Source organism: Cnephaeus nilssonii, assembly GCF_951640355.1.
Source record: "Cnephaeus nilssonii genome assembly, chromosome: 6".
In the NCBI taxonomy this organism is placed as follows: Eukaryota; Metazoa; Chordata; class Mammalia; order Chiroptera; family Vespertilionidae; genus Cnephaeus; species Cnephaeus nilssonii.
The window spans coordinates 105,750,103-105,854,280 of NC_137077.1; the positions used below are offsets into that span (position 1 = coordinate 105,750,103).

The 104,178-nt window shown below is 44.4% G+C and overlaps 3 protein-coding genes and 1 pseudogene across 4 annotated transcripts; 3 read left to right on the forward strand and 1 right to left on the reverse strand.

Moving 5' to 3' along the window:
- Positions 1 to 19,361: 19,361 nt before the first annotated feature.
- Positions 19,362 to 36,060, forward strand: SLC25A18 (solute carrier family 25 member 18; the record flags this gene model as incomplete). The annotated part of the gene is made up of 9 exons (XM_079775971.1): positions 19,362 to 19,381; positions 20,773 to 20,895; positions 21,122 to 21,177; positions 22,185 to 22,275; positions 24,878 to 24,996; positions 27,070 to 27,232; positions 28,367 to 28,521; positions 34,893 to 34,968; positions 35,396 to 36,060. 9 exons carry the CDS (start codon positions 19,362 to 19,364, stop codon positions 35,535 to 35,537), a joined length of 945 nt encoding a protein of 314 aa, XP_079632097.1. The 3' UTR covers positions 35,538 to 36,060.
- Positions 36,061 to 38,750: 2,690 nt separating this feature from the next.
- Positions 38,751 to 89,784, reverse strand: ATP6V1E1 (ATPase H+ transporting V1 subunit E1). The gene is made up of 9 exons (XM_079774011.1): positions 89,626 to 89,784; positions 63,522 to 63,587; positions 62,135 to 62,244; positions 57,074 to 57,140; positions 46,118 to 46,207; positions 44,933 to 45,001; positions 41,530 to 41,624; positions 40,060 to 40,147; positions 38,751 to 39,359 (listed from the first exon to the last, which is right to left on the reverse strand). The coding sequence occupies exons 1-9, from the start codon at positions 89,656 to 89,658 to the stop codon at positions 39,297 to 39,299; spliced, it is 681 nt and encodes a 226-aa protein (XP_079630137.1). The 5' UTR covers positions 89,659 to 89,784; the 3' UTR covers positions 38,751 to 39,296.
- LOC307102006 (uncharacterized protein) lies at positions 71,859 to 86,159 on the forward strand (the record flags this gene model as incomplete). The annotated part of the gene is made up of 4 exons (XM_079775476.1): positions 71,859 to 72,031; positions 78,242 to 78,326; positions 85,219 to 85,488; positions 85,604 to 86,159. The coding sequence occupies 4 exons, from the start codon at positions 71,859 to 71,861 to the stop codon at positions 85,703 to 85,705; spliced, it is 630 nt and encodes a 209-aa protein (XP_079631602.1). The 3' UTR covers positions 85,706 to 86,159.
- Positions 89,785 to 98,036: 8,252 nt separating the features above from the next.
- On the forward strand, positions 98,037 to 98,578 carry LOC307102296 (small ribosomal subunit protein uS11-like; annotated as a pseudogene). The gene has a single exon. The product of its transcript is annotated as a small ribosomal subunit protein uS11-like (transcript).
- The last annotated feature ends 5,600 nt before the right edge of the window (positions 98,579 to 104,178 follow it).

Here is a 104,178-nt window from a genome sequence, read left to right on the forward strand (position 1 = left end):
TTCTTGATGAGTCTGCCCACTATCACCACTCTTGTTCAACATAGTACTGGGAGTCCTAGCCATAGTGATCAGACAGGTAGAAAAAATAAAAGACATCCAAATTGGAAAGGAGGAAGTAAAACTCTCATTATTCACAGATGACATAATATTGTACATAGAAAACCTTAAAGACTCCATCAAAAAACTGCTTGATTTAAGAAATGAAATTCAGCAATGTTGCAGGATACAAAATTAACACCCAGAAATCTATGACATTTTTATACACCAATAATAAACTCTCAGAGAAAACAAAAAACAATCCTTTTTACTATTGCAACAACAACAAAAAAGATACTTAGGAATTAACTTAACCAAGGAAGTAAATCAATCTTGTTTATCTTTTCAAAGAACCAAAGAACCAGCTCTTCGTTTTATTGATATATACAATTTACTTCTGCTCTGACCTTTATTATTTCCTTCCTTCTACTTACTCTGGGCTTTTCTTGTTGCTCCCTTTCTAGTTCTTTAAGTTGTAGGATTAGATAACTTATTAATAGTTTTTGGGGTGTTTTTAGGTAAACCTGTAATGCAGTGAATTTCCCTCTCAGGACTGTTTTTCCTGTGTCCCATAGATTTTGGGTTGTTCAGTGTTCATTTTCATTTGCTTCCAGGGTGTTTTTTATTTCTTCTTTGATCTCATTGGTAACCCATTCATTGTTTAATAACATGCTATTTAGCTTCCATGTGTTTGAATGTTTTTATTATAGTTGATTTCTAATTTCATGCCATTGTGATCTGAGAAGATGCTTGATATGATTTCAGTCTTCTTGAACTTGTAGAGACTTAGTTTGTGTCCTATCATGTGATCTATCTTTGAAAATGTCCCATGTGGACTTGAGAAGAATGTATATTCTGTAGCTTTGAGGTGAAATGTTCTGAAGATGTCAATTAATTCCATCTGATCTAGTGTGTCATTAGGATGACTGTTTCCTTGTTGAATTTATGTCTAGAAGATCTATCCAGTGATGCCAGTGGGGTGTTAAACTCCCCTACTATGATTGTATTTCTGTTGATCTCTTCATTAAAATCCTCCAGAAGTTTTTTTTTTAAATATATTTAGATGCTCCTGTATTGGGTGCATATATGTTTACCAGAGTTATATCCTCTTGTTGTATCAATTCCTTTAATATTATGACATGGCCTTCATTATCTCTTGTTATGGACTTCTCTTGGAAATCTATTTAGTCAGATATGAGTATTGCTACACTAGCTCTTTTTTTTATTTCCATTTGCCTGGAAAATTTTTTCCATCTCTTAATTTTCATTCTGTGTGAGTCCTTTGTGCTAAGGTGATTCCCTTGTAGGCAGCATATATATGGGTCATGCTTTAAATCCATTCATTTACCCTGTGTCTTTTCATTGGAGCATTTAAGCCATTTACTTTTTTTAAGACTTTTAAAATATATTTTTGTTGATTGCAGAGAGGAGGAGAGAGGGAGAGAGAGATAAAAACATCAATGATGAGAGAGAACCATTGATCAGCTGCCTCTTGCATGCCCCCTAATGGGGATTGAGCCCCAACCTGGGCATGTGCCATTAATATTTACATTTACATTTATGGTTATTATGGATAGGTACTTATTTATTGCCATTTTTATTCTTTTTTAAAAATATATTTTATTGATTTTTTTTTTACAGAGAGGAAGGGAGAGGGATAGAGAGCTAGAAACATCGATGAGAGAGAAACTTCGACCAGCTGCCTCCTGCACACCCCTCACTAGGGATATGCCCGAAACCATTGTACATGCCCTTGACCGGAATCGAACCTGGGACCCTTCAGTCTGCAGGCCGACGCTCTATCCACTGAGCCAAACCCAAACCGGTTTCAGCCCATTTTTATTCTTTTTTTAAAAATATATTTTATTGATTTTTTTACAGAGAAGAAGAGAGAGGGATAGAGAGTTAGAAACATCGATGAGAGAGAAACATCGACCAGCTGCCTCCTGCACACCCCCTACTGGGGATGTGCCCGCAACCAATGTACATGCCCTTGACCGCAATCAAACCTGGGACCTTCCAGTCCACAGACCGACGCTCTATCCACTGAGCCAAACCGGTTTCGGCCCATTTTTATTCTTGATGCCTGTGTTCTCTTTCTATTTCTTCTTCTCATTACAGCAGTCCCTTTAGCATTTCTTGCAGTGCTTGTTTGTAATAATAAATTCTTTTAGCCTTTTTGTGTCTGCAAAACTCCTAATTTCATCTTTGATTTTGAATGATAGCCTTGCTGGATAGAGTAGTCTTGGGTTCAGTCCCTTGGTTTTCATTACCTTGTATACTTCATGCCATTCCTTTCTGGCCTGAAGTATTTCTATTGAGAAGTCAGGTGACAGTCTAATGGCAGCTACCTTGAAGGTAACTTTCTGACTCTCTCTTGCAGCCAGTAAGATTCTTTCTTTGCCTTTAATGTTTGCCATTTTAATTATCATGTGCCTGGGTTTGGGTCTTTTGGGGTCTATATTTATTGGAACTCTCTGTGTTTCCTGAACTTGAGTGACTTTTTCCTTCAGGTTAGGGAAATTTTCTTCCATTATTTCTTCAAACAGATTCTCTATTCCTTTCTCAGATTCTGCTCCTTCTAGTACTCCTATAATGTGAATGTTGTTATGTTTCACATTGTCCCAAAGCTCCCTTAGACTCTCCTCCTGCTTTTTAATTTTTTTTTTTTCATTTGCTGCTTTGAATGTGTGTGTTTTTTTCTATCTTGTCTTCTAATTCACTGATTCAATCCTCAGCTTCTTCTAGTCTACCTTTGAATCCTTCAGAGGTGTTCTTTATTTCAGCTGTCAGTCCTCATTTCCAATGGATTCTTATTTATTGTTTCAAACTATTTTTTTTTATTTTCCTAAGTGGTTACATTTGCTTCTTTTTCTTTTCTTTCTTTATTGATTAAGGTATTACATATGTGTCTTTATTCCACCATTTCCCCCCACCCCCTCTCACTCATGCCCTTACCCCCTGGTGTCTGTGTCCATTGGTTATGCTTATATGCATGCATACAAGTCCTTTGGTTGATCTCTCTCCTTACCCCAACCCTTCCCTACCTTCCCTCTGAGGTTTGAGCATCTGATCGATGCTTCTCTGTCTCTGGATCTGTTTTTGTTCATCAGTTTATGTTGTTCATTATATTCTACAAATGAGTGAGATCATGTGATATTTATCTTTCTCTGGCTTATTTTGCTTAGCATAATGCTCTCCAGGTCCATCCATGCTGTTGCAAATGGTAGGAGTTCCTTACTTTTTACAGCAGCATAGTATTCATTGTGTAGATATACCACAGTTTTTTAATCCACTCATCTGCTGATGGGCACTTAGGCTGATTCCAAATCTTAGCTATTGTATATTGTGCTACTATGAACACAGAGGTACATATATCCTTTCTGATTGGTGTAACCTAGTGTCTTGGGATATATTCCTAGAAGTGTGATCACTGGGTCAAATGGGAGTTCCATTTTTATTTTTTTGAGGGAATTCCAAACTGTTCTCTGCAGTGGCTGCACCAGTCTGCATTCCCACCAGCAGTGCACGAAGGTTCCCTTTTCTCCGCATTCTCGCCAGCACTTGAAATTTGTTGATGATAGCCATTCTGACAGGTGTGAGATGGTACCTCATTGTCGTTTTGATTTGCATCTCTTGGATGATTAGTGACTTTGAGCATGTTTTCATATGTCTCTTGGCCTTCCTTATGTCTTCTTTTGAAAATTATCTATTTAGGTCCATTGCCCATTTTTTTATTGGGTTGTTTATCTTCCTTTGGTTAAATTGTATGTCAAGCTGTCTTTTCATGTTGGTGTAGCTCTCATTAAAACCTGCATAATTCTTATAGTTTGTAGTTCTCACTGAATTGTTTGAGCACCCTTACTCTGAATTCATTATTCTGAATTCTTTATCTTACAAATTGTTTACCTCCATTTCACTTAGTTCATTTTTGGTGATTCTTCCTTTTCTTTCACTTGGATTTTTTTTCTCATCTCCCTATTTTTGCTGTCCCTTTGTTTTTGTTTCTTTATATTAGACTAGAGGCCCAGTGCATGAATTTCATGCACAGGAGGGTTCCCTCAGCCCAGCCTGCACCCTCTCCAATCAGGGACCCCTTGGGGGATGTCCGACTGCCGGTTTAGGCCCGATCCCACAGGATCGGACCGACAGTTGGACATCCCTCTCGCAATCTGGGACCACTGGCTCCTAACCGCTCACCTGCCTGCCTGCCTGCCTGCCTGATCTCCCCTAACCCTTCTGCCTGCCTTCCTGATCACCCCTAACCTCTCTGCCTGCCTGCCTGATCACTCCTAAGTGCCTCTGCCTGCCTGCCTGATTGCCCCTAACCACCACTGCCTGCCTGCCTGATCACCCCTAACTGCTCCCCTGCTGGCCTGATTGCCCTCAACTGCTCTCCCTGCGGGCCTGATCGCCCCTAACTGCCTCTGCCTCGGCCCTCACCACCATGGCTTTGTTCGGAAGGAAGTCGGATGTCCAGAACATGGCTGGTCAACCCAGTCTAATTAGCATATTACCCTTTTATTAGTATAGACTAGCATTCCTGTTGCAGGAAAAATCCTGCAATAGGGTTTCCTGCTGCACTCTACCCCGCCCTGCCTGCTCTCCTCCCTTGTCCCCCGGCCCGCCTTCTCCGCCAGCCCGCCTGCTTTTCCCTTCTCCCCCGGTCCCACCTCCACTCCTCCCTTCTCCTCCCCCCGGCTTCCTTGCTTCTCCGCAGCTTTGCTCCCTTCTGCAGCTCTTGGCTTCTTTCTACGCTGTCTTGATATGCAAATTAGCCGCCATATTTGTTGGGGTAATTTGCATACTCGTCCTGATTGGTTGGTGGGCATGGCTTGGCTGGTGGGTGTGGCTTGGGCATAGCGAAGGTGCGGTCAATTTGCATATTTGTCTATTATTAGGTAGGATAAAACTTCTATGCCTCCCAGATTTTGTGGGGTGGTTTTATGTAGTAGGTGTTTTGTGGGACCCAGTGGTGCAGTCTCTTACATTTCCTGAGCTTGGTGTTCTAGAAAAGCCCCTTAATCGAGTTATTTGTGTTCTGTTGTAGTTGGGTCTTTTATTTTTTTACATTTTTATTGATTTCAGAGAGGAAGGAAGAGGGGGAGAGAGAGATAGAAACATCCATGATGAGAGAGAATCATGGATTGGCTGTCTCCTGCAAGTTCCCCACTGGGGATTGAGCCCACAACCCAGGCATGTGCCCTTGACCAGAATCGAACCTGGGACCTTTTGGTTCGCAGGCCAACGCTCTATCCACTGAGCCAAACTGGCTAGGGCTGTAGTTGGATCTTGAATGTTATTGTCCCGTTCATGGATGAAGTCTCCTCTCAGGCTGACTGAGTATGTGCTCACCCACAACCACATCATGCGAGCTGTTGTGAAAGTGCTGACTGAACAGGACAAAATACAACACAACAAACCAGATGAAACAAAACAAACCTACACAAGGCCACTACAGCACCAACAAAAGCAACCACCAGAGAAGAGAGAATCAGGAAAGAGGAAAGAGAGTAAGAATAGCAGAAAAAGAGAAAGAAAAAATATGAAGAGAAAACAAAGCAAACAAGAAACAAAAAAAGGCAGGGTGGGGGGCAGAATATATAGATGCAGAGCTAAAACAAAGAAAATAAGCCCTAGCCAGTTTGGCTCAGTGGATAGAGCATTGGCCTGCAGACTCAAGGGTCCCAGGTTCGATTCCAGTCAAGGGCATGTACCTTGGTTGCGGGCACATCCCCAGTAGGGGGCGTGCAGAAGGCAGCTGATTGATGTTTCTCTCTCTTCGATGTTTCTAACTCTCTATCCCTCTCCCTTCCTCTCTGTAAAAAATCAATAAAATATATTTTAAAAAATAAATAAGTATAGCTGAACGGTGTGGCTCAGTAGGTAAGCATCAACCTGTGAACCAGGAGGTCAACTGTTTGATTTCCAGTGAAGGCACATGCTTAGCTTGCGGGCTTGATCCCCATTGGGGGCTTGCAGGAGGCAGCTGATCAAAGATTCTCTCTCATTGATATTCCTATCTCTCTCCCCCTCTCCCTTCCTCTCTGAAATCAAAATATATATAGCATTTAGATCTTTGCGGTTTTTTTTAAAATATATTTTATTGATTTTTTACAGAGAGGAAGAGAGAGGGATAGAGAGTCAGAAACATCGATGAGAGAGAAACATCGATCAGCTGCCTCTTGCACACCCCCGACTGGGGACGCGCCCGCAACCAAGGTACATGCCCTTGACCAGAATCGAACCTGGGACCCTTGAGTCCGCAGGCCGACACTCTATCCACTGAGCCAAACCGGTTTCGTCTAGCATTTAGATCTTAAAAAAAGAAAATAAGATAAAGAATTAAAGGAATAGGGGAAGGAAAATGGTTTAAAATGAAGGAGGGAAAAAAGAAATGAAAAGACAAGAAAAAAAAAAACTTGGAAGGGAAAATAGAGGAGAAATAGACCTAAAGTAAGAAAAAGAAAAAAATGAGAAAGCAGGAGAAAAAGAAAAGAGAAAGAGTGGAAAAAATGAGTAGTGAAAAAAATGAGTAGGAAAAGGGAAGAGGAAAATTAGGTATATGAACGAAACAACAGAGACTAGAATAATAACAAATCAATAAAGCAGATAGATAAAGATGGTAAATTTTAAAAGGGAAAAAAGAAAGGAAAGAGAAAAACTTTTAAAAAAGAGAAAATTGGGGGGAAAAAGTTAAAAAAAACACCTGAAGTGACATTTGTTTTTCAACCAAGTTTATTGCCCCTGGGAGCTCGCTTTGGATCCCACTCTTCTGTTCTGTCTGCCAATTCTGGGCTTCCTCTTAGGTACTTAGGAGCTAACCACTATCAGGCACTGTCTTTTGACTTTCAGCAACCTGCTTGAAGCTCTAAGCGATCCACCAGTCCATGGCTTGTGTCTGTCTCCACAGGCCTTGGCTGCAAACAGGAGTGGCCAATCTGACCCCTAAAGTAGGTTTGTTAGCAGCTAAGGACCAGGGCTGGGTCATAAAACTTCCCCTGACTCCCCGGGCTCTGCCTTTATCTATCCTAGCCAGGTGTCAATCTTAATCACTCAAAGGTCTGTTTCTGAAAGGTCTTCTTTAGGCAGGGGAGGCGCTGTTTGGCTTTCAGGGAATATGGTGGGTGTGTTTCCCTGTCCCAGACCTACTTCACAAGTGGCCCAAGATATTACTCTGCCCTTGGCTGGACAGAGATTCTTGTATGGAGACCAATGGGGTTGGCTGGCAACCTGGAGATTTTATCAGTTCGCCCATGAGGGGAAATTACTGATCTGGTTTCCAGGATAGTGGGGCGGACAGCCCCTCCCCCAACCCAGTCACTGAAGCTCCTGAGACTGTTCAAACCCGTAGGCTTGGCCTCTGTTTTTTTTTCTTCTGAAAAGCTCAAAATGCAGGGTGTGGCATGCATGGCACCTGAGAGTGTAGTGGGCTGTATCACCTAAGGCCAGGTTTTTCCCTTTCCCTGCCCGGGGCTGCAGTAGAGGCTAGCTCCTCTCTGGGAAAATGGCCCTTTCTGTTTGGGGTGGCGACCAAATGCTCCTGGCTGCTGTTTTTCCAAGTCTCCCCTCTCAATGCTTCCCACCCAGCCTCTCCTGAGGCCCTCCTCCGCGTCTCGCTCCCTGCACCAAAACCTCGGGTGAGTAGCTGCAACTGAAAACTCCTGTGCTCTGGGTAAAACAAACGAACAAAACACACTGCGCCTTTCTCTCCTATGGGCTCCAGCTCTGGTCTACCAGCTCCAGACTCCGCTGTAGCCAGCAGCCCTGCCACCTTTCACCACTGGATGTCATTGGCCTTGGGTCTTGGCTCTGGTGCTCTGGGCTGAAAGATGAGACAGAGGGCCGGAGACCAGGAGACCAGGACACAGGCTTTATTGAACGAGAAGGAACCCTGCCAGGCTACCTTCCAAGGAGAAAGAGCACATGTGCAGGGGTGAAGGCGCCTTTTGAGGGGAGGAAAGGGAAGGGACGGGGCTTAGGGTACTCAGCACACGCTGATTGGTGGCTTCATATAAGGCACATGATTAGGCACATAATTAGGGACTTAGGAATCGGGGGCTTAGGGTATTTGGCAGGTGCTCATTGGTGGTTCAACGCACAGTCCATATAAGGTGCCTGGTTAGGTGCTCAGGAATGTTCGGGCTGCAGGTAGAGTTTACGTCCTTCTCCGTCCATCAGTTGGGGGAAGGGAGGATCTATCCTGGGCTGTGGAGCCCAGCCTGGGTTCCAGGCCTCCATCTTCTGAGGGAACAGACCCTCCCTCCTCAGCCTTGGCCTGCCGCCGTGGGAGCTGGGTCAGCTCCTCTCACAGCCTCTTTCTTCCTACCGATCTCTGAGTGTTTCCTGTGCTTCCTTGATATGAGTCTTCTCCTCAGCTGGACTTCAGTTGGTAATTCCAGGTGAATGTTCTCCAGTTTAGTTGTATTTCAGTATCATTCTGGAACAAAGTGCACAACAGGTCTGCCTATTGGGCCGCCATTTTTCCCCCCCATTGCATTTAGTGTTTTCTTACTGCCTTCAGGATCAAATTTGCCAAAAATTACCTATTGCTGGGGGGTGGGGGTTCCACACCCTATATGTGGGAATCCCTGGACTAACCTACCTATGCTGCTCTGCTGAGCCAACAAGGTGGTGTACGGTGCCCTCAGCCCTTTCTATTTATTTTTTATTTTTTTAAATTTAATAAATCTTTATTGTTCAGATTATTACAATTGTTCCTCTTTTTCCCCCCCCATAGCTCCCCTCCACCCGGTTCCCACCCCACCCTCTTCCCTTACCCCCCCCTCCACTGTCCTCATCCATAGGTGTATGATTTTTGTTCAGTCTCTTCCCGCACCCCCCACACTCCTTTCCCCCTGAGAATTGTCAGTCCACTCCCTTTCTATGCCCCTGATTCTATTATATTCACCAGTTTATGCTGTTCCTCAGATTTTTAATTCACTTGATTTTTAGATTCACTTGTTGATAGATATGTATTTGTTGTTCATAATTTTTATCTTTACTTTTTTCTTCTTCCTCTTCTTAAAGAATACCTTTCAGCATTTCATATAATACTGGGGTTTGGTGTTGATGAACTCCTTTAGCTTTTTCTTATCTGTGAAGCTCTTTAGCTGGCCTTCAATTCTGAATGTCAGCTTGGCTGGGTAGAGTAATCTTGGTTGTAGGTTCTTGCTATTCATCACTTTGAATATTTCTTGCCACTCCCTTCTGGCCTGCATAGTTTCTGTTGAGAAATCAATTGACAATCATATGGGTGCTCCCTTGTAGGTAATTAACTGTTTTTCTCTTGCTGTTTTTAATATTCTCTCTTTGTCTTTTGCCCTTGGCATTTTAATTATGATGTGTCTTGGTGTGGTCCTCTTTGGATTCCTTTTGTTTGGGGTTCTGTGCACTTCCTGGACTTGTAAGTCTATTTCTTTCACCAGGTGGGGGAAGTTTTCTGTCATTATTTCTTCAAATAGGTTTTCAGTATCTTGCTCACTCTCTTCTTCTGGCACCCCCATAATTCTGATGTTGGTACGCTTGAAGTTGTCCCAGAGGCTTCTTACACTGTCTTCAAATTTTTGGATTCTTTTTTCTTTTTGCTTTTTCAGTTGAGTGTTTTTTGCTTCTTTGTATTTCAAATCTTTGACTTGATTCTTGCGTTTCTCTAGTCTGCTGTTGGGTCTCTGTATAATATTTTTTATTTCAGTCAGTGTATGTTTAATTTCTAGTTGGTCCTTTTTCATATCCTCGAGGGTCTCGCTAAATTTATCGGCCTTTTCTAGGAAATTCTTGAAAAACCTTATAACCGTGGTTTTGAACTCTATATCTAGTTGTTTGTTTTCCTCCATTTCTTTCATTTGTGATCTGTTTCTTTGTCTCCGCATTTTCGCTGCTTCCCTGAGTTGGTAGGGTAGCTTTGTGTGCTAGGTGTCCTACATGGCCCAGTGGCTCGGCCTCCCCAGTTACCTGAGGTGGACACTCTTGGTGCTCCCCTTTGTGGACTGTGTGTACAGCCTTGTTGTAGTTAAGTCTTGATTGTTGTTGGTATCACTGGAAGGAATTGACCTCCAGGCCAATTGGCTGTGAGGATCAGCTGTGTCTACGCCGGGAGAACTTCTGTGATGGAGACAGCCTTATGAGACAAGACTTGCAAAATTGCAAAAGCCTCTGTGCTCAGCTTGGATGGGGTGGAGTCTCAGGGCTGAGCAGACAGTCTTGGCTTCCCATCAGCCTTACCCTATGATAAGACCCTGGGTCTCAGTATCCCTCAGTAATCGCTGCAAGCACCTCTAAGAGTAAGCCGCCCTTGAGTTTTGCCCGCTGCCAGACAGTCCAGTTTCTCCCCCAATGAATCTGGATTCCCAGATTCTCACCCGGAACCGGAGTTCAGCATAGTGGGGGTGTTTCTGTTTAACACCCGCTAGAGAGAGCCAGCCACATTCAGCAGTCAGTCCTCTCTTCGCACACTCGCACGCGCGCGCCTCCAGACCTCTGCCTTTCGCAGCTCCCCTGAGTTTCCACTTGACCGTCCAGATTCCCCCCGTATAAGCCTGGGTCCCCAGGGTCTCGTCCGGATCTGGGGTTCAGTGCAGTCAGAACTGGGGTTCAGCGCAGTTGGGAGCTTTTGTCTCCTTCCCGCTAGAGAAAGCCAGCCAGGCACTCAGCCGCCTGCGCGGATGTCTCCATACCTCAGCCCTTTGCAGCTCCTCTGATTCTCCGTGTGCTTTCCTCTTTCCTTCTAGTTGTAGAATTTCCACTCAGCCAGCTTTCCTGTGGTTCTGGATAATTCTAGTTTTGTCTTTTGGTTGTAGTTTTGAGATTGTTGTGCGAGGCAGCAGTTTAGGTGTTTACCTATGCCGCCATCTTGGTTTCTCTCGCCACTAATAATAAGTCCCTCAACCCTTTCTTAACACAGGACTAACATTGCTCTTCTACTTGTAAATTTTCCTTTATTCTTTAAGGCCCCTGTAGCTCCTCCAAGCCAACCCATAATGACCTCACATCTGTGAAACCTTACGGCACTCATTGTCTAAGCAGCTCAATTACTATTAACTGGAAGATGAGGGTCTTTTAAAATTTTTTGTTTATTACTTAAGGACTCTGGTTACCATGTTACAAAAACTAACTTGCTTAAGACAATATGTCAATTTATTTGAAAGAGAGCGGAATATTGATACCTAAGATCAGGAATGAAGCGGGTAATTTCATCAGGGTTTCAAATACCATCAGTACACTTTCTTATCTCTCGTTATCTCTGTGGTACTGCTTTATTTACCTATCTTTTTCCCAAACCATATGACATTAAACACAACTGCTTACTGGGTACTAAGTTTTTCTACAGAAAAAAAAGGCTCCTTGAAAGAGACTATACAATCTCTCTATTAAAATTCCTATGGAAAAATAAAAAATAAAAAATCCCTATGGAAGAGACTGAATAACCTAGCTTAAGTTAGGCGCTCATCCTCAGACAGTCAACATTACTCAGGGGATAGCATCAGGTTTTAGGAATATGGCAGTTCCCACTGCACCCAGGTGGAATGCTGAGAGGGATAAAGGGAATTCCTGGGAATGGGGTAATGAAGAGATATGTTATCCTCTACATGCTTCCCTTTCATGCCTTGGGATATGCAAACATACTATTTCCCATACATCCAAACTTGTTCCTCCTAATACGGTTCAATTATCACCTGTAAAATTGTAAGTACACTTGTCTTTCCAATGTGAGATACCTCAGTGTCATGACCAGAGACTGCATCCAGAAGCAATGACATGGAGCCTCTGGTATCCCGTCCTTGTCTCCCTTGGTCCCAAAGAGTTTCAGATGTAGCTCCTCATAATTCTGCATTTAGAGCTTAAGTGATTAGTTTTACTACCCAAGTACTCCCAAAACTGTTTTTCCTAAATTCCATTAGGAAAGAAAGTAGGGTAAATCTACACATATAAAGAGGTAATATGCTAATTTGTCCATAATGGTGTCCCTGTAACAACCTATTTGCATATTGATGCGTGAGCAGCAGGGGGCGGGCAGCCCAAGCCAAGTTCTGGGGGTCTGAGGAGAGCGCCTGACAGGAGCCCGGACTGCAAAGAAGGAAGAGGAAGCGGCCACGGGGATCTCTTCCAATCCCCCCACCCCCCATCACGGACACCCTACCCCCACCCCCGCACCCCCGGGGGACAGGGAGGCTGACCGGATGGGAGAAGACCCAGCCTCAGGGGTAGCTGCAGCCCACACCTCCGACTCCCGATCTCCTTCCCCGCCACCCCCGCCAGCGGCGCCCACAACAGCACGCTGGCGACCACCCGTCAGCGCCCCTGGGGCCCCCTTTGCTGGGGCCGGGCACACCCCTCCTCCCTACAACTCCAGACCGGGTGGAGGCCGGCCTGAGGGCCCCCCAGGGTCAGACCTCCCCCCCACAGCAGCAGCACCGTCTTTGCAGTGGAATCACGCTGAACCTCGCTGGGGCCCGGCTAAACCCGCCCTCCTAGCCCGCCTGGCTCCGCCCTGGCCCGGGCCCCACCGGCTCCAGGAGATTGGAGCCCCGCCCTGAGCAGGTACAGCTGCAATGGCGCCAAGCAAGAAGGTTTGACAGTTACTTTTCCTTCGGCCTCACCGCCCCCTAATGCCCTGCCCTTCCCCCCCCGCCGCCAGCATCTCCAGGGACGACCACCGCTACAGGGCTGCTGGCCAGAGCCCGCCCCTCCGAGGCCTGCGGAACCCTCTGCAAAGCCTCCATAGCTACAGTCCCGGGAAACAATCATGCCCTCCTCCCCCATCAGCACCTGCTACCGGCGAGGGTACCTGTGGGCTTAAAAATAACAATCCCTTCCGGTTTAGACATCACTTATTTGATGAAACATTTCTAGGTGTATTAGCTCAGAACCTCCTAGGGACAACCCAGAAGAGATTACAGTTCCCATGGTACATGCGTGTGTATTCAGAAATGAAGCTCAGAGAGGAAAAGTGTCAAGCCCACTGGTTCCCAAGGTGTAGCACACGCCCCACAGGGGTGGGGGGCAATTTGATTTTAAGTGGGGGTAATTTAAGAATGAGTTAACAGTGAATTTTTTGCATTTCTTATGGTGCTAGGGGGCCTCATCTACAGTGTATCCTACATAATAAAAGGCTAATATGCAAATGGCCCAATGGTGGAATGACCGGTCACTATGATGCGCGCTGACCACCAGGGGGCAGACACTCAACGTAGGAGCTGCCCCTTGGTGGTCAGTGAGCTCTCACAGTCGGAGCGCCACTCAGCCAGAAGCTGGGCTCACGGCTGGCGAGCACAGGAGCAATGGTGGAAGCCTCTCCCGCCTCCGTGGCAATGCTAAGGTTGTCCGACTGACAGCTTAGGCCCACTAAGCCGTCAGTCGGACATCCCCCCAGGGCTCCTGGACTGCAAGAGGGCACAGGCTAGGCTGAGGGACGCCCCCCCCCCAAGTGCACGAATTTCATGCACTGGGCATCTAGTATTAAATATTGGCCCTAAAACATGGAGCACACCTTTGTAAAAAAGTACCAAGACTTGCCCTGCTGGAGTGGCTCAGCAGATTGCAGGCTCAATCCCTAGTGGGGGGATGTGCAGGAGGCAGTCAATCAATGATTCTCTCTCATCATTGATGTTTCTAGCTCTCTCTTCCTCTCCCTTCCTCTCTGAAATCAATACAAATATGTATTTTTTTAAAATGCCAAGACTTGCCCTGGCTGGTGTTGTGCAGTAGTTGGAGTGTTGGCATGCACACCAAGGAGTCACAGGTTCAATTCCTGGTCAAGGGCACGTACCTGGGTTGCAGGTTTGAACCCTGGCCCCAGTTGGGATGTGTGCACAAGGCAACCATTCGATGTGTCCCTCTCACATCAGTGTTTCTCTCTCATCCCCCCACTCCCTTCCACTCTTTCTAAAAAGGAAAAAATATCCTCAGGTGAGGTTTTTTAAAAAAGTCCTGACTAGATAATTTAATGAGTGTCCATTTGTTTACTAAATTTTTGGCAATGAGCTCCTTGGTCAGGCAATATGGCTGCCTCAGGGCCTACTTGCTGGAAGAATTTTCCTTGCCCTGGATCTTTCAGAACATATATATATATATATATATATATATATATATATATATATAATTTTTAAAAGTTGATTTCAGAGAGGAAAGAAGAGAGCAAGAGATAGAAACATCAATGATGAGAATCATCAATTGGCTGCCTCCTGCACGCCCCCTACTGGGGACTGAGCCCGCAACCCGGGCATGAGCCCTTGACAGGAATCAAACTTGGGACCCTTCAGTCTGCAGGCACTCTATCCACTGAGCCAAACCGGCTAGGGCTCAGAACTTATATTGAGAGAACAGTGGAGGAGTGCCTGGTGGGAGGGTGGACTGTGTCACTTTAGAAGTCAAGTCCTATTAGTGCTGGAACCAGTAGAATTTAAACTCTGTGAAGGCAAAGACCTTGTTCTTGTTCTTGTTCTCAGCTATATCCCTGTTGCCTAGAATGGCTGGCATTCAAAAAATATTTGTAGAATGACTAACACTAGGGCCTGTAGATTGCCTCAGGGATTGATCAGTTACAGGCTCTGTTGCCAAGTTTTGGATTTTTATGGTTGATATGACTCCTTTAAAATCTTGGCTGGCGCAACCCTGGGTCTGGGAGAGGCCATGCGCCCCTGGGTCCGGGTGAGGCCACGTGCCCCTGGGTCCGGGGGAAGCTAGATCCCGGGTCCGGGCGAGGCCGTGTGCCCCTGGATCCGGGTGAGGCTGGGTCCCAGGCCCGGGAGAGGCCACGCGCCCCTGGGTCCGGGTGAGGCCATGCGCCCCTGGGTCCAGGTAAAGCTGAATCCTGGGTCTGGGCGAGGCCGTGGGCCCCTGGATCCGGGTGAGCCTGGGTCCCGGGTCTGGGTGAGGCCATGGGCTCCTAGATCCGGGTGAGCCTGGGTCCCGGATCCGGGTGAGGCTGTGGGCCCCTGGATCCGGGTGAGGCCACGCGACCCTGGGTCTGGGAGAGGCCACGCGCCCCTGGGTCCGGGTGAGGCCACGTGCCCCTTGGTCCGGGGGAAGCTAGATCCCGGGTCCGGGCGAGGCCGTGTGCCCCTGGATCTGGGTGAGGCTGGGTCCCAGGCCCGGGAGAGGCCACGCGCCCCTGGGTCCGGGTGAGGCCATGCGCCCCTGGGTCCAGGTAAAGCTGAATCCTGGGTCTGGGCGAGGCCGTGTGCCCCTGGATCCGGGTGAGGCTGGGTCCCGGGTCCAGGTGAGGCCGTGGGCCCCTGGATCCGGGTGAGCCTGGGTCCCGGGTCCAGGTGAGGCCGTGGGCCCCTGGATCCGGGTGAGGCTGGGTCCCGGGTCCGGGTGAGGCCGTGGGCCCCTGGATCCGGGTGAGGCCACGCGACCCTGGGTCTGGGAGAGGCCACGCGCCCCTGGGTCCGGGTGAGGCCATGCGCCCCTGGGTCCAGGTGAAGCTGAATCCTGGGTCTGGGCGAGGCCGTGTGCCCCTGCATCCGGGTGAAGCCGTGCCCCTGGGTCCGGCCGAGACCAAACCAGAGGGAGTCGGACCTGCATTACCACCATTTGTCCACCATCCAGAGCTGAGGGGTCAGTGCCGACATGTACTCATAAGGAACTGGTGGACATTGATATTGGGTCTCAAAAGAACTGTTGGTCCAGAAAGAAACTCACTACAGACTGATTCATTTGCCTGTCAGCATAACTATTATTGCTCGTCTCACATTCAGTTCTTATAAGTATATCTCTAGTGACACATGATTTCGCTCATCTAGGGGAAATGATGAACAACATAGACTGATGAACAAGAACAGAACCAGAAACAAGGAGGCATCGATCGGACTATCGGGCCTCAGAGGGAGGATAGGGGAGGGTGGGGGGAGGGGGGAGAGATCAACCAAAGGTCTTGTGTGCATGCATATGAGCCTAACCAATGGTTAAGTTCAACAGGGGGTTGGGGCATCCGTGGGGAGGGGTGTGGGATGGGAATGGGGGGATGAGGACAAATATGTGACACCTTAATCAATAAAGAAATTAAAAAATAAATAAATAAATAAATAAATAAAAATAAATAAATAAAATCTTGGCTGGCTGCCCTGGCCAGGTAGCTCAGTCGGTTGGAGCGTCATCCCAATACACCATGTTTTCGGGTTCAATCTCTGGTCAGGACACATACAACAAGCAACCAATGAATGCATAAATAAGTAGAATAACAAATCTATCTATCATCTATCTATCTCCCTTTCTCTCTCTAAAATCAATCAATCAATCAAAATCTTGGCTGGCTAGAAATTGACTGTATTTCCTTATTACCAGTTCAAAAAATCTTGTCAAGTCATAATCTTCGAATACTAACTCTGCTAAAGAGAACTGACAGGCCTGGGACTAAGCACAGGCTCAGGATGGCGAGGCTGGTGCCCTGAGATGCACACCCCCCACTAGCCATTGCTCACCCACCTGGTGGAGGACCTAGGGAGTGACCCGGGGATGAGGTGTCCCTAATTTCTTTGGCTTCTCTTAAATACCCCTATTCCAATAGCCAGCAAACCACAATTTAGAAAATAGTAATTTAGTTGTAGAAATAGGAATGTGGCTACAAGATTCTCAATTATTTGAATCTTTGGCTTCAGACAGAAAGGGTTTCTTACATGTTGTGTTGTTTTCTATCAAGTTTTTTAAGGCGACTACCTTGAATTACAGTGTGTCTATCATAACAATTTATTAAATGTCTCAAAGAACAGCCAACACACTTTAATTTCCTGACATTTTGCCACTAAGTCTCCTAAATCTCCAGCTTTCGTAGGCAATTGGTTGGAGCCTAAAGAGATGACAGATGATACTGTACAGACCTGCCAGCTTAATTAACACAACATGGGGGTTCTTCAAGCCTATGCCTCATTTCTCTCAGCCCATCCATCCTTTTTGGTCTGTAGTGTGGAAATTCTCCCTTCCTGTGCTATTTTTGAAGATAATTAAGACTTCTTTGAGAAACCAAATTCTAGCAAGTTAAGCAATAATGACCTAATTTATTAACAGGACTGAATCCAAGGACAGGAATGCAACTGGCATTCAGGAACAAGCTGGAAGCAGGGATTTAAACATTAGTAATATCTCTATCTTTTGTTTCTCCTGCATATGTGCTTGCTTCACTTTTTGCTTCTTTTTCCAACAGAGCCAAGCTTTACATGTTCTAGTGCCAAACACCATGTTATAAGCCCATTCTTCAAGTTCTTACTCAACACTTTGGTGGCCCCTTAACTACTCAGTTCCTCTCTCACAGCTGAACCATCAACCTTCAACATATATCCATTATTAGACCACTTCTCACCCCCCCCACACCCCCGACAGGCAAGCAATCGCCTCCTGCCTAGAATACTGCAACAATTTAATTGGTTTTTCTACTTTTGTCTTTGATCCTCTGCTGTCTATTCTCAACACAGCAGCCAAAGAGTCCTGTCTAGAGCATGTCACTTCTATACTGACAACTCTCACATTGTTTCTCTTTTTATTCAGAATAAAAGCCAAAGATCTTATGAGGCCTCGCCTTCACCCCATTATCTCTATGACTGTCTCCACATTCATCCATGTTCACTCTTCATTGGCCACTGTTGTTCCTCCAGTTCACTAGTCTCACTGCTCTCTGGGCCTTTGCTCAGCCTTGAATGCTCTTCTCCCAGACCCTCACTCCCTTCGTCCCTTTGGATTCTCAAGTCACCTCAGTGAATTCTTTCTTGGTCAATCCACCATCATCCCCACTCCGCTGACATTTTCTATCTTCCTTTCCTTCTGATTTTTTTTTCTTGAGTATTTATCACCATCTGGCATCCTTAGGATTTATTTATTTCATTTATTATCTGTCTTCGCTTTTAAAATTTAAGTCCCTGCCCTGGTCGGTGTTGCTCAGTGGTTAGAGTGTCTGCCCACACACCAAAGGGTCATGGGTTCAATTCCCTGGCAAGGGCATGCACATACCTGGATTGTAGGTTCACTCCCCACACCCTGGTTGGGCCACATTTGGGAGGCAACCAGTTGATGTTGTCTCTCACATCAATGTTTCTCTCTTTCTCTCCCTTCCACTCTCTGAAAAGCAATGAAAAAAATATCCTGTGGTGAGGATTACCAACAAAAATTTAAATCCCTAAAAACAACGATTTTCAGTCTTTTGTTCACTACTGTATACCCAGACCTGGAATACTCAGTGCCTGGCACTCAGATTTTTCTCTGACTGGATCAATATCAACAGGGGAAACTGATCTGTCTTTTCTTCCTCAAAACAAAATACGGAGAGGGCAGAGGATTTCTGATAGCCTAGGGCAGTGATGGCGAACCTATGACACGCGTGTCAGCACTGACACACGTAGCCATTTCTGATGACACGCGGCCGCTGAGGCAGCCGCATGCCGAGGATGAAACATTTGCGAAATAATGTTTTTTCCTCAAAGTGACACACTGCCCGAGTTATGCTCAGTTTTTTGGCGAAGTCTGACACACCAAGCTCAAAAGGTTGCCCATCACTGGTCTAGGGAGTAATGAGGAGCATGGCGGAGGAAGGAGTGTTTACACAGTGTGAAGGGAGCCTGGAGAGAAGAGACTGCTCGGAACACAAGCCAGCCTCCAGGACCTCTCAGGAGCTATAACAACTATCGTAACGGTGTTTGTGACTCCCTGGCACTGTCCCTGGTGCTTTCCGTGTGCATCAGGTACACATCCATAGTCTTCATGCAGCTCAGTCTCCCAGTGGGTCACAGGAAGTTCAGAAAACACATTTTAAGAGCCAAAGTGTGACTTCACAATATCTCAAGTGTTTTGGGGTTATTATTTTTATTTTTTTATCTCAAGTGTTTTATTGTAGTTGTTGAACACTATGAGAGGGATTCCGAAACCACAGCAACTCTCCTTAAAATGCCTGTTTCAGATCCCATCAGCTTCCCTCACCATTGCTCCACGCCGCCCTCCTAAATGCCCCAGAACTCCTCTCCCCAGCCGTGGTCTGGGCCCATTCTTCTCTCTCATCATCTTCTGATCTTAATCCCCAAAGTTCAAAAGGTGTAGGAAAGGATCAACTTGACAGTATTAATACATGAATAATGTTCTGTCCTACGACAGATGTGGCTCTCAAACCATGAGGTGAGTGTCAGTCTGATCCCTTTATAGAGGAGGCAGCTGAACCCAAGGAGCTTGTGCCTTGCTGGAAGGGTAGCTTCAGCACTCTCCACCAACACCCCGTTCTGCCAAGGTGAGTTAGAGTCAAGGATACGGACACCACTTCTTCCACATCAGCCAACCATCTGCCCTGAGAAGTGAACAAGCAGCCTCTGTTCCGGGACCCACCGGAGTCCTCAGCCCCCTGAAGAATGTCCAAGCAGGATTTGAGGTAAAATCTGGCTCATACAGCCCTCACCTCTGGGCTGGGATCAGGGAGAGAGCTGCTGTGGGGATAACACATCACTAAGCTTCCCTCCATATTTCTGAAGTATTAGCTGAGTCCTAGCAGCAAAAGGGACCCATTTCCTATATACAAAAAATTTACTTATTTATAGATACGTATATTTAAATATAATTTGTAATTATTTGGACTGCATCTCTTCAGCCTGCAAAATTTAAATCTATTATCTGCTCTTACCACTTCCAGGTAATCTACCTACAAATATTTTGCTCACATCTGCCTCTGGCCAGAAAGATAAGGAAATGCTACTAGGCTCCATTTTCTATTTTCAGACTTAAAAAAAAGATGAGAGGGACTTTTCTTTACTTTTTAAAAATATATTTTATTGATTTTTGACAGAGAGGAAGGGAGAGGGATAGAGAGTTAGAAACATCGATGAGAGAGAAACATCCACCAGCTGCCTCCTGCACACCCCCCACCAGGGATGTGCCCGCAACCAAGGTACATGCCCTTGACCGGAATCGAACCTGGGACCTTTCAATCCACAGATCGACGCTCTATCCACTGAGCCAAACCGGTTTCGGCAGGACTTTTCTTTACTTTTGACTAGATAATATAAATTAACCCAGGTTATCTCATGCTGACTAGAAACTCTCATATCAGAAAATTGTGTTCTCTTATCAACAATAGCTCTCATGTACCAAACGCATGAGCCAGTTGTACAGAGGGGGAAACAAAGGGTCAGTGGAGTAAGGTAATTTGCTTAACTAACAAACAGGATTCAAAATCCGTTCTGATGACCTTAAGTCTGAAATGAAAGTTCAGTGTCTGAAAATGTGTCCACAGCGGCCCCGTGGATGTGGATGAGCCAGAGAACAGGCCTTGGGCGGAAACTCTGAGGCCCAGCTAAGAACCTCCGGCACCCTCGTGGGGCCCCAGGGGCAGAGTTGGCACTCTGGCATCCTTCCCAGAAGCCCTGGCAGTGTCCTAGCTTTATGAACATCTCCCTGTGGGGTTAGGCCAAGATGCTTCAGCCCTGGTGAGGGTAGTGCCCCTAAAGGAAGTGGCCAGGCCCTCCGGGTCCTGGCCCCTAACTTGTGTCTGGAACTGGACCAGGTGAGGGAGGCATGACAAGTCGACCAGAAGGGATGCTGGAGTAGGAGGCTGTGGAGAGGGATCCACGGATGCCTGTGGGGCTGAAGTCAATGGTGCTGCCATTCCTACGCTTGCTCTGCTCTGTTACTGCTTTCCTGCCGGCCTCCCTCCATTTCCCCATCCAGTCCTGGCTGTGGGTAGCTCTCTGCAGCCAGCCTCCTTCCACGCTCCTATGCCTGTGCTTCCCTCACTCACTCTGTGCCTCCCTCCTTCCCATGGCCCAGTGTCACAGCAAAAGTCATCAATGGAGGCATGGCAGGGTTCCTGGGGGTGACCTGTGTGTTCCCCATTGACTTGGCCAAGACTCGACTTCAGAACCAGCATGGAAAAGATATCTACAAAGGAATGTAGGTATTGGTGAAGAAGGGGGAAGAAGAGGGGGCTCCCAGAGGAGGGATGTGGGGCTTCACTCTCCATAGTCTCTTTAGGGAGTAAGATTAGGGTGTGGGGGAGGGAGGTGGAGGTGGTCAACTGGGGTGAGCCCAACAGGATTAGAGCATTGGGTGAAGGCAAGGGGGTTGTGGTACAGCCTCCTGTTCACTACTAATTTCCTTTTCTGGCCTCTGCTTCTAGGATAGATTGCCTGATGAAGACGGCGAGGGTAGAGGGCTTTTTGGGCATGTACCGAGGTAGGCTCATTAGGCGTCCTGGGGGAGGCCTGGCTTGTGAGGCCAAGTGAGGACAGAGGGTATGGCACAGGGGAATCAGATTTTTGTGAATTTATAAGACATTGGAAAGCAGCATTCTTTCTGCCCAGGGAACTCCTAGGATGGGCCTGGTCTACCAGGTGCTTTTGGACCACATTGCTTTCATAAGCCCTCTTGTGCCTTGGTAGACACAGTAGTTACGGTGAGGTTTGGGGGATGCCAGTGAATACACTGAGGAGCCCAGGAGCTCTAGGTTCATCCTGGCACAACCACTGCCTCACTGTGTGATGCTGGAGGCAAGTGAACCCCCAAACACCCCTTCTCCCCCCCCCACCCCTCTCTCAGGCTGTCAAGGCATCCAACCACCAATAGCAGAAGAGGTAGAGGCTGACAAGGACAGAGAATGGAAAGGGTTTTGAGCTCTTGGAAGGGAGTTACTGAGTGGCTCTTCCTTGACACGGCCAGTGCAGTGTCCCTATCCAAGGTGGCACAACCATGATTATGCCTTGGAAAATGGATACAAAGCTGGGGTTGAGAAGGAACTGATATGATAGTACCCCTTAGGAACAAAGTAAAAAAGCCTCTATGACCCACAGAGCTGCCAGTGGGCCTGGCAAACACAGCACAGAAATTGAAACCAATCCCTGTCCCCCAGGGCCTTTTTATTGGGGATTAACTTGGGGAACTGCTTATTTAGCATCAGAGACAGGCATCATTAGCAAGGACAGATTTCCTAATAACTGCACCAATGAGTCCATAAAGGAAGTAAATACATTGAAAAAGGAAAATGTGGTGGGAGGCTAGTGGAAGTAGGGAGATGAAAGGAAATTTATTTCAATAAGATAAGCAGACGAATCCTCCTTGACCCCAGAGACCCTGTTTACTCCAGAAACAACTTCTGAGAGGAGGTTATCTACATGAGTGGCATGTTCCGGGCACTGGTACATCGGAGATGGCCTTACCTCTTCATCTTCGTTGTTTACTTCCAGGAGCTGCAGTGAACCTCACCTTGGTCACTCCAGAGAAGGCCATTAAGCTGGCAGCCAATGACTTCTTCCGACAGTTGCTCATGGAAGATGGGTACGGCCAGGTGGGGGTGGGGATGGAAATCCTTCACTGCATGTCTACTTTTTTTGGAAGATAGCAGGCAGAGGATTGCAACTCTGCCTCAGTTTACTTGTGTGCATTTTTATAAATATGTATACACAAATGGCTGAGGGTTAGTATGTTTTAGCAAATGGAAAGTAAAGGGAGAAAATGAGCTGGTGTAATTTGGAAGTTCCAGATAGATAGATAATAGATATACCATATAGAATATATATGCATCAACTAGCTGATGAATATTTTTTCAGTTTTGAGATCTAAATGGCATACAACACTGTATAAGTTTAAAGTGTACAGCATAATAACTTGACACACATATATTATGAAATGACTAGAGGCCCAGTGCACAAAATTCGTGCATGAGGGTGTGTGTCCCTCAGCCCAGCCTGCACCCTCTCCAATCTGGGACCCCTTGAGGGATGTCCGACTGCCCGTTTAGGCCTGATCCTGGTAGGATCGGGCCTAACGGGCAGTCGGACATCCCTCTCACAATCCAGGACTGCTGGCTCCCAACTGCTTGCCTGCCTGCCTTCCTGATTGCCCCCTAACCACTCCCCTGCCAGCCTGATTGATGCCTAACTGCTCCCCTGCCAACCTGATTGCCCCTAACTGCCCTCCCCTGCAGGCCTGGTCACCCCTAACTGCCCTCCCCTGCAGGCCTGATCTCCCCAACTGCCTTCCCCTGCAGGCCTGGTCACCCCCAACTGCCCTTCCCTGCAGGCTTGATTGCCCCCAACTGCCCTCCCTTGCAGGCCTGGTCTCTCCCAACTGTCCTCCCCTGCTGGCCATCTTGTGGTGGCCATCTTGTGTCCACATGGGGGCAGCCATCTTTGACCACATGGGGGCAGCCATCTTGTGTGTTGGAGTGACAGTCAATTTGCATATTACTCTTTTATTAGATAGGATTAGTGCAATGTTAACATCTAACCCCTCATAAAGTTACAAAATTTTCCCCCTTGTGATTAGAACTTTTAGGATCTACTCTCTTAGCAACCATAGAGCAGTGTTTAACTATAGTCATCATGTTGTATATTACATTCCAAGTACTTATTATAACTGAAAGTTTGTACCTTTTGATCACCTTCATCCAATTCCTTTTCCCTCACTTTCATAACCAAAACTTTGATCTCTTTTGCTATGAGTTTGTTTCCAAGTCTTGGTTCTTGTAAATAATGCTGCAATGAACATGGGGGAACAGAGGTCTTAACAGTGATTTTTGTCCTCTTTGGATATATACCTAGAAGTGGGATTGCTGGGTCATATGGTAGTTCTATTTTTAATTTTTTGAGGAAACTCCACACTGTTTCCCATAGTGGCTGCACCAGGCAATCCCACCAATACTGAGTGCACAGGGTTCCCTTTTCTCCACATCTCGCCAACATTTATCATCTCATCTTTGTTATGATATTCTAACAGGTGTGAGGTGATCTCATTATGGCTTTGATTTACATTTTTCTGATGATTAGTGATGTTGAACATCTTTTCATGTACCTGCTGGCCACTTAAATATATTCTTTGGGAAAATGTCTATCCAGGTTCTTTGCTCATTTCTAATTGGATTTTTTAAAAATAATTGAGTTGTATAAGTTCTTTAAATATTTTGAATATTAACCCATCAGATATATGATTAGAAAATATTTCCTGCCATTCCATAGATTGGTTTTTCATGTTGTTGCTATTTCCTTTGCTGTGCAGCTTTTTAGTTTGATATAGTCCCATTTATTAATTTTTGCTTTTGTTGCTTGTGCTTTAGGTTGACCTATGTCAAGGAGCTTTTTCCCTCTTTCCTTCTAGTTTTATGATTTCAGATCTTACATTTAAGTCTTTAATCCATTTCAAATTAAATTTTGTTTTGTAAGATAGGACTCTTATTTCATTCTTTTACATGTGAATATCCAGCTCTCCAAGCACCATTTATTGAAGAGACTGTCTTTTCTTCATTGAATGTTCTCGGCTCCCTTGTCAGATATTAGTAGAGTGTATATGCAGGGGCTCTGATTCTGGGCTCTCTGTTCTGTTCCATTGATTATGAGTCTTTTTTATGCTTATGAATTTTTTAAAAAAATTATTTTTAGAGAAAAGGGGAGAGGGGAAAAAAAACCATTGATTTGTTGTTCCACTTATTTATGCATTCATTGGTTGATTCTTATATGTACCCTGACTGGGGTTCAAACCCACAACCTGGTGTATGAGGAAAACACTCTAACCAACTGAACTACCTGGCCAGGGCTATGCTAATGATTTTTAAGTTCTCCTTGTGCCTCCCATCACCTTAGTGATATTGCTTAAGGGATCAGGAACAATCAGGTTCCTGCAATGGGCATTTCCACTGTACTAGTTTCAACTTCTATGCAGGTGCTACCTCCCTGGCAGCCTGTTTAAAAATTAGTGTCATATCTTTAAGGAGACTGAGCCTGATGGCCAGGTAATTATTTACTCAGCTGGGTAAGTGGCAGTCAATGGGAACAAGGCTAAATACCATGCATGGAAAGTTCCAACCACCAAGGGAGAGTAGATGGCTAGGGTGGGATAGGAGGGCTGGCCTGTGACTGAAGGATGCCAACTCCTGGTCCCATAGGATGCAGCGGAATCTGAAAATGGAGATGCTAGCTGGATGTGGAGCTGGAATGTGCCAGGTGGTGGTTACCTGCCCCATGGAAATGCTCAAGATTCAGCTGCAGGATGCTGGGCGCTTGGGTGAGCCCTATCCCAACTTCACATGGCATCAATAAAGGCTATGATCAGAATAGATTTTTACACATCTGCACTCATTTGCTAGTCTGGGTGACCCAATCAGATTTCTAGGTTAGTACAAGTCTTACTTTTATGGTTACCATTCTAGATTTTAACACTTCCAGCTCTAGAACAAAGAGCAGAAATGAGAATATTGATTTGGGAAGGACAGAAGTCTCACCCTACTACCTCTATTTTATTGCTTTAACATTTAGGCTTGATTTCCTAAATATCTTAAGAAATGTCAATGGCTTGCTCATGAACACTTCAGTAAATAGAAGCTCTATTATGATATATTATGCTATAGATGGTGCTTTAGTGGGAATGCATAAAAAGAACCATCTCTATCCTTTTGGTTTTCTCTGGAAGAGAAGTTTGGCCCTTTGCTAAATCCTGGTCCTCTCAAAAATGTAGAGTGGAATAGGTACCAAAGCATATATTAAAAGCAATGATTGGCTGTAATAGAAGGGGCTAACCCTGGTGGGGTGGGACAGAGGGTTTCTCCTCAGAGCTAACCCACAATGTCTGCATTTAATAAGCCAACATGTCATGTGCCCAACAGAGCACCTGACAAGGTCTTCAATAAATGTGTGTTCCCTTTCCCTCCTCAATCCAACTATGTACATGTGCTGTGCTTTTCAGGTGGAACAGACCAGACTAAAGCAAACAAAACTGCAGAAAGAATACAGTTCAGGCACTGGAAAGCCCTCACTGTTTTGCTTTGCAGAGTGAAAAGCTTTGTAACGTTTTGTTTTTCAACTCGGATAAGAAGTTTTAGTATTCCTAAAACATTTTAAAAGAAGAGAAAGCTAGTATATGGGTGAATTAATTATGTGCACCTAAAGGAGACATGGAGAAAATAATGTTCATTGATTAGAACTGTCCGAGGCCTGCAGCCCTAGATTATTAGCATAAGACAATATGCTGTCAGTAGCTTCTTAGTATGAAATGCTGCCCTGATGTATATCAAACAAAACTGGGACATTAAATTGCTTTCTTTCAGCAAAAACTTATAATCTATGCAAAGCTTCTCAAACACTGAGAATTAATCAATATTCACACAATTTCAGTGCATTGAATCTTGTGGTCATTAATGGGACTCAACCACATTTGAAATGCTTGTATTTAATATGCTCAAGAAAAAAAGAATTCCATTCTATTTACTAGATGTTTAACTCATTGTATTATGAGCTCTGAATTATTCAACTAAAATGGGTTGACATCTTGAGAATCAAATTCTATAAAATGATGCAGAAAATAAAGGACATGATCACCTAATCTTAGAATGGTAGAGAGAGGAGGCTCTGATGAAGTCTGAATTTTTTTTTCCTGTTGTATTTTTGAGAGAGAGAGAGGAAGAGAGAAACATCAATGGTTGCCTCCCACATTCACCCCAACTGGGGCTCGAACCCACAGCCTGGGTATGTACTCTGACCAGGAATTGAATCTGTGATGCGATCTTTCGTTGGATGGGATTACGCTCCAACCAACGGAAGGAGATAGCGTTTTTTAAATCCTCATCCAAGGAGTGAGGATACTTTTTACCATTGATTTTTAGAGAGAGAGAGAGAGAGAGAGAGAGAGAGAGAGAGAGAGAGAGAGTGTGTGTGTGTGTGTGTGTGGAGGGGGGTGTGGAAGAAGAGAAAGAGAGAGAAATACCACATTGATTGGTTGCCTCCTACATGCTCCCTCACTGGGGGCAGGTACATGCCCTTGAACAGTAATCAAATTCTTGACCCTCTGGTGCGCAGGCCGATGCTCTAACACAGAGCACATGGGCCAGAGTTGAAGGAGAATTTTCAAACAAACAAAAAAATTTGCTGCTTTGCATCAGGCAGAAGACATATGGGATTCCTACATTGCAAAGACCCAATAGGATGAAACTATGTAAATAGGTTCAGAAATGATTTAGAAATGAAAGGCAAATTAAAAACACAGGAGGATGAACTGCGGAATTGGGAGCCATACTCTTGCGAGTGTTTTGCAGTGCCTGTTGGGGCCGAGTTTGTGATGGGAAGTCTGTCCTTTCCCTTTCAGAAGTCCATCATCATGGTTCGGCCTCAGCACCTTCCTCTAGGTCCTACACCATTGGATCAGCTTCCACACACAAGCGTCCATCTGCCACCGTCATTGCCTGGCAGCTACTTCGAACCCAGGGCCTGGGTGGTCTCTATAAAGGTTTGGGTGCCACTCTCCTCAGGTAAGACTTCCTTCCCAAACTTGGGACAGAGGGCCCCACGTGAATAGGGAGAGGGAACAGAGGGTCAGAGGGATTGCTACCCCAACCTGCCTGTTTTCATATATCTCTATGCTTCATATTTTGTTCACAATTGAGCAGGGTTACAGACTAGGAATCTGGAAGACTACTTTTACGCCCCTTCTCCAGTGGCCAGGTCCACACGGATATTGGGTGTTCTGTGGCCCAAAGGCACCTAGAATGTACTGTATACACAGGACTGTGGGTCATCTATAAGTAAATGAGTGTATATAACCCCTTCATTTTACTGTGCTACTTGGCCAAAATATTTTTTTTTTTAAAGAGAGAGTTCAATTTTAAAAAAAAATTGATTGGTTGATTTTACAGAGGCAGGGAGAAACATCAGTTTGTCATTTATGCATTCATCGGTTGCTTTTTCTATGTGCCCTGCAGCCTGGCCTGGCCAGTGTGGCTCAGTGGTTGAGCATTGACTATGAACCAGGTCACGGTCTCGATTCCTAGTCAGGACACATGCCTGGGGTGCAGGCTCCATCCCCAGTATGGGGTGTGCAGGAGGCAGACAATCAATGATTCTCTCTCTCATTGATGTTTTTCTCTCCCTCTCCCTTCCTCTCTGAAATCAATAAAAGCATATTTAAAAAACCAATACCCGCAGCCTTGCATATTGGGATGATGGTCTATCCAACTGAGCTAGCCGGCCAGGGTAGGGGTTAATTTTCTAGTCTCTGGGCAATAAATGAACTTCACCTTCCTGCCCATCCCATCCCTTCAACACTTACTTATAGCTCTTCACCAGTCACTTGCTCAGCTTAGTAACTCTTCCCTTAGCCTGCCTACCCACTTTTATAGAACATACCACCAGTCTTTGAATCTGCATCTGGCTCCTCATTAAGCTGCAGGTGCTGGGAGGACAGAAGAAAGAACTGGGATGGTGGAGGAAGGCAAATCAAGCTGATCTCTGATTTTATCACCCCACATTGTCATGGGATGCCACAGCAGGAATACGGAATTGTAGGCTTGTCTCTGACCTATCTATAGCTTACGGGCTCACTGTATGACCTTGGGTAGAAGCCCCAGAGGGGCATGGAGTTCAGTGTTTTTCTTCCTCTCCTACAGAGATATTCCCTTCTCCATCATCTACTTCCCTCTGTTTGCCAACCTCAACAACCTTGGTTTCAACGAACTTACTGGGAAAGCTTCCTTTGTTCATTCCTTTATGTCAGGCTGTGTTGCAGGTTCCATAGCGGCTGTCATAGTAACACCTCTGGATGGTAAGTGCCTCTAGTGTTGACTTGCTTTACAAATTAGTTACCTGTAGAGTCATTTATAGGATAAGTAGTAATACTGCACTTTTACGATAGAGACAAAATAGCCGAAACCTAAAAACTCTTGGCCACTGTCAGGTGCACCCGGAGAACGTGGGGTCTAGTTCTTATCACTGACAAACCCCCTTACTTTTTATTTTTTTTTATTTTTCATTTTTATTAAGATATTATATGTGTACATATCTTACCATTGTCTCCCCACTCCACTCCCATACATGCCCTCACTCCCCAGAGTTTTGTGTCCATTCGTTATGCTTATATGCATGCATACAAGTCCTTCGATTGATCTCTTATCTCCCCCACCTCTCCCTAACCTTCACGCTGTAATTTGACATTCTGTTTGATGCTTCACTGTCTCTGTATCTATCCTTTTGTTCAACAGTTTATAATTTTCTTTATTATCCATAAATGAGTGAGATCATATGGTATTTTTCTTTCATTGAGTGGCTTATTTCACTTAGCATAATGTTCTCCAATTCCATCCAGGTTGCTGCAAATGGTAAGAATTCCTTCTTTTTTATGGCAGCATAGTATTCCATTGTGTAGATGTACCACAGTGTTCTGATCCAGTCATCTGCTGATGGGCACCTAGGCTGTTTCCAAATCTTAGCTATTGTAAATTGTGCTGCTATGAACATAAGGGTGCATATATCCTTTCTTATTGGTGTTTCCAGTTTCTTAGGATATATTCCTAGGAGTGGGATTACAAGGTCAAATGGGAGTTCCATTTTCAGTTTTTTGAGGAAACTCCATACTGTTCTCCACATTGGCTGCACCAGTCTACATTCCCACCAGCAGTGCACGAGGGTTCCTTTTTCTCCGCATCCTCGCCAACACTTGTCGTTTGTTGATTTGTTGATGATAGCCATTCTGACAGGTGTGAGATGGTACCGCATTGTCGTTTATGATTTGCATCTCTCGGATAATTAGTGACTTTGAGCTTGTTTTCATGTGTCTCTTGGCCTTCCTTTTGTCTTCTTCTGAAAAGATTCTATTTAGGTCCGTTGCCCATTTTTTAATTGGATCATTTATCTTCCTTTTATTAAGTTGTATAAGCTGCCTGTAGATGTTGGAGATTAAACCTTTATCAGTGATAACATTTGCAAATATGTTCTCCCATACAGTGGGAGAACTTTTTCTTGTTGTTTTCTTGATAGTTTCTTTTGCTGTAAAAAAGCTTTTTATTTTGATGTAGTCCCATTTGTTTATTTTCTCTTTAGCTTCCATTGCCCTAGGAGCAGTATCAGTGAAGAAGTTCTTTTGGCATATGTCTGAGATTTTGCTGCCTGTGGATTCCTCTAGTATTTTTATGGTTTCCTGTCTTATGTTTAAGTCCTGTACCATTTTGAGTTTATTTTTGTGTATGGTGTAAGTTGGTGATCTAGTTTCATATTTTTGCATGCTTCTGTCCAATTTTCCCAACACCATTTATTGAAGAGACTGTCTTGACTCCATTGTATGTTCATGCCTCCTTTGTGAAATATTAATTGAGCATAGTGGTTTGGGTTGATATCTGGATTCTCTATTCTATTCCATTGATCTATATGTCTGTTCTTGTGCCAGTACCATGCTGTTTTGAGAACAGTGGCTTTGTAATGCAGCTTGAAATCTGGTATTGAGATCCCTCCTACTTTATTCTTCTTTCTCAGGATTGCTGTGGCTATTCGGGGTCTTTATTTATTTATTTTTTAATTAATTTCTTTATTGATTAAGGTATCACATATTTGTCCTCATCCCCCCATTCCCATCCCACACCCCTCCCCACGCATGCCCCTACGCCCCCTGTTGTCCTTAAACACTGGTTAGGCTCATATGCATGCACACAAGTCCTTTGGTTGATCTCTCCCCTTTATCCCTACCCTCCCCTACCCTCTCTCTGAGGCCCGACAGTCTGATCCATGCCTCCTTGTTTCTGGGTCTGTTCTTGTTCATCAGTCTATGTTGTTCATTATTTCCCCTAGATGAGTGAGATGATGTGCTATTAGAAATACACTTATAAGAACCGAAAATGAGACAAGCAATAATAGTTATGCTGACAGGCAAATGAATCAGTCTCGGGGTCTTTTTTTATTCCAGATGAATTTTTGGAGAGTTCTTTCTAGGTCTGTGAAATATGCCATTGGTATTTTAATGGGGAGTGCATTGAATCTATAGATTGCTTTGGGTAGTATGGACATTTTAATGATGTTGATTCTACCAATTCATGAACATGGTATGTTCTTCCATCTGTTTACGTCTTGCTCTATCTCTTTTTTCAGTGTCCTGTAGTTTTCCAAGTACAGGTCTTTTACCTCCTTAGTTAAGTTTATTCCTAGGTATCTTAATTTTTTTGGTGTGATGGTAAATGAGATTGCTTTTTTAGTCTCTCTTTCTGTAAGTTCACTATTGGTGTATAGAAATGCCATAGATTTCTTGGTGTTAATTTTGTATCCTGCTACATTGCCGAATTCATTTATTAAGTCCATTAGTTTTTTGATGGAGTCTTTCGGGTTTTTTATGTACAATATCATGTCATCTGCAAATAAGGACAGCTTTACTTCTTCTTTTCCAATTTGGATGCCTTTTATTTCTTCTTCTTTTCTAATTGCAATGGCTAATACTTCCAGTACTATGACAAACAGGAGTAGTGAGAGTGGGCATCCCTGTCTTGTTCCTATTCTTAGGGGAAATGGTTTTAGTTTTTTTGCCCATTGAGTATGATGTTAGCTGTGGGTTTATCATATATAGCTTTTATTGTCTTGAGGTATAATCCTTCTTTTCCCACCTTGTTGAGAGTTTTTATCAAGAAAGGGTGTTGGATTTTGTCAAATGCTTTTTCTGCATCAATTGATATGACTATGTGATGTTTATCTCTCTGTTTATGTGATGTATCACGTTTATTGATTTGCGGATATTGTACCATCCTTGCATTCCTGGGATAAATCCTACTTGGTCATGGTGTATGATCTTTCTGATGTACTGCTGGAGCCAATTTGCTGGAATTTTGTTGAGGATTTGGGCATCTATGTTCATGAGGGATATTGGCCTGTAATTCTCTTTCATTGTGTTGTCTTTATCTGGTTTTGGTATTAGGGTGATGCTGGCTTCATAGAAGGAGCTTGGAAGTGTTCCTTCCTCTTGAATTTTTGGAATAGTCTGAGGAGGATAGGTTTTGGTTCTTCCTTGAATGTTTGGTAAAACTCACCTGTGAAGCTGTCTGGCCCCGGGCTTTTTTTTGCTGGAAGCTTTTTGATGACTGCTTCAATTTCTTCCACAGTTACTGGCCTATTGAGCTGTTTAGATTCTCCCTGATTGAGTTTTGGAAGGTTATATTTTTCTAGGAATATGTCCATTTCCTCCAGGTTGTCCAGTTTGTTGGAATAGAGTTTTTCGTAGTATTTTGAAACAATCCTTTGTATTTCAGTGGGGTCTGTTGTTATTTCACCTCTTTCATTTCTGATTTTGTTTATTTGGGTCCTCTCTCTTTGGGTCCTTTCTTGGTGAGCCTGGCTAGAGGTTCATCAATCTTGTTTATCCTTTCAAGGAACCAGCTCTTGGTTTTGTTGATCTTTTGTATTGTTTCTTTGGTCTCTATGTTGTTTATCTCTGCTCTGATCTTTATTATTTCCTTCCTTCTGCTTACACTGGGCTTTTCTTGTTGCTCTCTTTCTAACTCTTTGAGTTGCAGGGTTAGGTAATTTATTACCATTGTTTCTTGTTTTTTGCAGTAGGCTTGTAGAGCTATGAACTTACCTCTCAAGACTGCTTTCGCTGTGTCCCATAGATTTTGGATTGTTGTGTTTTCATTGTCATTTGTTGCCATGATGTTTTTTATTTCTTCCTTGATGTCTCTGGTAATCCAGTCATTGTTTAATAGCATGCTGTTTAGTCTCCATGTGTTTGATTTCTTTGGATTGTTTTTATTGTAGGTGATTTCCAGTTTTATGCCACTGTCATCTGAGAAGATGCTTGATATGATTTCTATCTTCTTGAATTTGGAGAGACTTTGCCTGTGACCCAATATATGGTCTATCTTTGAGAAGAATGTATATTCTGTGACTTTGGGGTGAAATGTTTGAAGATGTCAATTAATTCCATCTGGTCTAGTGAGTCATTTAGGATTGATGTTTCATTGCTGATTTTTTGTTTAGAGGATTTGTCCAATGGTGATAGTGGGGTATTAAAGTCTCCTACTATGATTGTATTGCTGTCAATCTCTCCCTTGATATCCTCCAGGAGTTTTTTTTTTTATGTATTTGGGTGCCCCTGTATTGGGTGAGTATATGTTTACCAGAGTTATTTCTTCTTGTTGGATTTCTCCCTTTAGTATTATAAAGTGGCCTTCCTTATCTCTTATGTCCTTCACTTTGAGATCTAATTTGTCAGATATAAGTATTGCTACCCCAGCTTTTTTTTCATTTCCATTCACCTGGAAAACCTTTTTCCATCCCTTCACCCTCAGTCTGTGTGCATCTTTTTTTCTGAGGTGGGTTTCTTGTAGACAGCAGATATATGGGTCTTGTTTTCTTATCCAATCTGTTACCCTATGTCTTTTAATTGGGGCATTTAATCCATTTACATTTAAAGTTATTATTGATAGGTACTTATTTGTCGCCATTTTTATTCTATACCCGTGTGTTCATTCTTCACTTCCTATTTCTTTTTTTTCTTTTTTTTTTTTTACAGCAGACCCTTTAGCATTTCTTGCATTGCTGGTTTGGTGGTGATACACTCCCTTAGTCCTTTTTTGTCTTTGAAACTCCTGATTTCACCTCCAATTTTCATTGATAGCCTTGTTGAGTACAGTATTCTTGGATTGAGACCCTTCCTTTGCATGACTTTGTATATTTCATTCCATTCCCTTCTTGCCTGATGAGTTTCTGTTGAGAAATCAGTTGCTAGTCTGATGGGGGTTCCTTTGTATGTAACTTTCTGTCTCTCTCTGGCCGCTTTTATGATTCTTACTTTGTCATTGGTGTTTGCCAATTTAATTATAATGTGCCTTGGCGTCAGTCTTTTGGGGTTCATTTTGCTTGGGACTCTGTTAGCTTCTTGGGTTTGTGTGGGGTTTTTCTTCCCTATATCAGGAAAGTTTTCTGTCATTATTTCTTCAAACAGGTTTTCTATTCCTTGCTCAGTTTCCTTTCCTTCTGGAACCCTTATTATGTGGATGTTGTTTTGTGTTGTCCCAAAGTTCCTTAGGCTCTCCTCCTGCTTTTTAAATTTTTTTTTTTTTGTAGAAGCTGCTCTACTTGGGTATTTTTTTCCATCTTGTCTTCTAGCTCACTGATGCAGTCCTCTGCTTCTTCTAGTCTACTCTTGGTGCTTTCTATTGAGTTCTTTACAGCAGCGATGTCATTTTTCATTTCTTCTTGGTTCTTCTTCATTTCCTCTTGGTTCTTACTCATATTGTCAAATTTGTCTTCCATTCTTTTCAGCCACCTTATGACCATTTCTCTGAATTCTTTCTGTGATAGGTTGCTGGCCTCTAATTCGTTTACTTCCTTTTCTGGTGATGCCTGCTTTTCTTTAATATGTAGGCTGTTTCTTTTCTCCCCATGGTCTCTCTTCTCTGGATGTCTGGTTATGTAGTTCTCTCTCTCCTTTCCGTGGTGGAGTGAAGAGCTCCTTTGAGTCCAAGCGTTCGTGCCACCTGGGACCGGTGTTCTGAGGCTCACAGCTGTTTGGTGGTTGCCCAGTTGTTGATTTTCAGGCCTCCAATAAGATCCACTTTCCCTTTCAAGATGGCAAGATTTCCCAGTCCGAGCCCTTAGCTCCGGGAGGGGACCCAGCCACCATGGGGGCTGCCCTGTCAGGGGAACCCCATCCCAGCAGTCTCCCACCTTCTCCTGGAGTTCAGTTGTCCCTTAGCTTGAGAACAAACACTCCCAGTGCGACACTCAGCTGTTCTTTCTTTCTGCTCCGGGACAAGGCTCAGAACACGTCTGTCTATTCTGCTGCCATTTTCTCCTCCTCTCCTCTTACTTTCTAGGTACTGATTTCACTAGCTTTTTGTCCCCCAATAGAGTTGTGAGCATCAGCTATAAATGTTGCTGATTCTTTAAAATTGAAGGCTAACGGCAGGAGCTACACCCTATGAGACAATGCTTTATCTTTAGACAACAGACAGATCCTCTAACACAGGTGGATCTTCCCATAGCATGAGTGAACTAAAGGGTCGTGTAGTTTCTAATTCCTTCATTTCATACATGAGGCCCAAAGAGGGGAAGCTCAATTACATATCCCACAATGATAGAGATAACCTCAGGATTCAGTTTTATGTATGCTGGCTATACCAAAAGCAAAATGTTCCCTACTAATTTTAACTTACGTTTTAGTTTTGAAAACTCGAATCCAAACTCTCAAGAAAGGTCTGGTTGAGGACAACTACAGTGGGATCACTGACTGTGCCAGGTGAGAGCCCCGTATCCCTTTACAGATGTGGCTGGGACAGTTCCCTCTGTGTGGTGTGCACCTAGACTCAAACTACAGAACAATTTTGTCACTATACTACACTGAGGTCTGTATTTCTTTGAATTCTGTTGCTTTCCCTTACCTCTCAACAAAAGCAGGTTGTACTTGGAGCTTTCTTCTTTGTATCCCTACAGTATCTTTCTCCCAGAAGTCTAGCAAATTGAGCCAATTTTCCATGGACTGGACCCAACTGCTTAGTAACCAAACTGCATACACATAATGGGGGAGGCATGGCTCCCACAGTCCTGTAGAAAGTGACACCTGCCTTCAAAGAAAAGATGTACAAACATCGGAGGAGAGGGTGTCACTGAGCACTGCTTGGTGTGCTTCTGCTCATTCAGCTCACAGGGCTCTTCTTTCTCCCCAGGAAACTCTGGATTCAGGAGGGACCATCTGCCTTCATGAAAGGAGCAGGCTGCCGGGCCCTTGTCATAGCTCCTCTCTTTGGGATTGCCCAAGGTGTCTACTTCATTGGTGTTGGAGAACAGATCTTAAAGTATTTTGAATGAATATAGCTGGAACTCAGGTCCCTTCACTGGCTTCCATCTCCCTACCCACCATGTAATTTGCCCTCTAACTTGTAGTGCCACCCTAGTCTCAGAAGAAACAACCTTTTTCTAATAAGCAAGCTGGCTACAGCTCTATTCTGCCTCAGAAGCCCTAACCATCTACCTTTCAACAAAAGTAGTACATGCTTTGGTTGTATTAACTGTAGGACCTTAACAGACAGTAAAGATAGAATGGTTGCTTCTACATTTCTATTTCAAACCTCAAGCTCAGTATACTTGAGTCATTTGGAGGATTTAGTTTTGTTATTCTGAGCTAAATAACTTACAGTTAGTCCTAGCACTCATTTTGGGCAAAAAGAATCAAAAGTTCAAGAGGACCATTTAAGCCCTCAAAGTCAGCACCTCGTTTAAAACCAACCAAATCCTTTCAAATTATGAATGGCTGAGGGATAAGGCCAACTAAAATCAAGCAGCCAGGGCAAAGTCAGGGCAGACATCCTGCCCCATTTCATCCTTCTGAAAAACAGGCTCTTAAAGACCACCTAGAGGCCTGGTGCACGAATTCGTGCACCAGTGGGGTCCCTCCGCCTGGCCTGCAAGATCAGGCCGAAACTGGCTCTCCGACATCCCCCAAGAGATCCCGGATTGTGAGAGGGTGCAAGCCAGGCCAAGGGACCCCACCGGTGCACAATCAGGGCTGGAGAGGGACGCGGGAGATTGACCAACCTAGGAAGGACCTCGAGAGGGCTCCAGGGCATGTCTGGCCTGTCCTGACCGGCCAGACCACAGCAGCAAGCTAACCTAGTGGTCTGAGCGTCTGCCCCTGGTGGTCAGTGCATGTCAGAGCGACTGGTCAACTGCCCCCAGGTGGTCAGTGCACGTCATAGTGAGTGATTGAGCGGCCTTAGCATATTATGCTTTGATTGGTTGAACGGACTGGTCGACTGGACACCTAGCGTATTAGGCTTTTATTATATACTAGAGGCCTGGTGCATGAAATTCGCGCATGGGGGATGTGTGTCCCTCAGCCCGGTCTGCATCCTTTCTAATCTGGGACCCCTCAGGGGATATCTGACTGCCGGTTTTGGCCCGATCAGACATCCCTCTCACAATTCAGGATCACTGGCTCCTAATCACTTGCCTACCAGCCTGATCACCCCCTAACTGCTCCCCTGCCAGCTTGATTGATGCCTGACTGCTCCCCTGCTGGCCTGATTGCCACCAACTGCTTTCCCCTGCTGACCTGATCACCCCCAACTGCCCTCCTCTGCCATCCTGATCGCCCACAACTGCCCTTCCCTGCTGGCCCGATGGCCCCCAACTGCCCTCCTCTGCTGGCCCGGTCGCCCCCAATTGCTCTCCCCTGCAGGCCTGGTTGCCCTCAACTTCCCTCCCCTGCTGGCCCAGTCGCCCCCAATTGCCCTCCCCTGCAGTCCTGGTTGCCCCCAACTTCCCTCCCCTGATGGCCATCTTGTGACGATGTCACGGCAACAATTTTGTGATGACATTGTGTGATGCCACCTAGGCTTTTATTATATAGGACTAGAGGCCCAGTGCACAAAATTCGTGCACAGGGGTATGTCCCTCAGCCCAGCCTGCACCCTATACAATCTGGGATTCCTCTCACAATCCAGGACTGCTGGCTCCCAACTGATCGCCTGCCTGCCTTCCTGATTGCCCCTAACTGCTTCTGCCTGCCAGCATGATCACCCCCTAACCACTCCCCTGCCAGCCTGATTGATGCCTAACTGCTCCTCTGCCAGCCTGATTGCCCCTAACTGCCCTCCCCTGCAAGCCTGGTCACCCCTAACTGCCCTCCCCTGCAGGCCTGGTCACCCCTAACTGCCCTTCCCTGCAGGCCCGGTCACTCCCAACTTCCCTCCTCTGCCAGGCTGGTCACCCCTAACTGCCCTCCCCTGCAAGCTTGATCGCCCCCAACTGCCCTCCCTTAAAGGCCTGGTCCCTTCCAGCTGTCCTCCCCTGCTGGTCTGATCGCCCATAACTGCCCTCCCTTGCAGACCTGGTCCCTCCCAACTGCTCTCCCCTGCTGGCCATCTTGTGTCCACATGTGGGAAGCCATCTTGTGTGTTGGAGTGATGGTCAATTTGCATATTACTCTTTTATTGAATAGGATAGAGGCCTGGTGCACGGGTGGGGGCCGGCTGGTTTGCCCTGAAGGGTGTCCCGGATCAGGGTGGGAGTTCCCTTGGGGCACGGGGTGACCTGGGTGAGGGGCCTGTGGTGGTTTGCAGGCCGGCCACACCCCCAGCGACCCAAGCGGAGGCCCTGGTATCTGGGATTTATTTATCTTCTATAATTGAAACTTTGTAGCTTTGATTGGAGGCCACAGCAGGCCAGGGCGGGCGGAAAGCTTGGCTTCTACCATCACTGGGGAAACCTAAGCCTCCTGCTCACTCCATGGCCACAGCCATTTTTGTTGGGATTTATTTATGTTCTGTAGTTGAAACTTTGTAGCCTTGAGTGGAGTCCAGGGCCAGCCAGGGTGTGCGCGAAGCTTGGCTTCCTCCATTGCCGGGGAAAGCCAAGCCTCCTGCTTGCTCTGTGGCCGCAGCCATTTTGATTGGGTTAATTTGCATACTCACTCCTGATTGGCTGGTGGGCATGGCTTGTGGGTGTAGCGGAGGTACAGTCAATTTGCATGTTTGTCTTTTATTAGATAGGATGATGTCCATGGAACACTGTTTGAAATAAAGTTGAACTAGTTATAATCTCATCTTATAATTAGGAAAGGAAGCAGACAGGCTGCGGTGAATAGTCTGTCTTCTACCTTTCTGTGTCCATTTCAAAACTGGCATGAAAATGAGTGGGAGGAAGAAAAGTGTTTGTTTAGGCCTAACACACAGTTAAACGCTCCCCCTCCCCCTGCAAAAAAACCCCCCCACACACCTTAGTTACTTTTCTGACATTGCCAAAGCTAGTAAAACTATTTCCTCAATAAAGCTGTCAAGCCCTCTAGAGGACAGATAATACTGAACACCTTATGTGTAAGTGTGGAAGAATGTAAGGGGCTGAAAGGAACATAAAAGGAACACTTCTGAGTGAGGATCCGGTAAAAATGAGCAGAAAGTGCCAGAGGACCCAGGGAGGGTTAATGGATTCAAGTACCGACAGCTGTCAACCAGCAAATGCTACTGAAATTTGGACAATGGTGTCTTTTTTAGATAACCACACTTTCAAACTGCACACTTAGAGTATCTTGCATAATAAATTACAATTTAATTCACTTAAATGTTTTGTTTTAATAAATAAAGCAGCATGGCTTACATTTTAAATCACATTTACAGATAAGGAGCATTTCTAAGCCCAAACAGGTAACAGTGAAGCTACTACTGCTGGAAGGAATGCATGCCCCACATGTATGTTAAGCCTAAAGAGCAGCGAGTTACCAGCAGAGCACACCATACACAGAACTTCTAGACTAGATAACTAGAAGCAGAGGAAGAACACAAGTTTGGGCAAAGTCCATGCAACCACCACCTGATTTCTTCACCTTCAAGCTGCAGAACCAACTGAAAGTTGTGTTACTTTTAGATAAGCTAGAGGTAGGCTTCCTGATCATATTAAATGAAACTTTCTCCCATTGTTAACAATTAGGCTAAGGGCATTAGTATAGAAGGATATCCACGAGTAAATATAGTATATTAGAATAGCAAAGAGAAAGCTACATAGATCATCTTGTTTCTTCAGATATCAGAAACTTCTACATCATTGCAGTGCATGAATTCCACCCCCAAAGGCTTAGTCCAAAAACTTCCTGTTGGCATTTGCACCAAACAAGGCTCCTCGCACTTCTGGCATCATCTGTAAAGAAATGAGATCTTTAATAAATAAGTGTTGTCAATTGGAGAACTTGGGAAGAACTGCACATCTTTTTCAATTTTTAATGAACTTATTGAGGTGCCATTGGTTAATAAAATTACATAGGTTTTAAGTACACAATTCTATGATTCCGGTCAAGGCATGTACCTTGGTTGCGGGGACATCCCCAGTAAGGGGTGTGCAGGAGGCAGCTGATCGATGTTTCTCTCTCATCGATGTTTCTAACTCTCTATCTCTCTCCCTTACTCTCTGTAAAAAATCAATAAAATATATTTAAAAAAAAAAGAAAAGAAATTTCCTACCTTGTTTCCAAATAACTTATTTGTGCAAACATGGGAATATTTGAAGACCCAACAGCCCCATGGTAATTTCTTTAAACAAGTATTTACTTTAGTTGCCATAATTCTTGCTAGATAAACAACTTTGGTCAGCATCTCCACTTGCAGTAAATGTATACATTATTACTCCTATATAAACAAAACCCATTTTCTGACCCCAAATCCTCCCTCAGATAAATGGTACTGACTCAGTAAATGCCACTAAATGCTTAATCCCATATCTTTTAAGAAAATGTAAAAAAATAAGAACAGAGAGCAACAAATCCCAAATACCAGTGAATGGATGTGTTCTCTGTATCACTTCAAAGTAACAGACCAACTAACAGAAGTATTCCCACACTCACCTGCTGAGCTATGAGATCCAGTCGGCTTTCTAGGGTATTGGAAACTTTTATTTTACGATCCCCATTATAGATCTCAACTCCACCAGCTCTACAAAGAACAGGGGAAATAATTTTTATAGATGTGAGGAAGATAGGAAAGTTTTGGGGTATGGAGTGTCTAAATACTACAAGGGGCCAGGCCAGTATGGCTCAGTGGTTGACCGTTATGAACCAGCATATCAGGGTTTGATTTCCAGTTGGGGCACATGCTCAGACTGTGTGCTTGATCTCCAGTGTGGGGCATGCAGGAGGCAGCCAATCATGATTCTCTCTTATCACTGATGTTTTTCTCTTTCTCTCTCTCTTTCCCTCTCTGAAATCAATAAAAATATCTATATAAAAGCCTAAGCGACCGAATGACCGGTTGACCAGTTGCTATGACAAGCACTGACCACCAGGGGACAGATGCTCAACGCACATGATCGGGCTCCCCCGTGTCTGGATCGGGCCTGCGGGGACTGGGCTCCCTCCTGTCTGGATCAGGCCTGTGGGGATTGGGCCAAAACCAACTATCCAACATCCCCTGAAGGGTCCTAGATTGCAAAAGGGCACAGGCCAGGCCGAGGGACTCCAGTGGTGCACGAATCCATGCACTGGGCCTCCAGTATTTTAAATAAATAAATAAATAAATAAATAAGTAAATAAATACTGCAAGGAGCCAATAAACATAAGCAGTAAGCTTGAAATAAATTTGAAAAGCTTCTTAGGAGTTGAGATATGGGTGTTGATAAATGTCATTTACCAAGTGACTGCTATGTGCCAATTTGATTTTCTGAAATCGCACCGAATTTTATTCTAAAAACCAGCAAATCAGAAGGGGGAGGATTTAGTCCTAGTTTACAAATTAACAGATAATGAATCCTCATATGCATGTTTCCTGGAGGTCCCATCCTTCTAATTACCAGGGGTGTTGATAAGGCGAAGCTGTGTGTCAGATAAAAGATACCATTGTTAACCTTGTACCAAACTCCCTCTTAGAAAGTCCTGCCTCTACCCATATCTCACTTTTATCATTCCATTCCTCAGTTTCTCAGCACTTAATAGGCATAAGGCAAAAAGGGTCAAGTTCTATTACACGGAGCCTCAGGGAATGAACTTCTTTTGCTATACCAAAATTTTACTTTTATAAAATATTTCTTAAATAAGCAGGCTATGACACAAAGGCTGGATAAGGTTTCTCAAAGTTTCTTTGGGAAATTTTAATGGACAGTGACCTTATTATTATTTTCTTACTTCATTTTCCCTCCCAGTCATTGTCTACCTGGCTAATAAGGAAGAACCACAACAGAGTACTAATAGGAAAAAACAGCCACACTTCTATCCTTAAGGCAAAGAGTGTGTTGGAGAAAACTTCCTTTACAACAGGCCTAGCATAAAGGCCATTCTCCCAGTGAATGAAAGCCAGATGTTAAAAGCAGAAATACTCCTTACATCTCCTCAGGTAGGTAGACCTCCTGATCAATTTGGACATCAACATCTTTATTGGTGGCGATTTTGTACATAGGGATTGCTTTTTGCACTGCAGCCTGGAAAAGCAGAAAATGACAGGTTTTAGCAAAAACTTTTTCCCCCCTCAAAACAAAAATAAAAATCCACAAACTATACAAGCAGCTATATATTTCATGTAAGAGAATAGATGAATTACTAATGGAATGTAAAATACTACAACGGCTATAGAAAACAGTGTGGCAATTCCTCAAAAAATTTAACATAGTTACTATATGATCCAACAATTCTACATCTGGGTACATCCAAATAAGTAAAAGCAGAGACTCAAACAGATATTTGTACACCAATGTGCACAGCAGCATTATTCACAACAGCCAACAGTGAGAAACAACCCGAGTGTCTACTGACAGATGACCAGATAAACAAAATGTGGTATGTACATACAATTCAGCCTTAAAAAGGAAGGGAATTCTGACTCATGCTATAATACAAGATGAACCTTGTCTAAATGAACTAAGACACAGCAGGAAAAATACTATATAATTCTGCTTATATGAGGTACCTACAATAGTTAAATTCACAGAGACAGAAAGCAGAATGGTGGTTGCTAGGGGCTGAGGATGAGGGGAATGGGGAGTTAGTGTTTAATGGGGACAGAGTTTCACTTCAGAAAGATGAAAATGTTCTAGAGATGGATGGTGGTTACTATGTGATCCAACAATTCTACATCTGGGTACATACAAATAAGTAAAACATGGTTGCACAACAACTCATATACAAAATGGTTAGTTTTTTGTTATGTACTTTTTACCAATTTTATAAAGAAAGGAGCTTACTGGGGGGAAAAACAGATTAAAGTGAATTTTTAACTCCTATACTGCAATTAGTGTGATAAAACATAATTAGTGGAAAGTCCTTTGAGCAATACTGTACACACTCTACAAATGTAAATGACATTTTCTTTGAAGGAACTTTAATATTTTTCTCTGACAATATTACCAGTTGAGAAGATTTATGCATATATTCTACTCTTCCCTGCTTCTCAAATCTAATATAGCACCACTTTGGAGAAATACTCATGACACTGGATGTTAACACTTTATTTAGTTTCAAGAAGAAACTTGCTTAACATCTAGCATTATCATTGTGTCATCCAGAAATGGCCAGTTGGCAGTTGGACTTGCTTCAATAGCAAGATGATCACCCTGGTGAATTTTGATGAGTTTTCCTCTCTGTTGTAGAAGTTCATAAACAAGGCTGTTAGCACAACATGGATCCAAGTTGCTGACACGGTTTATAAACTAGAACCATAATTTACTAATTTATCATGGAAACTAAGGGGAATGAATACTAAGTAATCTGGCTGGTTTTTTTTCTTCCCTAGGAGGAAAGTTATTTGGAGAGACAAATTACAGTAAGAATGAAAATATATCATCCTATATAATAAAGAGGTAATATGCAAATTGACCATCATTCCAACACACAAGATGGTCGCCCCCATGTGGACACAAGATGGCCAGCAGGGGAGGGCAGTTGGGAGGGACCAGGCCTGCAGGGGAGGGCAGTTGGGAGCAACAAGGCCGGCAGGGGAGGGCAGTTGGGGGGGACCAGACCTGCAGGGGCGGACAGTTGGGGGTACCCAGGCATGCAGGAGAGGGCAGTTGGGGGGGGACCAGGCCTGCAGGAGGGGCAGCTGGGAGGGGACCAGGTCTGCAGGGGAGGACAGTTGGGGGAGACCCAGGCCTGCAGGGGAGGGCAGTTGGGGGGGGGGGGAGACCAGGCCTGCAGGAAGGACAGCTGGGGGGAGGGGGGACCAGGTCTGCAGGGGAGGGCAGTTGGGAGCGACCAGGCCTGCAGGGGAAGACAGTTGGGGGGGGACCCAGACATGCAGAGGAGGGCAGTTGGGGGGGGGGGGGAACCAGGTCTGCAGGGGAGGGCAGTTGGAAGCAACAAGGCCGGCAGGGGAGGGCAGTTGGGGGGGACCAGACCTGCAGGAGAGATCAGTTAGGGGCAATCGGGCTGACAGGGGAGGGCGGTTAGGGACAACCAGGCTGGCAAGGGAGGGAACTTGGGGGTGACCGGGCCAGCAGGGGAGGACAGTTGGGGGCGAACAGGCCTGCAGGGGAGGACAGTTAGGGGTGACCAGGCCAGCAGGGGAGGGCAGTTGGGGGTGACCAGGCCTGCAGGGGAAGACAGTTGGGGGGGACCCAGACATGCAGAGGAGGGCAGTTGGGTGGGGAGGGACCAGGTCTTCAGGGGAGGGCAGTTGGAAGCAACAAGGCCGGCAGGGGAGGGCAGTTGGGGGAGACCAGACCTGCAGGAGAGATCAGTTAGGGGCAATCGGGCTGACAGGGAAGGGCGGTTAGGGACAACCAGGCTGGCAAGGGAGGGAACTTGGGGGTGACCGGGCCAGCAGGGGAGGACAGTTGGGGGCGAACAGGCCTGCAGGGGAGCAGTTAGGCATCAATCAGGCTGGCAGGGGAGTGGTTAGGGGGTGATCAGCCTGGCAGGCAGAAGCGGTTAGGAGCAATCAGGTAGGCAGGCAGGCGAGCGGTTGGGAGCCAGCAGTCCTGGATTGTGAGAGGGATCCCAGATTGTATAGGGTGCAGGCTGGGCTGAGGGACACCCTCCCCCCACCCATGCACAAATTTCATGCACCGGGCCTCTAGTGTATTATAAATGTATTTATAAGAAATGTGATTGCTAAGAGACTAAGTGAAATCAAGCTATATCAAAGAATTTTAATCTGAAGAGCAATTTGATAGCACAGAATCATAGCTAGGGGAGTCCATTCTATGACTTGTGGTTTAGCAGCCACAGGCTCCTTCAGCACAGAGGGTCAACCTACTACTACAACCTAGGTACATGTCATGGGGCCAGCAGGTCACCCTTCAGACCAGGGAACCTTCTTTATTGGAAAGGGCATGGAAGAGCACCTTAATATTTGCCCTTGGGACTACAGCTATGTTTACACTGCTGATCAACCTCTTTTCTGGTAGCCACCTTTTTTCTCTAGGTATAGGAATGAAATAGGTTAGAGCCAAGCCTCACTGGTCTGAGAGCAGTTTGCCACTTTAAGATAGTGTTAACTATGTTTGCTCAATTCTACTAGGTGCTGCCTCTATTGTTGCATTTTCAAAAGATTAAAGTATTCCGAAGTCTCCAGAAAGTGGGGAGGGTACTAATTCAAATGGCAATGTGACCTCTTTAAGAAATTAAAAGCTGAGGTCACTTAAATGAATATCTACAATGTGTTAAAATTCCTCAAATCCCCATGGTTGAGCTGTCATCTAAAGATCAGACACTCGGAAACTTAGGATGCATTTCATCCCTAAGTTTCTTATCTTTAAAAAAAAGAGAATGTTTTTTTCTCTAAGCTCTTTACCTTTACCAGAGGGAAATCCTGTTTCCGGCAACAAACAATCATCCGGGGCTCCAATAACTGGTACAAACCCTATGACACAATCACATGCAATTATTAAGGAATAAACAGAATGTTTTTATGATTCTTCCATCTAGTTTTGAAAACAATGTCCCCTTGGAAATTTCCCTAAAAGACAGTGCATAATATGAGAACAAGGAAACATGATCTTGATATCACAAACCAAAAAATATAACCACTGCTCAGGTGGTAGAAACAAAATTTATATGGGAGTCTTATCTTAACTAAGCTGAAGACAAATATTATCATAATTAGCATAAGTAAAATAAGGATTCACAGCCAAGCAGTATAGAGTTAAAATGTATACAGCCTTTGGTCTGAACCTCAATATCAAAAGCAAGTATTAGTGATAAAATCAAATTAGGAAAACTAATTTAAAGCTTTAAAAGTTAAAGCTGAAGCCCAGCGGTGTGGCTCAATGGCTGAGCATCAACCTATGAACCAGGAGGTCATAGTTCGATTCCCGGTCAGGCACATGCCCTCATTGTGGGCTAGATTCCAATGTGGAACATGCAGGAGCCAGCCAATCAATAATACTCTCTCATTATTGATGTTTCTATCCCTCTCTCCCTCTCCCTTTCTCTCTGAAATCAATAAAAATATATTTTCAAAAAAAGTTAAAGCTGAAGATTGCAAGCAAGTTTGACCCTTGAGTTATGTAAAAAATTAAAAATATAAGAGTGGTAAACCTGGAAGTCTTACTCAACCCGACAGACATTACTGTCTTCTCATGCAGTATACATTTCTCTATTAGACAAGGAAAAGAGCAAAAGGAAAAAAGCTAAGCCCTAGCCGGTTTGGCTCAGTAGATAAGAGCGTCTGCCTGCGGACTGAAAAGGTCCCAGGTTCGATTCCGGTCAAGGGCATGTACCATGGTTGCGGGCACATCCCCAGTAGAGGGTGTGCAGGAGGCAGCTGATCGATGTTTCTCTCTTATTGATGTTTCTAACTCTCTATTCCTCTCCCTTCCTCTCTGTAAAAAATCAATAAAATATATTTAAAAAAAAAAAAAGAAAGAGAAAAGCTAAGATGAGAAAAGAAGAAAAAGAGAGCTGGCCTCTAATATATTTTGTCAATTTTTAAAGAACTATGGCTATCAACTGTAATAGACCTGGCCTATAAGGGTACCTGGAGTACCAGTCCATCCAGCAGCACTTGGTATCTAGTTGTATCTTTTACCACCTTGCCGAGTCTCTGTTTTGCTTCATTTAGTAGGTCCTACAATGAGTGGAAAAGAAAAAAGTTATCTACACATCGTGAGGCTGATACTAGCTCATGTGCTTGCTTCAGTTTATTGCTGTGCTTCCATTCAACACATTCTCTGAGATATATATGATAAACCAGATGCTATCCTAAGTACATTGATACAAAGAAGCACAAAGCAACATCACGGCTCCCAGGGAGGTCACACTCTAGCTAACCTAGAATAGCCCAGATTATTCATCAGTTCAGAAACCTACACAACTGACTAACATGGAAAGAGTTACATGATACAGATTTGAAAAGCAAGCTATTATAAGCCAGTCAATGAAAGAAAAATACCATATGATCTCACTCATTTGTGGATAGTAAAGAACATTATAAACTGATGAACAAAAAGATAGATAAAGAGGCAGTAAAGCATCAAACAAACTGTCAAATTACAGCGGGAAGGTTAGGGAGAGGTGGGGGAGATAACAGATCAACCGAAGGACTTGTATGCATGCATATAAGCATAACCAATGGACGCAAGACATGGGGGGGTGAGGGCATGTATGGTAGTGGAGTGGGGGGGGGGGTTTCAATGGGAAGATATGTACACATGTAATACCTTAATTTAAAAAATGTGGGGAAAAATGTTATACAAGATGATTCTATTTTTTATTTAAAGAAAAAAACAGGTAAAATCTGGATGGAGATGTTACCAATAATGAGTTATCTGCAATAATTCCCTGCTTACCTCTAAAAGGCTAGATTATCAACAATTTTAATATTCTTTATGCTAGTTTGAAAGGTAAATTATGATCAATAATGTTACAAACCTCTAATATCCTAGTGACATTCTTTGATTCTAAATTTGAACAACTTTATTATACTCTGGTTCTCCATGCAGTTTTTCCAAGGAGATATGTGTAAATTTCTACAGTTGGTGTGTCAGCTTACACATCAGCATTTTATGAATTTGCCAGGGCAAACTGTCCACTTGAACCTAGCTGCCTTTATGAAGTCTGAAAATAACAGAATTCTGGACTTGGAAAGCAGAAAACCAAAAGTTATGATGTCAACCTCAAAATCATGTCTACTTGGGTCCTGCCTAGTTTGAAGAGTTAGCAGACATCCCTCAAAGACATTTCTATCTCATCTCTCTTTAAATCACACTAGAAATTTCTACTTCAAGATCAATGGATCAGAATTTAAATGTGTTTAATCATCTCCCTGACAACACACACACACACACACACACACACACAAATTATGAAATCTAGGGAAGTGATAAAAAGCCATCATTCGTCCAACACATATTTTGTGTTAGGCATTATTTTTGTCATTTTACTTAGGTTATCTAATTTAATTCTAAATAAGCTCCAGGTATGTTTTTTTCATTGTACAGAAAACTAGAGGCCCGGTGCACAAAATTAGTGCACTGGGGGAGAGAATGGGGCGTCCCTCAGCCCGGCCTGCGCCCTCTCACAGTCCAGGAGCTCTTGGGGGATGTCCAACTGACAGCGGGCCTAAGTCGGCAGTCAGACATCCTTAGCACGGCTGCAGAGGTGGGAGAGGCTGCTACCCCTGCCGCTGCACTCGCCATCTGTGAGCCCGGCTCAGGGCTTCTGGCTGAGTGGTGCTCCCCCTGTGGGAGCACAATGACCACCAGGGGGCAGCTCCTGCATTGAGCGTCTGCCCCCTGGTGGTCAGTGCATGTCATAGCAACTGGTTGTTCCGCCTTTCAGTCGATTTATATTAGCCTTTCATTATATAGGATGGAGTGTAACAGACATTCAAACCTCAAAGGGAGCCGAGACTGGTTTGGCTCAGTGGATAGAGCGTCGGCCTGCGGACTCAAGGGTCCCAGGTTCGATTCCGGTCAGGGGCATGTACCTTGGCTGCGGGCACATCCCCGGTGGGGGGTGTGCAGGAGGCAGCTGATCGATGATTCTCTCTCATCGATGTTTCTGGCTCTCTATCCCTCTCTCTTCCTCTCTGTAAAAAACAAACAAACAAACAAAACAAAACAAAACAAAACAAAACAAAACAAAAACCCCACAAACCTCAAAGGGATTCCAAAGCTCTTAAACCTGGAAAGCATCTGGGCAGGGAAGGATAAAGGATGAACAGCAGAGAAAAATAACTAAAAGACTGCAACAGAGACCAAACTTGGTAGCAAAACACCTTGCCTATTTCCTTTTCATTTTCACCCTGGTTCTCTATTTTTCACCTTCCTTTTATCATTTGTCAATATCTTTGTTCTAGAAAACTGCTTGACAACTTCCTTTCATAATTTCTTACTCTATGGATAAAGCTAGAAATAAAATGTTTTAACCCTTTGCACTCGCTTTTTTCTTGATTCCTTTATTCTAATGCTAACCGTGTCGAGTCACACTCGACATCCGAGTGCAAAAGGTTAAAATAGCAAAATCATGCCCTAGCCAGTTTGGTTCAATGGATAGAGCATTATACTGTGGAATGAAGGGTCCCGGGTTCAATTCCTGGTCAAGGGCACATGCCTGGGTTGTGGGCTCAATCCCCAGCAGGGGGCCTACAGGAGGCAGTCAATCAATGTTTCTCTCTCATCATTGATGTTTTTATCTCTCTCTCTCTCTCCCTTCCTCTCTGAAATCACTAAAAATATATTAAAAAAATAAAATAGCAAAATCCATTTAAAGCTTTTATGTACGTGAGACCTTATTTGTTCTATCATTACAGTGTTTCTTCATCCTTCCATGTCTTTTGTTTACTGTAGTTTGCTAAACTGTAAATAACTAGATGGCAACAAGTTAGACTGCAAAGGGTTACAAAGTGTCTTTAGAACTAAAATTATATAAATGTTTATTTTCACAAACTCCTCATTATAAATTAGAAAAATTAAAGCTCCAGCTTTATACTGAATTCCAAGTTCATGCTACGGAATACTTGGACTGTACATCTGTTCTAACGGGACCAAAACACTGAAAGTTCACACAGGTCAACCTCTTCAGTTCCTCAACTGCACACTCCTCAAGCCATTACAATCTAGCTTTCTACCCTCATCCAAATGAAACCACTCTGGTAAAAGTCAGAAATGACATCCTGAATTGCCAAATCAAAAGATCACTGTGTTTTTTCCTACTGTGATTCCTTGAAGCATAAGATACTATATTAGATTACCACTGTGTTCAAGTTTTTTTTTTTAAATCTTCACCTGAGGATGTGTTTATCCTATATAATAAAAGGGTAAAATGCAAATTGTCCCCTCCACCAGTTCGACCAGGGGGCAGGGCCGGCCCGCCAACCGTCCAGGGCCCCTCCCCCCGGCTATGCACGAATTCGTGCACTGGGCCTCTATTATATATATATACATTCTTCAGAGAGGAAGGTAAATGGAGAGGAGAGACAGAAACATCAATGATGAGAGAGAATCATTGATCAGCTGCCTCCTGCATGCCCAACACTGGGGATTGAGCCTGAAACCTGGGCATGTGCCTGAATGGGAATTGAACCATGACCTCTTGGTTCATAGGTCAACCACTGAGCAACACCAGCTTGGCTGGAGGATATGTTTTTATTGACTTTACAGAGAAAGAGAGAGAGAGAGAGAGAGAGAGAGAGAGAGAGAAACACTGATGTGAGAAACATTGGTTGCTTCCTGTATGCACCTCAACCTGGGATTGAATATGCAACCTAGGTATGTGCCCTGACCAGAAATCAAACCTGCAACATGTGTTGTGTCTGTACACACACGGCACGACACTCCTACCAACTAAGCTACCCAGCCAGGGCAGTTCAAGTTGTTTCCATGGCTTCTTCTTATTCTGCCACAATATGTTTGCTTTTCCCTGTTTCCTTCCCTCAGCAATCTCTTCTTTTCCTGCATGGCACATACGATGCTCCCCAGTCGTTTACTTGACCCTCTTCTAACTCTACATCTACGACCTTGGTGACTTCCTTCATACCGTAGCTCTACCTGGGACTTCTGTGCTATCCATGTGTCCCAACTCTCTCCTCAGCCCAATTCAGAACACTTCACTTGAATTCCTAAGGCAATTCAAACCCCAAAGCTTATCAGCATCCTTTACTTGCTCCTCCTCTTGTATTTATTTTTTTAATGATAAAAGTAAAATATTTTTTTATTTGTGGAGGAATATAACATACCCAAATTCCTTGGGATTAAAATTTATAACACCAACCCTGGCCAGTGTGGCTCAGTTGGTTGAGTGTCATCCCATGCACCAAAGAATCACTGGTTCAATTCAGGTCAGGGCACATGCCTGGGTTGCAGGGCTCGATCCCTAGTAGGGAGTGTACAGCTGATGGATGTTTCTCTCTCTCTAAAATAAATAGAAACCTATTTTTAAAAATGTTATAACACCAGCTGTTATTTTAAAATATCTTTTTATTTGAGTTTTACACACTTTAACATAAATCAACTCTTTTGAATAAAATATATCACTTAATACTTAATCTAATTTCTTTTTAAAATTTTATTCTTCAATTATACTTTACATTCAATATTATTTTGAAAGTTTCAGGTGTATAGCACAGTGGTTAGACAATCATATACTTTACCCCCTGACATTTCAGGTACCCACTTGGCATTGTACACAGTTATTACAACATTAATGACTATATTCCCTAAGCTGTACTTTACATCCCTGGGACTATTTTGTGACTACAAATTTGCAGTTCTTAATCCCTTCACTCTTTTCACCCAGGTTCCCAACTGTCCTCCCCTTTCACAATCATCAGTCTGTGCAATGTTACCTATGTCTGTTTCTATTTTCTTTGTTTATTTTGCTCTTTAGATTCCACACATAATTTCCATTTCCTGCATGTATTGTCAAATTAAGGGCTCTGTTTTTTGTTCAACTTGCTCCATCCCATCTCCTAGCTACTGACAAATCATATGGTATTTGTCCTTCTCTGACTTGTTTCACTTAGCATAATAACCTCTAGATCCATCTATGCTGTCACAAATGGTGAGATTTCATTCATTTTTACGGCCAAGCACTAGTCCATTTGTATATGTATCACTGCTTTTATATTCACTCATCTATTAATGGACACTTGGGTTGCTTCTATATCTTGGCTAGGCCTTATTCTTGGCATTTTACCTAGGTTATCTAATTTAATCCTACCTAATAAAAGAGTAATATGCAAATTAACCACCACTCCACTACACCCACAAGCCACGCCCACCAGCCAATCATAGTAAGCATGCAAATTAACCACAACCAAGATGGCTGCCACCACAGAGAGCAGGAGAGAGGCTTGGGTTTCCCCAGCAATAGAGGAAGCCAAGCTTTCCACACACCCTGGTGGGCCCAGGCCTCCACTCAAGAATACAAAGTTTCAATTATAGGAGATAAATCCCAAGAAAAATGGCGACAGCCACGGAGCTGGAGAGAGCAGGCTAGGGTTGCCCCCGGTGACTGAGGAAGCCAAGCTTTCAACCTGCCCTGAACTAGAATTGCTGATTTGTTTCAAAATTATGAAACGTAACCCTCTTCCTCTAGCCCAGTGGTCGGCAAACCGCAGTTTGCGAGCCACATGCGGCTCTTTGGCCCCTTGAGTGTGGCTCTTCCACAAAATACCATGTTTTTAACAAAGGCCAACTTAGGAGTACCCTAATCCTATCTAATAAAATAATATGCAAATTGACCATCACTCCAACACACAAGATGGCTGCCCCCATGTGGCCAAAGATGGCTGCCCCCATGTGGACACAAGATGGCCAGCAGGGGAGGGCAGTTGGAAGGGACCAGGCCTGCAAGGGAGGGCAGTTGGGAGCGATCAAGCCTGCAGGGGAGAGCAGTTAGGGGTGACCAGGACGGCAGAGGAGGGGAGTTGTGGACAACCGAGCCTGCAGGGAAGGGCAGTTGGGGGATACCAGGCCTGCAGGGAAGGGCAGTTAGGGACAAACAGGCTGGCAAGGGAGCAGTTAGGCATCAATCAGGCTGGCAGGGGAGTGGTTAGGGGGTGATCAGGTTGGCAGGCAGAAGCGGTTAGGGGCAATCAGGAAGGGAGGCAGGCGAGCAGTTGGGAGCCAGCAGTCCTGGATTATGAGAGGGATGTCCGACTGCCCGTTTAGGCCCGATCCTACCGGGCAGTCGGACATCCCTCGAGGGGTTTCAGATTGGAGAGGGTGCAGGTTGGGCTGAGGGACACACCACTCCCCTCTCCCCCCATGCACGAATTTCATGCACCGGGCCTCTAGTTAAGTTAATAACAATGTACCTACCTATATAGTTTAAGTTTAAAAAATTTGGCTCTCAAAAGAAATTTCAATCGTTGTACTGTTGATATTTGGCTCTGTTGACTAATGAATTTGCCAACCACTGCTCTAGCCCATCTCTTGAAGAAAAGGATGGTTAACAATATTTTGAAAAGCTATCTGAAGTTGAATCTTTTCCATTTATAAAAACATGTTCATTCCACAAAACTCACCTCCCTCAAAATTTGAAAGTCACCGTGTATGATGGGAGATGATACTAAAATGTACTAGTATAACAAATGTGTAAATATTCTTGAGAAAAGAAAAAGGTTGAGAAGCACTGGTATTGAAAAAGTAAAAATTTCATTAAAAAAGAAAAAGAAAAAAAACCCAGATTTTTCTTATATGTAGTTTTTATTTTTAAAAATATATATTTTATTGATTTTTCACAGAGTGGAAGGGAGAGGGATAGAGAGTTAGAAACATCAATGAGAGAGAAACATCGATCAGCTGCCTCCTGCACATCCCCTACTGGGGATATGCCTGCAACCAAGGTACATGCCCTTGACCGGAATCAAACCGGGGATCCTTCAGTCCATAGGCCGACACCTTATCCACTGAGCCAAACCAGTTAGAGCTATATGTATTTTTTAAAACACAACTTATATTCAACCTACTAGGATGTTAAATTCCACAAAAGCAAGGACTTGCTTTTATTATATCTCTAATACTTAGAGATTACCACTTATTATCAGTAAGTATTCACACATCCTATAAAATAAAAGCCTAATATGCTAAGTGTCTGGTCATCTGTTCAACCAATCAAAGTGTAATATGCTAATGATATGCTAAAGCCACTCAACCGCTTGCTATGATGTGCATTGACCACCAGGGGGCAGACACTCCGACCGGTCGGTAGTTTGCTGCTGGGGTCTGGCCAATTGGGACCTGAGTGAGACGGGCCGGACACACCCTGGAGCCCTCCCGTGGTTTCTCCCTGGCTGTCCAACCTTTCACGTCCCTCCCCAGCCCCGATCGTTCACCGGTGGGGTCCCTTACCCTGGCCTGCCCTCTCACAATCCGGGACCCATCAGGGGATGTCAGAGAGCCGGTTTCGGCCCAATCCTGCAGGCCAGGCCGAGGGACCCTACTGGTGCACAAATTTGTGCACTGGGTCTTTAGTTTGATAAATAAATAACTGATCTGAACTTTAGGTATCATGTTATATCCATGACAACTAAAATTTCCTTCTAAAGACAAACTAGTAGTTATTTATATATTTTAAAAGATTTAAAGCAGTTTTCAATAAAAACTTAAATTAGTATTTTAAAATTAGAAAAAAACAAACAATAAAATATTATTAAAATATAATTGTATTGATTTTAGAGAGAGGAAGGGAGAGGGAATTAGAAACATCGATGTGAGGGAACATCATCGATCAGCTGCCTTCTGCACACCCCCTTCTGGGGATTAAGTCCACAATCGGGCATGTCCCCTGACTGGGAATGGAACCGCAATCTCTTGGTTCCTGAATTGACACTCAACTACTGAGCCAAACTAGCCAGGTAAGCTGATTATTTTTCTTATAACTTCCCATTTTTGTTAGTGAAACGACCATTCTCCTAGTTAGTGAGGCCTAAAATTCAGTATTTGGTGTTGAACTTGGAAGATGAGGAATCAATCGTCGACATCTGGAACATCTTCCTATAAAATGTGTCAACACTGACACCGTGCCAGATTCATCTAATATAAACCACATCTTATAATCTCAGTTTGTTTCTTTAATTATTCAAGAAAATGGTATGTTTTCCATTTACTCAAGATTTATAGCTTTTTCATATAGGTATAATTCACTTAAATTTATTCCCAAAAATTAAATAATTTTTGTAGCTATTATAAAGAGATCTACTTTTTATTTACTTGCTAATTGGTTATTGTTGGCATAGAGAAAAACTTAATTCCTGTAAGTTCTCTGTGTACTAGTCATCTTTTGAAAGAATTACTAGTTCTTACTGTTTTTTGGATGTTGTATTCTCTATATAGATGATTATATGTGCAAAAATAATTGTTTCTTCCTTTCCAATATTTATATAACTTATTTCTCCCCTTTATAAGGAATCTAGGTCCTCTAAAATAACAATGAATAACAGCAGAATATCAGCAGGCATCCTTGTTTAGTTCCTGAATACAAGTCTAATACCTCTAGGCTTTCTCAACTAAATGGCATTTTTCTGGAGGTTTTCTGTCCTCTTCCTAGGACAACAATACTTCCCAAATGGTTTCTTTTTTTAAAATATATTTTATTGATTTTTTACAAAGAAGAAGTGAGAGGGATCGAGAGTTAGAAATATCGATGAAAGAAACATCGATGAGCTGCCTCCTGCACACCCCCTACCGGGGAATACCCCCACAACCATAGTACATGCCCTTGAACAGAATCGAACCTGGGACCCTTCAGTCCACAGGTGGATGCTCTATCCACTGAGCCAAACCAGTTAGGGCCCAAATAGTTTTCTTGTGTCTAACCTTTTCCCTGTTAAACTTAGCCTATACACTCATACATGGACCTTATTTATGATAGTCCCCATAAAATAAAATAAAAACTTCAATGAAACTTTCTATTGAAAGTAGGCAAACCTTTTTAACCTGTACTTATGCCTTATATTAACTCTAGCCTACATTTCTAGCCTCCATAGTGCCTATCACCCTCATATGTGTTGTCAATCCATGACATAATCCAGAAGGGTCTACGAGCTCTGTTAGATCAGAGGGTCCTTTAAGACAGGAACATAACTTATTCATTTTTATACTTATACTAGAGGCCCGGTGCACGAAATTCGTGCATGGAGGGGGGTTGTCCCTCAGCCCAGCCTGTACCCTCTCCAATCTTGGACCCCTCGAGGGATGTCCGACTGCCCGTTTAGGCCCGATCCCACTGGTATCGGGCCTAAACGGGCAGTCGGACATCCCTCTCACAATCCAGGACTGCTGGCTCCCAACTGCTCACCTGCCTGCCTTCCTGATTGCTCCTAACTGCTTCTGCCTGCCAGCCTGATCACCCCTTAACCACTCCGCTGCCAGCCTGTTTGCCCCCAACTTCCCTCCTCTGCCAGGCTGGTCACCCCTAACTGCCCTATCCTGCAGGGTTGATCACCTCCAAATGCCCTCCCTTGCAGGCCTGGTCCTTCTCAACTGCCCTCCCTTGCAGGCCGGGTGCCTCCCAACTGCCCTCTCCTGCTGGCCATCTTGTGGTGGCCATCTTGTGTCCACATGGGGGCAGGATCTTTGACCACATGGGGGCAGCTATATTGTGTGTTGCAGTGATGATCAATCTGCATATTACTCTTTTATTAGATAGGATAGAGGCCTGGTACAGGGGTGGGGGCCAGCTGGTTTGCCCTGAAGGGTGTCCCTGATCAGGGTGGGGTTCCCTTGGGGCGTGGGGCAGCCTGAGCAAGGGGCCTGTGGTGGTTTGCAGGCCGGCCACGCCCGCTGGCAACCCAAGTGGAGGCCCTGGTATCTGGAATTTATTTTCCTTCTACAATTGAAACTTTGTAGCCTGGAGCGGAGCCAAGCCTGGGGTTCCCTCCGAGGCCGGCAGCCATTTGTGTTGGGGTTATAATTGAAACTTTGTAGCCTTAAGCGGGTGGGCCCGGCCAGGGTGTGCAGAAAGCTTTGCTTCCCCTGTTGCCGGGGGCAACCCTGGCCTGCTCTCTCAAGCTCCATTCTGCCGCCATTTCTGTTTGAATTTGTTTACCTTCTATAATTGAAACTTTGTAGCCTGAGTGGAGGCTTAGGCCTGGCAAGGGCAGGCGGAAAGCTTGGCTTCCTCTGTTACCTAGGAAACCTTGCTCTCTGTGGCTGTAGCCATCTTGGTTAATTTGCATACTCGCTCTGATTGGATAGTGGGTGTGGCTTGGGGCGTGGCTTGTGGGTGTGTTGGAGTTATGGTCAATTTGCATATTTGTCTATTATTAGGTAGGATTCTCTCGTTCTCAAAAGCATCCTATATAATAAAAGCCTAATATGCAAATTTTCCCCTTAGGGGGTCGTTCACCCACTCGCTATAACGTGTGCTGACCACCAGGGGGCAGCACAAAACATGGAGGGCGTCGGCAACGTGGCGCTGGCAACAGGCAGCAGTGGAGGCGCTGCTGGCCCCAATGGGCCCTGACGAGCAGCGCCAGACCAAGGTTGGTGCGAGTGGGGGCCTGACTGCCCCGCAGATGGCAACCAGTATGGGAGGCTGGGGGAAGGTGCTGCCTGGCTCCCAGGCACTGAGGGAGCTGGGTGGAAGCCCGATCGCCCCGCCCACTGCCCCGTAGACAGCGACCAGTGGCAGTGGTGCGGGGCGGGGCCGCCACCCAGCTCCAAGGCGCTGAGGGAGAAAAGGCAAATAGCAATATTAAAATATTTCAGCACATGAGCCTAACCAGCGGTTAAGGACAACAGGGGGGTGGGGGCATGTGTGGGGAGGAGTGTGGGCTGGGAATGGGGGGATGAGGACAAATATGTGATACCTTAATCAATAAAGAAATTAAAATATATATTTCTTTTCATTATTTTTCCTTTCAATGTCCACAAATCCGTGCATGGGGCCACTAGTTCAACTCTTTAATTAGCTAATGTTAACTAGTAAGTTCTCTATAATAGATAAATAAATACAATTTCATAACTAATAGAAACTAATTACTCACTGTAATAAGATCATCTCTCGCTCTGAGGACTTTGAGTCTTGCTTGATTCATCATATTGGACATCTGACTGCAAAAGATAGAAAAAAATAGTATCAGTACAATATAAAAAACAAAAACCATAGAGAAGTCCACTAAAATTTACTTAATTATTTCTACCAACTTATTTTTTTCTTTTAAACCTTCATTGTTGAGAATATTACAGAGGTCACCCTTTTTACTCCCATTGGTCCCCTCCACCCAGTTCCTGGCCCACCCCAGGCCTTCACCACCCTACGGTCTCTGTCGATAGGTAAGACATTTGGTTAATCTCTTCCCCTCCCCCACCCACTTCCCTCTGAGATTTGTCAATTTATTCCACGTTTCCATGCCGATTCAATTTTATTCACCAGTTTATTTTGTTCATTAGGTTTATGGTTGGTTATTTTGATTTTTATACTCAATTAATAGATATGTATGTGTTGCCTTTTATTGTTCATATATTTTATCTTTCTCCTTCTTCTCCTTCCTATTCTTACAGACTACCCTTCAACATTTCATGTAATACTGGTTTGGTGGTGATGAACTACTTTAGTTTTTTTCTGGTTTGTGAAACTCTTTATCTGACCCTCAATTCTAAATTAGAGTTTTGCTGAGTAATCTTGATTGTAGATCCTTACTATTCATCACTTTCAGTATTTCTTGCCACTCCCTTCTGGCCCGCAAAGTTTCTGTTAAGAAGTCAGCTAACGCCCTAACCGGTTTGGCTCAGTGGATGGAGCGTTGGCCTGCGGACTCAAGGGTCCCGGGTTCGATTCTGGTCAGGGGCAGGTACCTTGGTTGTGGGCACATACCCAGTAGGGAGTGTGCGGGAGGCAGCTGATGGGTGTTTCTCTCTCATCGATATTTCTAAATCTCTACCCCTCTCCCTTCCTCTCTGTAAAAAAGCAATAAAAAAAAAAAAAAGTCAGCTAACAGTCCTATGGGTGCTCCCTTATAGGTAACTAACTGCTTATCTCATGCTGCTTTTACGATTCTGTCTGTCTTTAAGCCTTGGCATTTTAATTATGATGTATTTTGGTGTGGGCCTCGTTGGGTTCCTCTTTTTTGAGATTCTCTGAGCTTCCTAGGCTTGTAAGTCTGTTTCTTTCACCAGGTAGGGGAAGTGTTCTGTCATTATTTCTTCAAATAGGTTTTCAATATTTTGTTCTCTCTCATCTCCTTCTGACACCCCCATAATGCAAATGTTGGTAGGCTTGAAGTTGTTCCAGAAGCTCCTTACACTATCTTCATAGTTTTTTAACTTTTTTCTTTTTGCTCTTCTGATTGAGTGTTTTTGCTTCCTCATATTCCAAATCCTTGATTTGATTCTCAGAATCCTCTACTGTTGAAACCTTGTAAATTATTCTTTATTTCAATTAGTGTATGCTTAATTTCTGACTGGTCCTTTTTCATGTCTTTGACATTCTCACTAAGATCCTTGCAAGTCTCATGAAGATCCTTGAGTAAGCTTATAACATGGTTCTGAACTCTGTATCCATGTATCCACATGTTTCTTTGTCTCCCCATTTTGGCTGCTTCCCTGTGTTTCTTTTTATGTATTAGGTAGAGCTGCTGTGTCTCCTGGAGTTGGTAGAGTGGCCTTCTGAAGTAGGTGTCCTGTAGGACCCAATGGCTCAGCCTCCCTAGTCACCTGATATGGCACTCCAGGGACCCTGTGTGGGCTGTGTGCAGTCTTGTTGGAATTGAGTTTTGATTGCTGTTGGCGTCACTGGGAAGAGTTGACCTCTAGGACCAGCTGCGACTACAGTGGGAGAGCTGCTGTGCAGGATACACCCCTATGGAGCAGGAGTTACCTAAGGGAGGCTTTGGTGCTCACTGAGTCTGCCTCTTGAGTGTGTTACTTGTGGATGTGTAGAGTTGTAATCTGGTATGGTCTGAGGCTGTCAAATGGGTGCACTGGCTCTGGGGCTTCCCGGGAGGTGCAAAGGCAGCCACTGGAGTCACCCAGCAGGAACTACAGAGAGGTCTGCAGATGACTGCTACTTGTGAAGCAAGGCAGGCTGGTGCTAGTGCAGGGTCTTGGGCCTTTTATTGATAGGTTTGGGGGCATGCTGTCACCACCTTCAGCTTGTTTGAGATTTTTAACAAGATTTGAAGCCTGAGCCAGGACAGGCCATTCATATGGAAAAGCAACTACAAACAGCTTGGGTGGGGCTGCAAACTTGATGGGGTAGAGTCTCAGGGAATCTTCAGGGTAGAACAACCAGTTTACTCCAGGCTGAGGGAGACTCAGATATGGCTGCTCGTCAGCCCTGAGAGAGGAGAGGTCCCAGCACCGGAACAAGGTCCCTTGTGAGTACCCCGTCTGGGAGAAAGCTGCCCCCAAGTTCCTGCCCCCATGCCAGACAATCCAGTTCCTCCCCATATGTGCCTGGGTCCCCCGGCAATGGAGCTTGGAGGAAGTGGAACTGTGTAAGATTGTACCTGGGCAATTTAAAAGGAAAACCTGGGACTCCAGCAGCCTCTGTCTTATTCAGCCACAACCCCCACTGGTTTTTACAGCCTGTAGTTGCAGGGGCTTCTCTACCCAACTCTGGAAACCTGGGCTAGGGTCCTAGTGTGGGGGTGGGACCCCTTGCACCTGACAGGCGGCCTCCACTGAGACAATCTGCCTCCTGATTAAAATAACAGCACATGTGGGTGTCGGATCAGCCTGTTCCGGATCTCTGCCCCTCCTACCAGTCTCAGTGTACTTTCTTCTTTACTTCTCTAGTTATAGGACTTCCGATCAGCCAGATTTCATAAAGTTTTGAATGATGGTTGTTCTGTATTTTAATTGTAATATATATTGTTTTTATTGATTTCAGAGAGGAAGGGAGAGGGAGAGAGAGATAGAAACATCAATGATGAGAGAGAATCATTGATCGGCTGCCGCCTACACAGCCCCTACTGGGATAGAGCCTGAAACCCAGGCATGTGTCTTTGACTGGAATTGAACCTGGGAACCGTCAGTCCACAGGGCGATGCTCTTTCCACTGAGCCAAACCAGCTATGGCTTTAGTTGTAATTTTGATGTGGTTCTGGGAGGCGGCAAGTACAGGTGTTTACCTATGCTGTCATCTGGGTTCTCCTCTATCAACATATTTTCAAATATAAAGAAATATTTACCCAAAGCAATCTACAGATTCAATGCACTCCCCATCAAAATACCAACAGCATATTTCACAGACCTAGAAAGAACTCTCCAAAAATTCATCTGGAATAAAAAAAGACCCCGAATAGCCACAGCAATCCTGAGAAAGAAGAATAAAGTAGGAGGGATCTCAATACCAGACCTCAAGCTGTATTACAAAGCCACTGTTCTCAAAACAGCATGGTACTGGCACAAGAACAGACATATAGATCAATGGAACAGAATAGAGAATCCAGATATCGACCCAAACCACTATGCTCAATTAATATTTGACAAAGGAGGCATGAACATACAATGGAGTCAAGACAGTCTCTTCAATAAATGGTGTTGGGAAAATTGGACAGATACATGCAAAAAAAATGAAACTAGATCACCAACTTACACCATACACAAAAATAAACTCAAAATGGTACAGGACTTAAACATAAGACGGGAAACCATAAAAATACTAGAGCAATCCACAGGCAACAAAATCTCAGACATATGCCAAAAGAACTTCTTCACTGACACTGCCCCTAGGGCAATGGAAGCTAAAGAGAAAATTAACAAATGGGACTACATCAAAATAAAAAGCTTTTTTACAGCAAAAGAAACCATCAACAAAACAACAAGAAAGCCCACTCTATGGGAGAACATATTTGCAAATGCTATCACTGATAAAGGCTTAATCTCCAACATCTACAGGCAGCTTATGCAACTTAATAAAAGGAAGATAAATGATCCAATAAAAAAATGGGCAACGGCCTAAATAGAATCTTTTCAAAAGAAGACAGACGGAAGGCCAAGAGACACATGAAAACATGCTCAAAGTCACTAATTATCCGAGAGATGCAAATCAAAACAACAATGCGGTACCATCTCACACCTGTCAGAATGGCTATCATCAACAAATCAACAAACGACAAGTGTTGGCGAGGATGCAGAGAAAAAGGAACCCTTGTGCACTGCTGGTGGGAATGCAGACTGGTGCAGCCACTGTGGAGAACAGTATGGAGTTTCCTCAAAAAACTGAAAATGGAACTCCCATTTGACCCAGTAATCCCACTCCTAGGAATATATCCTAAGAAACTGGAAACACCAATAAGAAAGGTTATGCACCCCTATGTTCATAGCAGCACAATTTACAATAGCTAAGATTTGGAAACAGCCTAGGTGCCCGTCAGCAGATGACTGGATCAGAAAACTGTAGTACATCTACACAATGGAATACTATGCTGCCATAAAAAAGAAGGAATTATCATCATTTGCAGCAACCTGGATGGAATTGGAGAACATTATGCTAAGTGAAATAAGCCAGTCAACGAAAGAAAAATACCACATGATCTCACTCATTTATGGATAGTAAAGAACATTATAAACTGTTGAACAAAAAGATAGATACAGAGACAGTAAAGCATCAAACAGACTGTCAAATTACAGGGGGAAGGTTAGGGAGAGATGGGGGAGATAAGGGATCAATCGAAAGACTTGTATGCATGCATATAAGCATAACCAATGGACACAAAACTCTGGGGGGTGAGGGCAAGTATGGGTGTGGGGTGGGGGGGGACAATGGTAAAATATGTACACATATAATACCTTAATTAAAAAAAATAAAAATATAGAAAAATAAGGAAAAAAAATATATATATTTATTAAGTTCTTACCAAGTGGCAAGCAATTTCGTATCTGTTATTCCAGTTTAATCTTTCAATAATTCTATGAGGATTCCATTATCACAAATGAGCAAAGAAAAGTTAAGCAACTTGTCCAAGGTCAGATATGTAGTAAGTAATCCATTTAAGACAAGAACCCATACTTGCTTGACTTCAAAGCACCTGCTCTGTCCTCTTGTCCCACTGTCTTTGTAAAACTTCTTTAGTTTTATACTGTGACCAGGATTTACTTACATTTTTTTCTGCTGCTCTATCTGCTTTTCTTTCTTCTCATAGTATTCCATAATCTTCAGTCTTTGGGTTTGCACAAGACGACCTTTCTCAATGTTGAACTCTTCTTCTGCCTACAAGGGAATTAGTTCGTGAGCAAAACTAGCTAGGGCATAACATTGACAGTTTTGAGACTATCCCTTTGTTTTTATATTAATTAGGCTGGTGTTATAGGTTTTGGGGAAAATACCACATTGGTGAAGTATTCTCTTCCTATCATATAAACGGGTAACCTGATGAATTACCCACATCCCTGATGATGTTAACTGTGAGAAAGTTGGTTAAGTCATATTTTTCCACCATAAAGTTAATATTTTTGCCTTTTCCATATTCTATTCTTTGGAAGTTGGTCCCTAAGTTCAGCCCACACTCTGATGAGGATGGTAGTTGGGGAAAAGATTTAATCTCCAATTCCCTGCAGAGGGAAGTTATCTACATAAATCAGTTGGAATTCTCCTCTAAGGTATATGTGTCTTTTATCCCCCACCATTACTTTTCAAATCCCTACAGTAAAATTTAAGGATACTTACTGGCAATCAGAATGTTTTGAAAGGAATATTTATTTATTTAATCCTCACCCGAGGATATTTTTCCACTTATTTTTAGAGATAGAGAGTGGAAGGAGAAAGGGGTAGAGAGAAAACAACAACAACACATCAATGTGTCCTTCTCACATTGATGGGGTTGCCTCCTGCACAGATCCAGACCGGGGCTGAGGACTGAACCTGGAACTCAGGTACTGAAACCCAAGAACTTGTCCCTGACCGGGAATCAAACCCGCAATCCTTCTGTATGTGGGCCGACACTACTGAGACACACCGGCCAGGGCAGGAAATTTACTTTTAATGTTATGTATTTATTTATTATTATTTTTTATTATTTATTTATTTATTTATTTATTTATTTATTTATTTATTTACCAAACACAATTTCTTGACCGCAGCACAAACATTTATGACAGTTAAACAAGGAAGGGCATAGAAGAAGCAACAGGAGAGCCTAGGCTGGGCTGCTTTGCCTCACTGGGAAGTCAGAGAAAAGGGAGCTTTGGAGACAGGTTCAGGGGGTTAGCTCAGGACAAGCACTGCCCATTGCTCACCTTGTTGCAAGTCTCATTGGGTCCCTTAGAGGTTAGGTATATGTGCGGGGTGTGTGTGTGTGTGTGTGTGTGTGTGTGTGTGTGTGTGTATAATGGCATGGATGAGCTCCCTGGAGGGAGAGTGTGCCTATAAGAGATATTCTTATTAGTCCCATGCAATGCATTGTTAAACAATTCCACTACTTACTATTTAGCAAAGCAAAACAACATAAAACTTCATAACTTCTTAAACCTAGAAACATGAATTCTTACTTTTGCATCTATTTCTTCTGCTTTTTCATTGGCTTCTTGTTCAATAAAAGCCATCATATGCTTAATCTATAAGAAAAAAAGAAAGATTATTTTACTTTTTAATATAAAGAGAGAAGAAAATATATCTTTTTTGATTCATTCAACTATTTATTTATGACCTATTATGTGTCAGGCTCTGTGTATAAGAAAAATTAGATAGTTTCTGTCCTCAGGTAACTTACAATCTGGAATTTGCTCTAGCAAATGGACAAGCTGAAATATGAAATAACACAGGTAAGTAGGACATTATCATACTCTCAAAGTACTTGGGGTCCATGGAAGAAGTGTACTTCATACCCTCCTTAGCCAGCACTTCTGTCTTCACCATTTCTAATTAACTATATCAAAGCTATCTCTTTTTACTATTCCAACTTTCTTACCTCCTACGCTGTATACACTTCATTTTGATTTCCACCCCTTCCAATTCATTGAAATAACACTCATGAAATTACAACAAACTCCTTGCTCTTAAATCTTGGCCTTATCTTACTTGATATGTAAATATCTCTTGATATGCTGGCCTCCCTCCCTCACAGTTACCAGCATGAGAGGAGATCTAACCCACATGAGGGACAACAATCAAGACCCAGTTACATGGAAGAGCCCAAATAACCCACAAAATAGACACTCTACAGCATCCAGCTCAGGAGGTCAAGGAGAATGCACCACTAGGCCCAGCAGGACATTTACAACAAAAGGCCACCCACAAGACCAGGAGTCACAGCACTTACATCTATTAAACAAAAACAAGGGAACCACCCCCAAACAAAAGGAGGAATCTCCACAAAAAGAACTAAATGAGATGGAGTTAAGCAATTTATCAGAAATAGAGTTTAGAGTAATGGCTACACGGATGCTCAAGGAACTTAGGAAGAACTAAGGAACTTAGTGGGAACAGCATCAGCATGGAAAAGGACATAGAAACCATAAATAAGAACAAGTCAGAAATGAAAAATACTATTTCTGACATCAAGATTACATTGGAAAGGATTATAAGAAGATTGATGAAGCAGAGGATCGAATCAGCTACTAGGATGACAACATAGAAAAAAACCACTCAATTAGAGCAGAAAAAAGAAAAACACTAAGCCCTAGCCAGTTTGGTTCAGTGGATAGAGCATCAACCTGTGGACTGAAGGGTCCTGGGTTCAATTCTGGTCAAGGGCACATACCTCAGTTGCAGGATCCTCCCTGGCCAGGGCCCTGGTCGGGGCTTCTGCAGGAGGCAACCAATCAATATGGTCCTCTCACAATATTTCTCTCTGTCTTTCCCTCTCTCTTCTACTCTGTCTAAAATTCAACAGAAAATATGCTCAGGGAAGATTAAAAAACACACACAAAACACTTAAAAAGCATAGGACAGTTTTAAGTGCACTTTGGGAAAATATGAAATGGCTCAACATCCACATCATAGGGATACCAGAGGGAGTAGAAAATTAGTAGCAGACAGAGAACTTCTTTGAAGAAATGACAGAACTAACCTGGTAAAGGAAAAAGTCACACGAGTTCAGGAAGCATAGAGTTCCAATCAAGATGAATCCAAAAAGAACCACACCAAGATACATCATAATTAAAATGGGAAATGTTAAAGACAAAGAGAGAATCTTAAGAGCAAAAAGGGAGACAGTTACCTACAAGGGAGCTCCCATAAGGCTGTCAGCTGATTTCTCAAAAACAAACAAAACCAAAAAACAACCCTACACTACAGGTCAAAAGGAAGTGGCATTAAATATTTAAAGTAATGAAAACCAAGGAGACCCACCTCAGAATAAAAGACTCACACAGGATGAAAATAAAGGGATAGAATAAAAATTTACAAGCAAATGGAAACAAAAAAGAAGTGGGCAAATTAAAGCTACAATGACGCGGATCCATACCAGCCACAATGGCTACCATCAATAAATCAACAAACAATTGCTGGTGAGGATGTGGAAAAAAGTGAAACCTTATGCACTGTTGGTAGAAATGTAGACTGTGAAAAAAAGTATGGTTTCCTCAAAAGTTTAAAAGAGGAACTGTTTTTTGACCCAGCGATCCCATTTATGGAAATGTATCCTAAGAATCCTGAAGTGCCAATCAGAAAGATATGTTATAGTAGAATTATTTACAAAAATTAAGATGTGGAAATAGCCAATCTACCCATCAGCTGTGGTATATTTACACAATGGAATACAATGCAGCTGTAAAAAAAATGAGTAAATTTTGCCCTTTAAGACAGCATGGATGAACCTGGAGAATATTACCGTATTTTCCGGCGTATAAGACGACTGGGCATATAGAAGATTTTCCTGGGTTAAAAAGTCGTCTTATACGCCGGAAAATACGGTATGCTAAGCAAAATAAGCCAGTCAGAGAAAGACAAAGATTGCATGATCTCATTTATATGTGGAATCCAATAAACAAGATAAACTGACAAACAAAATTGGTCCAGAGACATGTAAGCATGGAACAAACTCACAGATCTCAGAGGGAAGGAGGAAGGGAAGTGGGAACAGATTAACCAAAAAACTTACAGTGCAGTGAGGGACTCGGGTCGGGTGGGAGCCAAATGAAGGGGTCACGGGGGAAAATGGGGACACCTGTAATACTTTCAACAATAAAAATAAATTTAAAAATATAATGAGCCCTAGCCGGTTTGGATCAGTGGGCAGAGTGTTAACCTGTGGACTGAGGGTCCTGGGTTCAATTCTGACCAAGGGCACATGCCCGGGTTGTGGGCTCAATCCCCAGTGAGGGGGGGGGGGCATCCATGCAGGAGGCAGCTGATCAATGATTCTCCCTCATTATTGATGTTTCTATCTCTCCCTCCTTCCCTCCCCTTTCTTCTCTGAAATCAATAAAAATACACTTCAATTAACAAAAAATGAAATGTTGCTTGGCCAACATGGCTCAGTGGTTGAGCATCGACCTATAAAACAGGAGGTCATAGGTTGATTCCAAGTCAGGGCACAAACCCAGGTTGCAGGCTCGATCCCCAGTAGGGGACATGCAGGAGGCAACTGATCAATGACGCTCATCAGTGATGTTTCTATCTCTCCTCCCTTCCTCTCTGAAATCAATAAAAATATTTTTTAAAAATAATAATTAATCTGGACTCTTTTTCTCCGCCCACTGCCCCCCCTGAAAAAAAAAACTAGCCTGGCCAGCAGGATTATCAGTTGACCAATGAACTAAGAGGTCACGGTTCAATTCCCAGTGAGGGGCATGCATGAGGCAGCCAATCAACAAATCTCTCTTATCATTGATGTTTGTATCTCTCTCTCCCTCTCCCTTCCTCCCAGAAATCAATGATAATAATAATGAAATGTTCATCATGCTGCCCACATCCCATTTTGATCTCTGTCTTGATGGTTAGCAACCAACACCCAATTTTAGTAATTCTTTAATTTGTGCATTTTTCAATCACAGCCTTGCTGTCTACTACTTTAAACCTTGCTATCATCTTCTGTCAGCTGAATCAATAAAATTTGTGTGTTTTTTTAATTTTTAAAGTAATAATAACAGAAAAGTTCCCTAACTTGGTGAAGGAAATAAACATACAAGTCCAGGAAGTGCATAGAGTCCCCAACAAGATGAACCCAAAGAATCCCATAGCAAGACTCGTAATAATTAAAATGCTAAAGGTTAAAGAGAAACAGAGAATCTTAAAACCAGCAAGAGGAAAGCAGTTAGTTACCTACAAGGGAGCTCCCAAAAGACTGTCAGCTGATTTCTCAGCAGAAACTTTGCAGGCCAGAAGAGAGTGGCAAGAAATATTCAAAGTGATGAAAAGGACTTGCAACCAAGATCATTCTACCCAGCAAAGCTATCATTTAGAACTGAAGGACAGATAAAGAGTTTCACAGACAAGAAAAAGCTAAAGAAAGTTCATCACCACCAAATCAAAGTATTATAAGAAATGTTCAGAGGTCTTTTTTAAGAAAAGTCTAGCCCTAGCCGTTTGGCTCAGTGGATAGAGCGTCGGCCTAGGGACTCAAGGGTCCCCAGGTTCGATTCCAGTCAAGGGCATGTACCTTGGTTGCGGGCACATCCCCAGTAGGAGGTGTGCAGGAGGCAGCTGATCGATATTTCTCTCTCATCGATGTTTCTAACTCTCTATCCCTCTCCCTTCCTCTCTGTAAAAAATCAATAAAATTTATTTTTTTTAAAAAGTTTAGCCCTAACTGGTTTGGCTCAGTGGATAGAGTGTCAGCCTGCGGACTGAAGGGTCCCAGGTTCGATTCCGGTCAAGGGCATGTACCTTGGTTGTGGGCACATCCCCAGTAGGGGATGTGCAGGAGACAGCTGATAGTTGTCTCTCTCTCATCGATGTTCCTAACTCTCTATCCCCTCCCTTCCTCTCTGTAAAAAATCAATAAAATATATTTTTTAAAAAAGTTTAAAATATGAACAATAAAATGGCAATAAAAACATGTCTATTAAAAATGAATTAAGAAAAAAAAGACACACAAACAGAAAAAGACTCATAGAGATAGCCCCTCCCCGAGAAGAGGCACAGCTAGGCCAAGAAAGCTGGCGGGGCCAGGACCTGGGCAGACACCAGGCCATGGAGGACCAACTGAAGTTGTGCACCCTCTGGCTGCTGACTGACTACCTGGAGTACTGCACCCAGAGGCTCGACAGCGCTGTACGTCCTCGCTTGAGGCCACCCGTGATGTGCTCCATCGCCTCCCAGGTACAGGAGTGTTACCAGCTCTCCTGGACCTGCTACCGCCAATGTCAGAGTAACCACGTGGAGATGGTGGCAAACGCGATGCAGAACATATTTCAACACCCCCGGGGCTCCAACTGGGGCCGAGTGGTGGCGTTCATGACTTTCGCGGGGTTCCTGCTGGAGACCGCTGGCAAGCCACAAATGGGCACTGAAGGAATGGAATGCCAGCGTTGACCAGGACTGCCAGAGCCTGGTGACCTTGCTGTGCATTTGTCTCACGGGGCAGTACTGCACCTGCTGGAGGCACAAGGCAGCTGGGATAGCTTTTGCCACTTCTTCAGAGCTACATGGTCACCTTGGAGGAAACTGCTGGTTTGGTTTCTTCTGTCATGCCTTACACTAACAATCGTAACCTATTTGTGTAGAAATTGAGTTGCAAAATTTTTAACCCATTTCTACCTGCCTACCTGTGACCAGCCAAGTGAATTTGAGATGTGTAAGAATAAAGCACCTTCTGAGACATTTTTACCTGCATCCTTATCAGGAGTCCTATGGTGATAATTCAGCCAGTGCTTTAACTCCTAACAAGGACTCAAAGGTGTGTTTTTCATGTGCTACTGCTGGCCAATTTATCCAGGCACTGGGTTGGGGGTGAAATGGTGAAATGATATCCAAAGTGCTCCACGTACCAGTCTAACAAAGAATGTAATAGTAAGAATACCTTTATAAGGTATTTTTCTAAAGCCTTTGAAATTGAATTCTCATGTTTCTAGAGTTAATATTAAGAATTTATATTTCTGACTTCAATAAATTGTTAAATTTTAATAAATGTGTGATCTTTAAAAAAAAAAAGACTCATAGATACAGAGAACATTATGATAGTTGCCAGATGGGATGGGTGTTGTGGGGGATGGGTTAATAAAGGTGAAGGAAGGGATTAAGAAGTACAAATTGGCACTGGCAGGTGTGGCTCAGTTGGTTGGGCATTGCCCAGTGCACCAAAAGGTTGGTGGTTCAATTCCCAGTCAGAGTACATGCCCGAGTTTCAGGCTGGATCCCCAGTAGGGTGCATGCAAGAGGCAGCCAATCGATGTTTCACTCTCACATCGACGTCTTTCTCTTTCTCTAAAAATCAATTTTAAAATGTTTGAGAGAGAGAAAATGGCAGCCGAATAGGCAGACCTGTCATGCACCTTTCCCCAGGGCCAAACTGGAAATACAACTAAACCAGAGAATTACCAACTTAGGTCCAGCTGAGGAGGAGACGTATCTCAAGGAAGGAGAGAAAATACCCGGAGATTGATAAGAGCAAGGTTGCAGGAGAAGCGGACCCAGTGCCCAGGTGTGGCAGACTGGTGGTCCGAGAGGGAGGAGCAAATTCCAGTTACGGGACAGTCTGTCCCCTCAGAAGATAGAGGCCTGGAACCCAGGCTGGGCTCCACAGCACCCCCAACACAAGAGGCCCATCCCACCGTCCACGTAACATCCAGCCTAGACAGATGGCAGGGCTGCTGGCTTGAGGTGAAGTCTGAAGCTAGGAGACAGAAGCTGGTCAGAGAGGAAGCCACAGTTTTTTGTTTTGTTTTGTTTTGGGTTTTTTTATGTTTGTTTGTTTTAATATATTTTATTGATTTTTTACAGAGAGGAAGGGAGAGGGACAGAGAGCCAGAAACATCGATGAGAGAGAAACATCGACCAGCTGCCTCCTGCACACACACCCCCCCCCGCCCCAAACAGGGATGTGCCCGTAACCAAGGCACACGCCCCCGACCAGAATCGAACCCGGGACCCTTCAGTCCACAGACCGACGCTCTATCCACTGAGCCAAACTGTTTTCGGCGTGTTTTTTGCTTGTCTTATGGAGTGATTTTTTTCTCTACACCCAGAGCAAAGGAGCTTTCATTTGCAAGGACTCACCAGAGGCTTTGGTGCAGAGGGAGGAATGGACTTGAGGTGCCTGAGAGGCTGAATGGGAAGCAGGGCAGGGAGGCATGGAATAGCAGCAGTCAGGAATCCTGCATTTGGTTGTTCATGTCTGTCCAAACCCAGTCATTTTTTCCTGAGAGGAGCTAGTCTCTCCCAGGAGCCTCAGGGCAGGTAATATAGCTTGCTGCACACTCAGAAGACCGGCATGCCACACCCTGCATTTTGAACTTATCAGAGGAAACAAAGCAGAGGCCACCAATTTACGGGTCTGAACAGTCTCAAAGAACAGTCAGTGACTGGATTGAAGGAGGAACCGTCTGCCCAACTATTCTGGGAACCATATTGATAAAAACTCAAGATTGCCAGCCAACCCCGTTAGTCTCCATACAAGAATCTCTGTCCAGCCAAGGGCAGAGTAATATCTTGGGCCACTTGTGAAGTAGGTCTGGGACAGGGAAACACACCCACCATATTCCCTGAAAGCCAAACAGCGCCTCCCCAGCCTAAAGACCTTTCAGAAACCGATCTTTGAGTGATTAAGATTGACACCTGGCTAGGATAGATAAAGGCAGAGCCCGGGGAGTCAGGGGAAGTTTTATGACCCAGCCCTGGACCTTAGCTGCTAACAAACCTACTTTAGGGGTCAGTGGATCGCTTAGAGCTTCAAGCAGGTTGCTGAAAGAGCGTGCCTGATAGTGGTTAGCTCCTAAGTATCTAACAGGAAGCACATAAATGGCAGACAGAAGAGTGGGGTCCAAAGCTAACTCCCATGCGGCATTAAGCTCAGTTGAAACGAAATTGACATCACTTTTTTTCTTTTCTCTTCTCTATTAGTTTTTCTTTTATTTCCCCCCTTTTAAATTTATCTTCTTTATCTATCTGCTTTATTGATTTGTTACTATTCTAGTCTCTGTTGTTTCATTCACATATGTAATTTTCCCACTCGCTTCTCCTACAAAATTCTTTTTCACTATTCTTTTTCTTCTTTTTTCTCCCGCTTTCTTGTCTTTTCATTTTTTCCCTCCTTTATACCAACAGATTTCCTTCCACTATTTCTCTAATTCTTATTTTCTTCATTTAAGCTCTGCATCTACATATTCTGCTCCACCTTTTCTGGTTGCTTCTGTTTGTGGTTTTTTGGTTGTTTGTTTTATTTTCTCCCCATATTTTCTTTTTTGTCCATCATTCTTACTCTCTTTTCACTTTCCTAATTCTCTCTTCTCTGGTGGTTGCTTCTTATGGTGATGTTGGGGTTTTGTGTACATTCTTGTTTTGTTTCTTTTGTACTGTGTTTTGTCTTGTATTTTGTTCTGTTAGGTCACCAACTCCAAAACTGTTTCTACAACATGGTCAGGGTTGTGCCACATAGTCAGCCACCCTGAGAGGAGACTCCTTCCACGAAATAACATTCCAGACGCAACTACAACAGGAGAACCCAAATAATTCAAGTTACAGGCTTTCCTAGAACACGCAGCTTAGGAGATCTAAGAGACTGCACCACTGAGTCACCCCAAACACCTACTACATATAACCACCCCACAAAGACTGGGAGGCATAGCAGTTTGGTCTAATGCATATAAGCAAATACAATGGGACAGCAAAGATGGAGAGAAAAAGAAACAACCCCCAAATAAAAGGAGGAATTGCCAGAAGAGGAACTAAATGAAATGGAGGAAAGTAACTTGTCAGATAAAGAATTCAAAGGGATGGTTATAAGAATGCTCAAACATCTGAGTGAGAATTACAAGCAACTCAATGAGAATTATAAGGCGCTGAATGAGAAATACAACAGCATGAATCAAGAGGATATGAGGAATGACATAGCTGTCATAAAGAACACCCTGGAAGGTTTCAACAGTAGTCTAGAAGAAGCTGAGAACCGAATCAGCAAGTTAGAACACAATTGGAAAAAGAATTAAAAAGCAGAAGTCTATGGCAGCTTTGGAACACCCAAAATAAAATGAAACACCCAAAATCCATAGGGGTGCCAGAAGAAGCCAGCAAGGAATAGAAAACCTGTTTGAAGAAATAATGGCAGAAAACTGTCACACAAGTCGAGGAATCACAGAGAGTTCCAATCAAAATGAACCCCAAAAGACCCACAGCAAGACACATCATAATTTAAAAGGCAAACATTAAGGCTGCAAGAGCAAGAAAGTTACCTACAAGGGAACTCCCATTAGACTATCAACTGATTTCTGAATAGAAACCCTTTAGGTCAGAAAGGAATGGCATGAAATATACAAGGTAATGAAAAACAAAGGGAATGAATGCAACATTATTCTAATCCAGCAAGGCTATCATTCAAAATTGAAATTAGGCGGTTTGCAAACATAAAAAGGCTAAAGGAGTTTATCACCACTAAAACAGCAAAGGAAGAAATCTAAAGGGACTGTTGTAAAAAGAAGAAATTGAATGAAAAAGAGGAACACAGGCATAAACAATACAAATGGCAAAAAACAAGTAACTATCAATAATAACCTTAAACGTAAATAGCTTAAATGTTCCAATCAAAAGACATAGGATAGCTGAATGGATAAGAAAACAAGACCTGCCGAGCTGGTGTGGCTCAGTGGATAGAGCGCCGGCCTGGGGACTGAAGGGTCCCGGGTTCGATTCCGGTCAAGGGCATGTACCTTGGTTGCGGGCACATCCCCAGTAGGGGGTGTGCAGGAGGCAGCTGATCAATGTTTCTCTGTCATCGATGTTCCTAACTCTCTGTCCCTCTCCCTTCCTCTCTGTAAAATATCAATAAAATATATAATAAATAAATAAATAAATAAATAAAATGTTTAAAAAAAAAAAAGAAAACAAGATCCATATATATTCTGTCTATAAGAGACCCACGTCAAAAAAAAGTGGGGGGGGCTCACAAAGACAGAAAACGAAGAAATATAAAGAACACTTTTAGGCAAGTGGAAATGGGAAAAAAAAAAAGGTTGGGGCCCAATACTCATGGGACAAAAAAGACTTCCAAAGGAAGGCGATAACAAGAAATAATGAAGGCCACTTCATAATACTAAAGGGATTGATACAAGAGGATATAATTCTGGTAAACATATGTGCACCCAATACAAGAGCATCCAAATCGCTTCTATAATAATAAAAGCGTAATATGCTAATTAGACCCAATAGCCAGACGACCTTCTGGACGACCTTCTGGACAAAGCCGGGGCTGCGAGGGCCAAGCCCCTTGCATGAATTTCGTGCATCGGGCCTCTAATATAAAATAACTTCTGGAGAATATCAAGGGAGAAATTGACAGCAATACAATCACAGAAGGGGATGTTAACACAGCACTTCACTGGAGAGATCTTTTTTTTTCAATTTTAAATATTGTTGAGAGTATTATAGATGTCCCCCTTTTATCACCCCATCGCCATCCTCCACCCAGTTACCACTCTGCCCCATCCCAGGCCTTCACCACCCTTTTCTCTGTGTCCATAAGTTTTTTGGTTAATCTCTCCCCACCCACCACTCCCACTTCCCTCAGAGATTCAGTCTGTTCCATGTTGCCATGCCTCTGATTCTATTTTGTTCATCAGTTTATTTGGTTCATCAAACTTCTTGTTCATTTATTTTGATTTTTAGATTCATTTGTTCATAAATATGTATTTATTGCCATTTTATTTTTCACATTTTTTATCTCTTCTTTTTTTAAAAAATATATTTTACTGATTTTAGAGAGGAAGGGAGAGGGAGAGATTAGAAACATCAATGATGAGAGAGAATCATTGATTGGCTGCCTCCTGCATGCCCCCTCCTGGGGATCAAGTCCACAACACAGGCATGTGCCCTTGGCCGGAATCGAACCCAGGACCCTTCAGTCCGCAGGCCGACGCTCTATCCATTAAGCCAAACCAGCCAGGGCTTCTTCTTCTTAAAGAATATCCTTCAACATTTCATGTAGAAATAGAAAAAAACTTTAGCCTTTTCTTGTCTGTTAATCTCTTTATCTGACCTTCAATTCTAAGAGTTAGTGTTGCTGGTAGAGTAATCTTGATGGCAGGTCCTTACTATTCATCACCTTCAATATTTCTTGTCACTCCCTTCTGGCCTGTAAAGTTTCTGTTGAGAAATCAGCTGACAATTCTATGGACACTCCCTTGTAGGTAACTAATTGCTTTTCTCTTGCTGCTTTTAAGACTCTCACTTTGTCTTTAACCCTGGCCACTTTAATTATGATGCGTCCCATTGGGTTCCTCTTGTTTGGGACTCTGTACTTCCTAGACTTATAAGCCTACTTCTTTCACCAGGAAAGGGATGTTTTCTCTCATTATTTCTTCAAGTAGGTTTTCAATATCTTCCTCTTTCCATTTTACTTCTGGCTCCCCCATAATGAGAATGTTGGTATGCTTGAAGTTGTTGCAGAAGCTCCTTACACTATCTTCATATATTTGTATTGTTTTTGTTTTTTGTGGGTTTTTTTTCCTCTTCTACTTAGGTGTTTTTGCTTCCTTATATTCCAAATAGTTGATTTATCAAAATCTCCTCCTCTAGTCTTAGCAGACTGAAGGATTACCGGGTTTGATGGCAGATAAGGGCATATGCCCAGGTTGTGGGCTCAGTCCCTGGTGGGAGGTGTGCAGGAGGCAGCCGGTTGGATTCTCTCTCATCATTGATGTTTCTCTCTCTCCCTCTCCCTTCCTCTCTGAAATCAATAAAAATATATCTTCTCCTCTACTATTGAATTCCTGTAAATTATTCTTTATTTCAGTTATCGAAGGCTTAATTTCTGATTGGTCTTATTTTATGTCTTTTACATTCTCACTGAGATCCTTGAATGCCTCACTAAGTCCCTTGAAGCACTGTTTGAGACCCTTGAAATTCACCCTAACTGGTTTGGCTCAGTGGATAGAGCGTTGGCCTGTGGACTGAAGGGTCCCAGATTCGATTCCGGTCAAGAGCATGTACCTTGGTTGTGGGCACATCCCCAGTGGGGAGTGTGCAGGAGGCAGCTGATCGATGATTCTAACTCTCTATCCCTCTCCCTTCCTCTCTGTAAAAAAATCAATAAAATATATATATTTTTAAAAAGACCCTTGAGCATTCTTATAACCCTTGTTTTGAACTCTGTATCCAGTAGTTTGCTTGCTTCCGTTTCTTTCATTTGTCTCCGTATTTCGCATTTTGGCTGCTTCCCTGTGTTTGCTTCTATGTATTAGATAGAGCTGCAATGTGTCCTGGAATTCTTAGAGTGGCCTTGTGTAGTAGGTGTCCTGTAGGGCCCAATGGCTCAGCCTCCCCAGTCACCTGAGCTGGGAACTCTAGGTAAACCTGTGTGCACTGTGTGTATAGTCTTATAGTTGAACCTTGATTGCTGTTGGGAGTCATTGGAAGGAGTTGAAGTCCAGGCCATTTGGCTGTAAGGGCCAGCTACAACTACAGTGGAAGAGCTGCTGTTCAGAAAATACTGCTATCAAGCAGGATTTCATTCAGTTGAGCTTTGGTGCTCACTGAGTCTGGCTCTTGAGTGTGTTGCTTGTGGATGTGTAGAGTTGTAATCTGCTATGCTCTGAAGCTGTCCACCAGGTGCACTGGCTCTAAGGCTTCCAAGGAGGTGCAAAGTTAGCCACTGCCTGGGGCCACCCAGCAGAAGGTATAGAGAGATCTACAGATGGCTACTATTTGTTTTGGCTAGGTAGTGTCCAGACAAGGCCCAGCTGTGAAGCAAGGCAGGCTGGTGCTAGTTTTGAATCTTGGGCCTTTTATTGATAGGTTTGGGACACACTGATGCCAGCTGCAGCTTGTTTGAGAGCTTTTAGCAATGTCTGAAGCCAGAGCCAGCACAGACCATTCATATGGAAAAGCTGCTGCAAACAGCTTTGGTGTGGCTGCAAATTGGATGGGTAGGGTCTCAGTGAATTCCCAGGGCTGAGCAAATACTGTGAGTCAAGCTGATGGAAACTCAGATGTGGCTGCCTGCCAGCTCTGTGATGATGGAGGTCCCAGCACAGGAACAATGACCCCTGAAAGCACCCCTTTTTGGCAGAAGCCTTCCCCAATTTCCTGTCCCAATGCCAGACAGTCCAGTTCCTCCCTATACATGTCTGGGTCCCCCAAAGTTGCTGGTGCTGTAGCTCAGAGCAATCAAGTACAAGTACATTTGTGTGCCAGCCCTTTAAAAGGAAAACCTGGGTCTCCATCAGCGTCCATCTCACTCAGACAATATCGCTGGTTTTTACAGTGCGCAGTTGTGGGGACTTCTCTTTCCATCTCTGGAACTCTGAGTTGGGGGCCTGGTGTGCTGTTGGGACCGCCTACTTCTCATAGGCGCCCTCCACAGAGATGACCTTGCTCCTGATTAAAAAACACAGCACACGTGAGTGTTGGACCAGTGTGTTCAGTGTCTCTGCCCCTCGTAATAGTCACAATGAGCTTTCCAGACACACCCTGGAGCCAACCTCCCATGGTTCCTCCCCGGATGCCCACACCTGGGGCAGCACTGGGGCACAAAGGGCATCTGCAGAGTGAGCAGGGTCCCTCCGGCAAGTGGGATTCCTTGGCTTGGCCTGCAGTGATGGGGCCAAAACCGGCAGTCCAACATCCCCCAAGGGGTCCTGAAGTGTGCAAGGGCACTCTGCAAAGTTGCTGTCGCTTGGCAGCTACTGCGTTGAGCATCTGGCCCCTAGTGGTCAGTGTGCATCATACCTACCTCCTGCTGGTCGGCCAGTCACTTAGCCATTTATATATATATATATATCTCGGATCCAGCAATACATTAAAAAGACCACATATCATGACCAAGTGGTTTTCTGCCATGATTTCTTCAAATATCTTCTCTATGCCTGTCTCCCTTTCTGCCTCTTCTGGCACACCTATTCTAATACTGTTATATTTCACAATGTCCCACAGCTCCCTTAAGCTGTCCTCCTGTTTTTTAATTGTTTTTTCTTTTTGGTTCTCTGACTGACATTTTCAACTCCTTCTAATTCACTGATACCATCCTCAGCTTCCCCTAATCTGCTGTGATTCCTTCCAATGTGTTCTTTGTGTTGTGACATTCTTTCTCTCAGACTTTTCTTTTTTCATAGTTACTATATCCTTTTTTCATGCTATTCAACATTTTTACCATCATTACTCTAAACTCTGATTCAGATAAATTTCTTACCTCTACTTCATTTATCTCTTCTTCTGGAGAATTCTCTAGTTCTTTCATTTGGAGGTTGTTTCTTTGTCTCCTCATTTTGGCTGTCTGTTTGGGTTTGTGACTATGTATTAGGGCAGCGGTCACCAACTGGTGGTCCGTGAAGTCTGAAAGGTTGGCGGCTGCTGGTTTAAGAAAACCTTTGGAGTAGCAGTCACCAACTGGTGATCCATGGACCACTGGTGGTCCATGAAGTCCAAAAGGTTGGCGACCGCTGTATGAGGTAGCTCCTCTACACCTCTAAATCTCTAGTGAATTAGAAGGAGTTGAAAATGTCAATAAGAGAACCAAAAAGAAAAAACAATTAAAAAACAGGAGGACAGCTTAAGGGAGCTGTGTTAAAGACTGTTTCTGATTAATTAGATCAGCAAAGACTCGAAGCCTCCAGAGACCACTTCTGTCTACAGACTGATAGGATTCCGACTTGAAATGCCCCTCAGGTAATTGTCCACAGGTGTGTCAAGAGTTTTTTTTCAACAGGGTAGGGCAGTTGCTTCTTCCTGTAGGCTAATCTCTTAAGTGGCCTCAGAGCAAAATGTTTTCCAATAGTGTGTGTCAACTGTCTTCTCCCCAGGCAAGGCAAATGTCTATGTGGGAAAGATATCCTCCGCTGTGAGGGAATGACTCAGCCCAGGAAACTTGGGGTGTCTGCCTTCTGAGCTCTATTCCCAGTGTCTCCAGTCCTGGCTTCTGCTCTCACAGCTCCAGTCCACTTCACCCTTCCTCTGCCGGAGCACAAGTTGGGTTGCTCCACAGAGAATTTAGTGCATTGGCCCTTTAAGAGGGTGCCTGAGTTTTCAGCTCTCACTCCCTGGCAGACAGCACCCCACTGCTTTTCACAGCCAGATGTTACATGAGTACCCTCCTCAGTTTTTGTGCTCTCTGCTGGGGGGCCCAGCTTGGGGACTAGATCCCAGAGTTCTCAGTGGCTGAGATATTTCTCTGGGACTTCAGATGTTGTCTGTGGGTGCCCAGCAAGCCCTTTCACGCCTCCACCCCTCCTACTAGTCTCTATGCAGTCACCACTTTCGGTCCTCAGGTATCAGGGTTCTCTCATGCAAGTTTTCTGTTGATTGTTCAGGAAGTTTTTCTATATTTTAGTTGTAATACCATTTTGTTCCTGGGAGCATGTCTGTGCAGCATCCACTTACTCTGCACCATTTTTAATCTCCCCTCCCAAGTGGGATTTATTCCAGGGATGCAAGGCTGGTACAATATTCACAAATCAATAAATGTGATACATCACATAAACAGATTGCAAGACAAAAATCACATGATCAGTATCAATTGATGCAGAAAAATAATTCCACAAAACCCAACAGTGCTTTTTGATAAAAATCTCTGCAAAGTAGGAATACAGGGATCATACCTCAATATAATAAAAGCCATACATGACAAACCTACAGCCAGAATCATACTCAATGGACAAAAAATAAAACCATTTCCCCTAAGAACAGGAACAAGACAGGGATGCCCACTTTCACCAGTTTTGTCCAACATAATACTGGAAGTCCTAGCCACAGGGATCAGACAAGAAGAGATAAAAGGCATCCAAATTGGAAAGGAGGAAGTAAAACTGTCATTATTTGCATATGACATGATAGTGTACATAGAAAACCCTAAAGACTCCATAAAAACCCCACTAGATTTAATAATTCAGCAATGTAGCAGTATACAAAATTAACACCCAGAGTTCTATATCATTTTTAAACATCAATAATGAAATTTCAGAAAGAGAAAACAAAAATCCCATTTACCAGTGCAACAACAAAAATAAGATCTTAGAAATAAACTTAACCAAGAGGGTAAAAGACTTGTACTCGGAAAACCACAGGACATTGAAAAAAGATTGAGGAAGATGTAAACAAGTGGAAGAAAATACTGTGTCATGGATTGGTAGAATCAACATCATTAAAATGTCCATACTACCCAAAGAAATCCATAGATTCAATGCAATCCCTTTTTAAATACCAAAACAAATGGGACCACATCAAAATAAAAAGCTTCTGCTCTGCAAAAGAAACCATCAACAAAATAACAATGGAGCACATGGTATGGAAGAATATATTTGTCAATGATACATCTGATAAGGGGTTAATCTCCAAAATATGTAGGGAACTCATACAACTTAACAAAAGGAAGACAAACAATCCTATATAATAAAGAGCTAATATGTAAATGGTCATCACGCCATAACAGTTCAGACACTCAACACTGGGGAGAGAGGAATGGGGACCAGCCAGGCTGCAGCCCAGGAGAGGGACAAACCGCCCACCCTGCGGTCCCAGGCACCAGCGCCTGCACCTGAAGCCCGGGAGAGAGACAAGCCACCCGCCCCACGGTCCCCTGCGGCTGCAGTCAGCCTGAGCAAAGCCGGCCCGGGTCCCGGGTTCCTATGGCCAGCCAAAGGGAGGGAAGCCCGGGTCCCAGGTGCCTGCGACCAGCTGGAGGAGGGAATCCTGAGTCCCGGGTGTGGGACGAGGCAGAGGCGATTAGGGGTGAACAGGCCAGCAGAAAGCAGTTAGGGGTGATCAGGCTGGTAGGGGAGCAGTTAAGGGCGATCAGGCAGCAGGCAGGCAGAGGTGGTTAGGGGCGATCAGGCAGGTGAGCAGTTAGGAGCCAGTGGTCCTGGATTGCAAGAGGCACCAAGGGGTCCCGGATTGGAGAAGGTGCAGGCTGGGCTGAGGAACCACCCCCCCCCCCCCGCCACCCCCGCATGCACAAATTTCGTGCACGGGGCCTTTCGTCCAATTTAAAAACAGCAAAGGACTTTCTCCAAAGTGGATATACAGAAGACCTAGAGATATATGAAAAAAATGCTCAAAGCCACTAATCATCAAAGTCATTAAGACAACTATGAGGTATCACCTCACACATATCAGAATGGCTATCATCAACAAATCAACAAACGATCAAGTGTTGGCGAGGATGTGGAGACAGAACTCTAGTACACTGCTGGTGGGAATGCAGACTGGTGCAGGCACTACCAAAACCAGTATGGAGTTATCTCAAAAAATTAAATATGGAACTGCCATTTGACCCAGTGATCCCACTTCTAGGAATATATCATAAGAAACACAAAACCCCAATCAGAAGGAATATGTGTTCAAAGCAGGGCAATTTACAATAGCTAATAAGATTTGGAAACAGCCCAAGTGCCCATCAGGAGATGAGTGGATATAAAAGGTCTGATACATTTACACAATGGAATACTACGCAGCTGTAAAAAAGAAAGAACTCTTATCATTTACAACAGCATGGATGGACCTGAAGAATATTATGCTAACTGAAATAAGCCAGTCAGAGAAAGACAAGTACCACATGATCTCACTCATATGTGGAATCTAATGAAAATAGATCCAGAGACATAGAAGCATGAACAGACTGTTGAACCTCAGAGGGAAGGCGGGGAAGGGTGGGTGGGAAGAGATCAACCAATGAACTTGTACGCATATATTCATAACCCATGGACCAGACAATAGTGTGGTGAAAGCCTGGGGTAATGGGCAGGGGTGTGCAAGAATAGGCCAATGGGGAAAAAAGGGAACATATGCAATACTTTCAACAATAAAGATTTTTTTTAATGTTTAAAAAGAAGTACAAATTGGTTGTTACAGAATAGGCATGAGGATGTAAAGTACAGCATAAGGAATAGAGTCAACAATATTGTAATATCTCTGTATGGTGTCAGATAGGTGGGAGATTTATCAGGATGATCACTTAGTAAGTAATGTAATGCCTAATCACTGGGGTATACACCTGAAACTAATATAATTATGTATGTTAACTGGAATTGAAAAATAAAAATGATTTTAAAATGGAAAAAAAATTTAAGAATAACATGAGGGGAATTAAAGAATATACAAGCAACACAGCTAATCAAGTTCACTGGTGGTTTCATTTCATAGGGGTCCACCTAAAAAAAAGAAAGGGAATTTTAAAAAAAGCAGTTGGGAGGAACAACCAAGATGACATCATAGGTAAACACCTGTACTTGCTGCCTCTCAACCACATCAAAACTCCAACTAAAAGACAAAACAAATATCATCCAGAACCACAGGAAAGCTGGTTGAGTGGAAGTTCTACAACTAGAAGGAAAGAAAAACGTGCACTGAGACTGGTAGGAGGTGCAGAAGTGCAGAGGTACGGAGGCGTGCGAAACGGGTTGGCAACTGGGTGCACTGTTGTTTTTTTCAATAGGGTATAAGCTCCCGATTGCTATGAACTCCAATTCCAGACGAGACTCTGGGGACCCAGACTCATACGGGGAGAAACTAGACTGTCTGGCATCAGGCCAGAATACGAGGGCAGCTTTCTCTCAGTTGTGCTCACAGCGATGATTGTTCCTGCACGCGACAATGGGACACAGAGACCCGGGGACATCTCCGGGGCAGGGTGGACTGGCAGCCATTGCTGTTTGCTCTGCCCTGGTGATTCCCTGAGACCCCGCCCCACCCAATTTACAACCCTACCCAAACTGTGCACAGCAGCTTTTGCATATGAATGGCCTGTCTCTCTTGCAACCCAAAACCTAACAAACTGCAGCTGGGTCAGAGAGCTCCAAAGCTTCCAAAAGGAGACCTAAGGCCCTTCAGCGGCAGCCTGCATTGCTTCACAGCTAGGCCTCATCTGGGAACCTCCAAACCCCATACAAAGAGGAGGAATCTGCAGATCTCTCTGTAGCTCCTGCCTGGTGGCCTCAGGCAGTGGCTGACTTTGCACCTCCTTGGAGATACAAGAGCCAGTGTACCCAGTGGTCAGAGTGAGACCGACCATCCAGATTACAACTCTTCACATCCATAAGCGATAACACTCAAGGGGCAGACTCAGTGAGCACCAAAGCCCCACTGAAGAAAGTCCTGCCCCATAAGGGTGTCCCCAGCACAGCAGTTATCCCATTGTAGACACAGCTGGTGCTCACAGCCAATTGACCTGGAGGTCAATTCCTCCCAGTGATACCAAAAACAATCAAGGCTTAACTACAACAAGACTGTGCACACAGCCCACAAAGGAGTGCACCAAGAGTGTCCACCTCAGGTACCGTATTTTCCGGCGTATAAGACAACTGGGCGTATAAAACGACCCCCAACTTTTCCAGATAAAATATAGAGTTTGGGATATATCCGCCCTATAAGATGACACCTGGCATATAAGACGACCCCTGACTTTTGAGAATATTTTCCTGGGTTAAAAAGTCATCTTATATGCCAGATAATACAGTAATTGGGGAGGCTGAGCCACTGGGCCCTATAGGACACCTACCACACAAGGCCACACTATCAACACAGGGAAGCAGCCAAAATGTGGAGACAAAGAAACATGTCACAAATGAAAGAAATGGAGGAAAGTAAACTACTGGATATAGAGTTAAAAAACACGGTTGTAAGGGTGATCAAGAATCTTCTAAAAACCTCCGAGAAATTTAGTGAGACCCTCAAAGATATGAAAAAGGACCAATCAGAAATTAAGCATACACTGACTGAAATAAAGAATAATATACAGAGATCCAACAGCAGACTAGAGGATCCCAAGAATCAAGTCAAAGATTTGAAATACAAAAAAGCAAAAAATATCCAACCAGAAAAGCAAAAAGAAAAAAGAATCCAAAAATATGAAGATAGTGTAAGAAGCCTCTGGGACAACTTCAAGTGTACCAACATCCGAATTATGTGGGTGCCAGAAGAGAGAGAGCAAGATAATGAAAACCTATTTGAAGAAATACTGACAGAAAACTTCCCCCACCTGGTGAAAGAAATAGACTTACAAGTCCAGGAAGTGCAGAGAACTCCAAACAAGAGGAATCCAAAGAGGACCACACCAAGACACATCATAATTAAAATGCCAAGGGCAAAAGACAAAGAGAGAATCTTAAAAGCAGCAAGAGAAAAACAGTTACCCACAAGGGAGTACCCATAAGACTGTCATCTGATTTCTCAACAGAAACTATGCAGGCCAGAAGGGAGTAGCGAGAAATATTCAAAGTGATGAATAGCAAGAACCTACAACCAAGATTACTCTACCCAGCAAAGCTATCATTCAGAATTGAAGCTCAGACAAAGAGCTTCACAGATAAGAAAAAGCTAAAGGAGTTCATCACCACCAAACCAGTATTATATGAAATGCTAAAGGGTATTCTTTAAAAGGAGGAAGAAGAAGAAAAAGGTAAAGATAAAAATTATGAACAACAAAGTGACAACAAATACATATCTATCAACAAGTGAATCTAAAAATCAAGTGAATAAAAAATCTGATGAACAGAATAAACTGATGAATATAATAGACTCAGGGACATAGAAAGGAAGTGGACTGACATTTCTCAGGGGGAAGGGTGTGAGGGGGGTGCAGGAAGAAAATGGACAAAAATCTTACACCCATGGCTGAAGACAGTGGTGGGGGGGCGGGGGTAAGGGCATGGGGTGAGGTGGGAACTGGGTGGAGGGGAGCTATGGGGGGAAAAAAGAGGAACAACTGTAATAATCTGAACAATAAAGATTAAAAAAAAAAAAGCAGTTGCCCTGGTCACTATGCTCAGTGGTTAGAGCGTCAGACTGCACAGCAAAAGATGGAGGGTTTGAGTAACCATTAAGGGCATGTAACTGGATTGTGGGTTCACTCCCTGCCCGCCAGTTAGAGCACGTGTGGGAGGCAACAATCGAATATGTCTCTCTCACAAAGATGTTTCTCTCCCTCTCCCTCTCCCTCTCCCTCTTCCTCTTTCTCTCCTCTCCTCCCTCCCTCCCCCCCTTCCATTTTCCCTTTGAAAATCAGTGGAAAAAATATCCTCAGATGAGGATTAACAACAGCAAAAAGCAGCTGATTGTCTTTTTTTTTTTTAATCTTCACCCGAGGATATTTTTTCCACTGATTTTTCGAGAGTGGAAGGGAGGGAGGAGGGGGAGAGAGAGAGAAACATTGATGTGAGAGGGACAAATCAATTAGTGGCCTCCCCTACGCACCCCAACTGGGGCGGTGATCAAACCTGCAACTGAGATATGTGTTCTTGACTAGGAATTGAACCCATGACCTTTCGGTCTTCGGGCCTACAAGCTAACCAGTGAGCCAAACAGACCAGGGCAGCTTATTATCTTTTAAACCACTGTAACTTCAATAAAACACAAAAAAAGAAAAAACACACACTGTAACCTCTGAACATGGAACTGCCACCATAGTAGTTGCTCAATAAATATTGGTGCATGAATAGAATATGTTCGTAGTTTCAAGCCTTCTAAAATATCTCAAGTACTTTATAGAGTTTAACAATCCAGAAACATTTCCAACTTCTCCGTGTCTTCCAACTTCTCCATGTAACACAAAGATACCATAAATCTAAGATACACATAGGTGTACAAAAGTGAGTTAAGATTTGTTTCACAAGAATATAAACATTCTTAACACTACTGAGCTGTACACTTAAAAATGGTTAAGATGGCCCTAGCCGGTTTGATTCAGTGGTTAGAGCGTCAGCCCACAGACTGAAGGGTCTCAGGTTTGATTCTGGTCAAGGGCACATACCTAGGTTGTAGGCTCAATCCCCAGCTCTGGTGGGGAGCCTGCGGGAGGCAACCAATCAACTTGTCTCTTTCACATTGAAGTTTTTCTCTGTCTCAACCCCTCCCACTCTCTCTAAAAATCAATGGGAAAAAATGTCCTTGGGTGAGGATTAACAACAACAAAAGGTTAAGATGGTAAATTTTATGTGATGTGTTTTATAAAATTTTTTAAACAGTGACTTAAGAAAACAATGTGGAATCAATGTCTTAAAGAAAATATACAGTATGGTTTAGAAGGAAAAAAATTTTTAATAGTGGAGCTATCCCACGCTTGACGACCAAAATAAGTATGATAATTAGAGCCTATTTTAAAAGTAACACAATACTGGGGTCCACTCGGCCCCTGGAGAAGTAGCCACCACAGTGAGGAGACATGGGTAGGAGGGTGGGGTAGCCAAGGTTTTACAGCTCTTTAAAACATTGCACAGGACCAGACAGCAAGTTTTTAAAAATAATACCAGAGCATTAGAAGCAGCCAGAATAAAAATAAAGAATTCAAAAGTAATAAAAATGTGCCCTACCCAGTTTGGCTCAGTGGACCGAGCATCAGCCTGTGGACTGAAGGGTCCCAGGTTCGATTCTGGTCAAGGGCACATGCTCGGGTTTCGGGCTCAATCCCCGGTTGGGGGCAGCCAATCAATGATTCTTTCTCATCATTGATGTTTCTCTCTCTCCCTCTCCTTTTCTCTCTGAAATCAATAAAGATATATTTAAAAAATAATAATAAAAATGAAGCTTCTCCTAAGAAAATAGAAGAGCTAATAAAAGAGATTCCAGTGTGGAATTGTTACTCAGAACATCCATTATACAAGGCATTCACACAAATCCCAGTACACTGAAATTGGTCCCTAGGGAATACCTTTTATAGAAAATGTGCCACTGAAATTTTTAGAATAAAATTAAGTTTTTGTAATTTTTTATTTAAAAATATATAACTGCAACAAAATCCTGGAAATGCAGATATTTTCCTCTGAACTGGCATGTTGAAAATGAGTTAATTATAGTTTTATAATTAAATTTAACATTAAAAGGATAATGCTGAAAACTGCAGGCCAGAACTAAGTATTTCTAAAGAGAACATTAGATATTTCATTTTCATTGAAAATCAAACTTGACAAACTGATATAAATGCTTAGGGAAATATATTATACTAGAGGCCCAGTGCATGAAATTAATGCACGGGGGGCGGGGGTCCCCTCAGCCTGGCCTGCACCCAGCACCCTCTCACAATCCAGGACCTCTCGAAGGATGTCCAACTGCCACAGTCGCACATCCCTCTTGCAATCCAGGACTGCTGGCTCCTAACCACTTGCCTGACTGCCTGCCTGATCGCCCCTCACTGCTCACCTGCCTGCCTGATTGCCCCTAACCACTCTGCCTGCCTGCCTGATCGCCCCTAACTGCTCACCTGCCTGCCTGATCACCCCTAACCGCCTCTGTCTCGGCCCCTGCCACGGCAGCTTCGTCCAGGAGGTCATTTGGCTGTCCAGTCTAATTAGCATGTTACACTTTTATTATTATTGATTTTACTTCTTTTTAACCTTGATGAGCATTTTGGTCTTACCATAACTATTTGAGAATGCCGTATTTTGACAAGTTGATCGGTTTTCCTCCTATGTGAAATGAAACTATTAAATTAGAATTATTCAATTAAATTGATGTTTAGTCCCAAAAATATATAAATTGGTCAAAAGATTCCAGTGTGTGGCCCTGGCCAGGTAGCTCAGTTGGTTAGAGCATCTTCCAGATAGGCCAAAGTTGGAGGTTCAATCCCTGTTCAGGACACAAGAATCAACCAATGAATGCATATATAAGTGGAACAACAAATTGATGCCTCTCTCCCCCCGCCCTCTCCCTTTCTCTCTCTAAAATCAATAAAAAAAAAAATTTAAGTAACACAATACTTGTAAAATCTCAAGGTTTTAAAATATTCAGGGCACCTAATCCAGAGTTACCCATATAGAAAAATCTCTGTGACCTTGCAAAAAGGATTAGCCCCCTATAAGTCCATGTGTGTGGTTGTGGTGAGAATGGTAGCTCCCCCAGTTCAGTTTGAAGCCTCAGTGAACTCAGTCTGGAATTTTAAAAGTAATTTAGCTAAATATGGTAATCAAATCAGATGTTTATAAATACTACAGGGCATATTTGGCCTCTGTGGGTGAAAACCCTGATTCAAACCAGCATTATCTGCCTTCACCACTCAAGCTGAACTATTTGCTACCAGATCTGACAGCCTAGAGCAAAACAACACTATTTTAACCCAGGTCAGAGAAGCCTGTTTACAGTCAACATGATCATATTTTCTCCTTAAGAATTCCAACAAGAGAAACAGTCAATCCCTTAAGGACATTTAACTCCACCCCAAAGGCAGAAAAACCTGACCTTTAAAAAATACTTTCTTCTTCCAGCTAACCCAGTAATTTAATTTTTTGGAGTCAGATAGATTCCTTTGAAAATCTGATGAAATAAAGGACCATACTCCCCAGACAAAAAAAACAAATATATACAAGTACTTTTTTAAGACTTTTAATTAATTTTGAGAGAGAGGAAGGGAAAGGGAGAGAAACACCACGAGAGATCAAGCATGCAACCTGGGCACATGCCCAGATCAGGAATGGAACTGGCAACCTTTCGGTACAAGGGGTGACGCCCAACCAATGAGCAACACTGGCCAGGGCGATATACAAGTATTTTATACAATGGGGAGGTAGTAAGGGAATCTAGAGTTTATTAAGCACTACTATGTGCTTAGTGTTTGGCCTATTCACAGCTGAAAATACAGGAAACAAAACACACTGCCCTCCAGGAGCTTATATGTGCCAGGGGTACAGGCAGATTTCTTCATTCTTTCCATTTTACAGAAAGAAAAAATGGTTTTGGCCTACATTCCAAGGAAATAAACTGCTTTACCTTTATATTTTTCCTTTGAAAGCCTTAGTCTTCAGTATATTATAACAAGGGAGGGAAGATAAAGGAATAAGAGTAAGAAGAGAATCAGTACTAATGACTGGACTTACTAAAGTATCTGGAGGGCATTGTACTTTTCCACTGTATCAAGTTTACCTACAGTAAAAATTAAAGCAGCAGTTTTAAATGTTCAAAAAGCTCACTGTTCTGTAAGAATATTGAAAGATTTCTTGAAATTCTCCACAGATGCTATTTTTGTCACCCCTTTTTATTTTGTGATTAGCACAAGAACCACTAAAATGAAGAAACAATCCATTCTTCTTAGTGCATATTAGGTTAAGAATAAAATGCAAAGGTATTTTCAAGGAAATGGAAAAATCAAAGAAAAAATCATCGTATTGCTCATCTACGAATATTCATAAGCCAGTGAGTGAGCTTTAGTCAGGGAATTTTCCTACTACTTCAAAAAGAAGTAGACTTAGTTCTCTAAATTATGCAGAGATTAGATTGCAGCCTTAAACTTCCTTTTCTGAAAAACCTATTGGCAATATGATTCTTAAATGCAAGGACCCTAATTTCAAAGGATCTATTGGCAGGACAAATGGAAACCATTTTTTAGAGGCCACAATATTCTCCTGAGAGACTTTTGCACTCCTTACTGCCTACAAACTTGAAGGTATGGCTCATTAAAAAAAACACTAAGCCCTAGCCGTTTTGGTTCAGTGGATAGAGGGTTGGCCTGTGAACTGAAGGGTCCCCGTTGGATTCCGATCAAGGGCACATGCCCAGGTTGTGGGGTCGATCCCCAGGATGGGGGGGTGCCGGAGGCAGCCAATCAATGATTCTCTCTCATCATTGATGTTTCTCTCTCTCTCTTCCTCTGAAATCAATAAAAATATATTTAAAATTAATTAATAAAACACTAAAGCTTTGGGGTGAAGGGCGTGGGTGGAGGTAGAAGAGGGCATAGAGGCGATAAATGATGATGGAAAAAATTAGTTTCCCACTTGCAAAACTAACGTACATTCAAACAATGTTTCCCATAAAACCTTGACTCATCTACTTTATGCCAAACACTGTTTAGGCGCTGGGGCTCATATATATATATATATATATATATATATATATATATATATATGAGTTCTGCATTTGACAATTTTAAAAAGTATATTTCTATTTATTTCAGAGAGGAAGAGAGAGAGAGAAACATCAATGATCAGAGAGAATCATTGGTCGGCTGCCTCCTGCATACTCCACACTGGGGATGAGCCCGCAGCCCGGCTTGTGCCCTTGACTGGAATCAAACCCGGACCCTTCAGTCGGCAGGCCGACGCTCTCATCCACTGAGCCACACCAGCCAGGGCTTGACAAACACTAATGTGCAGACTGATGGGAGATCAACCCTACAATTCACTGTGACAGGAGACTCCTCCAAAATGAAAATTAACAGTTCATGAAAATGAATGACCTCAAAAAACTGGAAGCAGCTCTCCCCTCAGCACTCTTTGTTTCCGCGTATTGTAAACCCTTCCATCAGAGTTAAAAACCAAGTGAAAAAGGTATTTTCAACCCTTGCATTCAATTTGCATTTCAACCCTTGTTTTCAACTCTCTGCTCTACCAAGCACAGCAGCTACGATGGTTAAATAGGAGAGACGAAGCAAGACCCAGAGAGCGTTCGAGAAGGCGGCCCGCAAGACTCAAGCAGAAGTCACGAGTTCCGAGGCTATGCCCGGATTAGCCAGAGTCCCGCCCGCGGACACACCACCGGGACGCCGGGTCCTCCGGCTTCTGGGCGGACAAGGCCGCGCCTTCCCCGAGCCGGGGTCCAGCCATCAGCCCGGGCGGCTCCGCAACCTGGCGGCCCGTCCCAGCGCCTCACCTGCTTTTGCACGTCAGCGTCGCTGAGGGCCATGGTGAGGGCGATGCCAGGCCGGGGGGCAACCAGCTCGCGCTCGGGCCTGAAGGAGATGGACGGTGGAGAGAAGGGAAAGGAAACGCCAGCGCAGGTTCCTCTTCCCTTCGCTTTATAACCCCAGGTTCCGGTTCCTGTCGCGTGACCGCGCAGCCGGGCACGTGAGCCTCCTCAGCCAGTAGGAAAAGAGCAGGCCTCCGGAAGTCCTGCCCCCGCCCCGTCGGAGCTAAGCACGGGCCGGGGCGTGGCCGCTGCTCTGACGTTTGCGGGTCCTTTCTCCGTGCTGTTGTCCTCAGCAGCTTTCATATCAGTGAAAGAGGGAGGATCAGGAATTCTGGCATTTGAAGTTAGTGAAGCTGTGTGATTTTCTCCAGTCTTACAGCCCTTGCAGTTTTTTTAAAAGTTTAAATATTTTGCCCTAGCCGGTTTGGCTCAGTGCATAGAGCATCCTCCTGTGGACTGAAGGGTCCCTGGTTGATTCTGGTCAAGGGCACATGCCTGGGTTGCCGGCTCCATCCCCAGTGGGGGGCATGCAGGAACCGGCAGATCAATTATTATCTCTCATCATTGATGTTTCCATCTCTCTCTTCCTCTCCCTTCCTCTCTGAAATCAATAAAAAAAATATATTTTTTAAAAGTTTAAATATTATTTACAGGGAACTCATACAACTTAACAAAAGGAAGATAAAAAACCCATTCAAAAAATGGGCAACGGACCTAAATAGATACTTTTCAAAAGAAGACAGAAGGAAGGCCAAGAGACATATGAAAACATGCTCTAAGTCACTAATTATCCGAGAGATGCAAATCAAAACGACAATGCGGTACCATCTCACACCTGTCAGAATGGCTATCCTCAACAATCAACAAATGACAAGTGCTGGCGAGGATGCGGAGAAAAAGGAACCCTTGTGCACTGCTGGTGGGAATGCAGACTGGTGCTGCCACTGTGGAGAACAGTATGGAGTTTCCTCAAAAAAACTAAAAATTGAACTCCCATTTGACCCAGTGATCCCACTTTTAGGAATATATCCCAAGAAACTAGAAACAAATCAGAAAGGATATATGCACCCCTATGTTCATAGCAGCACAATTTACCATAGCTAAGATTTGGAAACAGCCTAGGTGCCCATCAGCAGATGAGTGGATAAGAAAACTGGTGTATCTACACAATGGAATACTACACTGCAGTGAAAAAGGAGTTCTTACCATTTGCAGCAGCATGGATGGAGCTGGAGAGCATTATGCTAAGTGAAATAAGCCAGGCAGAGAAAGATAAATATCACATGATCTCACTCATTTATGGAATATAATGAACAACATAAACTGATGAACAAAAACAGATCCAGAGACAGAGAAGCATTGATCTGACCATCAAACCTCAGAGGGAAGGTAGGGGAGGGTGGGGGTAAGAGGGACAGATCAACCAAAGGACTTGTATGCATGCATATAAGTCTAACCAATGGACACAGACAACAGGGGGTTGAGGGCATGAATGGGGGTGGGGTGGGGGGGTAATGGGGGAATAAGGACACATGTAATACCTTAATTAATAAAGAAATTAAAAATAAATAAATAAAAAGTTTAAATATTTTATTTATACAAAAAGATAATTTAGTATTTTACTTTCTTGGTCTTATTGGAAGGAAACTCGATAATACTTATTAATTTTGTTGTTGTTGTTGTTAATCCTCACCTGAGAATATTTTTCCATTGATTTTTAGAGAGAGTGGAAGGGAGGGGGAGAGATACAGGAGAGAAGCCTCAATTGGTTGCCTTTGCACACTCCCCACCAGGGCCAAGGATCATGCCTGCAACTGAGCTACAGGTCTGAGGGCCAACTGCTCTATCCACTGAGCCAAACAGGCTAGCCTATTAATAGATTATATTTAGATTATAGAAAAATTAAGCAGATAGAGCAGAGAGTTATCAGATAGATACCTTTGTCACCCTCAAACAGTTTCCCCTATTAATGTTTTTTGGCCACAAATATGAGAGTTTGTTTTCCAGTTTCCCCAGTTATTAATATCTTACATTAGTGTAATATATTTGTATGGTTAATTAACCAATATTGGTGTATTAACTAATGTCAATAATTTATTTGGATTTCCTTAGTTTTAATCCAATGCCCTTTTCTGTTCCAAGATACTACATTTTGCTTAGTTATGTCTCCTAAATTTCCTCTTTACTGTGACAATTTCTCAACCTTTCCTTGTATTTGATGTCCTTGGAAGTTTTGAGGGTACTAATTAGGTATATTGTAGGATGCACCTCTACTGGAAATTTTCTCATGATTGATTGTGAGTTATGGGTTTTTGGTAGGAAGATCACAAATGTAAAAGTGCCATTTTTATCATGTCATATCAAGGATTCATGCTGTCAACATTTTTTATGACTTTCTTTTCTTTTTTATTAATCCTCACCCAAGGATATTTTTTCTATTGATTTTCTAGAGAGTGGAAGGGAGGGAGAGAGAGAGAGAAAAAAAAAGAGAGATACATGGATTGGTTGCCTCCCGCATGGCTAGGACCCATGGCAGTGGCCGGGAATTGAATTGCAACCAAGGTAACTGCCCTTGACTGGGGATCAAACCAGAGACCAAAGATGAAACTTAAGATAATTGCCCAACTATTTCTAATTTAAATGTTTGTGGGCCGATGACACCAGCCACTGAACAACACCGGCCAGGGCTCAACATCATTTTTTACTATTGGTGTTGACCTTGATGGCCTGGCTGATGTAGTTTTTGTCAGGTTTCTCCACTGTAAAGTTACACACACACCCTTTACTGTACTCTTTAGAAGAAAGTACTAAGGAGTGAGGAGTGATGCTCCACATCCTTTAGGGTGGAGTATCAACATAGTTTATTTCGAATTCTTCTGAATGGCTCTATGCCTTTTTTAAAAAATATATTTTATTGATTTTTTACAGAGAGGAAGGGAGAGGGATAGAGAGTTAGAAACATCGATGAGAGAGAAACATTGATCAGTTGCCTCCTGCACACCCCCTACTGGGGATATGCCCGCAACCAAGGTACATGCCCTTGACCGGAATCGACCCTGGGACCCCTCAGTCTGCAGGCCGACGCTCTATCCACTGAGCCAACCCGGTTAGGGCCTCTATGCCTTTTTTAACACCATTCCCAAAAAACACTTAGAGGGACTTATTCAGAAAATTAGGGCATAAATTCCTCCAGTCTTATTTGCTTCAAACTCCCACTCCACTCCCCCCCCTCCCCCCGCCCCAGGTACAGAAGCAAAGACTTGAAAAAGTTATTTTTAGGATAGACTCCTAGTAGTAGACTTATTGGTTAAAGGGTTCATACATTCTTTTTTCTTTAAATCCTCACTGATGATATGTTTTTTATTGATTTGAGAGAGAGAGAGAGAGAGAGAGAGAGAGAGAGATTAATCTATTGCCTCCTGCACCCATGCTCCGACTGGCAAGCGAACCCGCAACCTGGGTATGTGTATGTGCCCTGTCTGGGAATAGAATCCCAACACTTTTGGTGTACGGGACAACACTTCAACCAACTGAGTCACACCTGCCAGGGCACACACACATTTTTAAAAATATGTTTTTATTAATTTTTTTTTAGAGAGAGAGAAAGAGAGAGGGAGAGAGAGATAAAAACATTGGTGATAGAGAAACATTAACATCAATTGTCTACCTCCTGCTGGGGATTGAGCCCGAAACCACGGCATGTACCCTCACCGGAAATCAAACCGGTGACTTCTTGATGCATGGGCCAATGCTCAACCACTAAGGCTCACCGGCCAGGTGCTCACACATAATACTAACATTTTATTTTGAAGAAATTTCAAATACAATAAGTTGTAAGAATAGTACAATCAATTCCCTTCACCTAGATCCACCAATTGTAAACATTTTGCTATATTTGCCTTATCACTTTTCATACACCTACAATCTCAACTTACAATAGCTAGACTTAAGATTTTTATTTTATTTTATGATAATGGGAAAGCAATATGCTTTCAGTAGAAACTATTCTTCAGATTTTGAATTTTAATCTTTTCCCAGGCTAGTGATATGCAATACGAGGTATGATACTCTCTCATGATGCTGGGCAGTGAGCCACAGCTCTCATTCAGTGCTGAGATCAACAGGATAAACAATGCAGGGGTGGAGAATGTCCAGTATGAGACCTGAGAAATCATTTGGTCTGGCCCTGCTGAGACAGTAGGGTTGAGTTAATTAAATGTTTGACCAAATATAACAGGCTAATTTTTAAGTTGATAATTTTATATGGCCCACAAATCCTATATAATAAAAGCCCAGCGACTGAACGGCAGAATGACCAGAACGACCCGTTGATCATTTGCTATGATGCACACTGACCAACCGGGGGCAGATGCTCAATGCAGGAGCTGCCCCCTGGTGGTCAGTGCACTCCCACAGCGGGAGCGCTGCTTGGCTGACTGGGATGAGCGGTGACCCCAAAGCAGTCGATCCCCGCTGGCCACGCCCCCCATCAGTGCACAAATCCCGTGCACTGGGCCTTTAGTGATGTTATAAATATCCAAATGGCCCTTGGCAAAAAATTCCCCACCCCTGGGTAGGGACAACCCTTTAACCAACCAAACTATCTAGCCAAGTCCTGATAATGACATTTTTGAAGAGTACAAAACGTTTGAAGAGGCCAGTTCTAGAAAATCCCTCAAGCCCTGGCTGGTTTGGCTCAGTGGATAGAGCCTTGGCCTGTGGACTGAAGGGTACAGGCTTGATTCCTGGTCAGGACACAAGACCAGGTTGCAGGCTCAATCCCCAGCAGGGGGCAGCCATGATTCTTCTCTCATCATTGATGTTTCTATCTCTTCCTCTCTGAAATCAATAAAAATATTTTTTAAAAGAAAAAAATCTCTCAATTTGTTTTTTTCTGACCATTTCCTCATAATTAGATTCAAGTTATGCATTACAGAAAAACTACATGTGTAGTGTGTCCTCAGTGAAGCACCTATTGGTTTGTCCTTTTGATAGCAATGGTCTACATTTTAAAAAATATTTTAATTGATTTCAGAGAGGAAGTAAGAGGGAGAGAGAATCATCGATTGGCTGCCTCCTGCATGCCCCCCACTAAGGATTGAGGCCACAACTGGGGCATGTGCCTTAACCTGGAATTCAACCGTGACCTCCTGGTTCATAGGTTGATGCTCAACCATTGAGCCACACTGGCCGGGCAATGGTCCACATTTTTAAGGCTAACAAATTGTTTTCCAGCTCTACTAGAATGTAATATTCTTTTTTCTTTTAGTATATTTTTTATTGATTTCAGAGAGGAAGGAAGAGATAGAAACATCAATGATGAGAGAGAATCATTGATCGGCTGCCTCCTGCACTCCCCCTACTGGGGATCAAGCCCACAACCTGGGCATGTGCCCTTGACTGAAATCGAACCTGGGACCCTTCAGTTCACAGGTTGATGCTCTATCTACTGAGCCAAACCGGCTAGGGCTGTAATGTTCTTTGTAGTGTATGACAGATTGGAACACATATTTGATAAAACTGTTAATATTTCATAAGAGAAAGATTTTGGTACAGGATGGTAAAACTTTAGGGCAACATAAATCCAAGAAATTGACCTTCTCTTGTTCAGTATTCTAATAAGCTGAGCTAAACCAGATGATAGGTTTCTCTCATCTTGCTAGTTTTTGCATTAATGACTTCATTCTTTACAATCCCAGAGACAGATTTCCAGGGTTATGTTTCCTTCTGTCATCTCTAGGTCAGCATGAGGTGATACATATTCACTCTTTTGGATTACAATCCCTCCTTCCATTAATTTTTACAATGTCCTGCAAATGACAGGTAGGGGAGTGAAAGCAGAAATCTAAAGACATGTGTATAATAATTTATGAAATTCATGTTTGGAACAGGTAAAGCATTGTTCAGATCAATGTGCTGATATCTATTTATTTATCATAATTTTGAGACATTAAAATACAGAGAAATGGTCCTGGCTGGTTTGGCTCAGTGGATAGAGCATCAGCCTGCGGACTGAAAGGTCCCAGGTTCGATTCCGGTCAAGGGCATGTACCTTGGTTGCAGGCACATCCCCAATGGGAGGTGTGCAGGAGGCAGCTGATCTATGTTTCTCTCTCATCGATGTTTCTAACTCTCTATCCCTCTCTCTTCCTCTCTGTAAAAAATCAATAAAATATATATTTAAAAAAATACAGAGAAATGCCCAGCTGGTGCCACTAAGTGGTTGAACACCAATCCATGAACCAGGTCAACGGTTTCATTCCTGTTCAGGGCACATGGCCAGGTTGTGGGCTCAATCCTCAGTGTGGGTGTGCAGGAGGCAGCCAATCAATGATTCTCTCTCATCACTGATGTTTTTCTCTCTCCCTCTCCCTTTCTCTCTGAAATCAATAAAATATATATTTAAAAAGACACAGAAAAGTACCGTGGATGGGAAAAAAGGGGCTGTATGTAAAGTAATCTCAGGAGGTGACCTGATCATAAATTCCTAAATGGGTAGAAAACAATGTGTAGTCACACCCCAGGCATATACCTTCTTTTTTAAAAATATATTTTTATTGTTGACAGTATTACAAATATCTCCCATTCTCCCCCTCCTCCCAGCCCCAACCCCTCCTTCAAGGGTGTATACCTTCTTGTTCATTGTTGCTGTGCATCCAGGTTAACATACATTTGAAATAAATTCTAACTACCTTCAGAGAGCAAATAATGTTAACCATCATGTAATCCAATCCCTACCTTGCTTTCTTCCACCATCAGGTAATCTTCCTTTTATTCCCTCCTTAATTACAAATACATAAAAGAATCTGCAAAACTTTTACTCTCTGGAGCATGAGATTTTGCTCCCTGGTATATGTCATCAGTTTGGCTCAAATAAACTCATAAAAATTCTCTACAGGTTTGTATGTTTCTTACATCAACCATACAAAGAATAATTCAAATACATATAATCATGTACCAACACCCAGAATTGACAATTAATATTTGTCACATTTGTCCTAAGACTTCATCTATACTAATAAAAGGGTAATATGCTAATTAGACCAGACATCTTCCAGACATCCATCTGGACAAAGCCACAACGGCGGGGGCCATGGCAGAGGCAGTTAGCAGCAACCAGGCTGGCAGGGGAGGGCAGTTAGGGGTGACCAGGCAGGCAGGGGAGCAGTTAGGGGCATCAGGCAGGCAGACAGAGTGGTTAGGGGCAATCAGGCTGGCAGGCAGGTGAGCGGTTAGGAGCCAGCGATCCCGGATTGCAAGAGAGATGTCCCGGATTAGAGAGGGTACAGGCTGGGCTGAGGGACACCCCCACACACACACACTGCATGAATTTCATGCACTGGGCCTCTAGTTTTTAAAATAAAAGTGTTAGGCCGAAACCGGTTTGGCTCAGTGGATAAAGCGTCGGCCTGCGGACTGAAGGGTCCCGGGTTCAATTCCGGTCAAGGGCATGTACCTTGGTTGTGGGCACATCCCCAGTAGGGGGTGTGCAAGAGGCAGCTGATCGATGTTTCTCTCTCATCGATGTTTCTAACTCTATCTCTCTCTCTTCCTCTCTGTAAAAACGCAATAAAATATATTTAAAAAAATAAAAGTGTTAGAGATATAGTTAACATCTCCTCCCCCATGTTAATGCTCTTCACAACTAGTTTCTGCAGTGTTTTGCTATTTACAACTAGTTTCAGCTGTATTTTGCTGTCTGATAAGAATGTGGTAAGTTTCACAGAGATAGTCTCTGGAATGAAAAAGTTATTGTTAGTAGATGCAAAAATTAACTATTGGTAGTTTCCTAAATCCAGTTTTCTCCTGCACTAGCTTAGGTCTTGTGGAGAAACTTTGTTAAAACAGCTTTACAGGTAAATTCAAAAATCCCACTCCTAGATAAGCCTATTTACCTATGGCTTCTCCAGAATCATTGATGTAAATTCCTGTCAGGTTCATCACAGAGATGGTTTGCTAGCTCATTATCTCACCCAAACTGAGGCTTCAGTCTGTGGTTTAATTAGAAATTGAGTTAGCAGAATAAACTTTTTTTTTCATTGTTTACTAGTATATGCCTTTATTATTTTTTCCTCGTGACATATTCTTTATTTTGATAAAATCTTTTAAAATCTATCTATCTATCCATCCATCCATCCTGAGTGGCCAGATTATTATGATATCTGAATACATAATAATCTGGCCACTCAGGGTATATCCTATATAATAAAAGGCTAATATGCAAATTGTCCCCTTGACCAGGAGTTCGACCAGGAGGCAGGCTGGCCAACCACCCATGTCCCCTCCCCCTGGCCAGGCTGGCCGGACCCCACCCATGCACGAATTCATGCACTGGGCCTCTAATATCCTATCTAATAAAAGAGTAATATGCTCTTTCCAGTGGCGGAGTCTGGACGAGACACACAGAAATGGCACCTCGCAAGGGGAAGGAAAAGAAGGAAGAACAGGTCATCAGCCTCGGACCTCAGGTGGCTGAAGGAGAAAATGTATTTGGTGTCTGCCACATCTTTGCATCCTTCAATGACACTTTTGTCCATGTCACTGATCTTTCTGGCAAGGAAACCATCTGCCGTGTGACTGGTGGAATGAAGGTAAAGGCTGACTGAGATGAGTCCTCTCCATATGCTGCCATGTTGGCTGCCCAGGATGTGGCCCAGAGGTGCAAGGAGCTGGGCATCACTGCTCTTCACATCAAACTCCGGGCCACAGGAGGAAATAGGACTAAGACCCCTGGACCAGGGGCCCAGTCAGCTCTAAGAGCCCTTGCCCGCTCGGGAATGAAGATCAGACGGATTGAGGATGTCACTCCCATCCCCTCCGACAGCACCCGCAGAAAGGGGGGTCGCCGTGGTCGCCGTCTGTGAACAGGACTCCTCAAATTATTTTCTGTTAATAAATTGCCTTTGTGTACGCTAAAAAAAAAATATATATAATAATATGCAAATTGACCATCACTCCAACACACAAAAGATGGCTGCCCCCATGTGGTCAAAGATGGCTGCCACAAGATGGCCAGCAAAGGAAAGCAGTTGGGAGGGACCAGGTCTGCAAGGGAGGGCAGTTGGGGGCGATCAAGCCTGCAGGGGAGGGCAGTTAGGGGTGACCAGGCCAGCAGAGGAGGGAAGTTGGGGGTTACCGGGCCTGCAGGGAAGGGCAGTTGGGGGGGGGGACCCAGGCCTGCAGGGGAGAGCAGTTGGGGGGGACCAGGCCTGCAGGTTAGGGCAGTTAGGGGTGACCAGGCCTTCAGGGGAGGGCAGTTAGGGGTGACCAGGCCTGCAGGACAGGGCAGTTAGGCATCAATCAGGCTGTCAGGGGAGTGGTTAGGGGGTGATCAGGCTGGCAGGCAGAAGCAGTTAGGGGCAATCAGGAAGGCGAGCAGTTGGGAGCCAGCAGTCCTGGATTGTGAGAGGGATCTAAGATTGGAGAGGGTGCAGGCTGGGCTGAGGGACACTGCCGCCCCCCCGTGCATGAATTTTGTGCACCAGGCCCCTCTAGTGTGTGTGTGTGTGTGTGTGTGTGTGTGTACACACACACACACACACACACACACACACACACACACACTCTGAGTGGCCAGATTATTATGCGTTCAGAGATCATAATAATCTGGCCACTTAGTGTATATAAAGAGCCAGAGTCTGTAGTGTCCAAAACGACTGAAGGTACAACTGAATGCCAGGCTGCGCACAGCAGTCTCTACTGGGCGGGGACTGCCGGGCAGGCTGAACTGCTGACCTCACAGAGATAGAGGCAGGGCTGATCAGTAGTCACTCCAGGCTGCTGGTGAGGCCCTGGGAGAGAGGTCAGCAGTTCAGCCCACTTGCCAGCAGCGTGGGGCGGCTGCTAATCAGCCCTGCCTCTCTGATCAGGCCTGGAGATAGGCCCAGAGATGCTGACTGGCATAGAAACCGACTAATCAGAACCAAATCTGGGTGAAGTGTGAGGAGCTAATGGCTGCCTAGGAGGCGGAGCTTTTGACGCTGACTGGCATAGAAACCAACCAATCAGAACCAAATCTGGGTGAACTGCAAAGGCAGAACCTAAGGTGGGGGCTGAGGAGGGGTTTTAAGAGCAACAGCTGTTTGATGTAAGGTGTAAGAAAGCGGTTCAATCTTTTAATGACCGGTTTGGCAGTATAGTGCATATGGCTGGCTATCAGTCCAGATATAGGGATTATGTATTTTTGTCTGCCAAGAGCATCTCCTCCTGTTGAAAAAGGCTCCCTCCCCTCCCCCCGCTTAAGCAATCCTATCCTATGTAACCTATCTATACTACTAAAAGGGTAATATGCTAATTAGACCAGGTCGACCGGCCATCTTCCAGATATCCGACTTCCTTCCGGACAAAGCCATGGTGGGAACTGAGGCAGAGGCAGTTAGGGGCGATCAGGCTGGCAGGGGAGGGCAGTTGGGGGTGATCAGTCAGGCAGGCAGAGAGGTTACTGTGATTAGGCAGGCAGGCAGGCAGGCAGAGGGATTAGGGGCAATCAGGCAGGTAGGTGAGCAGTTAGGCGCCAGTGGTCCCAGATTGTGAGAGGGATGTCCGATTGTGAGAGGGATCAGGCCTAAATCGGCAGTCAGACATTCCCCCAAGGGGTACCCAATTGGAGAGGGTGCAGCTGGGCTGAGGGAACCGCCCCCCCCCCCCCCGCCCCCAGTGCATGAATTTTGTGCACTGGGCCACTAATATACACTGAGTGGCCAGATTATTATGACCTCTGAACGCATAATAATCTGGCCACTCAGTGTATATCCTATATAATAAAAAGCTAATATGCAAATTGTCCCCTCGACCAGGAGTTCGACCAGCAGGCAGGCCAGCCAACCACCCATGTCCCCTCCCCCTGGCCAGGCTGGCCGGACCCCACCCATGCACAAATTCATGCACTGGGCCTCTAATATATATATATATATATATATATATATATATATATATATATATATATTTTTTTTTTTTTTTTTTTTTCAGGATATATATATATTTTTTCGGGGCTGACAGAGTGTATTAACCATAGATCAGTTTACGAAGTGACAGATCCGTAAGAATTACTTTTGTTTGGATTCCTAAAAATCAAGGTTGCGAGGGCCCAGGGCCATCCTGGCCGATGGCAGTCCTCACAAGGCAGAGGTTTCCAGGGTGAGAAGGGTCCTGCTCTGGGGTCAGGATGGCTCAGGGTACAAGTGACCTCACACACTCAGAGGGTGCGAGCAGAGGGTCAGGTCCGTGTGATCAGGGCCACAGCTGAGCCAGCAGGGATGATGAGACCTAAGAGGGGCTGAGGTCTTGAGGGGTCAGAGGGAGAGCTCCAGGCCAGAAGGGTGGGCACAGGCCCAGGGGCTCCCTGGGATCCAGCCCCACGAAGACAAGGTCCAGGGTGGGCTCCTGAAAGGACCTACTGGCCACCACCTGGTCTGGCCAAGGACCTGTTCCTGTGTGTTGTGGGTCCAGCATCTCCCCCCAACCCCTCCCCACCACAGGGCAGGCAGGAGAAGCTTATGAGAGACTGGGAGGGGGCGGGGCTAGAGACCCAAGGGCTAGGAGTGGCCTTGGACCTGAGCTGGCCAGTGGCAGCAGCAGTAGGTGGCCCACCCACTGGCCCTTCACCTGCCCAGCAGCAGGTGGGGAGTCCAGATTGGAATGCCCTGGGAAGTGTGGGCCTGCTGAGGGGACAGGGCTGAGGCTGCCTGTGTCTCCTAGGAGGGGGTTCCAGCAGGGGGAGGGGGGGCACATCCCCTGTGTTGGAGAGTGGGAATTTTTGAGCATGCTTCCAGAGAGGCCGTGGACTATGCCCCAGATAGAATTGTCAGTGCTGACACCAGGCCAGGCCTTGAGATAGGGTCTCATGGCCCCTTCCCAGCACGTAGGCCTTCTCTCATAGAACACTGTCAGCTTTCTGGAGAACAGGATGACCCTGTGAATAACATGGTCGTCATTGGCATGATCCTGACGTTGCTTAGGAAAAACTGTTTTGTCTTGGGTTACTTGTTCTGCAAAAACCGGATGTGGTTAATGTGCTAAAAAGCGGTCCTACACAAAGGGTCGCTGCTGCTCTCTGGTCTCCCTGCGTGGAGAATGGCAGAGCAGTCGCCGGGTCGTCCGGCCGCCCGGCTAATAAAGACTACCTAAATTTTAATTTGGTCTGGGCTCCAGTGGTCATTCACTCGCCTTCGCTCCACAACACCCTGCACACAGATGGCTCTTGGTCAGGGCCCAGCCTTGCTCGCAGGCCCGGTGCAGGTGGCACAGCAGCCAGGATGAGGGACAGGGGACAGCCAGGGGACGCCCAGGGCATGCCTGCCCCAGGGCCCTGGCACCACCCGTGCTACAGGCCACACCTGTCGGTCCAGCGCCGGGCTCCTCTGGCCCCCACAGCCCAAGGTCCCTTCCCACTCCTATCCCCAAACTGGGATCTGAAAGGGTGGCAGAGGAACGGCTGTTAGCTGGGGCCTGCAGGGCGGTCTCTGCATGTACCTCTGAGTCCTCGCTCGACCCACAAAGCCCACGGCCACCGCGCTGGACGGGTCCTGACCCGAAGGGGATGTCCATCCCGCTCCCACTACTGGTGGCCGAGGGGCTGAGCTCTGTCCAAAGCAGGATGGGCTAGGGCCCGGAGCCCAGGGTGCTGCTTCTATGGGGACCCTATGGCCACCCAGCGTGGACTCTGCCCCACTAAGGCCAGGCCCAGCCACAGCAGGGGCCCTCTGCATCTGGGCGGCGGGATCCAGACGAGGCCGGGCAGGGCTCCCGCCAGCCTGGCCAGCTGCTGCCGGCACTGCGCCTGGAGCTGGTGCAGCATCTTCTCCAGGCAGGCCTCCCGGCTCCTCAGCAGCCCGCAGGCCCGGCCTCCCTAGCTCCCCAGCCTCAGTTCTCATCAGCCGGGGCCCGGTGGGCCTGAGCCCTGCCGCCGCCTCGCTCCCAGACCTGCCGCAGGGCAGCCAGCCAGTCCCCCGCCCACGGCCTCCCGGGCGGCGCTCCACTCGGGACCCAGGCCGCCCGCCTGGAGCTCCTCCTGCAGGGCCTGCCGCTCCCGTGCCACCGGGTCCAACGCATCGGCCCTGTGCCCGCGCCCTCGGAGACCAGACAAAAACGTGGGTTGAGAGCCTCGGGGGGCCAGCCCCCAGGACCGTGCCCACCCACTGCCCGAAGACCAGCTCCCGCCGCCCCTCCAGCAGTCTCCAGGCAGGCGTTCTCACGTCCAGCCTCCGCAGCAGCTGCCGGCCGCCCTCCGGGTCCCTGGGCAGCTCCTGCCGGCCACTGACAGGCGGCCAGGGCTGCGGTCACTGTGGCAGCCCCGGTGTGCGCGCGGACCGTGCCCAGGAGGGCGCACTGCTCCGCCGACTGGCCACCAAGTTTCGCCACCGAAGTCGCAGCTTTCCCATCAGCCACTGCGGGGGCGCGTCCCCGGGCCGTCCGCTCCCACCCGCGGGGCAGGCAGGCCGGCGCTGACTGGGCCCCGCACCCAAACACAGGCATCTCGTCGTCCAGCCGCACGCGGGCCTGCGCCGGAAGCCGCTCGAGCAGGGGCTGCGGGCCAGGAGCAGCTCGCGGCGGCCCTGGGAGCCGTCTTCGGTAGCCGAGCTAGCCCGCGCCGGGGGAACCTGCGCGAGCAGCGCCGCCTTCACCCGGTGGGCCTGGGCCTGCGGTGGGCGTGGCCAGGTACGCGGAGGGTGTCCGTGGAGGCGTGGCTTACCGGAAGGGGCGGGGCCAGGATTAGTGGCGGAGGCCGCGGCCACCTGGGCGGGGCTGGAGGGGCGCGGCTTACCCGGCGCGCGAGGCCGAGGCGCTAGAGTGAGGGATCTCTGCTGCCCTCTAGCGCTGCGCATCCCGGCAGCTCGGGGCGAGCTTTCGGGCACCTGCTGCCCAGTGTCCCCAGCCTAGCTCACCACTGTCCACCGAGAACCTAGCATCAAGCTCTAAAAAATATTTTTTTATTGATTTCATAGAAGAAGCGAGAGGGGGAGAGAGAGAGAAACAGCAATGATGAGAGAGAAGGCAGCCAATGATTGATTGGCTGCCTTCTGCACGCTCCGTTTTGGGGATGGAACCTGCAACTTGAGCATGTGCCCTGACCTGGAATGAACCATGACCTCCTGGTTCATACATTGACCCTCACCACTGACCCACACTGGCTGGGTGATAAACCAACTCTTGAGTTTGTTTGCTGGGGAGGACACAGAGAGAGACTCAAAGTAAATGTAAATTATCTCTATCTTTGAAAAATGAGGAATGAATTTTACAAAGAAAGAACAAATGGTAGCAAAAAGTAGTGGAACTCTAACTTAGGCACTTGCACTTTTTGCTCCTTTCCAACCAATTTTCCTCACAGCAGAAAGAGTGGTTGAAAACATAGATGGACTACAGACCGATTCATTTGCCTGTCAGCATAACCATTATTACTTGTCTCATTTTCGGTTCTTATAAGTGTATTTCTAGTAGCACATGATCTCACTCATCTAGGGAAAATGATGAACAACGTAGACTGATGAACAAGAACAGACCCAGAAACAAGGAGGCATG

Coding starts and splice junctions, on each gene's coding strand:
- ATP6V1E1 (XM_079774011.1), bottom strand. CDS start 89,658: ATGGCCCTCAGCGACGCTGACGTGCAAAAGCAG. Junction 46,208..57,073: donor CGAGAGATGATCTTATTACA/GTGAGTAATTAG, acceptor CACTCATTGTAG/GACCTACTAAATGAAGCAAA. Junction 41,625..44,932: donor AGGATTTCCCTCTGGTAAAG/GTAAAGAGCTTA, acceptor CTGCTTTTCCAG/GCTGCAGTGCAAAAAGCAAT.